Source organism: Watersipora subatra, chromosome 4, assembly GCF_963576615.1.
Source record: "Watersipora subatra chromosome 4, tzWatSuba1.1, whole genome shotgun sequence".
Taxonomy (NCBI): domain Eukaryota; kingdom Metazoa; phylum Bryozoa; class Gymnolaemata; order Cheilostomatida; family Watersiporidae; genus Watersipora; species Watersipora subatra.
In genome coordinates this window covers 54,103,099-54,247,277 of record NC_088711.1, presented here as the reverse complement: position 1 = coordinate 54,247,277, position 144,179 = coordinate 54,103,099, and the positions used below count along the sequence as shown (strand labels likewise).

The 144,179-nt window shown below is 35.0% G+C and overlaps 3 protein-coding genes and 2 long non-coding RNA genes across 8 annotated transcripts; 4 read left to right on the top strand and 1 right to left on the bottom strand.

Moving 5' to 3' along the window:
* Positions 1–38,783: 38,783 nt before the first annotated feature.
* On the bottom strand, positions 38,784–57,360 carry LOC137394625 (uncharacterized). 2 transcript variants are annotated; one of them, XM_068081370.1, is made up of 11 exons: positions 57,287–57,360; positions 55,518–55,623; positions 53,051–53,287; positions 50,597–50,690; positions 48,531–48,720; positions 46,443–46,593; positions 44,740–44,836; positions 42,931–43,006; positions 40,853–40,887; positions 40,483–40,550; positions 38,784–38,921 (listed from the first exon to the last, which is right to left on the bottom strand). In XM_068081370.1, exons 2-10 carry the CDS (start codon positions 55,618–55,620, stop codon positions 40,517–40,519), a joined length of 1,017 nt encoding a protein of 338 aa, XP_067937471.1. In that variant the 5' UTR covers positions 55,621–55,623; positions 57,287–57,360; the 3' UTR covers positions 38,784–38,921; positions 40,483–40,516. The 2 variants fall into 2 exon arrangements, with proteins under 2 accessions (XP_067937471.1, XP_067937470.1); XM_068081369.1 differs by lacking the exon at positions 40,853–40,887.
* A 7,838-nt stretch (positions 57,361–65,198) lies between these two features.
* On the top strand, positions 65,199–67,558 carry LOC137394729 (uncharacterized). Of its 2 annotated transcripts, none has more exons than XR_010978363.1 (3): positions 65,199–65,428; positions 65,877–66,035; positions 67,031–67,558. It is a non-coding gene; the product is annotated as an uncharacterized lncRNA (long non-coding RNA). The 2 variants fall into 2 exon arrangements; XR_010978362.1 differs by having other exon boundaries at positions 66,834–67,558.
* Positions 67,559–68,456: 898 nt separating this feature from the next.
* LOC137395150 (bifunctional 3'-phosphoadenosine 5'-phosphosulfate synthase-like) lies at positions 68,457–88,655 on the top strand. Of its 2 annotated transcripts, XM_068081974.1 has the most exons (13): positions 68,457–68,608; positions 69,562–69,676; positions 71,103–71,338; positions 74,295–74,433; positions 77,304–77,458; positions 78,980–79,169; positions 79,665–79,679; positions 81,231–81,387; positions 82,357–82,537; positions 83,809–83,902; positions 84,987–85,165; positions 87,088–87,213; positions 87,751–88,655. In XM_068081974.1, exons 1-13 carry the CDS (start codon positions 68,582–68,584, stop codon positions 87,994–87,996), a joined length of 1,860 nt encoding a protein of 619 aa, XP_067938075.1. In that variant the 5' UTR covers positions 68,457–68,581; the 3' UTR covers positions 87,997–88,655. The 2 variants fall into 2 exon arrangements, with proteins under 2 accessions (XP_067938075.1, XP_067938076.1); XM_068081975.1 differs by lacking the exon at positions 79,665–79,679.
* A 1,409-nt stretch (positions 88,656–90,064) lies between these two features.
* On the top strand, positions 90,065–94,825 carry LOC137394711 (uncharacterized). The gene is made up of 8 exons (XM_068081478.1): positions 90,065–90,195; positions 90,472–90,540; positions 90,644–90,712; positions 92,549–92,643; positions 92,959–93,058; positions 93,296–93,433; positions 94,168–94,412; positions 94,525–94,825. Exons 1-8 carry the CDS (start codon positions 90,136–90,138, stop codon positions 94,628–94,630), a joined length of 882 nt encoding a protein of 293 aa, XP_067937579.1. The 5' UTR covers positions 90,065–90,135; the 3' UTR covers positions 94,631–94,825.
* A 16,727-nt stretch (positions 94,826–111,552) lies between these two features.
* LOC137395002 (uncharacterized) lies at positions 111,553–112,775 on the top strand. The gene is made up of 4 exons (XR_010978426.1): positions 111,553–111,805; positions 111,956–112,024; positions 112,289–112,354; positions 112,648–112,775. It is a non-coding gene; the product is annotated as an uncharacterized lncRNA (long non-coding RNA).
* Positions 112,776–144,179: the final 31,404 nt, after the last annotated feature.

Genomic DNA, 144,179 nt, shown 5'->3' with positions numbered 1-144,179 from the left:
AGTTGCTAACAAAATGTCAAAGTGTATAAAAAATTGTGCAGATATTAAATATGCTGATGGATGGGATCATCTGGTATGTGCCCTATTTTTATAATGCATTGGCATATTTTCATCAAAGAATTGTTATAGTTGTGGCCGGCGTCTTTAGTTTCAAAAGATGTTTACTTGCACGGTTTTCAACTTACTCTGGAGCGTACAAAGATTGGACTGACGCTGTGTTATGTATAGTCAAAAATAAAATATAATTAAAGGAGAATATACTTAGCTAAAAACCAGTAGTGAGTTATGCCTATACGTGGCTCGGGCTCTCCAGGCGACAATTGGCAAAAACTTTTCTCTCACCTGAAGAGCTCAGTTGTCTTTTAACGACTTAAAGCTAAGTTGTTTTTTTTGTATACATAAATGTATCATACTTATATCTAAATAAATATATATACATAAATACATACATCTATACCTATATATATATCCATGTCTCTCTAAGAGCATTAGGAAAAAGGTCGCACCGTGCTGGAACTAAACCAGGGTTTTTATATTCCGAGGACGGTGTACTGTCAACTGCACCACTCGACCACCTAAGAATAATTGTATGTATAGTTATTACGCCTGACGATCTCTCACAACTCACAGGACTGCCAGAGTACTGGTAATTATAATATCAATAAAAAGATTTGTCTAAAAGAAGTGAAATACGAATAAACATTCAGTTAATTGCTGTCATTTACTGGTAAACAGATTAATCATTTAGGAGAAAGTACTGAAGTCTTATCAGAAGTTACAATCACACATGAAAAAGTTGATAGTGATTTGATTTACTGATATACTGCAAAAATCAAGAAATTTTTAAAGCATCCCGCTAGCTGCCAAAATCTTTTTTCAGCCACATATCAACAAGCCAAGAAAATGACAATTTGGAGCATCTGTCTAAATTGACAAATTATATTCGTTATAGTAAAGGCCAGGCTAGACACCCCTAAAATGCACTGTTTGAGTGGTTAAGGCAGGGGTAAATTTTATCGCTAACTATATACACAACCGTCGTTTATGTGGGCGCTCCAATGATTTTAATAATTTTGATTTGCTTGAGGTATATTGTTTTTTTGGTCACCCCTAAATAGTTCATGATTATTGGTAGATGTTTGCAACTCCAGTGATGTCGTAAGCAAATCTCTCTACGAAACAAACAAACAGACAAACAAACAAACAGAAAACTAGCGATAAAAAGTCTTGAAATAAAGTGAAACATGCTTGTGGCCTTGTCTTGAAAGTTTCAAGACACTGGTTTATAAGAGAGTTGAAAGGCATCTCATCAAGTGTCAGCTTTCATTTCATAACTAGGTGAAAGGTTGGACATACAAATGAATAGCATGTTTTGTGCAGACGACACATTGGTGACAAATCGGCTACAAGTTTGCTAGAAACCAATAATTGGCAGAAATAGCTTATTCTAACGAACATAATCTAAAACCAATTTCACTTATTTCTAACGTAAACTAGTTTCAACTAAAATTCAAAATTCAAACAAAGATGGCAACAGGGCTTTATACGAACAACTATTTCTAGGTGTAAGAGATATTCACACTTTTGATAGATGTATAAAAACAATAAATATGAATTAAAACTGTTCATCAAACCTTTCAGATAATTCTTTAGATAATTAAATTTGATAAAAAACATTTCTCATATTTGTGTTATGAACTCAAAGTATTTTTAACGAAGCAGTATGACAGTTCTCCCTTAAAGGTTGACTTGCAATAAAATTCACATTACAGTTGTTTGGTATCAAAAGATTCACCATGAGCAAAATATGTGGGAATGTGATTACAAGCTCTTAAAAGCTCAAAAACGAACAGTTAATCGCAGCCACACGAGACCGCCGTAGTCTGGATTCTCTTTCCAAAACGGCTCAAATGGGACATAGTTGTGAGAGATGGTTTCTGTTTACACATTCATACAACCTTATTCGTCAAAATATTTTCACAAATATACTTCACGCATTCAATAAAACCACGTCTATTGTTCTTACGCGTCTATTTTATCGGCGTCGTAATGCTGCCACTTTGAGTACTGATATCTCAAAACCTACCATAAAAATCTGTTTCATTTTTTAATCTTAGCTTGAACGATTGCATATCATCCTTTGATAAACATGATAAGCCTGTTGGTCACCTGCGATGGTCAAAAAATGCTGTAAAAACTGTTCGCACCATATGGCAGGAATTGTAGGTCACATGATCAGATAATGTTAGTTTCAGTTCAAGTTTGATCTATCGCAAATGGCAGACACGCTTTCTCGTATTAAAATTGTTAATGTTGTCATTCGAGAAAAATATCTAAGTATTTTTTCGCAATATGAAGCGATAATTATCATCATTAAAATCATATATATATATAATAATAATATTCGTTCTATCACTCTTTAGCTATAACCATTACTATTAGCTAGCTTGGCACATAACAGCTGGCTAGTGGCGGTGCTTACTTGCTGGGAGGTTTGATTCTGTTGAGGATCTTCTTCAGATGGAGCGTCAGGTTCGAAACGCCAGGGTCTTAACTCTTCAGAATTTGACATTTTTTATGATCGCAAGTCGTATACGTACTTCGAATTGTCGGACGTAATGGCCAAACTGAAACTGTAAAGTAGCGAGCATCTTTATTTGATACAGGGTCTTCGGTAAAACCCAAAGTTTTTGCCATAAACTAGTGCTACAATAAGTTGTATATTGAGCTTATTATTGGCCTTTCAATTCACGTGAGAACATCATGTGACAAGACAATAACCAAATTTCATGGCTACGTCATCGAAATAAAGAGATTCCAATCTACGGCGGCTTTTCGTTTTTGAGCTTTTAAGAGCTTGTTATCACATTTCCACATATTTTGCTCCTACAACACAACAGAGTAAGACATGGTGAATCTTTTGATACCAAATAACTGTAATGTGAATTTTGTGGCAAGTCAACTTTTAAGCAAAAATGTAGTAAAGCACTTAGCTGTATAAATAAGGTCAGGACATTGCTACATTTGATTACTATTATTATTACTACTGTCATTACTACTGTTATTACTATCACAAATTATTGATGATCCATATTAAATAATAAATATGCAGACAATACTTCAAACATGGTGATGGAAAATTCAACAAAAATATCATGAGTTTTCCACTCAGCGAGCTTATCACAACTTTATCGCGCCTGAAATGCATTTTGATTGGTTGGTTTTTTCCCAGCACGCATTTCTATGGCTGGTAATTTTTCTGTACCGTTGTTTACTAACGTACAACAACAAAATTCTGCTATTTTGTTACGACTGACACATCATTAAGATGAATCTTGAATTGTTCATAGATTTAATAAGAGCACACCCAGTCCTGTACGACACAACACACAAAAATTACAAAGAAACTCAGTTGAAAACTCACATTTAGAAGTCATTCATTGCACAGGTTGACCATATTGAGAATGGTCAATATTCATCAAATTAAAAATAAAAAACTACTATAAAATAAGCTATATATAAAAATCATAAAACATTTTGTTAAAAATACAACAATCATTTTTTTTCTTGTCTTCTTGTAATGTACAATCCGTGAAATAAGATAGGCCTAATAACAAAAGCGGAAGTTGTTTAAAAGTCGCCATATTAATTTAAATTTATTAACCCTTTGGCTGGGTTACTAAATTGGCCCAGCAAAAACACATGAAAGTCGTGTAATTAATTTTTGAAAATTCAATAAAATTGGTATTTTATGAACATGCATAGCTCAAACTTAAATTTATTTCTATGAACAAAATATTTTGTACGCAAACATTCATTCACATATTTACTACTACAAACAAACTACAACCGTGTACAGTTGTCTCTGTATGAAATGCTTGGAAGCATTCTTTTCGGTAGAGTCCAACGCTATAACGTAGCCGCGCGAGCTACTATAACGATCGTTTTTCTCTGTATATTCCAAGTACATTAAAAGTCCAAAAAGTTTACATCATTATCATCTGAATTATTTTTATTCTGATCAGACAAAAAATCACTAACGATCGCAAGATCAAATAAATTTTTATTTTACCATTTTGATGGTCCAGCCGATTTTGAGTGGTTTTTCAAACTTTTATTCTTTTCCAAGGAAGCGCGATTTCTTTAGCTTTTAGCATAAAGCAACGCCTCTCAGATAGTCATTTCATATTGTAATTCATCGACTAATATCTTGTTGATGATATTTAAAACTTACTAGCGTTCATATCCTTTGTTTAACGTTACTAGGCGACAGCTTTATAAACGTCTAACGAAAGCAACATAAATGTCATTTCCCCACACAACCGATAAACGGCATTTTTGTCGTTTCCCCAGCCAAAGGGTTAACAACTCCAAAGAAACTAATGATACGGAATTCTATAGGCAGTTGTGAGCGTGCTCGCGTTATCGTTTGCTAATGAATCGCTCAAGTGTGTTTAGGCACACGCCAACGATATCTCATGACGCTCTTCATGATACGATAAAATCGCCTAGTGTGTTTGCACCTTAGGAAGTACCTCCAGCTGTCAAATAAAAGAGTTATATATCTCGAGATGACCTTGAAAAAGACAAGTCGTAAAATAATCGCTTTTACTTAGACTTGCACGCTTGAATGGTCGCACGGAGGCTGTTTGGAGCTTCGCATTAGCATATGCCAAAACTAGTTGCAAAAAACTAAAATATGGTAAATGTTGCAGCTGCAATAAACTTTATAACATTCTGCATATAAAAGTGCAATGACGTGACTTTTATTAACCTAATAACTTAGTTTTATTTTTATGCTTTGCTTGATCATCTGATAAAATAATGATGGGTTCTTTTTTAACTTCATTGTCAGGTGGAGGCTTTTGAACCTTTCGTTGACACTCCCCTTTAGAACTATTTTTTACTTGAATGATTTATTACAAAAAAATGTGTTTTTTGATGGCGCACCCTGAGGTTTATATAAGCTTTACTGCCAATGAAATGTACTTAATGGTACAAGACAGAATAAAGACAACATTAGCTTTCTATTGCCAATATCAAAATATGTAAATGGAATGTGAGCCAATCACAAAGATGGAAGCGCAGGTGTCAAGCTATTTCCTCGAGTTTAGTCAACAACCATACAGAAGCCATTTAGTTGCTTAACGGTGTCAAGTGGTACTATGTGGTATGTGTCAACACAAACTGGTTTTCTTGTTCTTCCAAAACAACAACAACAAAAACCGCTTACAGTACATTTAAAAACTTGTCAAACTCTTGAACAAAGTTAAATTTTGCTCAAATATTTCAAATTTATCCTTACTCAGCAGCATTCAACACACATGCACGCACGTACGCACGTACGCACGCACACACACCTTTAAAGATACTCTACCATAATGCAGTAGATATTAAATGAAAAGGTTGTTAGCTAGATATACTGCCTGTGTTTGGTAGATTTTGATAGGCAGTTTCAATAATTGCCACAGACACCATGAGTTTCTTTCAATTGCAAGCCTTTCAAATATCATTTGAGAATGGCCGTTATGGAAAATAATCCTTCAAATGTTTGTTTATAAAATGACAATCACTATTAACTAACATATGTAACTAAATGTTAAAGGTTTTAGCTGACAAATGATTTTAGCCAAATGGTTTTGAGAAAAGGCAAATGGAGTATCTATAAATGCAATTATAGTATTTGTTAGAGGAGACAACTCCCGTTTTTAGAAATCTCCAGATGTTTACGTTTGCCTGAAGCGGCATGCTAATACTATGCAAATAACTTCAGCTCATAAGATTGTAGAAATGATGTGATGTGTATGTTGCAAGCTCTGTAAAAGAACATCTGCCTAGTGTCATTAAAGGTTGACTTGCAATAAAATTCACATTACAGTTATTTGGTATCAAAAGATTCACCATGTCTTACTCTGTTGTGTTGTAGGTACCAAATATGTGAAAATGTGATAACAAGCTCTTAAAAGCTCAAAAACGAAAAACCGCCGAAGATTTGAATCTCTTTATTTCGATGACGTAGCCATGAAATTTGGTTATTGTCTTGTCACGTGATGTTCTCACGTGAATTGAAAGGCCAATAAAAAGCTCAATATAAAACTTATAGTAGCACTAGTTTATGACAAACACTTCGGGTTTTACCGAAGACCCCGTATCAAATATAGAAACCACGACGGTCTCGTGTGGCTGCGATTAACTGTTCGTTTTTGAGCTTTTAAGAGCTTGTAATCACCTTTTCACATATTTTGCACCTACAACACAACAGAGTAAGACATGGTGAATCTTTTCATATTAAATAACTGTAATGTGAATTTTGTTGCAAGTCAACCTTAAACATTTGAGGTTTGGCTACCAAGCTTTTAAAAATGTTATTCACAATTTTGAAAATGTACTAAAACTATTCATTCCTTCAAATGCAGGATTTCCCTATGAGCAGATAACTTGACTTCTCATGAAAAATTTTAAGAGAAGGAAATTATGTCACTTGCAGTATAACCATACTTGCCAAGTCTCCCTTTTGCACAAAATCTCCCGTTTTCCTCCAGCATTTTCAATAAAAGTAGTAGTTTAATTTTTTTATTTGTCGTTTTCCCTTTGTTTACTAGTTGCGAGCCCTCATCATCATACAAAGTTAGCAACAATGAAACAGATCGCTATTAAACTGTACGTTTGCCATAAAACCTTGGCTATTTAGATTTAGCAAAATTGATGTCTAACGATTTGCTCTACAGTTTTTCATCAATAAACAAAGACTATACACGGAGCTGTGACATATCGTTGGCAAACGACCATGACCTCACATTGATAGTAGAGTACTTGAACATTGAATAAAATCGTCGAAGGGCCTCCTAGGTAGGTACCAATGAAGAAAAAAAAACTTCACAAAGAAATCTAGGCTTCGGATTCAACTACTACATTTACCGTCAATCTCCCGCTTTTTTCTGAACTACTTGGCAAGAATGGCTATAACTTGAATATAGAACGAAATATGTCCAAGAAAGGTTCTTTCTGATTGGATATACATGTAACAATTGCAACAAAGGTTCTTTCTGATTGGATATACATGTAACTATTGCAACAAAGGTTCTTTCTGATTGGATATACATGTAACAATTGCAACAAAGGTTCTTTCTGATTGGATATACATGTAACAATTGCAACAAAGGTTCTTTCTGATTGGATATACATGTAACAATTGCAACAAAGGTTCTTTCTGATTGGATATACATGTAACAATTGCAATATAGTTATATATAGTAGTAAATTGTTTCATCATTTGCAAAACAACAAAAATATTAGGCTATACTGGCAAACGAAACAAAAAATGCCTGCACATATTTGTTGAAAATTATGCTAGGCAAATAATACCATTTTAAAGTAAAAACCTACATGGCATACCTGTAAAAATAACATTTGATAAAAACAACTGTATAGGCCCTTATATGCAATTAGAATGTATTGTTATAAGTTTAATGGTGAAAATGGTTGGTTTCCATTCTAAAGTGAAGGATATGCAACATAAGCAAAGCAAAATACCCTACAGGATGAATTTATTCGCGGAGTTATATTTCGCGAAAATTGCCATTTCATGCATATTCGCGGACTAATTTATTCGCGGTTGAAAACTGTCACTCTCTGTAACTCTATTACGTCTAGTAATAGAGTTAACCCTACGCATGCACACATTGCGTGTTTCGTTTTCTATTTAGCTTACAACTACACGTACGGGTGGATCATGCTAAGCTATAAATTTTTTGCTGCGTTCAGAGGTTTTCACGAATATTCATAGATTTAGAGGCCTTTGATGAACCAACAATTTGTGGTAAGCAATGAATTTTTCACATTTACTAAATTAGTTGAATTTTACTTTGGTTCTTCGGTAAAACGCAACATTTATTTTTTCCATCCCTACAGCTTCATTATTTGTTTTAGTGTGAGAGGGAGATTTTTTATCATACACAGAAGCACAATGATTGCAAGGGTGGTAGATGTCATTCTTAGAAGATCACCAATCAGTCAGGGAGGCCTTGAAATTGAGGTAGAAATGACCGCAGCTGCTAACGAGGAGAATATATTTGTTTTAAAAAGAAACAAAAACGCCTTTACGAGCACAAATCTTTGGCCAACCGGCAGAACTTTGCAATAATAAGCCACGAGGAGAGTTCCGATGATAACTTCTTTACCAGTCATGTAGTAGTAAAAGAATCCCCTTTAACATCTACCCAAGACAGTGACAGCGACAGAGCTGCTATTACCAAAATAACTAGTCAGAGCACCATTACACGCTAGTATTCACTTATCAAGAGTACCAATTTTATTGCTAGACAACCGCCATATGGACTAAACTGTTTATATTTACTCCATTCATCGTTTGTAAAATTGTATTTGTATTTGAAATATTTTAATTGTACACTCAAGTTTGTAATAAATTATAATATATCTATACATGAAATAAAATATATAATTTAATCATGTTTGCTGCAGCGATATCAAGGAGTTGTTGTCGATGAAGGGGATCTAGGTTGACTGGTTGCTTCTCTGCCAATATTCCTGCCTTGATGAATATTACTACTTGTCTCTAGTTTTCGTAATCGGAGTAGGTTGTTTCATTCTCAATCTGCAGTAAACACAAAAAAGAAAAAAATATTAATAAGTGTTACGGAAGTACAAAAACAATAGCTGAAGTATTTAATGAAAGCGATCAATTTTTAAACAAAAGAATTAACTAATGCAGTTAATTATGGAAAAACGTATCTGCACTGCAAATCAAATACATACCATAATGTCCGGATCAGAATCATGATCGTCCTCAACTTTGGTATTAGAGATTGATGGAGTTGATTTCAATGTAAAAAGACTAGGAGAGATTTTTGCGATGACGAAGCCATTCCGAATAACTTGTGAAAACCTTGAATAATTTTGTAAAGTTTGATGCAATAAAACTCGAAGCACCGGCGATGATTTTAAAGAAGTTTTGGAACTCGGCTACGTTTAGTACTTCTGCCTAGCGGGTATTTTCGCGATGACGCCATTCTGCATATCTTGTGACAACCTTGAATAATTTTGTAAATAAATGTGATGCATTGGCAATGGTGTTAGCTCAAAGCCCAGGCAATGATTTTAAAAATGTTTTGGAACTCAACTACGTTTAGTATTTCTATTAAAAACTAGCCTAGCAACTAGTTTTTAATTGGATGCAGTAGTTATTCTTCCTTGTGATTAAAAATAGAACTAATTATTCACGGAATTTAATAATTCGCGGAATTGACTGTTCGCGAAATCGCGAATTTTTTCAACCAACGAATATTTTCATCCTGTAGGGTATGAGGAATGAGGAAAGCAAAATAACCATTTGAGAATGGCTGTTATGGAAAAGAAACCTTTAAATGTTTGTTTATAAAATGACAATCACTATTAACTAACATATGTAAGTTAGTTACACATGCACACATACCTACACGCGCGTGCACACACATGCACGAGCACTCGCACTGCACACACGAACATTCATGAAATAAATGCTTCTAAATATTACCAACACAAAACAGTTTATTTTCTTTTTACTAAATATACAAATATACAAAAAAATTAATATAACTAATTAATAATTAATACATAAATCAATAAGTTTTTTACATAATAATAATGTCGCGATATATCTTAAACTGTTTATTTGTAATATTGAACCCTTCGGGGATTTTTGGAAATTGTGAAGCTCTGCTAGCAGTATCACATTTTGAAAACCTGTAATAGATGTCCGTCGAATAGAGTGAGAGTAAATCTATAGCAAATGTCAACATGAAATAGAAAAAGAATTAGTTAATTTAGTTGTTCAGTGATGCATAATTAGGATTCATTAAAGTGCTAGTTATCTTCTAGTGCAGGCTCATGCAGACATAAAATAGCGAGTCTAATGGACAGCCCATCATGGATACTTAGAAACAAAGGCTAAGAGTGTATTGGCGCAAGGCACAAGGATTGCGAGGGGATGCGATGAGGTTCAAGGAGGAGGTAAGATGATTACGGTAACTTTTTCATTATTGAGATGCGATATGGTGCATGATAACCGAGCAAAATAAACTTGGTGGACAGCGGATAAGTGTAGGAGTGATGAAACAGCATCAAAGGTCGTAGCCAAAGATCTCTTAATGCTCTTATTACATATTAAGGCTTTTGTAGCCATAGCCAAACGCTTGCTTTATCAAGCATGTGTTTGGCGTATGCTAAAAAGGTTATTGGATTTACTCGCTGGTCATTGGTTGCTAAAAGTTGCATGCAGATAACTCCAAGTTTATGAGTATTTATAAGATTACATGCATGCTTATTAAATGAATTCCACAATCAATATCTTTCAATATTTTGTCATGTGTTCCCATCTATATGGCAATACCTAATTTCTTGATTGACAAACCTTTTCTGATATTGGAGCTATTTGGTTACTAACAGTCTCAAGTTCTGGGTATGTTACTTGGAAACTTTATTTTGTTAATTAGTTATTTTAAAAACTTGCATGCCACTCCAATATTGATCAAGTATATGCACTTAAGTTTGCTAGTACTCCTGCAATTATACAACTCAGTAGTACAGAAGAAAATAGCCAGAAAAAAATATAAATTTTCATAAATGCGATATTTATTTGTCGCTTTTCTATACAAACTATCATTTTTGCGCTGAACCAAAACGCAATGAACAGTCACTCAAGTATTAGACAAATTTTTTTTATTAGTGATATTAGTTTGTTATCTTAATCTTACCTTAATCTTTGTTCAATCGTTGTTTTAAATGCGACAAATGGATGCAATCGACAATATTACAGGAAGCAGCTAAAATGGCGTTAACTTTTTGAGTTTAGCTTTGACCAGTATGGCTGCATTTCTGGTAAAAGCCATTCACTTCAAAAGCATCAGATCAGTTGTAGGGCAGCCAGTGATATAATGAGCGCTGCAACCTGAAGACTTTATATGGACTAGGTTGCATGGACTTGACAACTAGGTTTTATGCAAAAACATTGGGCGGAGGGAGACTAGCTAAATACGCAAACTGTTACTTAATACATTTGGATTAATTTCAAACGATATATAATTGAAGGTAAATGTACTAAGCTTACATTGTCTTGCGGATTATACTTAAATGGTTTCCTAAATATAAAAATATCAAACTATTTTTGTCGCCGGGATCATTGACAACACTCGCAGGTCAAACCTTTTTGCCATCGACTCAACCTGTAGACTTTATATGGACTAGGTTACATGGACTTAACAACTAGGTTTTATGCTAGTTTTACAGGATTCAATAATTTGCCGAGAATCTATAACATAAACTTTAAGCACCTTTTATAGGCTTGCGAATTTTTTTAATAATTTTTTTCGTGCAAAAATAGGTATTCACATTAGGCAATACATTTTTGTAGAGGTTGGAAATTCGTGGTTACTATATATTCTCACAGTACCTTCAGTAAACCCTAACATTTCTAGCAAACCTCTTAATATCACAGAGTGTTCAGTCTTTCCGTTGCTATAAAAATAACAAAGCTTTATTCACTATATGTACCACTTATATTCTACAAATACCTTATATAAAAAAGATGTTTCATTCTTTTTCCAATCAACAAGTGTGTTCATTCAGAAGTCTTTGCACTGCTGAGATATTGCCTTTCTCCGGCAACTCTTTCATCTGAATGCACCTGCAGTAAGTAACCAGTCCAGTAGCCTCAGAGAGAACTGCCCAGGTAAATCTATCAAGTGAGTTCCATATGCGTACTCATGTCTGCACCTGGTACAAGCTAGGTTATGCGGTATTAACTAGATCCTATCTGCATTAATACCATAGCCTGTTGCCTATTCTTTATTTAGTATCCAAAACCTACATAATATATAAAAAGAGATTATGTAATATGAAATATGTAAGAGAAAGTCGCATTATACATGAAGTGTTGAAGTATACATAAACAAACTAGTTATCGCACGATACATGCTGCGAGCATATCTGCTGTAGTAAAACAAAGTAATGCTTGCTAAAGCTGTGAACATGAAACTTCCAGTGTTATTGTAGTAAAAAGAGTGTCCAACAGTCTTTCAGCAAGAAGGTTCAAAGAAGGTGTGACTGATGCAAAATTTACCATTTATTAACTCATTACAAGGCAGACAGTTTAACTTGACTTGAACTAATTTTTTCAAAGAAACAATTTATAATCATTCATTGGAGCAGTAGTGTAGGTGAACCACAGATGCGAATTACTGTCTTTCTAGTTATGTAGCCAAGCACTTACTCAACAAACTAAAAGAGCTTTACGCTCTTTTAGTTTGTTGTTATATTTAGAGATAGTAATGGCAGTCCATTACTATCTCTTCGATCGAGAAATTGGTAGAACATGGTTCAAATATAGATAGTCAAATATTTGTCACTAAAACGAATCATACTACCGAATTAATTATGGGAGTTAAGAGTATTTAGTTGAGAAATTTTGATTTGTGTCCCATGTGTCAATCAAAATAAACAATATCTCATTTTTATTGAAGTCACATAAAAATCAGCAAATTGAGAAATAATTTCCGTTTTGAATGAAATTATAGCCAATAGAGTAAAGAATTGCTTTATTTTTTACTGCAACAACTTGTTGTCCATCTTTTTACTATTTTTGGGCAAAGAAAATTTAGTCTTTTGCCACATCACATACTAAAACATTATATGAAACTAAATGTAAAAACTAAGTTATGCGTAAAAAACTAAAGTAATAAACTATTAAAAATATATTTTCCTCATTATTTTACTTCAGAGACGTTGCGGGCAAAGGTATATTTGGTGAATTTGGCGGTAGAAATAGTTGTGGGGATGCATTAATGGTGATGCGTTGTGGTAAAAACATTAATTTTCACTGCTCGCTCTACTTATGCCAGCAAAACTGCAATGTTTTGAGAACCTTCAAACTTCAGGCATTACGTCGTATGTTAGAAAATCTGCATATTGAGGTGGCCATCTGGGAAATTTACCTTCTGAACTTTTATAGAATGTATGTAAATAAAGCATTCTGCATTCACTACCGAAAATCTCTGTTAAAGATGTGGTTGCGTCAAAAAGGTCGATTTAATGAAATTTATACCAATAAAAGGCTAAAACATCAGCTACAATTTGATGCCATTTTTGTCTCCGTAGACAAACCCTGTCCAGAGATAAATGCGTTTAAATGAGGCCCTCTTTTAAAAAGCTTACGTTCCAGCGGATGCTTCTTTCGTGACGTCGCTAGTGATACATCTGAAAAGAAACCACGATCGATAAATATAAGGTCGCTTCATTAGCCAATCATCAGCGCAAAATTTTTATATAGGTCGTAATAAATGTTATCACTCGTAAAACGCGTTGTCTGTGATCTCAAATTTAGGGATTTTACTCTATTATTAAATCGCATGGACATCGCTATTTACTAAATTAATTAACATGGTTACTTTAATTAATTACTCGATCGACACGTTTTATTGGTGAACAACATAATTGTAAAAATTGCTGTGAAGTTACTGCGAAGGCGACTCTGAGGTTTCTGGGCATCAGGTGGTTAAAGTGCTACAGAGGAAGATCGGAGAATGGAAGCAAATTTATCTTTTACTTTGAGTTTCCTATAGATATACTGTTGAGTTTACATTCAGATTATATTTCTTTGTTTGAGGCTAAAATGTAATTTCCTGCGCGTGCGAGATACGTATGTACAGTGAGTTCTTGACGGCGTCTTTTTAATCCATAGCATCTAGCAATAAAATGGCTTATATTGATGAATATACTAAAGGTAATATTTTTAGTACTCATTAATACATGTACTAATTAATAAAATTATAACTTTTTGCTATCACCAATCATCGTTTTACAATTTTTTATTGTTTCACCGAGCTATATTGGCTTCAAATTTTCTATGGCAGTTTTATCTAGTAAATTAGATTTATGATTTGACTTTAGATGTTCAGTTAGTCTAGTTTAGTTAGTTAGTCTGAGTGCCTAGTCTGAGTGCCTGCCTGCTACGCGATGTAAGTTGAAAATGTAAACGCTATGCGATTTGCATTTTTAACTGATTTCAACCAAACTTCATACGCATTTTATCTGTACCTTTTGCCGCCAAAAATATCTGGTTTAAAAACTCTGTCTGGTTCCTTAGAACTAGCATCCTAAATGCAGTAATTTTTGTTGAAAATCTACATGCATGCATTAGGCAATGTCGGGATTATTACTAGCGCTGTATGAATATCAGGCAATAATCCTCTAATATATTTATTAGAGGATATCAGGCAATAAATAACATTTTTGAACCAATTTGATGTTGACAGCTAATCTGGCAAAACAAGCTAATTGGCTAATTGGCTTACTTGGAAACACTACAATAAACAACTTTGTAGCTCATTTACAGCTAATAACAGAAGCACATTTTTGGTGCAGAACACACCCTGTGTCCGAAATGATAAAATAATGTAAATTTTTCTATCTAGGGCTAATGAAAAACATTTTACTTACAGACTAAGTACTAGCCTTGCACTCTATAGCCTCATCTGGGATACACTTAGCCATACCAGACATCACTTATCATTCTAAACATTTTAACATATTTTAGCAGAAGTGGATCGTTTCTTACATCCTGGTTAGAGCAATAACTTTGTCACCATGTGGTTAGGTTTGATTCAAGACCTTTTATAGCTTACACAATATGTAAGCTATAAAAGGTGTTTCTTATAAGGTGTTTCTTGCAAACAGTACTACACTGGCACTTTTGGATTAGCTTTTCATTGGCTTTATCAATTACAACTTTACAGAACATGTTCATAACAACTCCAACTCATTAATTGGGATATTGTTGAGTTGGGAATATCTTACCAGAATGGGTCACCAATGTTATTAGAATTAGTGGTGAGTTAGTGGTGATAGCTATTCTAACCGTAAACAGTAGTCTTTATGGTCAGCTGAGAATTCATAGGTTTCGGCGATGGTTTATCGTTTCTGTCCTCGTTTTTACGTAATAACTACAAGTTTCCAACTTATTTCAACTTACATGATATGAACAAATTACGTACAACCTCTAACAATTATTTCAACAATATTGTCACTAGCTCTTTTAAAGGTTGACTTGCCACAAAATTCACATTACAGTTATTTGGTATCAAAAGATTCACCATGTCTTACTCTGTTGTGTTGTAGGTGCCAAATACAGTGAAACATGGATAACTCGCCCTCGGATATAGCGAACACATGGTTAACTCGACTGGATTTGCTTGGTCCGTTCCCACGCAATGATAAATGGCTCTATATAACTCGAACTCAACACTGTTAATTCGAACTGTTTTTTGCCCAACGGCTACCGAAACGGTTGCTATCGCTTTAGAAAATCACTTTATTCCAAGCCATAGAGGTAAACCTCAACTTTTCGTAATTCATAAGCGTCGTTACTACCTCCATCGGCAAAATATTTTTGTCAACGACTGTTCTAAAGGTTTGGTGAAATTTGATTTATACTGTTATACGATGAATAGCACGGGCTAGCCGGGTCACGGGCGCAAGGATTTTCGCCACACACATACAAAACAAAAACAGCATGTTGTTTTTGTTTTGTATTTGCGTGGCGAAAATCCTTGAGTGCGTGACCCGGCTAGCCCGTGATGAATAGTTTTCCGATGTGGATTCCGTGTTGAATCAACGTCGGAATGTTGAATGTTTAAAACGTTTTAAAAATTGTGGTAATTAAACGTATACGTTGTCTTAGCTAAAAAAAACTATTCATCGTTTGACCTAAACACAGAATACGTGTGTACATTCAATAAGTATCCATTCAAAAAACGTTAGTGATATACAATGTACAGTAAAACCTCGTAAAACTTTTAATTGAACTGCCTCGGAGTGTTGCTCTTAACGAATCCCAGGTAAAGTAAGGTAATCTTTGCATAAACTTCAAGAAAAATCGGCAAAATTGATCGTGGGTAAAACGCTCAAAAGAAAAAGATGTCTTTTCTTTTGAGCATTTCAGCAACGATCAAGTTTTGCCAATGTCAATCTAAAAAACGTCCTGGCAATAACATCACCTCAAACAACAAACCAATCTCAAGTGATAGAAAAATCTCTATACTTTTTGATAAAAACGTTTTAAACTTTACATTAGAAGCATTTAATTTGAAACAAGCCATTTGTGCTTTTGATTTATATTATAGTTTGTATATGTTCATGTATCTACTAATAAATAAGTAAATACATGGACTTGTGACAGTGCTCTGATAACTTGAACACTCTGATAATTCGAACACTTTTGCTCGGTCCCTTGAAGTTTGAGTTATCCGAGTTTCACTGTATGTGGAAATGTGATTACAAGCTCTTAAAAGCTCAAAAACGAGCAAGTAATCGCAGCCCTCACAAAAAACACTGTAGGTTGGAATCCTTTTCCAAAACTGTTATGTGATTTTTGTTGCAAGTAAACTTTTAACAATGGTCTGCCTAATATCTGTTCTCTTAACAGAGAAAAATATTTTAACTGCTATATTTCGAACCATTTATTTGATTTGATTGGCGAGCGTTTCGGCGTAGAAGTTGCCGCCAGCATTATTGCCCAGGAAATCAAAGAATAGCTCTGTATTGTAACAACCCTGTATTGTAACAACCCTGTCTGGTAACAACCCTGTCTTGTAACAACCCTGCATTGTAACAACCCTGCTTTGTAATAACCCTGCATTGTAATAACCCTGCATTGTAACAACCCTGCAGTGTAACAACCCTGCAGTGTAACAACCCTGCATTGTAACAACCCTGCATTGTAACAACCCTGCATTGTAACAACCCTGCATTATAACAACCCTGCATTGTAACAACCCTGCATTGTAACAACCCTGTATTGTAACAACCCTGCATTATAACAACCCTGCATTGTAACAACCCTGCGTTTTAACAACCCTGCATTGTAACAACCCTGCATTGTAACAACCCTGCATTGTAACAACCCTGCATTGTAACAACCCTGCATTGTAACAATCCTGCATTGTAACAACTCTGCATTGGAACAACCCTGCATTGTAACAACCCTGCGTTGTAACAACCCTGTATTGTAACAACCCTGTATTGTAACAACCTTGTATTATAACAACCCTGTATTGTAACAACCCTGTATTGTAACAACCTTGTATTGTAACAACCCTGTATTGTAACAACCCTGTATTGTAACAACCCTGTATTGTAACAACCCTGTATTGTAACAACCCTGTATTGTAACAACCTTGCATTGTAACAACCCTGTATTGTAACAACCCTGTATTTTAACAACCCTGTAGATATCTACAAGGTAGAAAACCCTGTAGATATCTACAGGGTTGTCTACCCTTGAATAGATAGATATGAACTTTATTATTACTGTTCAAAGCCAACAAGCCAATGAGACAAAAAACAATAAAGAATGGTAAAGAAAAAATATGTATTGGAAGAAAAATCTATCTTTACCTTACGCTTTTCTATTATGTAGTCTGGCAAAGTGTTTGTGTTTGGTATAAATCATCTGTTAACTATTTGTTTTATGGGATGAAAATTTTGTTTTTTGATCCTGATTACAAGTGACAATGATACGCAGGTGTCAAAAAATTATCTTGTAAACAAAGTAGCAGCGATACATAAAAGTTTTTGTTTCTAACAAGGAGCAGTAGGCCACATCTGGATGAGGCAGACATTCACAAAGTTTCCATACAGAATAATGTTGGATGGTTGGATATATGAGGTTGGATGTCAATCCTGTCACCACAAGTGGTCTTTTTGGGAATTGAACCCAACCTGTTGTTTGCGTATCAATCGTTCTAGACCACGAGGTCTAGAACTACCTCTGCTTTCTCTGTAAATAGAGGTTGGTAAGAAAAAGTTCTTGCTACCTTGTCTTAGAGTGAAAGTGAAATTGTGAGTGAAAGTGTTTGCTTGATATTGCTTAAGTTCAAAGCTAGAGCAGGTTCTAGGTATGTAACACATACTCTAACGTACACAAGAAGAAACTTACATTAATTTATATACTTGTTGTCGATTATTGAGTTTATTTTTAATTTTCACTAGCTTTTTACTTTTGGTTACAGAACTGTTGTTTTATGAACTTTCGATGTAGTGTACTGGAATTCACTTAATATGTCTAAACAAATGTTGTTCCAAGTTTTACGAAGTATGGTGCACAATCTAGATATCACAGTCAAGGAGACCATAAGTCGAGGTTTAACCTTTTTTGTTGAGGTTTTTCTTTTGCCTTGCAAAAAAAGTACAGTAGTTGGTGACTAAAAGCTCTTTGAATGATTAGTGAAAGGAAGAAACGCCTTGGGTGGTTCGTGACACGCAAAAATATTACTGTGGTTGGTGACAAATGTGTTTACTTTTTTGGCGAGGGCAAGAAGTACATTGGCTCGTTGTTCGATGATGTAGAAAAGTATATTACATTACTTGGTGACCAAAATAAGTAGCTACCTGTTTTGGTGAGAGGAAGAAGTACATTGGTTGCTTGGCTGGTGACATGGAGAAGTACAGGGTGTCTGTAAAATACTGATACAACTTTAAGAATTTATTACGCGGCCAGTTGTTGAGATATGTTAGCCAGATTTGTTCATTTGTATGAGTGTACGTAAAGTTTTTTTTACATAATTTAATACACCTCTACAGGGGCACCATTGGTTACACGAAGCACACCAAGGCGATATTTCAGTTCTTGCCATTTTCGCTGTAGGACACTCCCATCAATAGTGGCAATGGCTTTAGAAATCCTTGTTTTCAAGTCAGTTAGGCCATGAACCTTTGATTTATAAACGATATCCTTCATATAACCTTTACATAAATAACGGTGAACGTGGTGGCCATTGACTTGGCACATCTCTTCCAATCCATCGGTTAGGAAATGTTTAATTGAGAAACTGACGGAACACGCAGTCCCCAATGTGATGGTGGGCCATATTGCTGGAAAATTATGCCTGGTTGCAGGTTGATTAGTTGTGGTTCCACATACTCAGTTAGAAGATCTAGGTAACCATTTGCGGTTATTGTTGCCTCAGGAAAGAAAAATGGACCAATTATGCGATTGCCCATGATCCCACACAACACATTCACTTTTGGACTGTCTTGCTGAAGCTCTATTCTTTCATGGGGATTCTCCGACCCCAGACTCTCACATTGTATCTGTTTATTTTCCCTGAAACATTAAAAGTTACCTCATCACTAAAGCAGACTTGCTTGAGGAATCCTCTATTTTCAGATATTCGTTCCAGCATGTAACTGCGAACTCTGTGCGCTTGGGTTGTTGTTGTTTGGCTAAAGTGCCTGTAACAATTGCACTTTGTAAGCATAAGGCTCTAAGTTTTTATCTAAGACCTTGTGTACTATCGAACGTGGCATTTCCAACTGTCTGGCAGCAGTTCGGATGGATTTCCTAGGAGAACGATGAAAGGCTTGCCTTACGCGATCGATATTGTCATCCGAAGTTTTTGGTCGCCCACTCCTCTGTTCATCCAACACCATCCCGGTCTCCATAAAGTTTTTGTGCCGTCTATGAATTGAAGAACGTGATGGTAAATCTCTCCCATACTTAGTTCAGCAGTTTCACTGAGACTGCACATCTGACTTGTCTCAATGAACCAGGATATACATTGCGCCTTTTGTTGAGGAGTATCCATCCTAACCTATCCAGCTTGCCTTCCTTTATTAGAGGTTACCGCAATTTCAACTGTCTGAACCCAAGACTGGAAGGGGAAGGGAATTTTCCCCTTTCCCCTCAGTAAAAAACTTAGGAATAACTGATGAAAATAAAATCTAGTTAACATATCTCAACAACTGGCTTGTAAATTTTTTAAATTGTATCAGGACTTTATGGACACCCTGTATTTACCTTGCTTAGTGACGTAAATACCGTAAAACCTCTAACTAACCGCCATCTTCATTTAAATGCCACCTCTATTTGGTCGACACTATGACGCTCTTTTCAAACCCTATATTTGCAAGTGATCAGTAGAAAAATATCCACAAAATTGTACTAATAATGGCTTGGTTGCACCAATAACATTTCTTTCATTGTTTGTTGTTTCTGTTGATATCAAAGCCCGTGTTCAAACTTCAAAGCTTCTCGGTTTTTTGTTTAAATTCTAAAAGCAACACCATAGAGAAATCAGTATCAAGTTAATAGTAGTTCTTTCTTTATCGCTGTCTTGATACTTCGATGTGAAAAAATGGTTTACAATTACTATGGTATATGAACAACTAGTTTTTGGCTAGAACTCGTCTTTGGAGCGTTTGCTGCTAAGGTTTATCATTACTTGTGCGAAATGCAACGCGTAAAAATTTTTTCTTTGCCAAAAAATTGGTTGAACGCTAATATCGACTAGTTCAGCAATACAGAAAAAAAGTTGAGGTCAGAAGACAATATGGAAGGTATTGAACGACCACAAGATGTTCATTCCATTGAAAGCAACAATCAGAATGCAGCTGGCGGAGGAAGCAATGAACATGTTTGTTTTAGGAATGTTAATGTTTGTTTCTGCATGTATTATAATTATAGTTTATGTCACTTGTTCTTGAATATACTATAAAACCTCTAACTGAATACCACCTCTATTTGAACGCCACTATGAAAAAAGAGTTGAAAAATAGAGCGCCACCTCCTATTTAGATGCCACCTCCATTTGATCTGACATTCTTTGATCTTTACAAGCCCATAATAGCAAGTGATCGGTAGAAAATTTTAAGTAGAAAATGTCCTCAAAATCATACTAATAATGACTCGACATCAATAACAATTAACTTTTTCATTGTATCTGTTCGTATCGAAGTCCGTTTTCCACCTCTGAAGGTTTTCATCTTTTTCGTTAAAACTATGAAAGCAATACTACAGAAATAATTAGTAGCTGCATCAGGCTAATAGTAGTTTCTTGTTAAATGCAATCTTGATACTTCAACACATGTGAAAAGCGGTTTACGTTTACGATGGCATATGAATGACTAGTTTTAGGCTATGCGATGCCGCTAAGTTTATCGTTTGTGCAAAATGCAATGCATAAAAGTTTTTCTCTGCTCAAAAAATTGTTTTATCAACTATTGTTGAAATTTTCGCCTACTTCAGCAGTGCAGAAGATGAGTTGAGGTCAGCACTCATTGTGGAATGTGCTGAACAGCAGCCATGTTTGTTCCATCGAAAGCAAAAATTAGAACGCAACTGTCTGAGCAAATGATGTAAATATTTGTTTCAAAAAATTTTTGTTTCATATTACACAAAAGGTGTGTAACACTCATCAGATAAAATGCTTAGTCATAACATAACATGGATATCTATCCTGGATATGTAACCTTGGATAGCTCGAACACATGGTTAACTCAAACGGTTCCTTTGGTCCGTTCCCATGTAATGATAAATTGCTTTAGATAACTCGACCTCAACTTTGTTTTTTGCTCAGTTTTTTGCCCAACGGCTACCAAAACTGTTGTTATCGCTTTAGCAAATCACTTTATTCTAAGCCATAGAGGTAAACCTCAACTTTTCGTAATTCATAGGCGTCGTTATTACCACCATCGGTAAAATATTTTTGTCAACGACTTTTCTAAAGGTTTGGTGAAATTTGATTTTTACCAAACATCCGCTTAGCGATTGCCCTTCGGAAGCAAAAAAAAGTGAGGTAGCCTTTTGCATAAACTTAAAAAAAAATCGGCAAAATTGATCTTGGTTAAAACGCTCAGAAAAAAAAAGATGGTCTTTTCTTCTGATCATTTCAACAACGATAAAGTTTTGCCAATTTTAATCTAAAAAACGTCCTGGCAATAACATCACCTCAAACAACAAACCAATCTCAAGTGATAGAAAAATCTCTATACTTTTTGATAAAAAAGTTTTAAACTTTACATTAGAAGCATTTAATTTGAAACAAGCCATTTATGCTTTTGATTTATATTAATAAATCTACTAATAAATAAATAAATAGACTTGTAACAGTGCTCTGATAACTTGAACACTTTCGCTCGGTACCGTGGAGTTCGAGTTAACCATGTTTGACTATATATATATATATATATACATATACATATATATACATACATATACATATATGTATGTATCACTTGAGACTGGTTTGTTGTTTGAGATGATGTTATTTTCAGGACGTTTTTTAGATTGACATTGTTTTCTTTTGAGCGTTTTACCCACGATCAATTTTGCTGATTTTTCTTGAAGTTTATGCAAAGATTACCTTACTTTACCTGGCATTCGTTAAGAGCAACACTCCGAGGCAGTTCAATTAAAAATTTTACGAGGTTTTACGGTACGTTGTATATCACTCACGCTTTTTGAATGGATACTTATTGAATGTACACACGTATTTTGTGTTTAGGTCAAACGATGAATAGTTTTTTTAGCTAAGACAACGTATACGTTTAATTACTTACAACAATTTTTAAGACGTTTTAAACATTCAACATTCCGACGTTGATTCAACACGGAATCAACGTCGGAAAACTATTCATCACGGGCTAGCCGGGTCACGCACTCAAAGATTTTCGCCACGCAAATACAAAACAAAAACAACATGCTGTTTTTGTTTTGTATGTGCGTGGCGAAAATCCTTGCGCGCGTGACCCGGCTAGCCCGTGCTATTCATCGTATAGCAGGATAAATCAAATTTCACCAAACCTTTAGAAAAGTCGTTAACAAAAATATTTTGCCGATGGAGGTAATAACGACGCTTATGAATTACGAAAAGTTGAGGTTTACCTCTATGGCTTGGAATAAAGTGATTTTCTAAAGCGATAGCAACCGTTTCGGTAGCCGTTGGGCAAAAAACAGTTCGTTATAACAGTGTTGAGTTCGAGTTATATAGAGCCATTTATCATTGCGTGGGAACGGACCAAGCAAATCCACTCGAGTTAACCATGTGTTCGCTATATCCGAGGGCGAGTTATCCATGTTTCACTGTATATATATATATATACATATATATACTGTTCTTGAATATATATACAATATACGTCTTTGGAGGACTTTATAGATTATTATTATTATTATAACACTTATATATTAGTAGTTTTATAGCATTTATTTGATAGCATCCTTGTGGTTATCATAATATAGCTTACAATGGATCGATGCTCATAACTCGGCATATAAAAAGCCAGTTTTGACTGCAAACTGTAGCAAACATATCAATGAGTGCAATGTGCTTTTTACAAGATCATTAAACATAATTATAAAATAAAAATGTACTCCAAATTTAGAATGATATAAAAAATGAAAGCACTAACAAATTTCCAAGCAGGGAACAGGGCCACAGGCTATAATATCGTAGCAGGTTAATTGTAAGCAATAGAATATCAACTGGCAGAAATATTTTTCGGTTTCCCAATGCATACTTATATAAAGATCTTTGACAAGTTAAAGGTAATTTATCAGATTTCTTGTATCTAAAAGTGTTGATGACGCTCTGCCTGAAGGAGCTTAGCAAAATATAAGCAACGCCCATAAATGGCTCAAATTTATCTTCCCAAAATTCTGACAAGTTTTTTGAAAAATACAACGCCAGCCTCTATTTTAACGCCACCTTTATTTGAGAAATATAGAGGAAGAGTTAAAAAATAGAGCGTGTGGCGTTCAAATAGAGATTCTACAGTAGCTAGCCTCTGTGGCGAGAGGACAAGTTGCTTTGGATGATAGTTTGGTGACATGGAGAAGTACCTACCTTGTTGGGTGACAGAAAATGTGTCTACCTCATTTGGCAAGAGCAACAAGTGCTTTGGCTGGTTGTTCAGTGACATGGAGAAGTATACTCTTAGTTTAGTGGTAGAAATAGTGTCTACCTTGTTTGATGAGCTGAAGACTGAATTAAACTCCCAGACCTTAAAGTAAAAGTAAACACATAATTTTAACAATGTTTTATATGATTGGTAATGCATGATACTATGTTAATTGAACGAGAAAACAAAATTTTTGCAGATATTTCTACTAGTTTAGCAAGTTCAAAGTTGAAAATATATTTTGGTGCAGTTACCTCGGCACATCACTGATTCTCAATTCAGCCGTTTCCGGTAAGTTATTCCTTAGTGAGATAACGTCCAACGCATTTGATTTTTTCTGTTTAGCCACAATAAGTTAATTACAATGCGTAGATGTCTCTTTGACAGTTGCGAATCTGACACTAGAAGTTGAGGTATAACTTCTTTTAGAGTGCCTGTGTCTCAGTTGCCAAATTTAGCAAAATTGTGGCGGTCTAAGGCAAAGCGTGCCGATTTAACTTTTTGCAGACTACCTGCTAGTGCGATCGTGTGCATTGGGCAGTTCCATGAGAGCCAGCTTTGTTCTGAAAAATTTGGAACTACCACAAGATTAAGGGTAACAAAGGGAGAAGTTTCATTCCCTAATGGTGTTGTACCATACAGCAAGAGGGCATCATCGAACAGAAAAACCTCAACTGTAAGTGATTTATTAATAATTTTAAATAAATATTAATAACCAATATAGTAGTTTTATAATATAAATTAATAAATATAATAATTAGAAATATTTAGTACTGTACATGAGTACAAAGCAATGATTTAATATGACTGGGTGACAATGAGACTCAGGCCGAGTTTAACCTGATTCACTTGAATTAACTTGGCTAACTGAGTAAAAGTTAGTCAGGGAATTTAAATTTTCTGTTTGGTCTGGATTGTCAGAAATACCTTAACTGTTCATAAAATACATGACTAATATAATCATAAAATTTGGATTGTATTACTATTTTTATATTCATGCTACTATTAATAATATAGGCTTTACAGATTGCTTGAAGTGATTAGCCTATACTTACAATCAGGTATAACTTTTTAACTATGTGTAGTGTTAGTGCGTGGTGGTGATGGTGGTAGATAGCAGTTATGGTGATAGTGTTTGTGGTAGTGGTGGTGACACTGTAGGTAATGGTTTAGAAGCAATTCAAACGTATTAACTTTAGTGTTATTTATTTGTAATTTTTTGATAGGATGTATGGCATTGGACCAAAAGTCTGGCCAAAAATCTGACTAGAGCGAATCTTCGCAAAGATCAAAAAGATTTGCTCCCTTGGATAAAGGAAATAAAGAACCCTGTGTGGTATTCTGCGGCTCAATGTGAAGGCGATGCTGAGCTATTGGTTGCGATGGTACTTAGCATAAGATACCATGTCGCTAATATTCATAGGAGCTTTCCAGGACACGACAAGTTCATCCACTGCTCTCATGAACCAATTGATTCGTGAGTGATGAAAAGATATATTATTTGCACCCAATGTTGGCATGAAAGCTATACAGTAATACTTCAACTTACGAGTGCTCTAACGTACGAAAAACTTGAGATACGAGCCAGCTTTCAAGCAAGGTTTAGCACTAACATACGAGCAATGTTTGAGATACGAGCACGTGAGTCAGTTGCAAAGTATGCCGGAGGTGTTTTATGAGAACAGCATCACTCTGTATTTTTCAACTACTCAGGTTATACTTTTGTACCGTGTTTTCTGTGCGCAATTTTCAGTGCAGAACTATGTGAATTAAAAGTACGGTGAGTAGACCGAAAGTTTGCCAGTAAAATGAAAGATAATGGAAAGAAAAAGCAAATGATAACAACTGATATTAAACGAAAAATTATTGTAAAATATGCGAAATGTGTATGCGTGATTGATCTAGCTCAGCAATATGACAGAAATACATCTACAATTATCAAACCGAAGGGTTATTTTCAGGGCATTTAGTTTGCAAAAGGACTAACCATAATGCGTTTCTAAACGACGCAGCGATCTTCACGACCGCTGATGGAGAGACTGCTCAGGCATTGGAAAACATAAAAGATAAACAATTGGCCGGTGACAGCGTAACTGAAACGATGTTTCAATAAAGGCGAAAAGGCCTATGTGAAAAAGCCGGTGCTATCTATAAAAATAGACTTTCGGACAAGTTGGCTAGTGGTCGTGCATTAACCCTTTGTGACGACACCAGTGTTCGTTCTAATCGCAACACGTTGAAAAAGCGACAAAGGCAAACGTCCTTAGATAGGTTTAGCTTAAAACGGCCGGCTAGTCGTGAAAGCGAAAACAAAGGAAAAATTAGCTAACCAGCGAGAAACTTCCAATTATGAACGCCAAAGAAATTTTAATTACGAAAAATGAAAGTTTGCTTTTAGGTTTGCTTTTAAGTTTGTTTTTTAAGACTTTGATGAAATCCAAATTTATCAAATTCAACTGTTGTAATGCAGAATAACACTTATATCTCCCTCTCTGGCAAATGCTAGCGTTAGCTGCTACTGTAGGCCTATGTATTTAATTTTACCGTTTTAATTAATCACATTTCCTTGCATTGTTTTTTATTTGTTGCTTTTTGAAAGCATGTGGTAAGTTAGGTCAATACCAACATGCCTTTTCTGTTACAATATCTTGTTTTGAGTGTTTTATTTGCATTTTTTAGAGTATGGAAACCAATTAATATATATTTAATTGTTCTATATATAAATAAATTGCACCAACATGCGAGTAAATTGACATACGAGCTCAGTCTCGGAACGCATTAAGCTCGTAAGTCGAAGTATGACTGTATGTTGAATCTAATAATATATTCAGAAATAACAACAGGCAAACGTGTAATATAATATTTTATATATCACTTACCATGCCTTTGGTTTGTGATATGAGAATATGTAGTCATCTATTGCATTATACTAAACAGAGATTGTACAAAAGGTAAATATTCTGCAGCTGGTTGACATTTGAATAAATAGAAATTTTGCAAATTTATAATATATTGAAAAATAACAACGAATCATTTGATATGTTTACAGAGAAATGGAGAGAAAGGTGAAATAGTGAAGGTGAAATCAAACTAGCAGTGACAGATCACAACACGAATGTGGTAAGACAAGTTCTGACTGGTAAGTTGTATCTACAATAAAATTATATATGGATTATACTACTCTTCAGCAGTGATACCACTTTTACAGCTTGAACAACATTAAAGATAAATTTATGCAGAAATTTTATTAACACAATTGATAACTGGCATTAAATTCTAATTATTATAAATTATTTATTAAAGTTAGCGATGGGACCTGAAGATGACAGTTTATTACTCTAAAGAAGCTAAAGGCTTTTGCACAAGAAATGTATATGCTGGAAAGATTGAATTTCAAAGAGCTTTTAAAGATTATCTGTAAGGAATCCATGGGATCAACTCCAAAAGTACCTGCAGTAAGTCATACCTAAACTGCAATGTATTAAAAGCACATTTTGCACTAAGATGTTGGTTTAATTACTCACTGGCATACAGTCTGCAGAATAATGCATGAACATACAGTCACCATGCAGTCTTAAATTACCCTAACACTGTACTGTGCAACATTCTGAAATTAGAATGATGATGGTGTGACACACAAAAAATTTGAACCAGTTTGTTATACTTTTAATTGCTCTACATGTAGATATTAGTTATATTATGAATAAATATAAGAATTGCAGGACAGAGCAGCTCCACTTTCAAAACATCTTACAAGCCCAGATGGTTGAACAGCAATAGAAATGCACAGGTCAAGATTCACATAAAAGTTATACCCAATCCTTAGTAGTTTTATATGAGGTATCGTTTTGATAAAATTAATATAACAGGCTATTCAAATTATCAATATTATGCTGTTCTTTGTATAACATGATTTAGATTTATGTAACGTAAGCTGCTAAATGTGGTGTTTTTATGTCATGGCGCAAGTCAAATGATTGAAATATAATTATTCATCAAACCATACATTATGATTGTATTATTTTGTTAAAATCACTTATTCACTGTACAAGACATGAAAATCAGCTAAGTAAAGATGCTGTCAGATTCAGTTAAAATATTTCTAAAAACTATATTTTTCTCAACTCACAACTGAACTTACACTAATTTCTTTCATCCATAATAAAAAGCTCCACTTCATCTGCGTCATTCTGATCATCATCTTCTTATTCTACATTTTTGAAGCCTGCATAACTCCCATTTGGATCAGGCAACATTATGTAGAAAACAATGCATGAATGATTAACTTTTCAGTTTTTTCTTCCAAGGTACCCGCAGACGAGAAAAGAGTAGTTGTTTTAGCAGTGAGTCTTTTAGCCTTCGTATTGTGAACGTAATAAAAGAACGATAGAAATAAATTATAGTTGAAATTTTTTAGCGATACGTATTAGCAATGATGATCATAGAACGCGTTCTATATGTGCACTTGTTTCCGGGTTGTCACAATTGCGGAGGACGTGCGGTCTCCATCACATTAAATAATAACGAATCAAGTCAAACGCTATGTTTCGCGTGATTGGATGATTGACTGAGAATCAGCGTTCCCAGTGGTGAGTCCATTTCACACTCATATTCGCAATGGCGTTATCTATCCGATTTTTGCAAAATATGCAGTTGAAAAAGACTCTGTACTCAGTTACCTATATGTGAATGCACAAGCATTTTTTGTTTTTAACATATTATTCTGAGTATTTATCTATTGTAAGAAATAATTTATATTTTGCTAACCGCAGTAAATTACACAAAACAAATAGGGTAAAAGTTGGCCTTCATCTGTAAATTGTGTTTAGTTTCCCTTTAAAGATTTAGCAGTTTAATTCAGTAAAAACGTTCTCATGATCAGTGACGACATGTATCTCTAAAACAAATGCAAGTTGACAATGAAATAGGCAGGAATGCGACCTGTCGGTGAGACGCTCATTAAGGATGTGGTTGCGTCAAATTTGAGTTGATTTTAAAAGAAAGTATTTTTCTTTGTCTATTAGTTGATATGTTGTTTGTTGTCTTAAGCGATCTCATTGTTAAGATATTTGAAAATTAAAATCGAAAAAATTTGATCGCGGTGAAAACTCTCAGGCCAAAAAACATGCCCAGACTTGCCCAAAATGAGCTCATGCGTGATACAACCTGTTTCGATCTCTCGTATTCACATTTGCTATTTGCGATAATAGTCTAGTCCTACGCGGCTCTATTGGCATATATTTTATCTTGTATTTGCTCATGTTGGCTAAAATAAAATTTTTAATCCAGCTACAGATGCATTATTACCATTATTATAAATGTCTCAAGATTATTACCAATGTATCAAACGCCTCAAATAAGGGTAATTATAAACTTGTCTTACTCACTTTCTCCAAATGCTGTGTAAACATTTGAGTACCGACTACCAGTTCTACCGGTCTACGGTAATTATGTCAAGCAAACTATGTAGAATAATGTCTTTGCATTGACACAGTTTCGTCGCTACCCACACTAATGATATACAGCCTCCGAAAAGCCCAACCCACATGATGCTCATCGCCTATTCTTGGAGGGAGGTGGGTTGGGCCGTATATCATTGCCCACACCGAAAACTAGTTTGTTAGTAAGTAAAATAAGCAAGCTGCGTCTTCAAAAAGAATATGTAGCGAAACCAACTACATCCCTAAAAATCATGTACATTGTATAGTCGACTGTCAACATTATCGAGTCATTATTGGTATCAATTTGTAGAAAAAAATTCACTGGTCACATTTGATTAGTTGATTCAAGTACTAAACAAATGGTCGAGCTATGCAAAAGTGCCTGTCCATGCAGCTCTGATTACATTTAATAAATCCATCTATCAGACAAGATTTCAGCACAGGTGTCAACGGGGCTATGATGTATTCAATGTTCTGCAAATCATGTTTTGCATTATCTTCAATAATATTATTTTATTATATAAGTTTACAATAAAAAAAATTTCATATCGTCATAAAGCTTTAATTAAAAATATCCATCCAAGTCGTGGCCATTCACATAGTTTCAGCTGATACAATAAGACAAATTCATCTACTGCAACAAACTCAAACAAAACATCATGGTTTATGCAGCACACATTCAAGTCTTTCTATCCCCTTTATGGCAGTTTCCACACTGACAAAGCTGTTTCGGCTGGTTGGACCACATAAACATTCTGTAATCAATAAAACAAATGCAATAAATAAATGTCATTTATTAGATATGCCATTCATAGATATGTCATTCTAACGCGTATCTACTGAAAGCTTTCAAATTGGGAGTTAGATTGCGAGTGCAATTTTAAAAATGAATAAAGCATAAGTATGCCAAGCCAACGATTCGAAGCTTTGTTTCTGGAAGTTAAAGATTTACATTGATCAATCGATTTTCTTCATTTTCTACAAGTTAGAAGTGAACATCTAAAGTCAAATCATAAATCTAATTTACTAGCAACAACTGCCAAAGAAAATTTGAAGCAAATATAGCTAGGTAAAACGATGAAAAATTATAAAACGATGATTGGTGATAGCAAAAAGTTATAATTCTATTAAATAGAATTATAACTATATTATATAATGTAATAACTAACTAAATATTATAATAACTAATATAACTATTATAACTTATATTAATATATTCATCAATCTAAGCCATTGTATTGCTAGATGCTATGGATTAAAAAGAAGCTGTCACGAACTCACTGTGCATCCGTATCTCACACGCGCGCACAGGAAATTACATTATAGCCTCAAACAGGGAAATATAATCTGAATGTAAACACAACAGTATATCTATAGGAGACTCAAGGTAAAAGATAAATTTACCTCCATTCTCCTATGTTCCTCTGTAGCATAACGCTGCTGACGCCTGTCAGCTCTATAAGCCGTCTGTCCCAAACTTTAACCACCTGATGCTCAGAAAACTCATAGTCACCTTGGCAGTAATTTTACAGTGATTTTTACAATTCTGTTGTTCGTCAATAAAACGTGTCGATCGAGTAATTCATTAAAGTACCGATGTTAATTAACGTAGTAGATATCGATGTCGGTGTGATTTAATAATAGAGTAAAATCCCTAACTATGAGATCACAGACAACGCATTTTACGAGTAATAACATGTATTACGACCTATATAAAAATTTCGTTCTGATGATTGGCTAACGAAGTGATCTTATATTTACCACTCACAGACTCTTTTCAGATGTATCACGTCCCGAATGAAGCACCCGCTGGAATGTGAGCTTTTTAAAAGATGGCCTCATTCAAACGCATATATCTCTGGACAGGGTTAGTCTACAAAGACAAAAATGGCATCAAATTGTAGCTGATGTTTTAGCCTTTTATTGGTCTTAATTTTATTAAATCGACCTTTTTTTTCGCAACCACATCTTGAAGGCAATGCTAAAATAATCTCAACTCTTTCGCTACCGTGTATCGGCTTTTACGGTTATAGAAGTACAGACCGTAAGCTGATGCATTAGCTTATCAATATGGTTTCACTTTTCATTACGAAGCCTTCACGTTAGCTAAACCAATCAAATTTTGTCTCAAACGAAACAACCTTGTCGCCAATCATGTGCAACCAATCGAAAAAATTTTGGATTTTGGCTCAGCAATTCCATTTCTAATCATTTTTCAAAACGGAAAAACCTGATCGCTATCGTCATAGCAATAAGAAACGCACCGCATTTGTTCAACGCAAAGAAAGCGTCAGAATTTTGCAAGAGTGGGATTTACTAAACAAGTTTAAACTTATCTTGTAGAAAATTTTGTTCTGAATAAGATGCATTTACTGTGAAACAATATCTGCATTCATTCTCGAGATATTGCATAAATACTAGCGGTATATCGAATTTTCGAAAATCTATTTGAATTTATTTAATCTGAATAACGAATTTAGCGCAGTGGTGTAAGAGTTACAAGAATTAGTGAAAGAGTTAAAGGGAATATAAACAAAGTTGGTTATACTAAACAACATAAAATGAGAGTTTAAACTCCCAAATATTATAGCATTCACCTATCTTAACAAGCGTGGCAGGTTGTGGCAAGTTGTGCATCGCTCAACGCTAACGAATATATAACACAGCTAGCCTTGAGGAAATAATGCAAGTCCTGAGGTTAATGACCTGTATGGTTGATTGAGGGCCTCGGTTGATAAACAATCAAAAGCTGATTAGATCTAGCAAGTTTTTGCTGTTGCGCAAAAAATGTGATATATTACTCAATTAACATAAGCCAGTTTCAGCCGAACCAGCTCACCGCCTATCTTGTCATATATCAGGCCGCTGAATTATGTGATTCACAAATTGTCTGTAAACCACTCAGTCAAGATTTTAAAGAACATCATGTGATATTACTCTAGAAGGCATGTGTGGTCCGACTGGGATGCAGCCTTTGCTAAAAGTTCCAAATAAAAACTGGTGCCAAATATTCTAGTATGGATGTGTTTTGCTGCTGAGCTGGATTGCTCCAAAAACAAGAACATGACATACAGGTTCTTACATACTGTAGGATGAAAAACATCTGAAACGGCATGGCAAGCATAATTTGAGCATGTCATACGCTGGAACAAATGGATCGAATGGAACGAATGTAATCGCATGGGTTAAATGTTGGAGTGTGATACACTTTGTCGTATGACTCATCACCTACAGTCCTACACCTTTATGATATACTCGGCAACAAGCCCATAGAAGCACTTTGGTACAATTAAGTGATATACAGCCAATTTCACCAATAGACAGCCGAGTTTTTCTTCACTATATTAATTTTTTTACAATGATTTGCTAAGTTATTAATAAAACCATATGCAAAATTTCTTGAGATATTTTTGCTTTTTAAAAGTAATTAATTGGTAAAAAAGAATACACGAAACCTTACTTCGTTATTATCATAGATACCTCATAGCAACAGTCATTGGCTAACATCAAAATCTTTAATCATAAAAACTTGTGAACCGCGAATTCAGAATTTAGATATTCGAATTTAGACCACAAAAACGCTCTAAAATCATCTAATTTATATTAAAAAAGATGATGAACAAAAACCATTTGCAAAACTTTTTATACTTATCCGTTTATTCAACGAAACTGAAATTTAAAATTGAAAATTTTATTTAAAATTTAAAATCATTTAGCCAAGGTGCACAAGTCAGACAGAGAGGCTGTGCATAGGTACTTCTCAGCTGGTTCGAACATTTCATGTAGCTGATTGCCTTATAGTGAGGCATGTAACACTGTATGTGACCTGACAGTAATTTTGTCTGGCTCAAGAACAAATGTACTTACTGGAATTATGCCAGAGTCAACCTTCCATGTTTCCATTTCAGTTCCTGAACAGATCACCTGGGCAGCTTTACTAACCATACTGATCAGCTTTATTAAGCTTTTCTTGAGACCACCAGAAGAGCTGAGATAAGAATAAAGCTGGACGAATCTAGATGCAATTGAATGACATGCATCTCTTGTAACAATGTAAATAAGCTAGTCTACTAAAGGCATGACCACAGATTTGAGGTGAATGACCTCTCTGATGGAGGTTGACCGAAGTAGAGCCTGCTATCAATAAACAAGCCTAGGCAAACAACACTAACAAGTTGCCAACTTTGTTACTAACATATCACTCACCTGTCTGAGAATGTCAACTGACCGTCTCGTCTCGTACCTACCGTGTTGCACAATAGTTCAAGCAAGGTACTCTCAGCCAACAGGACTCTTGATATAGAAAACATCCTTTCTATCGCTGGCTATTAAGTAACTTGTGCTATAAGGTTATTCATCCGAGACAGAGTGACGAGATAAAAGTCTGAAGATGACATCCTTTGGAGGTTTAGAGCTGTACAAAAGAGCGGTTTTTTTAATTATTGTTTTGCAGCCCAACTTTCTAATATTCAAAACATCTTATATTATATAACATATAATATATATCTTATGTATAGAACATATTGTAATGGCAAACTGAGTGAATATTATCGCTTGCTCTTTCAACAATGTATCTCTAATATCTGTTCTCTTAACATAGAAAGGTATTTTAAACATTATATGTCCAACCATTTGTTTGATTTGGTTGACAAACTGTTATTATTATTCTTTCTTATTATTCTTGTATGGCATAATTTGAAAAAACATTTTTGTTTGAAATGGAATTATATCCAATAAAGTATTTAAAAAACATTCATGATAATAAAATACGAAGTCAGTTCTTTAAGATTCTCCAACTACAAAGAGCTCACACCCTATCTACTGTATATACTATATTTATGTGTATATATGTGACCTCGTTGTAATGTTTGATTATATCAAACATTACATTATATATTATGGTACGAAAGTGCTGCATAAACATAACTGGAAAACAAGAAGATTCTTTCAGGCTTAAAATTAAACCATAAAATACATTGTAGCCTTTTATAAGATAATCTGCCACCGATAAAACATGTCTGACGGCAAGCTTGATGACAAATAACAAATGTACATAAAAACAAACCATTTTAAGTAACTGTTCAACTGAAAACAGTGCAGACTGCTATACAACTTGTTATAGAATAGCTTACTGCATTAACTGATGCATAAAGTTATATTTTCATAGAATTCAGAGCATTAGTTCACAAACAACCCCAGGGTAACGTCAGACACGCCTATCTCAAGCCTATCTTGAAGGTTAACTTGCAACAAAATTCACATTACAGCTATTTGGTATCAAAAGATTCACCATGTCTTACTCTGCTGTGTTGAGAATTCAAAATATGTGGCATGCGATTACAAGCTCTTAAAGGCTCAACAACGAACAGTCAATCGTAGCCATCATGAAAACGCCGTAGTTTGAAATCCCTTTTCAAAACGACTCAAATGGGACGTAATTGAACACGATGGCTTTTATTTACACGTTCATGCGACCTCAATCTTTGCTTAATATTCTGCTTATGAGGTTATAACTAGCACTGAACAATATAGAATTTATCAATTTAACCCAACATACCCAACATGCAATTCAGTATAGTCATACAAATCATGTTTTTAGGAATGCTAGAAATTAAGCTCACAATTTTTTCATAGAAAGTATTAGAAATCTGATGTAATATCCATAAAACATGAACAACACTTCATACTTTTGCTTTTATATCAAGAGTCGTTAGAAAAGAACAAAGAAAAATGAGTTAGCTACCCTCTTTTGTAAGAGGAGAGATTACTCCTATCTTTGATATAAATGTAAGGTCATGGAGAACAGAACACAAGTCATTGCATCTAGGCTAAGCACTTACCAAGACGACCTGCCTCAAGTTGGCAGCTGTTATTAAAGAATCTAGAAAAAGTTGGCTACAAAACTCTAGCTTTAATATTTGCTTTAATACTGTTTCAAAATGGCCCTAAACAACAGAATTGATATTTGAAAGTTAACAATAATAAACCTTTACCAACTCAATTGCAGGCATAAAAGTTATGAAATTAACAGTGAACTTCTAATGTTTTTTCCTAAAATTCGAACTTCTAAAACGTCGAATAATTAAGGTTTTGTAAAGACTAAAATTGCTATTTTAAGTGTGTTATTCATATATAATTTGTTTGACAGTATCTTTCTATAATCCTTCTGCAGAACAGGCTCTAAAGTTCTAAACCATAAACAAAAATATACAGAAGAGGCAGAGTTGCAAACAGCTTACTATCAAAAATTAACTACCTAAGTGATGTACTGGTACCAACCAAACCACATTTCAAAGGTTTCAAAGCTGACCTAGTAGAGAGCTTAGAAAATAACATAAATCTGTTGATTAAAAATTCTAGTTTAAAACTGTTTGTTAATTTCAACTTCAACGCCTTTAAAACTGACCAAGTGAAAAGCTTATGTAATGGCAGAGCTCTGACATCAGAGTTGGCTGCCCAGCCAATCTAATGACCGGCGCCACAACCAGATCGAATCTCATTGTACAGTTGTAAACAAACTATAAAACTATTTTAAGGATTAGAGAGAGGACGATTACAAATGGGTGCAGTTAGAATTTCCTATTTATTCTTTATTGATTCTAACACACCGTGAAACTCGTGAAATTATAAAATTATACATGTATTTTCACGAGTTTATTGCCAATTGATAACTAATTTTTGGTAATCGATTGGCAATCAATTCAGTAAGTCACAACATAATAACCAGTAAATCAAACAATTTTTGTAACAGCATCATTTAAAAAAAATGACTAAATATTAAAATAGCAAAAATAAATACTGACCTGTGCCTCTATTTAATCCAAACAATATTCCAAGACAACAGTACTGTACATCTAGGTAGGATCGTACCAAGCTTACGTTGTGTCATAAAATTTGAAATTAAGAGGTGAGCGTTGTGTCATTACTTTCCTACTCAGTAGGCCCATTTCTATTGGTCGAACAAATTGGCCTGTGGCAGCAGGAACAAAGAGTAAAGCTGTATAACAAGATCTGTGCAACTATTTGATGAAATAAACAGCTATGAAGCTCAGTGTAATATTAAAATGGATGCAAAATACCAATATTAATCAGACCAAGGTTGCTTTTGTTAGTGCTAAGTTGAAACTGGAAGAAATTTGTTACACTCATCATCACAGCAGGAGACATGAATGTAGGTTAGCCAACACGGCATACTGAGCTGATTGACAAAGGTCTGGCAAGCCGTGTCAGCAGAAGAGGTTGGAGCCTACTGTACGAAGAGGCTCTATATAAAAGGAGCCTGATGCAAAGGAGAAGGCAGAGATAGCAGCAGTCTCTTTGTTTGTTGTTACTTATATGTGCCTATATTGACTTTATGTACTTGTATATATAGCTCAAAAATACGTTCATAGTGTATAAATATATATTCATAGGGTTCAAATACATATTCATAGTGTTGATACACTCGGTGTAATTTTTCTTATAGAGAGTAAAAAGAAATAGCAGTTTCCTTTACACTTGGAGAATAACATAAATATATGGGCTAAGAATTCTAGTTTACATCTGCTTATTAGCTTTAACCTTAATGTCTTCGTAGGCACACTTCGTAGGCACACTTCGTAGGCACACTTCGTAGGCACACTTCGTAGGCACACTTCGTAGGCACACTTGAAATGTTAAAACTCCAAAAATCCTGAAGATATTGACATAGCGATATGTTTATCAGTTGCTAAAAATTTGGAAAGACATTCTTATGAAAAGCTCGTATCATTGCATAAAGTGTTAAATTGCAGACCTTTTAGAAACAAAAGAAGAACAACAGGAAGGAGTATGTTACCTTAGTTAAGTGCTTTTGAAAAAAAAACTGAAACTTCAACTTAGAAAACTACCAAGCCGAAACAAAGTATATTTTTGCAGTTTATAAACAAGTTACAAACCCACCTAAAAACACGTAAATAAAACAGACTCCTGGAGGAACCACGCACTGACCCGAGCTCTAAGATCAGTTTATAATAGAGTTCACTTGTGCTATTTTGCTTTATGTTAATGCCATGTTTTTTGTTTGCATTCATAGAATGCTAGAAAAGGACTCTTTTAGCACCTGAGCCAGCAACAGCGTGAAACATTTCATATTGTAGATGTATATAATAAAAATAGTGTTTTTTGAAAAGGATACCTAAGCCTATCTCAGATTCAATCATAATCCTTACTATAACAAAAGGACATGGTTGGAGGTTGGGTAAAGACTGCAGCTTGTGGGCCTCGAACTTGTAACTTTTGACATAAGGAACCAAACCTCTAACAGTTGCACCAACCAACCACCTTACCAAAAGTTGGAATAATTGTGAAGATACCGATTCTTGGCGCACACCTGAGAATCCCTCACAACACACCAGACTGACAGGTTACTACTCCTACAGGTAAAACACATCATGCCTATGATACCAAGAAAACTTATAACCTGAGAATTCTGATGATATACAACAGGATACATCACCTGCACATCGTTATAAAACCACATTGCAAACACCAAAATGATATTTGGACTAAAACTGCCATCAGCTCATCAACCTTACAAACTAACCAGGCATGTTCAACCTCAAATGGCTACCCGCCTAGCTTTAGCTTGTGAAACACACTAGATTTCAGGCAGTCCTCGAACTCCATCTGGAGGAGTCTCATTCACATGTAAATGCTTCAACATAACTCAAGACAAATGTAATGGACTAACCCCTTAGCATTTGGTGAATGATCAACATGACTCCTGACCTAAATTAGTTTCAAGGTCGCTGATGATAACAATACATAAATTCTTCAACTTCATGTTTTGAACCAAATATTATAATAAATAATAAAATCTAGGTGCTAAGGCTATCAAAGCCTCTTTCTGAATTCATAAAGACAGTAAACAGTAAGTAATATACACACAACTTGGTAGACTAGTCAAGTTTAATATAGCCATAGTTCCAAAGCGACTGATGATAGATGCAAATCATAGAGGTATGACTATGAAGTAAAAGTAGAGATAAGCTCTATCAGTCGGAGCTCATGCTAATTAAATTAAACCATTTCATTTACATAGCAACGTGGTAGACTCATAGATGGCTTATAAAATGTTGATATTAGCCTGTGACCTCCAACCATTGCCAAGTCAGCCCGAGTTCTGTCATCCAATCCACTAACATGCGACACATACTTCTGATACCTCTCCTCAGCAGGTAAAGAGCTGTCCAACAGGAGACGACTAAGGTGTCTGGTTGACCAATAAGAATGCGTTGAGGAGGAACGAGATTTGGTAAAGACAGTTAGATTAGGTGACCCGGATCTTAGCGATGCTGTCAGTCGCCCTCTACCACTGCGAGTCAGTCGTCGAGCTTCGTAAGAATGACAATTTTGTGTCTGCACGTTGTTTGCTCGACTTATGACCGCTTGAGGCACACGGTAGGTGGGTGTTTCTTTTGGAGCACGGACAACTCCTGAATGTTTTTGCTGAGTAAGAGCTGCTACCACTGAGTCAGCGGGAATAGTGATAACATGAGGTTTAGATGCTGCCGAGCTGATCTCGGGCAACCTGGAAGAACGCCGGCTAACAGCACTGCTCCTTCTCCAATGAGACATGTGCGTATCATAGTAGCGCTTGCAGTAATTCTTTGGGCAGCACTGCATGATGCCACGATCGTTTTCATTCGCTGCTTGCTTACGGAAGTTTATCGATTTTTGTGGAGAAGACGATCGAGCGGGCCAGCACTCTTCCATCACATTCGCTGTTTATAGCTACAAATGTTCGCAAAGAATCTTTAAAAAAAATTTTATAATAAAATGAGACATTCACCAGAGAATAAACAGTTCTATGATCTCCTTCAAAACTATATTATCAGGTTTAATTGTAATTAGGCATTTATTACTTTATTGTTAATTTCATTTACTATGTTTTTCTTTATTCCATTTACCATTTTAATCTGTATTTTATTTACAGTTTTACTTTTTCATAGTTCATTTAATAGACAGTTGATGAATAAAATGAACCAATAAATAATTGTTGTAATGTCTTATTTTAGTGTAACGGCATCAATGGCATATAAATAAATATACCAATAAATACAGTAGAATCTCTACTTATGAAATCAATTGAATTAGCAAATCCAACTGAGTTAGATGCACTGTACAGAAAACAAACACAAAACAAATAAACAGGCCAAATTCCAAAATACCTTTTGTATCTAGAAACATCATTCATAGGTTGAAGCAAATTTTTTCCAAAGGATACTTTGTAATTTGAAAATTTTGTATGTAAAGACTTTCGTAAGTAAAGGTTTCACTTTATATATAAATATAAACTAGCTGTGCCACCTGGCGTTGCCAGGGTAATAAAAAAGTTTGGATAGAAAATTGATTTGTTTTTAACTTATAACAACATTTCCCATTCTAACTTTCAAACTAAATATCATGAAAAAAATGTTTTGTGTTATTGAAATAAATTAAGAGAAAAACAACTGAAAGGTTTTAAAACTTTGTCAAACAACTGTAACTTTCAAACTATTAGCTTGGCACATTGCCAATTGAAAATTCCAGTAAGCTGCTAGGCTTCTAATGACGCTGCGTCAGCATTATTGTCCAGCTACAATTATTCTATAGCTATAGCCGGACTACAGACAGACATACTTTGAGAAATATATATATATAGATATCTAAATAAATAAAATAAATAAATGGCTTTAGATAAGTGGTAATATGTAGAAAATTTAATACTATGTAGAATTTAGAAAATATAGTAGAGTAAGTAAAAGTAGAATAATTAGAAATAAAAATATAAGTAGAAGAATATAATTCAAATAACTGATAAAGGCATGCAGCTTGTTACTAGACATACTGAATTGTGGTAATGAGGTATTATTTATAATATATATTTAAATGTACAATATATAACATTAATATTTATATATAATAACATATTATACATTACATATATATTTATAGATATTCATCAGTATAAATAAATTTATTTATATATATTTACACAATATTTACATAACAACGTATATATAATGTATTTATACATTATATATAACATATTTATACATGCTATGATTGAAATAACTAATTAAACAGTATGATTTTGACAAGAACGTGTCAAAGGCTGGTTTCCCAGAAAAAGACCCGTTACTTCCCCCAGTCAAGGGAAAAATGGTGGCTAAAACTCTGCCACCGCTGCATCTCTAACTTGAGTGTAATAATGAGGCTTTGTGCCCAGGAATAACGAAGAGAGACAGTCGACTAACATCCCAAATCATCTAAAACAAAACGGGGTAAAGACTCAAACTGCCATATTTGTTACCTTTTGAAAAGTGTGTTAAGTTGATTTGCTAGACTCACATATGCCCTTCCGCTTTCATCAAACCAAACCTGCAAATACATATGCGCTGTTAGGACAGCGTAATGGGTTATTGTAGCGAGTTATGAAAATACTGAATAGTATAGCAAGCGAACAAGCAATCCATAGAAAGTGTGTAAAAACAGCTTTGTATTGTAAGCTCCTCTAGCATGGATTAAATTATGCTAACCAAGGAAAGCAGAACTACAAACTAGCCTGATCATTTCCAACTACAACTAAAATCTTTGCACCAAGAGAAACTATGTAAGTCATCAGCCGTAGGGAGAAACCTGGTAACACACCTACACCAACACTCAGAAGGGCTAGAGCTTACCCTAAAACTCCATGTCTATTCATGTGGTTCACGTACTGCAATAAGATAGGAGTTGTCTTTTCAGAGGATGCAACTGGAAACCTACCTGTCATACTTTTGTTCAACTCATTCAATAATTCCTTTTCATTTTTTGCCTCTTTCAGCGCGTAACAACAAACATCATTATGTTAATGATTACTAAATCCATTAAACACTTACACATATATATATTATACATATATAATATATATTATATATAGATTATATATATAATATATATTATATATAGATTATATATATATTATATATAATATATATAATTATATATATATAATATATAATTATATATATATTATATATATATAATATATATATTATATATGTATATACATACGTATGTATATACATACGTATGTATATATGTATAATTACATACATATATTATATATAAAAATTTTTATTGGCGTAAATAATCATCAACAAAATGATATTTTTTATTACATGCCAAAAAAAAATATAAAGACAGAAAACAGAAATTTTGTGAGTTGAACAAACGTGTATTTAAAGGTTGGTAGTCTATTAATACTGTGGAGTCTGGATAGTGAACTTTAGGTTGTGATAACAGAAAGTTCATAAACTGAACATAAGATGGTGGATGTAGTATGTTGGTGTCAGGAACAGAAAATAGTGTTGGTCATAGGTGTGGAAAGATTTGCGGTTTACGCAGAATTTCGAAACCTTGTAATACAAATGCAGAAACGAGCAAGTTTGGGACAAAGTAATTTTTGCCAAGATTTTGTGATGTGATAGGTGGAAGTGTGGACACTGGAAGACATATCTGCTTCAAGAATTTTTTACATTAACTCAAAGTATGAAACATAGACTATTTCCAGTTTTTGTTGACCAAAACATAATGAGATCTTTTAGGCAAGCTAAAATAAACTACAAAAAAGAAAACAAAGGAAACTTCATTGACAGTGCACAACGGCGGATGCTCATGATCTTCGAGAAGTGAGTTGATAAACAGAATGAAGAAGAGAAATGCTGAATCATATGCAGCATTCTTTAAATGTTCCGGCGATGACAACCACCCAAAATCCCAGCAAGTTTGACATATCAGTAGGAGTAACTCGGATTAACAACACAATAACAGTTGTTAGGCAGTCAACAAGGAATCCATGTTAAACACGAAGCACTCTAAAATCAAAGACAAACCTCTCGTCCCTTCAGTTGGTCTGAAGCACACTGTTTAGATAAAAGGGACATCTAGTTTGTTGTACAACATTAATAGTTAGTTTAACATAACCTAGACCTAACATAATTTGAGTTTCCCTACGCATAGGGAGTATTCATAGGATGATGTTTGAGTTCCAGCCGTGCATCTTACAGTTATGTATGCCTCAATGGCAGCGTATGTATGCCTCAATGGCAGCGTATGTATGCCTCAATGGCAGCGTATGTATGCCTCAATGGCAGCGTATGTATGCCTCAATGACAGCGTATGTATGCCTCTTAATGATAAAAGTTTTATTTCATTTGCCTATGTTTCATCTTTGACACAGCAATTACTATACCAATTGCAAATTAACCAAGTCATGTAAAGAAGATAACTCCAAGTTTATGTAAACAAACGGGCCTCAACTGCTTCTTGTCGATTTTTGTCGAATTCTTGTCAATGATAGATGGTTTTTAAAAACACGCTTATAGACATTAAAACCGAGCAAAAATTATGATAGATTTGTACCAGACATTGGTTAACCTCAAATACACCAACACAAATATTTAAAATCTAAGAGACAATTTGAGTTTTCACAACTGTGTTGTTCATTAATTATTCAATATACCATTTGAATAATTTACCCTACATGATAATTTCACCAAAATGGTGTACTTTTTCACACAACTCAACTTCTTCTACGTACACATTCAACAAGTCAATGTTTTGCCAAATCGATGTTTATCACAAAACGTCTCACCACAGGAGACGTGCTCAATACAGGAGACGTGCTCAATACAGGAGACGTGCTCACCACAGGAGACGTGCTCACCACAGGAGACGTGCTCACCACTATGCTCAGACGACACGAACATTCGCTTACCTGATGCTTTAAAGTAGAAATAGCAGCGTGTGTAGAATTATTGGAGTTAATAGGACGAAGAATTCCACTCTTCGAGCTAAAATAAGGTAAACAATACAGATTTTTACCTCGGCAGCGAGGCGTCAGCTGCGTGGCGAGCAGACGTACAGAGAAATAGTGAGCTATACTCCATAGTTACAAGGTACAAGATTCCGAGCAATAGCATTGAACTGAATAGAGCAATTAATCCTCATTGTGCCCTGTGAATAATTTTGGTATCATGACAGCCAAATGAGGCTAATTCGGTTAATTTCTCTATAAAAGCTTTTGATGGCGAAGGTTAGTTTGTTAGATGACTGCCCTATTCGCAGTGTATTACCAGAGACTAGATGTAATTACCAGCTATGGGTCAACAACAGCTAATGGAAACAAGATAATTTATTTAGTAAACTAGTAATCAAATTCATCAGGCAACAGCCCTGGCTACAGACAACATGATACACTTGGCGTTCTTCTGAGTGGTCTTTACTATGATAATACTGGTGTCTGTCTGTCCATCTGACCAAAGCCTGAGTTAGCGCTTGGAATAAAATATTTCTTTTAACGACACTCAAACACAAGCCACTCGGTTTGGTTAAACCAAAAACCTGTGACAATCGACCGCCTTGCATTGCAGAATCATTCTGAAAATACTTATTTTCTGCGATGATCTATCAGCAGACATAATGATCTCTCACACCACACTAGACTACTAGAGTACAGGCAATTATGACTAAATATGAGTCAAACACCGCCATATTTTTTAATTTGGAGTTGTCATCTTTTTATTATAACAGCTGAGATGGAATGTGTGTAACATTTTTTCCTGTCATATCCTTTGAATAAACTTGTGGACCTCAACTGCCAATGATCTCTACATGCTGTACATACACTTGTTAACCTATTTCACATGTGTATCAATGAAATGCAAAGGTGGAAGCATCCATAGAGCAAAAATAACATTAGTCGCATCAGTTGAAGATTTAGAACACCAGCCCAAGTGCAGACCGTTTAAAAACAGTTTCTTAGGCTATTCAAACAATATAAAGATAAGGAAGTGACATTAGGACTGGTAAATCGATCATGGAAGATTGCGCAATGTCAATATTTACTATAATAAGAGCCGTATCTGTTCGAAGCCAGGGTTAGAGGGTGGGATAAAAGACTGCTGTCAGCAGGACTCGATCTCACAACAATCAGCTTTGTAGACCGACATGCTAACACCTGTACTAATCAACCACCTTGGAGTTAGTTTGAATAATTGCACACTTATTGGCACACCTGACTAGCTCTTGAGGCTGGTTCACACTTTATCAGAGTTGGTCGATGTTAATCCCACAAATACTTTGGTTATCGTCTACAATAACAATGTTCGCGCCACCCAAACCCATCCTAACTGTGTTTACATCAGCGAAATGTCTGTCGTATAGCATCCTCATTATACAGTGAGGTTAAGGAAATGACGAAATATTACTCCCGCAACAACTGTCATACAAAATATGGATCAAGCAATCCGCGATGGCCAATCACCATCGTCGAAGTGGTGTATGTCCCACAGGCTGTTGTGGATACTCGGGGAATCACTGTGAAAGTTTGACAGCTGCAAACTTTCCCGAAGTATCCACGTTGCCTTGACCGGTGCCCTCGGTTTACAGTTCTCAAAGTCGATGAATAATCACCGAGTGGACAAAAGCCAACATGCGACGATAGAGTGTGAACCAACCTTTACGACACACCAGACTAGACACACTAGACTGCTAGGGTACTGCTTGTATAACACCCTTTTCCTACCTTGAAGGCTGAGCTGATATGAGACCATTTTGAGGCGTCTTTGTAAGGGTTGACCCAACAAAATATTTTGACCTTGGAGCTGAGCGATGACCTTTACCTGTAATAAGCGTGATATCTCAATTACTTTCTACCTACTGTAAAGACATGGATAGCCCAAGTTGATTAGTCAGACTCGCTGTGTATCGTGACCAACAGTTTGCATCTCAGTTGTTAAATTAGTCACAACTGATCAAATTAATCCATTTATTGGATACTGTCTGAAATGCTCACTCACACCATTAGCAAACCTTTTATCAATCCACAGTTCAAAGCAGATGAGGAATTTCATTAACTACAAGAGTCATAAACAAGACAAAAATATTAAAAAAAACAAGGAAAAAACTGAGCTTCACCTGGTGTATCCATTGAAGATAATCATATCTATGGAAACCAACACTTGCGTATATGCAGAAAAACATCACAAACCCAAAATAAATTGTGTCAAATCGGACGAGACGCAAAAAAACTCTAAAATCAATAAATATGTTGATGGAGAGATACAGCTGAAGATCTCCCAGTTAACAGTCTCAGTTCGTGTCTTTGCATTAGACATCAAGTCACCCCGAGGCAGTGAGCATCATTTTCAATAATTGGACCCGTGGGACAGTTTAACATATCAACAGGCTAATTCAACCGTGTCGTCTGTCTCCTACCTAACCTAGGGCGCTAAGTTACACAAATAGCAAACCATGCTAATATATGGAGCTTGAAAAATAATATGATTAACTATAATTTACATAAACCTAACTACACAGCATCTCAATCGCAAATTTAAACACAAACATTTTTGTGCTATATGAAATGCTGTTTTACATCGTAACATAAGTCAACTGAAACATAAAAGCTATGAGTTATATTAAAACCTGTTCAGTTTTTCAGCCTGGCAAACCAACTTTTACAAAGCTGTTCATTACCAGCTATTCTTCTCCATAGAACCACCCACACTTACTCTACTCATAGAATCTCTCTTGATATCTACCACTTCAATAATCTGGACATCGTCACCTTCATACAGAGCCTTATAAACATGAAATAAGCTTTCTGCTGACATCTGAAGAATCAAAGACACTAAGCTAGTTATGGCGGCTTCGAAGCTGCACCCGCTGTCATTTTATTTCTTAGCAATTGTCATACTTGATTACAAACAAAAAGAAAGTTCTAGAGAAAAAATTGCTGGAGGTAGCTATTCCACTTATAGACAGTTTCAACAATTTAAAAATGTTGCCACATTTTGAAAAAGCTGACCGAGTATGTATCCCATACAAACAGACGGGCAGCGCACAGACGGGCAGCGCGCAGAGGTTTTATCAAATATATTAAACAAATAGAGGTGTTGGCTATCATGTGAATTTTTAGAAACTGCAAAACAAATGAGCGGTAGTAAAAAAATGTCATAAGTGAAAAACTATTATAGTTTATAAAAACTGTCGTTGGCCAAGCCAGGTCCACAAATCACTTATCAATTGTGTGGGTCCAGACAAAATATTCAAACATTTTCTATTCCTGCAAGTTCAAAAATAAGCATTGTTGAGGTGCCAGTTTGGATTACAAAATATTCTATTGTTGACAGTTGTGGCTGTCAGTTATGACATGTTTAGACAAGGATCACTTGTATGACCTGTAAGTACGCTGCGTAACTTAACTAGTGTAAGTTTTTAATTTACCATTGGAAGTGAGAGCTGGTGCTGGTAAATAGCCACCCCATTTCCTCCTCCCAGAGGTTTCACTCTTCTCCCCGTCATATTCTAGGTTGAGGCGCTCCAGCCCGGCAGATAACGTTATGCTCCTCTCATTGTCTTTTTTCCATGAAAAATTCTGTTGCCAATAAAAAAACAAAACTTTGGTTCAATTTTGTGGTTATATAAGAACAAGTTGAGAATAAGCTGTTATTTCATAACCGAACATGTTTCGATATTACTAGCAAAAAAAAAGAATTTCAATATATTCAGTGGTACAGAAATAAACAAAACCTTGACCCCTGTCTCTTTCACAATCGCTGATTTAACCTAGGTCACAACTAGAGCTTCATGATTTCCAAAAATCACCAGACAATGCAAAGGAATGATTATTATTAATATGTAAAAGAAACTTGTAAACCTTTGTTAATATTTTTTGTCTATTTAACTTAAAAAACCTTTTTTGTGTTCGTGATAACTGGAAACATTTATTTCATGAATGCCCGTGTGTGTGGAATGCCATGGAGTGAGCTTATTATAAAGCACCTGTGTGTTTAAGTTTCAGTATCGCTTGCTCCGAAATCGCCATTACATAATTATATCGTTATTAAAATTGGCAAAATCTCTTTAAATGGTGGCGAGTTTCAAATCGTCTACCATAAAAAATCGCTACCAAACCGTGAAATCGCCATATCGTGAAGCTCTAGTCACAACCAATTAACTGTTTTGTTGAAAAAAGTTTCATACAAGCATCAAAATTACAAGCACACTTTTTTGGCCTTTAATACTGACAGCAAGTGGGACAACATAAGTTCCATCATTATGCAAAAAATAGCGTTTGTGATCTATTTCGATCTTTACTATAATAAGAGCTGCGTTTGTCTGTCTGTTTATTTTAATACAATATAAAATAGTATAATACACTAATTACACAAAAACTGTATTTTGTTAGAGAAAGAAAATGAAATAATAAGAAAGAAAAAAGAGAGAAAGAGATCGAAAAATCAGCAATCGATAACCAAACAGCATCATACTGTAAGTTCCGGGGTACAAGTCGGCTCGGTGTGTAAGTTAAGGTCTAAAGTTTGGTTTAAAGATCCTGGTTTTGACATGTACCAGCTGCATAAGCCGACCCCTTCTCTAACTCAAATCGTTTGATCGCTAATAGTTCAGTCAGCATCAGAGGCGGGCGAGGCTTGAGAAATGACATTCAAATATTCCATCAGCAAAAACGCATGTCTTTTTATGCCATCAGCATTACGTACAATTAACGAAAGAATAAGAGATGACAGTTTTAGAGAAGAAAACAAGGAACGGAAAACAATACTTCGCCATCGTACTGGCCCGCCTTGCTAGTATAATAAAACTGTCAGCTTTGATAATATGTAACAGACAAACCGCAAAACAGATTTCTGTCAGGAATCGTGATTCATGTTCGAGAAAAAGAATGAATGGACAATAGTGGACGTGTTAAATGGATTACCGAAGTGTGGGCTTGTGAGCAGATACTACAAAAAAAAGCATTAAATGGGAAAAAAACTAAGTTAGTCCAGATAACAGTTTCTAAGGATCACAATTTCGATGGTGAGGATTGAGACTCTGATCTCATGTTGAGTAGGATTACTAGTATTTTACTATTTTATAAATAAATCCCTATATGTCATATCCTGTTATTTTGACTTGCGATGGTTTTTAAAGTTGAATTTACTAGAATTCGTGTCATGAAAAATGTGACAGCTGTATAAGTCGATGATGGATTTTGGAGCTTGAAATTTGGTGTCAAATTTTTGACTTATACGCGGGAATTTACGGTCTTTCTGCAGCTCCTCTCTTGAGTGTTCAATGTCCAGACTTTTGTTCGACATGCAAAGCAACAATACCTCGTAAATTTGATTCAAACACTGGCTTGTTTGATTACTTACATTTTTCAAAAACTAATGTCGGATTTTATTTCTCTAAAATTTTCATATGTATATTTACATTTATGTGCCACCTGCTATCAAAATGGCAACATATACTATATACATAAAATAATCCTTGGGTCCAAACAATTGGCAGAATAAGATGTTGCCCAACCTCAGTGACAGAAGAGCTCTGTAGGCTACTTGAGCTTGTCGGTCGTTTAAGCAATTTGCTCTTTGACTGGGTACTATTGTGGTCAGACGGCTCCCTAGAGTCGTCCTCCCCTTCCTCTTGTTCTACATCGTCTGATGGTGCATTGCTGGCGGCTCTATTACTCGACAGTAAAGCAAGTCTTTTACGATGGCTACAAAATATACTGCTGGTGTAAGATAACTCCAAGATATATTGCTGGTGTAAGATAACTCCAAGATATACTCCTGGTGTGAGATAAAAATAACTGAAACATAAAGAGCTAAATAAAGACCACAATGCTAGTATCAATGCTGTACACAGAACACATCTCTGTGATTTTGACAGCTCAAAATGGAGTCAATCATGGCAACAGCACAAAAAACCAAGTTTGATCATACGTGAAGATGTTCCCAACTGGGCCATCGTCAAGACTAAAATCAGCTGATGTGCAAACATTGAGGAGTATTCTGCACCTTTGGCTTTATTCATTCACAGATGGGAACCGGATAGGTACTGAAAAACCAGCAAGCTGAGTGTTTTTATTTCACATTATCAAGCGCATCGACAACACCAAGAGGAATGTGCTTAAATATTTCATAGTTCCCTGTTATGTTTTTGGTTTTCATTCGTAATTAGTTTGAAACTGCTATTAGCTCTCCTACATTAACTCACATGTAGTTTGTACATAATAATTTTATATGGCTGTTGAATGCAAGAAAGATTTATGAGCTGGTCAAATCAATGATATACAGCCCAAAAGGATAGCCGACGGCTATCATATGGGCGTGGTTTAATTATGGAGCTCTATTAGGATTGTGCTAGCCTGGGTTTCAAAGCAAACACAACTCTCGCGGGGCGGTCGCGTTGCCTTGTTAGGTTTTAGAAAACACGAATCGCTGTTATCGTTTCATTAGATTATTCAGCCAGTAGACCCCGCGGGTCACAATAGCAAACATTGAATTTCTGCAATGTAGGGGTAATACCTAACCAAAATAATGTATCTAATCAAAATAAAACATTTCAAATTACCTATTTTTAGTAAATTTAAAATTAGTAAAGGTCGTAGTATATGCCTAAAGTTGAATATAATTACCCGAACAACGGCATTTTTTTTCTAGTTTTTGATTAATATTTTGCCACCCCTAATATAAAATGACAAAGTCCTTCATCGGTTTCACATTGTTTTACCTTGCCAATAAGATGGGACAGCAGGCAAAGCTGTGCAGTGTAGTTTTCATACTCAAAATCTAAATGCAAAACCGAATTTGAGCTATTTTACGATTGTGACTATTAATATCACGAATGCTTGTGAATGGCAACTGACTGATCATAACGGTGACAATATTGGGATACTATATTTGTTTGACAACAAAATGAATTCAACAGATAAGTAAAATAACCACTATAGTTCATAATATTCGTAAATTTACAAGGTGCTTTATTCAGCATATTTGTTTTTTTCGGGTGCCGTGTCCGGGTTAATCCTAACAGAGCTTCATAATTAAACCCCGCCCATATGAGCGCCGTCGGCTATCCTTTGGGGCTGTATATCATTGGTCAAATTAAAGCATGTAAGTCGCTAATACCGAAAAGTGGGTTCACCAGGATTCTGAAGTGCAATACGATACACAACCAATGTGCAAAAGCAAAAATAAGCGAAAAATTCAAATTTATCAAAAAAATCACACAAATAAAAAAAAATATAATTTTTGTTTTCAGAAAAAAATTATGATTTTTTTCCAACTCTGCATGCGGTTGTATAACCATATTGCATTGACCATAAATTTCGGCTGTATTACTAGGTTAGAAGTACAAGCTTTGGGCATTAAACCATTAAGGCCATTATGAATTGCTGATGAGGTGATGCTACAACCACAGGCTATCCTTGTCTGAGGATAGTTACTAACTGACACCTAGTGACTAACTATTACCAAATAGAAAATGGTTGCTGACTAATACTAACTGAGACCAGATAACTAATTACTGCAACGCTACTGGCCACTTGCCATTGATCTCTAATCTTAGTTTCCAAGTACTTGAGGACTGACCTGTGTCTCAAGATTTGTAGTAACTCATTCTGTTTGACTTGAGAATAAGCCATATCAACTCCAGCCTCAGTTGTCACAGTTCCAATATTTTCTTCTGCAATCAGAAACTCACAAATTTTAAAGAGCTATAAAATAATTAACTAGCTCTCGCTTCATTGTGTATCTACATGTATATATATGAAGTTCAATGTTTGTCTGTCTGTCCAGTTCTATCAAAACGGGTTTTAATAATGAGAAATCTGCTGCAAACTGGATTTGAACAACAATCCTCCAGTTCTGTTGACAGGCATTTATTCAATACACTACACTGTCCAACTGGCTATACCATGGAATAAATTGGGCACATACTTATGATACTTGCCAATTTTTTATGGCTTCATGTTCAACAATGCAGCTAGAAAAGGTGCAGAGCCATACAGAAAAAAATTGGCGCCCTTATGTGAAGAAAACAGGTTAAACTCACATGTCCAACAAGACTATTGCAATCAATTTAAAGCTGTCGTAGGCACAGCAGCCGGTACAGTATGAATTACACAGACAAACACAATACACAGACAAACTAAACACCTTCATTTAAAAGTGTGAATGTTAAATGTTGTATATGTTAAAGTTTAATAAAAAAATAAATTTTCTGCGCAAAAAACAATTTTTATCCCCGGGCAATGCCGAGCATTTGTCTAGTTAGCGATAAAGATGGATATTTATATTATGTTTAGCACATGACTTCAACGGCACAGACACTATGTTTCAGAGTTTAGCTTATTGCACTGCTATTTCTGTTAGGAAAGGGCACAATATTTGCTAAAAAAATGCTGGAAATAATAATCCTACATTGTGATTTTATTTGCAACGAACAAAATTACAAAAAAAAACATGTTAAAAGTAGATGCAACCGCACATTGAAAATGCTAGAATTCATATCAATTGATGGCGCACATGCTAGACTGTGCTCCTAGTCTAATATTAGCTTGAGTAGCTCCCAATAGATTAAATAAAAACCATTGTCTAGCACCTAACAAATTTTCCTAGGTTTTGAACGATTTTGGAATACTATGTTTTGCTTGTACCCGTTGAAAAGATTGACAATGCATTAAACCGAGTGCATGTACATATAGAGTGCTGCATTCAACATTGTGCCTGCAATAACACAACATAGATGCATGAATATTACACTATCCACAACAAAAGGAGATGGCTGGCTGCAGTCTTGAAGGAATAAATCGAAACAAAATGGCAACCTTTATCCAAAGTCACTTCATACAGGCAAGCCATACATCTGCAGACACAAAACAATTACCTGTTCAAACAAGACCACAATATAGCTGTTAATAAATCGTTTGACAAATACACAGCAACTTATTCAGTAACTTCAAAGCAACAAAAGGAGCATCCGATTTCTGTTATGCTTAGGAAATTGCTGATGATGTCTGCGCACACTTGTTTGAGAATAATAGCATCTATAATCAGAGCGACTGGAACACGAGCTACCCTGCGTCTCAACAGCAAACTTGTTATGAAAATAGAATCATGAAATCTCGGCATTATTAAACATCATAACTTTAAAGAAGGGGGGGGTCAGCAACATCCCTTATCCAAATCTAATCTCAGCACACGATCTCTAGCTAGTGACAATCTTTTGGCTAGATACCCCCCTGATGCACACTCATTAGCTACTTACGTCAAATAAAGTGTGGCCAGCAATCATCCCACCTTACCAACGATGTCATACCTGACATTTGGCATCGACAAGCTTAGCCAGAGAGTAAACATTCGATTACTACTAGCAATATTTGCTCTACTTGTCAATATTGATTCACGTATTGACCAGCTTCCAGCTAATTAACTCCAAATATTTACCTATAAGCTGCTTACTGGGTGGCAGATCTGAGTTAAGAAACTGCCAAAAGATAGCCATATTTGCTAAAGTATTGGTGAGAAACTATACTATAGTAACACCCGAGTTCAACACTGGCTATAACCATTAATGAACTCTGGCTATTACATGATTAAAACTGACTTTGGTGCTCCAGCTTTTGATTAATCAAGCACCTGCTCAAGCTGTCACTTGTACAGATGTCAATCAAGAGTTATCATGTCCATCATAGACCTATTAACTATACGTTATAACGTTATACGTTATGGTATAACTATATAGTTATAGGTCTATAACTATATATATATTACTATATACATGTATGTATAGTTAATAGGTCTATGATGCCCATAAAGATTTTAGCCCACAAAGCGTCTACTAATAACTGTAATATTGACATCTGTCAATCACAGTTTTTGGGTGCGTGGAAACTGTTATCCATTGTAAGCCAAGACTTACCGAAAAATACAATCCACTGTCTGTAAAAAATTGGTTTATTCAACAAACAGTTTCAAAGACGTCCGACTAAAAACATGAAAAACTATTCCCTAAGACTTAAACAAACGTAAGCTATAACCAACCTGATAGCAAGATATGGCTTCCTCTGGTACTTGCGGATGACAAATTTCGTGGATTTTTATGGGCATGAAGTACCCTGTACTCATCAATATACTGTCCTATAATCTCATGGTGCTTGAACTGGCTCTCATTTGTGGAGCTAGATGGACGGGGAAACACGAGTCGCTTCCGATTTATCTGCTTGCAACACGGAGAAGGTAGCACCTGCCCAGCCTTGTCTTTCAAAGAAGGCTCCCATTCTAAATCATGACAATTGTGATAAAACATCTAGACAACAAATGACATAAGCAAATGAAATATTAGGTGTTAACCAACTAAAATTACCGTACTTTTCAGCTAAAATATTAGCTAGTCCATCTCATGTGTTTTCAAAAGTTTTTTGCATAGGAGATTTGAATTCCAACAGCATGGCTGTAGCTTATAAAAAAAAAATGGTAGTTTGTGCGAGAGAACTGAGTAGCAGGATCTCAATAACACTGGGTCAGCATCACTAAAAATCGTTGATTCAGACCGTCGTATATAGTTTATGCTTTTAATTTATGATAATCAACCGCTTGCAGTATAAAATACATGTTCAATGAATGTTGGAATTTTATTGAATTTGATCATGCCAAACAAAAGTAATTTCCAAGCAAAGGTCATTCCTAAACAAATGTCATTGCCAAACAAAGGTCATTGCCAAACAGATGTCATTGCCATATTAAGGCCATTGCTAAACAAAGGTCATTGCTAAGCAAAGGTCATTGCCAAATCAATAGAGAAAGTGCTGTATCTGAAATCCTAAAACGTTATTTGCTTTGGCTCCCATTCACTAGAGTAAGTCATAGAAATGATAGGCCTACTTAACTGATAAAAATATTAACCGCCGGTTTATACTACTTCTTTATGACTAGACTCTTTTCTTGGAGGATTTCAAAATGGAAAAAAACCTTTGGTGTCATTTTAATCATGCTTCAGTGGCTAAAAAGAGATACTGCTTGTCTACAAGCAATCTTCCGCAAATAGACTATTTACTTCAGAACATTGTTGTGATGCAACAGCAGAGAAGCAGATTTGACAAATACAATTTTAGGAGTCGTGTATTCTTACTGGTACAAGCTACATGTTGGTGTCATCTCAAAAACTTTGAATGTCTACTATACGAAACCAAATCACAGCAATGCACATCCCTCCAAGAAGCTGTGCTAGTTTTCTGTGTATAAAATCTGTCAATCAAATATGCTTAATATTCATTACTCAGTGTATGTATGATCAGGCCCGTATTACCGGGGGCGGCTGGCCGGCTGAGCCGCCCCAACTTTTTAGGAAGTTTCTGTGGCTGAGTACAGTCAAACTCACCTTTGGATAAAATGTAACATTTCATCTCGAACACGAGGTTAACTCGAACGGATTTGTTTGGTTCGTTCCCATGCAATGATAAATTGCTTCAGATAACTCGACCTCAACATCATTTACTCGAACAGTTATTTGCCCAACGGCTATGGAGACGGTTTTTATGGCTGTAGAATATCACTTTATTCCAAGCCATAGAGACCACAATCAACTTTTAGCAGTACTTAGGTGTCACTATTATCATCAGCGTCGAAATATTCTTGTTAACGACTTTTATAAAGGTTTGTAAAAGGTCAAATTTTACCAAACATCCGCTTGGCCATGGCCCATCGAAAGCGTGGAAACCTCCGGATGAACTCAAAATAAAATCGGCAAAATTGATCTTTGTTAAAACGGCCAAAATAAAAAGATATCTTTTTTTCTGAGAGTTTTAACTGCGGTCAAGTTTTGCCTATTTAAATCTAAAAACGTCTTGTTAGTCACATCACCTAAAACAAAACAAATCTCAAAAAATAGAAAAATGTTAATACTTTCCGATAAAATTTTTTAAAACTTCACATGAGAGGCCCGACTGAGGCCCTACATGAGAGAAACCTGTTGGGGGCTTATACCGCCCCATCCACACCCCAGGTGCTCATAACTAGTCGCCTAAAATTAGCCGGCCCAACTTGCAACCAGTGAACACAGGCCTGTGTATGATTAGTTCCACTGTCCACCTTTACAAGATTTTATCAAATGTTAACTGTTAACATTAATCTGACTATAATGTAAAACATAAATTTTTTCTTACCTTCTACAGCACCAGCAGTTTATTTTAACATATCTAATAACATATTAATCTGATAACATGTTAATATATTCACATGTTATCAGATTAACATTTGAATATATTAACATATTCACATGTTAATCAGATAACATATTATAATGCTACCATATTAGTATGTTAACATATTACCATGTTAATATAGTAGCATGTCAATACATTAACATATTATTACCTTAACATGTTAATTATAAATATAAATGCAAGAATACAGGTACAAGCGACATGTTTTTTGCAAATTTTCCATCAACTTAGTCCTACAGAGTTCTTGCTATGCTAAAAAAGGTAATTGAATATGTCAACTGTGTTACCTGACAAAGAAGGGTGACTAGATTGAATCTGCCTCCTTTCAGGAGTTCCTCTCTCTACCAAGTCAAATGCAAACCATGGTATATCCAAAAGATCTAGAGACATCTCCTAAAACGCAATGACTGCTTTATCACTCACAATCTGAAGATATCTGTACATCAGAGTGATCTGTTCTCTAGCAGACCATTAAGTATATTTAATAATATATTATATTAATAAATCAACAATAACGCCATGACATTACAGACAGAAACAACATCTAGACCAGACTCGCCTTTATAAAGTGTCTGATTTAATGAAACGTTAAGTGAAGAGTTTGTAAATTATCGATGAATAAGGCTCTTTCTTGCTGACCCTTCAAATTGATTACCTAACAAATAAAACCAACTCTATCCTTGAAGCATTAATTTGGTTCTATTCTGCTTCAAGTTTAATATATATATAACAAATAAAAGGCAGCAAGAGTAGGCGTAGAAAACCCTGAAATTAATATTTACGCTAAACAGCATGGATCGATACAAATACATTACTATGACGATGCACTGATGAACATTTTGTGACAGGTAATTTCCGATGTTGTTAATGCCGTTAACAATAAATGAGCCATAACTCAATTAATCAAAATGATTTAGGTGGAACGAATAAGTAAGATGACAATATTATATTTTTGTGCTTGCTTCCTCAAATGGCTAGATATTGTACACACTATCTTAAAAAGGAAATTCTTGGTGTCTCTTAACAATAAATGGTTGCAGGAAGTAGGACAATTGTAGACAATATAATTGTCCTAATATGTTTTGACTAATAACTTTACAACTAATTATTTTATAGTATTTTATGATTTTACAGTATTTTATCTTTAAATACTGAATAAATCATTCATGCTTCAAGGCAAAATGGCAAAGCATTTGCAACAAAGTTCAATGATACCTTTGATATCACTCAGCAGGCATATGGTAAATTTTTTCAATGAAACTTGCCTTCATCATGCTAATACCCTTTCAATATTCCTAAGGAGAACGTTTGACTCTAAAACTGCCTATTGTACTTTTGCTAAACCAAAAACAAAAAGTGTTCTGATTGCTATAAATTTAAAAATGGTCATAGCTCACAGAATATTTCCACACCTTGCAAGCAATTAGATTATTAACTCCAATAGCTAACAAAATTAGTAGCAGCTGCTAAATATTAAAAGCTTTTTCTAAATTTTAACTTTATTTTCAAGTATTTCAGGTCATAGTGTTCTAGTATCTGGTTGGGATATTTGAATGGCGACAACGATTGGATGTTCCTTATGATGAGAAGTTGGAAAACTGGCACACTTTCAAGTAATCCTTTGAGGTGGCCTTGCAAAGCAACTAGAACAGTGCCAATAGTTAAGATATATCCTCCAAATACTAGTAAGATTTGCCCCAGTTTAAGTAGTAGCAATATATATCCCTACAATTAGTTCAGCATTCGGACTCCTAACAGATTTCTTAAATTCTGATCTTTCTCAAATACCTTTTTCAACCTTAGTATAAATTTATCTTCAATTATAAACAATGGCCTACTAACACCAGCTGCTTTTCATTATTTTTTTAAAGTTATAAATTTATAGAATATTTTCAGAAAAGAAAAAAAAAACTCGACAAGTTTGGGACACGTTTGGGAGAGCTTTACTTGACTGATCTGCTTCAGACTTCACACTTTCGCTAGCGAATGCCTGCTACCGATAATTTGCTTTACGAATGATTAGGTATCATTTTTCTAACATTCCCTATAAACTTACATAAATTTCCAGTGCAATGAACCATAATATACTTATAAAATGAAACAAATAAACAAGTAGCTATTAGTTTAACGATAAACTCCATTCAAGGAGAGTGCGTAACAATGCGTTAGTCCAAAAACGTACCTTGTTGGCCAACTTGGCTATTGAGTTGTTATGAAAAGCATTCGATGAGTGTACCACAAATTTGGAGTACAATTGATGTGCAAACTCACAAAAATTGTTTACAATTACCGTATTCGTGTAATAATTGTATTCGATGTCTAACAAAGAAAACACTCTATAGCTGATAGAAATGACAAGTGAAGAGAGAATATAACTCCGAAATAAAATGTACATTTATCAAATCAACACTCATGAGAAAGCAATTAAGGTAGTTTTAACTCGTTGAAACGAATTGAATTTAACATGCATTAGTTTAATCATATGAGCTTACCGACTACAGAACTTTTGGTAATGTTAATGTTGATACGGAATCTTTGAATGATTACTTGACATTAAGTTCTCCGAAGCTTGATCACTAAGCAAAACTTAATTACCTTATTTTAAAGGACCATAGCTAGCAAAAGGTGTGTAGAGATGAAAAAACGTGGCAGCTATAACATTTCAAGCTTTATGAAATTATATTTTGATCCTGTTAGTTAAATCAACTTAAACCCTACATTTAAAAATCAGAAAACTTGTGCAAACAACTCCGCACTTTACTTTATGAAGATTACCAAATCGAGCTGGTAGAGAATATTACATGTACATGCAATAGGTGCAAATATCTGGATCTCCTAACATTGCGAGATTAAAAACAGTATTCATAAACTCTTTCAGCTATGATAGAACTAGGTCTATAGTTCTCTCAGACAGCTTGTTTAAACAGACTTGAAAGAATTCAGTCCAGGCTATAAGGTTTATTGAAATGCAAAGAGGAGAGATTTCTCAGTAATGGTAACAAGAGAAGGGTTAAATCTAGATTTGATAAAACACAGGAGAACTATTGCGAGTAGAAACATGCTTTTCGAAATTTTCAAAGATCATCACAAGTTGTTAAGTATAAAATATTATGATCAAGATAATAATTTATGAACTTGGCCAAACTGATAAGGTAATGATCCCGGTTATGAGCTAAGCTTTTAAACCAGATCTCATTTGTATATTGGTAACGGTCTCAATAACTTGGCCAAGATTTAGCCAAGTTATTGAGACCGTTACCAATATGCAAACGAGATCTGGTACAAAAGCTTTGCATATAACAGGGATCATTACCTTATCAGTTTCTTACCATGGGCTACTAAAAAACTTAAAACTAAATTAACACCATCTTTTGAAATTCTGCTTACAGTGTTTTCATGCTTTTCATATTTCTACTAGACTGAACTGTTGTACTATATTTTTTATTTTATTGTAAGACATTTTAGGAAAAACAAAAGAAATTACAGACTGTGAAGCTTGAATTTAAATGATTAAATACATATATGTACTATATGTTTTACTATATTCATACTATATTTATACTATATTCATACTATATTTGTACTATATTTGTACTATATTTGTACTATATTTGTACTATGTTTGTACTATATTTGTACTATATTTATACTATATTTGTACTATGTTTGTACTATATTTGTACTATATTTGTACTATATTTGTACTATATTTGTACTATATTTGTACTATGTTTGTACTATGTTTGTACTATATTTGTACTATGTTTGTACTATATTTGTACTATATTTGTACTATATTTGTACTATGTTTGTACTATATTTGTACTATATTTGTACTATATTTGTACTATATTTGTACTATATTTGTACTATATTTGTACTATATTTGTACTATATTTGTACTATATTTGTACTATATTTGTACTATATTTGTACTATATTTGTACTATATTTGTACTATATTTGTACTATATTTGTACTATGTTTGTACTATATTTGTACTATATTTGTACTATATTTTTACTATGTTTATACTATATTTGTACTATATTTGTACTATATTTGTACTATATTTGTACTATATTTGTACTATATTTGTACTATATTTGTACAATATTTGTACTATATTTGTACTATATTTGTACTATATTTGTACTATATTTGCACTATATTTGTACTATGTTTGTACTATATTTGTACTATATTTGTACTATATTTTTACTATATTTTTACTATATTTTTACTATATTTGTACTATATTTACATACTCTTGATTATTCACACTTTCCATCATTCAATTTTTGTTATTTCATATTCCATGTATTTGTGCTGATTTGTTTTAGAATCTTGTTTGAAATACCTTTTTACTAAAATTCTTTGGCTTAAATCACCTTTTAGTGCCACTTTATTGGAACAGAGTAGCAGGATTATAACAACAAGTATCATAAGTTTGAAGTTGTTTTTCAAGTGTTTAAAATGAAAGAAACTGAAAGAGTTTAACACTTAGAAAAAAGCCCAGCTAAAAACAAGGCTGGTCAAACTTCAACCAACTTTACAAATTTTACTCGGGTCAAGAAAAGGCACGAGAACATACCACATGTATCACGAGAACATACCACATGTATCATGATGATGTAAGCCATTCTTCTTTGACTGGAAGCCTCCTTATTGTGTGCCACACTGTTCTGTTTCTGTTTGCAACAAATCAAAACAAATATCCGTTTTTTATTTATATTTGCAGAAATATACAATGTAGATATTGTATTATTTCCAGCTAATATTAACTACCATTTTTCTATTTCAAATTGGAGTTGTAGTAATTTTGTAGATAGAGCAAACTATCCATCCTCACCTATTAGTTAAAGGCGTTTATTTTAATTTTTTATACCAGATTATTTGATATGATTTTAAAAAGTGACACAATTTCTCTTTTGTTTATATCAATATAGTGCGATAAGTTATTTACTAAAAATGGTATTCGGTTGAATTAGCTTCTTCTTACTATTAATTAATCAAGTTATTATAGTTCTTCTAACGATTTGCTGCCTCATGCTGCCATGTCTGAGTTAAGATATCTGCTGTCTCATGCTACCATGTCTGAGTTAAGATATCTGCTGTCTCATGCTACCATGTCTGAGTTAAGATATCTGCTGCCTCATGCTGCCATGTCTGTGTTAAGATATATGCTGCCTCATGCTGCCATGTCTGTGTTAAGATATATGCTGCCTCATGCTGCCATGTCTGAGTTAAGATATCTGCTGTCTCATGTTGCCATGTCTGTGTTAAGATATATGCTGCCTCATGCTGCCATGTCTGTGTTAAGATATATGCTGCCTCATGCTGCCATGTCTGTGTTAAGATATATGCTGCCTCATGCTGCCATGTCTGAGTTAAGATATCTGCTGTCTCATGCTACCATGTCTGAGTTGAGATATCTGCTGTCTCATGCTGCCATGTCTGAGTTAAGATATCTGCTGTCTCATGCTACCATGTCTGAGTTAAGATATCTGCTGTCTCATGCTACCATGTCTGAGTTAAGATATCTGCTGCCTCATGCTGCCATGTCTGTGTTAAGATATATGCTGCCTCATGCTGCCATGTCTGAGTGAAGATATCTGCTGCCTCATGCTGCCATGTCTGGATTAAGATATCTGCTGCCTCATGCTGCCATGTCTGAGTTAAGATATATGCTGTCTCATGCTGCCATGTCCGAGTTAAGATATCTGATACCTCATGCTGCCATGTCTGAGTTAAGATATCTGCTGCCTCATGCTGCCATGCCAGAGTTAAGATATCTGCTGCCTCATTCTGCCATCCCAGAGTTAAGATATCTGCTGCCTCATGCTGCCATCCCAGAGTTAAGATATCTGCTGCCTCATGCTGCCATGCCAGAGTTAAGATATCTGCTGCCTCATTCTGCCATCCCAGAGTTAAGATATCTGCTGCCTCATGCTGCCATCCCAGAGTTAAGATATCTGCTGCCTCATGCTGCCATCCCAGAATTAAGATATCTGCTGCCTCATGCTGCCATGTCAGAGTTAAGATAAATTTATGAAACACTAAACAGTGTCAAGCAAAAGTAATTATGTTCTATTGTACATAAAACAGTTAGAATATTGCTGTGTAAACCTGATGTTTGAACAAAAATATTGTTATGCTATTTTATTTATAAACAAGTTGACAACGAATTTTTTTTGGCAATAAGCTATTATTAGCAGGTTTGAATTCGGTTCTACATTGATCGTGCCAACGGTAATAAGACGTATTTCACATTAAAATAACATGCTATCATAGCTTGATCAGGAAAAGGAGTGACCTGACCTTTGACACTGTTAAGATACTCTAATTATCATTACTGCTATTTTACATAGACCATTATTCTTCTTCTCCTAATAATTATACAAGTACTTTTATCCTGTTACTGTCCCCCTTATCTGTGCAATTTAAGTTTGCCATCAATACTTTATCTTTTGTTACCTCGTGATAATGTATCAGCCTATGGAAACTGAACAAAATATTTAATCGATTTGTCTTATCTTGACACTATGCTATCATTTTAAAATCGCCATGAAGATCTTGCTACCTCTACTATATCAGTGCTGTAGGATACAAAAGGTTTGCGTGTATCTTGTGTATGTTTTTATAGTCTTGAAAACAGGAAAATCATGTTCGATCTGAAAAAAACTCTGCTTACATGAATTCTATAGCAGTTAACTTCTCGAATACGTGAGAACATAAGCAATGAGAGATAGTAACCAGTTAGAATTAGTTAAAACTAACAACTAACATTTGTTGACATTGACGCATTTCACTCCAGTTTAGTTATTCAAAGATAACACAGTATGTATTGTTGTTCTATCTTAACTGACACTCTGATGCAGTTTCAAAAGCTATTCAAAATTTATTTAAAATTTATTTATCAGTTTCATATTTTCCATTAGTTTAGTTTCATGTCGGAAAACCAAGGCAAGCTGATAGGTCCTTACATTTATAATCAGGCCCGTATTCCCTGAGGCGGCTGGCCGGCTGAGCCACCCCAACTTTTTGGGATTTTTTCACAGCTAAGTACAGTCAAACTCGGATAACTCGCCCTCGGATAAAATGTAACATTTCATCTCAAACACAAGGTTAACTCGAATGGATTTGTTTGGTCAGTTCCAACGCAATGATAAATTGCTTCAGATAACTCGACCTCAACATCATTTATTCGAAAAGTTATTTGCCCAACGGCCATGGACACGGTTTTTATCGCTGTAGAATATCACTTCATTCCAAGCCATAAAGACAAACAACAACTTTTAGTAGTTCTTAGGCGTCATTATTATCATCATCAGCGGCAAAATATTCATGTTAACGACTTTTATAAAAGTTTACAAAAGATCAAGTTTTACCAAACACCTGCTTGGCTATGTCCCATCAAAAGCGTAAAACCTCTGAATAAACTTAAAATAAAATCAGCAAAATTGATCTTTGTTAAAACGTCAAAAGAAAAAAGATGTCTTGTTTCTGAGCGTTTTAACTGCGGTCAAGTTTTGCCTGATTTGATTTAAAAAACGTCTCGTCAATCACATCACCTAAAACAAAATAAGTCTTCAAAAATAGAAACATGTTGATACTTTCCGATAAAATTTTTTAAAACTTCACACGAGAGGCCCGGCTGAGGCCCTACATAAGAGAAACCTGTTGGGAGCTTACACCGCCCTCCTCCACACCCTAGGTGTTCATAACTAGTCGCCTAACATTTGCCGCCCCATCTTGCAACCAGTGAATACATGCCTGTTTATAATTAATGTAATTCTTTCACTCACTTTCATTTTAATTTATTATATTTTTATGCATAACTTGCTCCTCAAAACCTATGTACCTATTGCACTCCCTTCCCTCAGTTAAGGGTCATCCTTTAACTCTACGTTTACCCCTCAATCTTTTTAATAGTTTGGTCTAAGATACTTTTTGTCGTATTTGTGACATTAAAACAACTCAATCCTACATATTTTCTTAATTTTGTTTGAAAGAACATAAGATGACATAGTTTTGTTGCATACTCTGAGCTTACCTGTACATATCTGTCCAGTAGATGTACTATTACTATATTATTACTATTATTACTATATTAATACTATTCTGATTGTCATATTTCAATAGTTGTGAACTAGTGGCTCTGTTTCGTTCAATATTAATCTCAATTATTGGTTATTGTCAAAGTTATCTAACAATAACCAAGTTGTTATCAGAGAGTTGTTGATAGGTTATTTTTAAAAATTGCTTTAAAAGGATATACAGTATTAATAATGAATCAAATTTTAAGATTGCAATAATATAATTTAATAGAAAGTAATATAGTGTGATATGACATAATAAAGCATTACAATATATAACAATGTGTTATGGAAAGTAATAAAATCTAGTTTTATGTATTTTAATATATTATAATACAGTGTAATATAGTAGTACTTATTATACTATATTATAATATTCTACAATGTACACTATAATATAACAAACTATTATAAGATGTAATAGAATATAACATTATATTAAAGAGTGTATAAAACAAGGTATGGGATTAATACTGGGATTAGCATTAGTAATTAGTAAGCAGTAAATAGTTTAGTGCTTGTAATCAATTTCTAGCCCATAGTTTGTACTAACTATATCAGGGTTAGTATTGAGCTAGAATCAGCTTACTAGTACATGTATTGGTATTTGCAGTTGTATTTGCCATCAGCCGTGGACCGAACTTGGTACCATCGTCATCGAGGAACTCTGAGTGTCATCATAGTTATGTACAGCCATTAGCTTTAGTAGTAGTTATATTGCTGTAACTAGTTAGTCGGGTAAAAGAATTAACCAACATCAAAAACGCCGTGTCTCAACTAAAACAAAAAATACAACAATTAATCATCTTTGCTCTTATTTCTGATTCTCTGTTTGTTTAATTTCTCTGTTTGTTGTGACTTCTGCATAGTTTATTTGACTACACTCTGTACATAACCTTTCCATGACTAATCAGGCATTTCTCACTATGGCGCACTTGATGTGGAATGCACAAGTTCATTCAATTTTTTTGTAGAAGTTCTGCTTTTGTTTATGTGAAATATAATGCAAATATCTGCGGTTTTTCTGTTATTAGCCAATAATGCAGAGGCTGGCTTTCATGGAAAGTCAAAGCTTTTGAAAAACTGGCTTTTCACAGGAAAGCTTGGGAACTATCTAACAGGTCTCGCTACATAATCAAGCATGAACCAGTTGGTTGGAGAGAGAAGCCTCAGATAGGAGAGTGAGTCTGTCGATGCAGTGAGTTGCGGTGCCTTTGCTGACAGTAAAACTGCATGTGGTGGTCCGACTTGAGAATCCATCGTATCATAACGAGGCTGCTTATTTGACTTGCGTACAGGCTGGCAGAAGGGAATGCCATGAGATTGGTGACAGCATTTTGCTGTGGACTTTTGCATCGCTGCGATGGTGAAAGCTAGTAAAAAAGGAAGTTGGTGTGCCGTCATAGCAGCTTGGTGCTGCGTAGCAACATCTTTGTTCCTGACAGTTTGTGAGCATACAGTGTTCTACGCTGAGAATAAATCCTATTTAAGCAGAAGCTATTCAACCTGGTAACTTAGTATTTTGCTGAGACGCTGTATGTGAATAAATTTAGTTATATTTCAACGACAGACGTTTGTCTTGTTACAATTTTGCCGATAATTACGGTGTAATTTTTGAAATTAAGCGTACATGTAATTATATTATTGAAATTCTTAAGCATGGATATAAGGAGTTGTATATTCACGTCGAAAATACATTGGTATTCAACATTAGTAGCTGGAAGAACATAACTCTTCTCAAACCATATTCGGCTAGATCCGCTAGAACCATAGATATAGTAAGGGATTACTCATTGAACTTAAAACCCCTGGAATGGCAAGAGGTCACTCGCGAGTACGGAAATCCGGTCGACGCCATTATCAGTTAATGTTCAAGTTAATTTCATTGCGTTCAATGTGAGAAAGAAATCTAATTTCAGATTTAACAGCTATGGAAGGTCACGAATACACCGCTCAATCAAAGGAACAGACTACTGAGATTGCTACTAATAATTTATGCACGAGAGATAAGGGTGTAGGTGCACAGTGCTATTGTTATTCCATGAACTGCAAAAACCGCAAGAATGGACTTTTAAAGGAAAAGGCATGACATTTCACAAGTGAGTCACTTCTACTACTAGTTCTATTACTATTGCTCAAGTCTACGACTACTAATAGTTGTGCTACTACTAGTTAGTACTGCTACTAGTTAGTTCTACTACACTAGTCACTGGGTGAGTGAGAGTCGATCAGTGTCACTACTGATTGTACGAGTTTGACTGTATTTTGTCGGTGACTAGATAAATTTATAAGCTAGTGAGTGAAATGCTCTTCCTTCAGAACGAAGGTTTTTTATTATTTAAATTTTGATTTTTTTTATATTAATATTTTGGAACTACAACCCATTAGGTTATTTCTAAATATTTATATTTGAAGGAAGTGTTTGTCGTGCTTATAATATTATTTATTGTTGTACCTAGATCTAGCTAGCAGTAAGGAGATAAGAGTAATAATACTATTGTAATTACTACTGTTGCTAACTAACTACAGTTTCATTTTAATTTTTAGATTTCCAAACAAAGCAACTGAGAACTCTCGTTATTTACAATGGTATCGCAACCGCAGAAGAGTGAATAAGCCTGATCCTTGAGCACTTATCTGCAACGAACATTTCAATGATCTATGTTTTGACAGCAGGTTAAAACGTTCGACTGAAGCCATTTAAAGGTAATATTTTTCAATGTTGAATGATACTTTTCAATGATTGAATTTAAAACCATATTGTCAAGCACAGTGCTGCAAGGTTGCTCAACTTAAAGTAGCCATACATATTTGAAAGAAATTTAGAAACCTCAAACAGCACCCAAAACAGTGATAGCTGCCACAGCAATTGCCTATGAATATGTCTGCAGCTTAGCAGTTGTGTGATCTGTTCTTTGTGATTCTTCATCTTCGTTTCTGGGATTTAATGTCCAACGCATAAATTATGCTGTCCTTTTTATCAAATGTTAACTGTGTAAACGTTTTTTCATTTCCTAGTTGTAATAAAACTACATAATACTCCTGCAAATCATAAATTCCAAATTGATAGCAATAACTTTCAATTTAGAACACAAAACATCTTTTTGGAACAAAAAAAATCAAAAAAATCGATTTAAATAAAAAAATCAAATAAAACAATAGAAATCGATCTTTTTGATTTAAAAAAAATCATCGATTTTTAACAACCCTGCCTACAACACAACAGGGTAAGACATGGTGTATCTTTTCATATCAAATAACGGTAATGTGAATTTTAGTTGCAAGTCAACCATTAAGCTTTATGCCTATGATGGGTGTGAATGACTTCCAGTGAAAATTGCTACATTTTCATTTTACATAGCGATATGGTAGCATTTTGAGCTGTTTTATTTTCATTTATTTTATTAGTTGTATTGTTGTTTATTAAGGGTACTATGTTTATGTGAATAAGACATTCATTTTTGTTGATTTTATGTAATTGTTATAATTGATGCTTTTGTTTAGGGGGTTGGAATAATAATCCTACTGTTACTCAGTTTAAGGCTACCTTCACAAACTTATCATCAAATGTGGTGCAGAATCAGATGCTAGTAAGACAGGTAATGTTACTGCTCAAAACGAGATTCTCATCATACAGGCTACTCCAGAAGTTGATCAGTTTGTGGAACTCAATGATTTCAGATGTCAAATTTCTGTTATAGGTAACAGTATAGTCTATATAGCTGGCTACATTGTGCAAAAGCTAACTAAAGTGCTGTCGTGACATTGGCCGTCAGTCGCTGGTTACGGACTAAGTCAAATATCCAGTACCGACATCTCTATACTCTACTCAAGCTACAAAACAATGGAGGACTGGTGCTTCCATCAGACGATGTCATCAGGATCCTGCTAGTTGCAGATCAATACTTTCGTATTCATACAAAGCCAGATCCACTCCATTGTGTGGTGTATTTTATCAATAGTGTAAGGTCTAGTGATGTGTTATGCTTTGGGAAACACCTTACGGATATGGCAGATGGCATATCCAACCACTGCGTCATTGTCAAAAACCTTATTGAGTCGTTTTATGATCTCCGACAGCATCATTATGCTAAAATCCTACACTCAAACTGCAAGGTGCATCTTTGTGGCATACAATACTAAAGTAGTACTTTTTAAAGGCCAGTAACAATATAATCACTGTAATATTCATCTGCAGCTGTTGTTGTGCTGTTATTCCTAATCTAATTTAGTTCTAAGAAACTGATGCACCTTGACTCAATATTCAGTGGTATACAAATCTCCTTTTACACAGTTTCTGTAACGTGTATGTATAAGTTTAATTATCTGATTACACTAATTCCTGCATTTCCTTGTTTGCATTATTTTGATTATTCTCTATTAAAACGGTTTTTAATTTCCGTTTAGTTGTTGCAGTAGTTCATTTCATCTTTTACAAATACTGTATTATACATATCATGCATTCATAAGCTATTATCACTTAAATCTTGAAAACAGTTTCTGTTTTGGCAGCATACCTCTGTGTTGTTTTTATCGAAATACTTCATGTGCCAAGTTTTTCCATATGCATTTATGCATATGTAATATAAATTTTAATATAATGGAACAGTTGTTATTTGCCTGAATATATCATTTGCTGGGTTTATGCATTTGTAATACAACAGTTTGTATGAGTAACATGGTCCACGCAAATCTATTATACATCTACTTATCATTTGATATATCCTACTCCATATGTTATAAATAGGTTTTCTTCTGTCAGGGCACTCTAAACGTTGTGTAGGAGTAGCTTTCATTAACACCCAGCTGGAAAATAACTATTCAATATGTACATTTCTGTCATTTTTCACCGTTTGTTTACAAACGGAACTAGCATTCGATTAGCTCTCCAATATGGCGCATACGTTTACGTATTATTATCAACGTAAAAGTCACGTGATTGCCATTGCAGGGGTTTTAAGTTCAATGGGATTACTGTATCTATGGCTAGAACGTTCTACTGAAATTCTAGCTCGATAGTTTGGTTGTGCGTCGGTAAGGCCGTAGGAAGAAATTATACTGCTCACAACGACTTTGCGGACTAACCGGTTGCCAACAAAGCGGCTTCTTTAGCGAACTTCTAAATTAGTGAATTTCTTTTTTAAATTTCATTCATTGATCGTTTAACAAGTTACATACAATTAACGCAGCGCATTGTTGTAGAATTTATATAATAGTTGTAACTCAGTACTTTGTATTATCTGGTGGACAAAATGAGCGCAGCAAAGAAGCAAAAAACTGTAAGATTTACGTTATCCATGCAATTTTTTATGCTTCTAGTTTATAGTTGCACATTCTAGAATCCTAATTTATGTAGTGTATAAGACTTTATTATCAAAATTTTAAGCTACATGTGTGTTACAGATAATTAGCTTTATGCATCTGAACTTTTTCAAGTTGATATCAAGACTTTTATGGCATGATTAACCTATTTGTAAGCCTTCAAGGTGGTTGATCAGATAGCAAATACGTTTACAGTTACCAACTTATTTTATTTTCATTCCGAGAGATTACATACACATAATGGCCTGGCAGCCTAGCATATGATTCCAAGTCGCTAATCTTTGATCAAAGAACCCCAAGCCCATGTTTATTGAAAGCTTATTGAAACACCAAGTTTCTATATAATGGCCTACTATGTAATTTAGTAGGCTGAACGGCTTGTATGACTTTTTATCTACTCTAATTTGTATCCGAGTCATTCACTTTGCAAGTGTTATCATGAATACAAGTTGTTTTCTTTTAATTTACACATGACTAATTCTGTGAAAGCTAATTTTATGGCAGGTTTACCTGATAAGTACATGTACCTGGGCAGACCTGCCAACCCAAGAGTGAGGTAATGCGTGAGATTTGGTTTTGGGGCAATTGATGTATCAATGATAGTATATATAAAATTATGGAAATTGGAGCAAAAATCTCACGCATTTTCATTTTTTCTTTGGTGTGATTGCGTGAGTCTCACGCCCAATGCGTGAGAGTTGGCAGGTATGTACCTGGGTAGTTTTGGCAAAAGTTGTTTGCGTACTGCATTTCAAACAATAGTTCTCTTGAATATTTGCTACAAATAGTTACTTTGTTTTTTTTTGCCACTCATTTGAATTTCATTTGTATTTTTTAATTTAGCTTATTTACGGCTCTTTAGTAGGCCTATGTTTGTCAATTCTTGCTAAGGTCATTCATCATATTTCAGGATGTGAAAGCAACCAATGTAACTTTTCAAAATAACGTGTTGGTAACAAGAAGTGAACGAGGACAGGTGCTTGGGAACAAAGGAGGATTTCGTGGATGCACAGTCTGGCTCACTGGTCAGAGATTATGTTTATTCTACAGTTGAATAGTAAATCCTGCAAGGCCTTGTTATGAAATAAAACCAGTGCTGTAGTTTGGTCCATGGTCAATAACCATAGATAAAACCATAGACCATAGATAGGTTGACCATAGATAAAACCAGTGCTGTGGTTTTATCTATGGTCAACAATTAGGCAACAAAATCGCAATAAATAGGATTAAGATAGAATGAAGATGTCTGTGAATTGTTTTACTGTCACAATGTATAACTTACGAAAATAAAATTGACCAATCAAAATACTTGATAACATATTTCTGCTTGCTAATTGGTCAAGTATCCTTCGAGTTAGATCACCATAATATTTTGAAGATTATGTTGTGTAATCAAAAATTGCTCACAAGCAAATAATTCTTCCATGTTTTAGTTGAGATTTTTGTTGTTCGAATGAATCAAAATCAATTTTATTCTATGAAAGAGTTTGGTTTAGCACTTGGCAACTCATACCGTATTATTCATAATTAGTAAAACCTATATATAAAAATATTTATATTTAAACCTTATATAAAAGCGTTGCAAGACAATTATTATTTCATAATATGTAGGTTTGAACACTGCTTGTTCAGTTTTTAAGGCAGTTTGTAAACACAAAAGATTGGCATTGTAAGTAAATAAGTGTTTGTGAAGATGATTGCACGGTTTTTAATGACATGTTCACAGGCTGCAGTTGACACTATTGACAAGCTTTTGCGCGTGAGAATGTGGTGTAACGTTTTAGTGCATCCCTAGAGTATACCAATATTACCTATTATTATTATTATTATACTAATATGATTATTATATTTTGAACAGTTTGTAGCAAAACATGATTCCACTTTTGCATTTTAGAGGAAAAAAACACATGTTGTTTTTTATTTAATCATGGTGTTTTACTTTTGACTTTTACCCAATTCGTTGCTGTGCAGGTTGTCTGAGATTTTGAGATGTTTATTCTATATAAGTAAGCCAAGCCCTTACTATGGTGGCTAAAAAAACAAACAACAAAATCAGTTTTCTTGTTTACCTCAGGGAGATGAAATGTAATGCTAAATTTAGATGGACACAAACAGTATCTGTCAGATAATCTGGAATATCTCACCCTGGGGCTTGCTTGCTGACTTTCAGGTCCACGACCATGATTAGCCATAACATTGTACATCAGACATCACTATTTTCATGGCTAATTATTAATGGAATATTTACATAGGTATTTTTTTTCTTTCTTCTTTACTACCAATTTCAGATTTTCTATGATTGATGCAAATAAAACAAAAAACACAAATAGTTGGAATACAGGCTCAACCCAAAGCTATTTGGCCATATATGGTGAAAATCCTTTTACCCATAGTCTCCAATACGGTATTATTATTTCTGTCTGTTGTGATAACCTGCTGCTGTTTATGCAGGACTCTCTGGGGCTGGTAAGACGACTGTTTCGTTTGCTCTCGAAGAGTACCTGGTGTCGCGAGGGATCCCTGCGTATGTACTTGATGGAGATAACGTTCGGACTGGCTTAAACAAGAACTTGGGCTTCTCTCCTGAAGACCGAGAGGAGAACATTCGGAGGATCTCTGAAGTAGCAAAACTCTTTGCTGACAGTGGAGTTGTTTGCATTACGTCATTCATATCTCCATATAAAAAGGTGATACACGCAGCTCTTGACAACTCTATGCTTGTTTGTAATAGTTTTATGCTTGGTTGCTGATAACTCTATGACCCTTGACCTCAGACTGGTTGGTAAAACTTTAGGACTCGTGATAGGTCTGATCAGGTTGTGATAAATCTATGCTTATTTAGTAATGACTCTATGCTCAGTTGGTAATGACTCTATGCTTGGTCAAAGTGTCAGTTTTTAGATTTGTGACCAGCTATGTATATAATATTATCTATAGCTTTTCTGGTAGAGCAGACCAACCTGACTAGAAGGTTTATCTCAACTCAAGGAAATGAGCCGAATTATTGAAGAATTTTTGATTGTTGAAGATAATAAATTATTTTATCTTAAATTAGATTGTAGCCAAATAGTTTTTCAAAATGCCGAAGTTTTTGTAATTGTCAAACCTCCCCTAATCTGATATTCATTACAGACGATTTACATTCAGTCACTTAGACTCATGACTTCTGTTTCCCATGCCACAAAATAAAGACAGCAATAGGTTTGGTGAATTTTTGGATCAGATGCTATGCTTTTGCCATCATAAATGGTACCAAGAAAAGACTTGGATATATTTTCATTTTTAGAGCCAGTAGCCGTCTGGCTGTTTGCTGAGTTTTGATGGTTTGCAGCGTATCAACACTCTATAACCAGTGTTGCTGCCTACGCGGCTTGATGAGAACGCTGTCGTGCTGTTGTAATCAGCAAAAACCAGGCCAATACAAATGTCTGTAATAACTGAAACCGTCCAAAAATTCTGGAAAGGAACACTAGTCTATTGAGAAACTACTTAAGGATGTTTAGTGAAAGTTGGATAGGTAAAACTTATGGCGGTGGTTGACAGCACTTTCTCAGGCTATGTTCAGTTGTAAGCAATAGTCAGTCCTGGTTCTACCTAGAAGTGAAAGGTGCTACCTGTGGAGCAAGTCTGAGCTAGATTAGTAAATTATAGACACTAGTACCTTGGCAGTCCTTTGTGCCGTGAAAGATCATCATGTGTAATAACTATGTGTATAAGTATTCCACACAGCAACAAGGTAGTCGAGTGGCGCAGTTGGTCCATAATAGCTTGTCATGCGAATAACACTCAGTTGTTACCGTAGACGTTCCATAGTGGAAACTTGTTAACAAACATCTACTGGGCTCTATGCTATAGCCATGGTTAGGGAAAACCACATACCTATCATAATTGTGTTAGAAAAGTAACTGTTCTGTTTACTTTCCTCTGTAGAAAGTTATAGAAAACTAGTGTACTGACAGTCCTGTACACTGAGAAATCATCATGTGTAATAAGTATGTGCACAATTATTCAGCAATGCAGCGAGGTGGTTGAGTGGTGCAGTTGGTAGTGGGGCTGGTCGCTAAGCTGAATATATGAGTTCAATTTCCGTTGGACCCTTTTCTTTTTTGGTAGCCTTTAAGCATAACTTACCACGGACATGGCTCTTGTTAAGATTGCTTATCAAACGTTAGAAATACACCTTGTTAGTAGCCTATGTTAGAAATACACCTTGTTAGTAGCCTGTGTTAGAAATACACTTTGTTAGTAGCTTATGTTAGACATACACCTTGTTAGTAGCGTATGTTAGAAATACACCTTGCTAGTAGCCTATGTTAGACATACTCCTTGTTAGTAGCCTATGTTAGACATACCCCTTGTTAGTAGCGTATGTTAGAAATACACCTTGCTAGTAGCCTATGTTAGACATACTCCTTGTTAGTAGCCTATGTTAGACATACCCCTTGTTAGTAGCGTATGTTAGAAATACACCTTGCTAGTAGCCTATGTTAGACATACTCCTTGTTAGTAGCCTATGTTAGACATACTCCTTGTTAGTAGCCTATGTTAGAAATACACCTTGTTAGTATCCTATGTTAGAAATACACCTTGTTAGTAGCGTATGTTAGACATACACCTTGTTAGTAGCCTATGTTAGACATACACTTTGTTAGTAGCCTATGTTAGAAATACACCTTGTTAGTAGCCTATGTTAGACATACACTTTGTTAGTAGCCTATGTTAGAAATACACCTTGCTAGTAGCCTATGTTAGACATACTCCTTGTTAGTAGCCTATGTTAGACATACTCCTTGTTAGTAGCCTATGTTAGAAATACACCTTGTTAGTATCCTATGTTAGAAATACACCTTAATAGTAGCGTATGTTAGAAATACACCTTGTTAGTAGCCTATGTTAGAAATACACCTTGCTAGTAGCCTATGTTAGACATACACCTTGTTAGTAGCCTATGTTAGAAAAACACCTTGTTAGTAGCCTATGTTAGACATACACCTTGTTAGTAGCCTGTTAGAAATACACCTTGTTAGTAGCCTATGTTAGAAATACACCTTGTTAGTAGCCTATGTTAGAAATACACCTTGTTAGTAGCCTATGTTAGAAATACACCTTTTTAGTAGCGTATGTCAGAAATACACCTTGTTAGTAGCGTATGTCAGAAATACACCTTGTTAGTAGCCTATGTTAGAAATACACCTTGTTAGTAGCCTATGTTAGAAATACACCTTGTTAGTAGCCCATGTTAGAAATACACCTTGTTAGTAGCCTATGTTAGACATACACCTTGTTAGTAGCCCATGTTAGAAATGCACCTTGTTAGTAGCCCATGTTAGAAATACACCTTGTTAGTAGCCTATGTTAGACATACACCTTGTTAGTAGCCCATGTTAGAAATGCACCTTGTTAGTAGCCCATGTTAGAAATGCACCTTGTTAGTAGCCTATGTTAGAAATAAACCTTGTTAGTAGCCTATGTTAGAAATACACCTTGTTAGTAGCGTATGTCAGAAATACACCTTGTTAGTAGCGTATGTCAGAAAAAAACCTTGTTAGTAGTCTATGTTATTTAGAGGCCTTGTTTTTTAACCTTTTTGTCAAAAACCATGCTTAGAGTTTAAACGTTGAAGCGGATGCAATTCTTGTACAGGATCGGGACGGGGCCAGGAACCTACACGAACAGTGGTCACTTCCTTTCTTTGAGATATTTGTGGACACGCCTCTAGCCATCTGTGAACAAAGGGACGTCAAGGGATTGTACAAAAAGGCTCGAGCTGGCATGATAAAAGGTCTGTTTGCTGAAAACTAACAGGAAATTTATTTGCTGCTCATTTTGCCCAGTATTCCATGTTTTGACATCATAAAGTTTAAAATTAACATCGTAATGTCTCGGTATCTTGAAAAGGGTATTGAGGCTTCAGTGAAATATGTTTATCAACTTCTAGCAATAAGATCACCATTGCTCAGGATTTTTTGCATTTTCAACCCAAATTGTTTCACGACAAAACCCATGAACACTTTCATTAAGGCAGTTGTTCTCAATGAATTTTTAATCAGATAGACTGTGGGCATTCATATTGAAAACAAAGTTGTAAGATAGCAAATTGAGGCAAGCATTGCGTCAAGCGAGCCTGTTTTACATCATTAATTAGGCCATAGCCAGTCTCCTCTTATAAATTTTCCCTCGCACGACAATTTTTTAACGTCACTCTTATTATAGTGAAGACTACTGGATGCCAGCGTTGCCCGGGTGATAAAACAATTCTTTATAAAGAATTTTTTTTTATTTAACATAAAACAACAGTTACCATTCTAACTTTCAAACTTCATATCATGAGATAAGTGTTTGTGCAGTTCAAATAAAATAAGAAAAAAATATAACAACTGTAAAGGATTTTAAACTTTTAAAGTAGGGGCGGGACAGAAAAACATTGTGTTCCATATAGTGAAGCGAAAAAAAATCTTATAACAAGGTCATTGTGACCCAAAGGCGTGCTGTACTGCATAAATTAATTTAGCGCGTGCAATCGCGAAAAGGGTAAACAGCATATAGTAATGGGAATGGTGAGAACGGCTTAGCCTTGTGGTTAGGTGCAAGTGTTTACACACTTGCAGTTACAATATTTGTGAGTTCAAATCCAGTACGAAGGTGTTTTTCATTACTAGGATTTAATTGCTAACTCTGAGATATATACATATATATATATATACATGTATATAGAGCTTTCATCAAATTTGGAAGACAGGCGATTAGCATACATGTAGGTAGTACGAGTTCAAAACCCATACAAAGCGATCTTTTATGACACAGTTTAATTATTAATTAAATATTATTTCTTCAGTGTGACAATTTCAAGGAAGGTTACAAAACTAGAGTTTATAAGTATCTAGATTAAAAGAACATAACTCCTTCTAGTAAATATAAAGTATAGCGAAATATGTTAAGATATAAAACATTGCAGTAGGGGAAAAGTGGGTAATGTGGACAGCTGGGTAATGTGGACAGGTAAATTATTAGCTAAAGTTTACCCACAAATTGTCCACATTACCCACCCATAGTGGGTAATGTGGACAATTTTGGGGTTTACGATATGGTGCATTCTGGGAAAACTATTGCTTGTATTACAAAACATGTAATTAAGAAAAGAGAGCCAACAAACTCTGCAAGCTAAAGATATAATTTAGAATATTCTAGAGTGAATAGAATAGTGGTAACTGTAATGAAAAGAGAAACTGTCCACATTACCCACCCACTAGTAGTTGTGTATAGGTAAGGAAGTAATTATTACTGTCAATATTCTGTATCCATTGTAAATTAGAGCAGCATTTGATAGTCTGTCACTGTGATGTCACAATTCTACCGTATGCTAGACTGAATAGCAAGTATTACAGTTATGTGTGGTGATGACCCTTATGATTACCACTCTACTATTACCACTATTCCACCAAGGGGCCTTTTCATCGGCACTTTCATGTAAAAGACAAGGTTTTTGAGGCATAAACTAATAAAAAATGTCTGTGGTAAACCATAACAACGTACAACCTGATAGCAAATTGATACTGAATTACCTCCACTTTCCAATCATTGAACCACTGTTTATCCATAAAATGGTTTAAGCAATTTTTTTCCAATATTTAAACTTGTTGTGGTTAACCCCAGTTTGTATGCCACTCCATAGAGAAAATCTATGGAGTGGCTGTTTCTAGCTGTCATAGACATGACTCTATTTTATACAACGATCTTGAAAAAGTTGTCTTGTGTCTATAAATATTTCTCCTAGGTTATTAAAGAGTACAGTCAAACATGGATAACTCGCCCTCGGATAGCTCGAACACATGGTTAACTCGAACGGTTTCTTCGGTCCGTTCCCACGTAATGATAAATTGCTTTAGATAACTCGACCTCAACTCTTCACTCAAACAGTTTTTTTGCCCAACACCTACCGAGACGGTTGTTATCACTTTAAAAAATCACTTTATCCCAACCCATAGAGGTAAACCTCAACTTTTCGTAATTCATAGGCGTCGTTATTACTACCATCGGCAAAATATTTTTGTCAATGACTTTTCTAAAGGTTTGGTGAAATTTGATTTGACCAAACATCCGCTTAGAGATGGCCCTTCGGAAGCAAGGAAAAGTGAGGTAACTTTCGCATAAACTTCAAGAAAAATCGGCAAAATTGATCTTGGTTAAAACGCTCAAAAGAAAAGGATGTATTTTTTCTGAGCATTTCAACAACGATCGAGTTTTGCCAATTTTAATATAAAAACGTTCTGGCAATAACATCACCTCAAACAACAAACTAGTCTCAAGTGATAGAGAAGTCTCTATACTTTTGATAAAAAAGTTTTAAACTTTACATTAAAAGCAATTAATTTGAAACAAGCCATTTATGCTTTTGAATTATATTATAGTTTGTATATGTACATGTATCTACTAATAAATAAATACATGGACTTGTGACAGTGCTCTGATAACTTGAACGCTATGATAACTCGAATACTTTCGCTCGGTCCGGTGAAGTTCGAGTTATCCTTGTTTGACTGTATATGGCAACTCGAATCAATTGTGGCACAGCTTAACACTGGAGTTGTCATCCCATTTCTGCTCTTTGATGCTACTCTGAACTAAGACTGCCTATCATACTACTGCCTGTAGGTTTCACTGGAATAGACCAGGCCTATGAAGCACCAGATAGCCCTGAGCTAGTGTTGAACACTGACAATGTGACAGTGAAAAGTTGTGTACAAGCCACAGTCAGCATGTTAGAGTCAGCGGGTATTGTGCCCAAGGCTACTGTCGAGACTGTAAAGGTACGCTGTCATATCTTACCATTACGCATCTATGCTTTATTCCTGTCAGCCTAGAGTAATTCTATGGATTGATTTCAGTACTTAGTTCTTGTTATGTTCACTAGTACACAGGCAGTTCCGTGTGCCGTGAGAGGTCATCAGGTGTAACAACTATGTGCGCAATTATTATGTACTGTAGCAAGGTGATCAATTGATGTAGGTGGTACTATGTCAGGTTGCTAAGCCGAATATCCAAGTTTGATTTCCGCGTGGTACTTCTCTGCTTCAGACAGACACGGTTCTTATTATAGTAAAGCTATGTTTACTTAGTTAGGAGTAGTCGAATGCCAGGCGTTGCAGAAGTATTAAAAACGGCTTATAAACAGTGGCAGGTAATGTTGTTGCTTGCCATTAGCCTGGCACATTGTCAATGGTTAATTTGGGTAAGCTAGTAATTTAAACTTACTAATAAAAGCTGTGAGAGCAAGCTTTAGTGTAGTTGCGTAAGGCAGAGTGCTATGCGTATTGTAACCCATATAATGACTCGTATCGCCCTATGAGCCCAATGCATCTTACGTAGCTCAATTGGTTAAGTATTGCCGGTGAATGGGAGGTTCCGAGATCGAATCTTCCATGATACGGGTTCTTCATTGCTAGATACTAATCGCTATAAATAGACAGACAGAATCACAGACGACAAACTTTGAGATTTGTATAGATAAAAATAATGCGTATGACTTCCTTTATTTAAATTCTTTTAAAAGCAACAAGATTTAAATAACACTCAAAAACAGCAAATTTAGATCCACACAAATTTAGATCCTATAAAAATGGCAGCCAAAGTTGTCACATGTGTCATGTTCCACTAGACACTGTGGGGCTGTACGAGCAGCTGGTAAAACTACAGTATATATTACGAGATATGGAGGCACACACTACATCAGTTCTGAAATATTTACTGTTACTACAGATGTCATCGTTAGTTTAATTAAAGAGTGGCAAAGATAAACTCATAACTGTTTGTTTAATATACGTTTCTGTGTGATGAGAAGGGTACCAATTGTATTGAACAGCGTAGCAGTTCATAGAGTGCTGAGATCTTCATGTGCCAGACTAGGCATTACTCTATTGAATCTTATCTTGAATACCTCTATTGCATATCTCTAACGTTGCTTAGTTTTATTATATTTTGCTAGTGCTATATTATTTCGTATTGAGTGAATTCACACTTTTCTTACATATTGGCAGTCTTGGGTAATAATAGTTTTGCCTTTGTTTATAATTTTAAATTTTTAATACATATGTTATAAATTTGAAGATTAAGGGATTTTAATTTTGGTGATAGTTCCCTCTATTGTACTATTGTAGTTTTGGGTAAAATAGTTATTATTTATATAACTTAATTAGAAGTGTATTTATTATAAGGCAATGATTTTGAACAGTTTTGTTCTATATTCCAAATGCTAATGAGCTCATATATATCGGCTTATATCGGAGTTATCAACTCTTTTTTTACCTCTTTTCTAACTTTGCTGTTGACAGGAGTTGTTTGTGCCGGAAGACCAAAAGAACGTCGCACGAAAAGAGGCTGAGATCCTGCCATCCATAGAGATAACGCGCCTAGATCTCCAGTGGGTGCAAGTGCTGTCAGAAGGCTGGGCGTACCCACTCACAGGCTTTATGACAGAGACACAGTATCTCCAGTCGCAGCACTTTGGCTCGCTTCTTGAAAGTACGCATGAAAATCATTCCTTTTTGGTAAAGGTTCTATCATAGGCAACTATTAAACGCTTTTAATGTCAAGTTGATTGATGTGAGAACTAGCCAGATAGGTCTGTGTTAAAGTTCATCTTTTCACAGAAGTACATTATAAGTGATGAGGCAAGTAATATTGCCCCTATACTACTGGTCATTGCATTGTACAACAGAACATTTATCTGGAGCTTTAATGGGGATGATCTCCTATTTCAGCTCAAAATAATTTGGTCAGTTTTTGCAAAGGTTTTCGTTAAAGCATTTGTATTTATTTACTGGTTGCAAGCAGAAATAAGTAGAACTCGTCGTGGCTATTCCTGTGTTTGTGGTAAATGTCTTATGAAATCTACAAAAGTTGATTACGGTGTCAAGCAATTAGTGAGCATTTTTATAGCCAGTGGTTTTTCTGTGATGCCAGTTATAAGTTTGTTCTCTATCAACCCCATTTATCTCTAATCTTATGCGATTTCAGAAGATAGCTCAAATGGTAAGTGACATCTCTGCCTCTTTCCTTTACCATTCATCCTGACCTCACTCGTCATCTATCATGCTGTTTGTTATTTTGATAATGCATGCTTGTTGCTAACTTGCTACTGTCTTTATAGTGAGTTGGATTGGGTGTCTGGCATGTGATAACATGTGATAGCTTAACTGAACTCACTTATACCGAGTTGTTATTGTTAACTTTAACTACCGCATTAACATTAAACTTGACATAAACTAAACTTAAGTTAACATTTAATGTTATGGTGATCAAAGTAATAAATCTTAGATTATAATAATATAATAATACATAATATTATAATCTATATATTAATAATTTATATTGTAATAATTCATAATATAATAATTTATATTGTAATGATATATAGTATGATAGTATATAATATTTTAGACCTTATCAATTAGACCTTATTGCTCTTAATTCAAACATGTACATATGGTACAAGATAGTTTGTATTGAAAATATTATGCCATGCTATGTATAAGTGTAAAAACGTGTGGAAAAGTAAATACGAGGAAAAGAAAACATTTGGCAAAGTAACCATGCAGAAAATTTAAAATTGGCAGTGAAGTAAACATGGCATTGAAGTAAACACTGGGAAAATTCCATGGAAAAGACGGAAACTAAAATTTTCATGGGTTCAACCAGTAATATATACTATAATAATATATAATACAACAATATATAATACATAATATAATACATCATGCATGGATATATTAATAATTTTCTTCGACAATGCAGGATTTCAACTACTTTCCAAAAATGTACATGTATGCTATACGGGAATATATTTCTTTTAAGGACTCTGGCATGTCTGAATTCAGTTACATTAAATTTAGTTCATTTTACAACCTGCAGCTTTGCATGTTCTTTGTGCCATTGTCAAATAGGTGTTTCGAGTGAACTTTCTAAAGGACGCAAGTTAGCAGTCGTGGTGTGCCATAATACTAGCATCCGTAAGGGTAGTCATCTGTACCACATCTGCTCGGCATACAATTTATGTAACATTAGCTAGACTATTTTGTGAAAAACAGACTATTTTGACCTTATCATAAACATAATGTATGTATGTATAACTCTATGTATATAACTCTATGTATGTATAACTCTTTATTGTCATTAATAATCATCAACAAAATTATATTTTTCATTATATGCAAAAAAAAAACACTGCAAAGACAGAAATCAGGAATTATTGAGTGAGTTGAACAGACATGTTTTAAAGGTTAAAATAAAAGTAATTTAATAGCATTGCGGAGAAGTTACGATAGTAATAATCAATAAATACATTTTATGTAAATCGTGAACCCAAATGTTTGTGACTTGTACACTGCTGCATGATTTACAAAGAACATCTGTGGATATAGTTCATGTTAGTTTGGCGGTGGAATACATTTGACACTGTTTACATTGTAATCGAGTGAAGCAAGTCACATGATGCTGTTCTCTCGTATATGTCGTACGAAAAGGTTTTAAAAACAGAAATGTGTGCGTTAAGTGCTGTCTAGTTATCCGTCCTTGTATTACTAGGTGGAGTCACTAATCAGTCCATTCCTATAGTGCTTCCTGTCAGCATGTCCGATAAGCAGCGGCTCCAAGATTGCCCGGCCATGACACTCAAGTATGAGGGTCAGCCGGTTGCCATTTTAAGGAAGCCAGAGTTCTATGAGCATAGAAAAGAGGAGAGGTTAGTTTGTGTAACACAGGCTATAGAATGTTTACTTTTTTACTACCATAATGGATGTGAATACAGCCATACAATGACATACGAGCTTAATGCGTTTCGGGACTGAGCTCGTATGTAAATTCTGTTGTATCTCAAAGCAATATTTTTATATAAAATTACTAAATCGAATTAACCCGTTCCCACTTTCTGAAAAAAACTCTAAAAATACGATATTACGTTGAAAAATGTGTTTTTAATTGTTCCAATAATACAAACAAAATACCAAAAAATGTTACAAATACTTACCTAGTACCAATGAACTGCAATAAAATGTAACATTACAATGTAGAGTACTAATGGAGTTTTTATCTTCGAGAAAGATGTAGCGGCTAACGCGGTGTGAGAGATATTTGACAGCAACATGTTTGGTACGGTACACTTTTGTGACAATATTCAACGCAACGTAAACCTTAGTTTTGCCCTTAATAAATTTAGCGTATCAAACATTTTAAAATAATTTTTAATTATACACGAAACTTAATTTTATCTTTGTTTGTATTTTTTTATTATTTTCTTCCGGCCTTTTTGCCTCACTTTTGCTTTTACCCGGCTTTTTAAAAACTTTCAAATTATCTGGTGAGAAAGACCGAGCGATGCTGTTTTTGTACTGGCCCATATCTCGAATGTGTCAGATATTTGAGATATGTTCACATCTCAAGTATGTCTAGTATCTCAAAGCAAAAACTTGAGCGAAACTTACCTCGTATCTCAAAGTTCTCGTATGTAAGTATGTCAAGGTATGACTGTACTGTAATATGTATTTGTCATAAAGGAACAACATCGTGGAATAAAAGCCTTCAAATCACTGGTGGTAACTGGTAATTGATTGTCAGAGTTGTCAGTGACTGTATCAGTCAGGCACTGACCATGTCATAAAAATGGAAGCCGCTTCTAATGTTTTTATGGTGCTGACAACTCTCTTTGTTGTAGATGTGCTCGACAGTTCGGGACAACCAATCAGGGGCATCCTTACATTAAGATGATATATGATAGTGGTGACTGGCTGTGTGGCGGCGATATTGAAGTGCTTGAGCGAATCCGATGGGGTGATGGACTCGACAACTACCGACTCACCCCTAATGAACTCAGGGCTAAGTTTGAGGAGATGAAGGTTAGTGTAAGGTTCAACTCGAGGGTTCTGAGCTGCCCTATATATTGCATTGTGGTAGTTGAACAAACATTTTGAATAAAAAACATCGAAATTTTGTCTTCCAAAGTAACCTTTACAGGCGAAAATTAACTTATCAAATGGCACTTAACCCATGGGTGTAACGTACCTGGCTTGGAATGAGACTGATGCACTACCTACTGGCACTAATCACTTCCTATGAGTAGTTTGTGTGCTAATCTACTTTTGCCAGAGCATAAACAGTACTATAAGTGGGATTTGTATAAGTTCTTTTTGTAAATTAATACTTCGGTCAGTTTTTACGAGAGTTCCCTATTTTTTGAAGTTTTATGTTTAATAAAAACTATTAGTTTAAAAAACATTTAGAAATTTGATTACTTTGTTTTTCAATGATTTCTTCACAAATATGTGTACTTTCGTATTTGTTCCTTTTCATTTATCTATTTTGATGACAGACTAAAATTGAAAGATTTTAGCTCCTTCTTAATGTTTGTGACACACATCACTGTTGGTGGTGACACACGTCACTGTTGGTGGTGACACACGTCACTGTTGGTGGTGACACACGTCACTGTTGGTGGTGACACACGTCACTGTTGGTGGTGACACACGTCACTGTTGGTGGTGATACACGTCACTGTTGGTGGTGACATACGTTACTGTTGGTAGTGACACACGTTACTGTTGGTGGTGACACACGTCACTGTTGGTGGTGACACACGTTACTGTTGGTGGTGACACACGTCACTGTTGGTAGGCTAAAAAGAGCTGAACAAATTTCACCTGACAGTTTCAACTAAACTGGCTTGTACCAACTGTTATAACAGCTGTTTTGATGTCATCTTGTGCATCCTTCATAGCTTCTATTCTGTCTTAACAAGGAAGAACAACCTCTGATGATGCAAAACCCGCCAGTTACCTGGCTAGGTTTCAACTCCTAGTTTAACGATGAATAGCTTGATTCTTTTTATCAATAAAACATGCTGCAACATCACAACAATAAATAGATAGTTAAATAAATGGTTAAACAATAAATAGCTGGGTGGTAAATTCTTTTTATAGCTGACGGACTGTAATAAAATATGCTGCAACATCAAAACCTTTTTCCTTGAACTAATCATGGTTAAAGAACGCTTTGTGGCAAAGCTCAGTTCCACTGTCTGTATTATGCCATCATGACGTAACCTTATCTGTACCTGAAGATTAGTTTTGGAATTATCTCCGCTCACATCTGAATTTTACCTCATTTTTAGGCTGATGCGGTGTTTGCCTTCCAACTAAGAAACCCCATACATAATGGCCATGCTTTGCTCATGCAGGATACGAGGCGTCGGCTCTTAGAGCGAGGTGGGAACCTAAGTTTGTACTAGCAAGCTCGAATGGTCTTTTATTAATTTTACCATAAAAGGTGCTTCCTGATTGGTGGATAGTTATGAACTATTTACGCTGCTGCTAGTGAGTGGGGCCCTCAGGCTATTGCATATAAAAAATATATTTTAAACTTGAAAAAGTTTTTTGCTAATGTATGTAGCTTTACACTCTACATAAAATGACATGACTGTGTAATCATTGGCTCTGTTGGAAAAGAAAAATAACTAATAAAGATGAGCATACATAAATCTTTTGTAGATTTCATCAAAAATTGTCGGTATTTTTCTATCATTTACGATTGTTTTGATGTTTGAATTGATTTTATTGCCAGAATGTTTCTAGATTGAAATTGATAAAAATCACGGTTAAAATGTGATTAAAACTTTTATGTAAAGTTCATTTTTGAGTTAGCCGCCCATTGAAGTCTTGTTTGTAGGAGTTCTCATAGCATCATTGTAAGCGCATAGTAGCTAGTAATGTAGACTGTGTCTACATGACCAACTCTATGCGGGACGCAGTCAATTTAACCGTTATTCAGACAATTCATAGATTCTAGATTTTTTTTCTATGCACTATTTTAAAAACAAATATCCAAATTGGCTGTGAAGCTGGTTACAAACAGCTGGTTACAAACATGTTTATAAACATGTTTATAAACAAGTATGAATTAATATAATCCAAATACTGATGTTAGCATCTATATGAATAAACCCCGATTTGTCATTTTCTGTCTGTCAGTCTGCGTAGACTCTGTGTTTTTACATTATTTCACCAATTTCATAGAAATGTCACTCACATATGCTCCGTGCTTTCCACCAGGCTGCTTATATATTTGGTTTCAAAACTATGTCTAGTTCCTGAAAACCAGCCGCTTGACCACCGACCTCTGTGTTGACCTCTGGGTTGACCTCTCCGACTATCTGATTGAAAATGAAATGAATCCGAGGCATCACCTGGCTTATTACTAATCATATTTAAATGCATATCCATTTACTGATATAGTCTTGTCTATGAATGTGCATCTTAAATGTGCACATGTAGAGTTATCTTCTCTTTACAGGCTACAAAAATCCTACCCTGCTCTTGCACCCTTTGGGTGGCTGGACGAAAGATGATGATGTGCCACTGGCAGTCCGAATGAAGCAGCACGCTGCCATTCTTGAAGATAATGTCCTTGACCCCAACAGTACTATAGTTGCCATTTTTCCATCACCCATGATGTATGCAGGACCAACGGAGGTGTGTATGGGTATTTTCCGGAGTTACCAAGTAGGAATCCTTTTGGCTAAATTAAGGAAGTTTTATTTTAATCAATTATTATGCTAGCATGATTTTACAAGTACGATGAGTATTAGGGATAATTGAAACTAATGCATAAATTGTGGATGAAGTCGTAGTATTGAATGTAGTTATTTAAGATGGGTTGAGCATTATGTATTTTTCAATCGGGGTTGCCTACCAGAAAGCAGCTTTGGCTCAGTAGTTATGGCTGGCTCATTATCAATTGGTCAGTGATTCGAGACACATAAGAATCATTGGTTGTGTCAAGAAAGGCCAATCGTTTTGTCTGCTACCAAACCATATCTGCTCTCCAGTGTGGTTGAGTAAGGGTGGTTAGCAACCCTGCAGGGCTGAAACAAAAACCTGTCAATTGCAACTGCTTATCTGAAGTTCTGCATACTACAATGTTAATTTCACAGGGCTAGATTTTTCAATTTTTTTTGATGTTTAAGAAGGGTGGCTAGCAATCTGTTTAAGAATCAATTAAGTGAAAATAATCTTTGACTCACTGCACTTCATTATCACATGGTAACTACCATCCAATGACAATTCAACTGTTTTATTACCATCCAATGACAATTCACCTGTTTTCCTACCATCCAATGACAATTCACCTGTTTTATTACCATCCAATGACAATTCACCTGTTTAATTACCATCCAATGACAGTTCACCTGTTTTATTACCATCCAATGACAATTCATCTGTTTTATTACAATCCAATGACAATTCACCTGCTTTATAACCATCCAATGACAATTAATCTGTTTTACTACCATCCAATGACAATTAATCTGTTTTATTACTATCCAATGACAATTCACCTGCTTTATTACCATCAAATGACAATTCATCTGTTTTACTACCATCCAATGACAATTAATCTGTTTTATTACAATCCAATGACAATTCACCAGCTTTATAACCATCCAATGACAATTAATCTGTTTTACTACCATCCAATGACAATTAATCTGTTTTATTACCATCTAATGACAATTCATCTGTTTTACTACCATCCAATGACAATCTGTTTTATTACTATCCAATGACAATTCACCTGTTTTTTAGTCGAAAGGCTAGTTTAGTTTGAATCTTTAGTTTAAAAATCTTTAGTTTAAAGGTTGGTTCATACTATATCGACGTATCTTGGCATTGATCCGACTATACTTCGGTGATTGCTGGTGATGACAATCTTCACACTGTCACAAACCTATCCGTGTTTGCATCAAGAAATCCTCTGTGACGTAGTGTTTTCATCTATCTTTTTAAGTTTTTACGAAGAAAACCTCTTTGTTTTTGCATGACTGAATCAAATACTAGTTTTGCAGCAACTATCATAAATGGAAATAAATAAATCACACTACCATCGCTGAAATGGTGCACATTGTCTAGGCTGTCGTCCATGTTTGGTGAAATATCAGGAATGTTTGACAGCTGCAAACTTTCCCGATGTATCCGCGTTGCTTCATCGATGCTATCGGTTTATGGCACTGATAGTCGATGATGAACGCCGAAAGGACAACTCCTGTGGACAGCGATATAATGTGAACCAGTTTTACCTTTAGTTTTGACAACACGGAAGCAAAAATAGATTTAATGGTTGCATATCAAACTGGTAACAGTTATCCATAGCCCCAAGTCATCATTGGAAACTCCTAAATCTTACAATTTAGAATCTTCATTGAATTTACCTGCATTTCACTCAATCACTTGCATGGCAACTAGTTACGTGCAGTTCAACGATATTCCTGCGATTTACCTGCAGGTCAACTTACATACCTGTCTGTCAGCCAATTTAGGGCAGTGAAATTGAAAGGCTCTCTAGTCAAAGTGCGGGAGTGTGCATTGCTCAAATCAAAATGCTGTTATTTTTGCAGGTGCAATGGCATGCAAAGGCTAGAATGTCTGCTGGGGCTAATTTCTACATAGTAGGACGAGACCCTGCAGGGATGCCCCATCCAGATGGAGGAAAAGATTTATACGAGGCTACACATGGCAGCAAGGTGAGGATATCTTTGTGATTTTATAAGAATACAGGGAAGAGTTTACATAACCTTATAAACTTACTTATGGCAGAACTTAAAAACATATAATCCTATAATCATATAATCCTATAATCATATAATCCTATAATCCTATAATCATATAATCCTATAATCCTATAATATATAATATAAATGTAATTTAGATACATATGAAATATATATAATATAAACATATAGTATACACTTTATAATATAAACGTTCAATATTGATGCATTTTATCATTTATATATATTTTAATATGTACATGTATATTATATGTTAATATGTAACATATTTTAACATATAATGGTAAACTAGTAAACTTTTGCAAAAAACTTACATGTAGTGTATTCAACTTCCCATAAGCAGAGTACCTCATATGCCTCAATACCTCAATTTTCATTCGTATGCAAATAAGGGCATTTGGCTTGTCTTAATTACTGGAACTTTTTGCATATCTGGATTGCTTTACCTACGTCTGAGTCAAGTGTAATGAATGCTTATATGCGCTGCAGGTGCTGACCATGGCTCCAGGACTGACCCAGCTTGAGATAGTACCATTCAGAGTGGCAGCGTACAACAAGGTCAAGTCAGCCATGGATTTTTTTGACCCTAAAAAGAAGGAAGATTTTGAGTTCATTTCTGGCACAAAAATGAGAGCGATGGCGAGGAATGGAGTAACTCCACCAGATGGATTCATGGCTCCATCTGCCTGGAAGATTATGTGCGACTACTATCAATCTCTGCCAAAGCAAAACTAGACTCTACCATTGACTTGAAATAACAATCTCTCAATATGGCTGTCAATCTCTGTAGAATCTCCCGCCCAATATAGCTACTCCTGCCCACTATAGCTACTCCCTCCCACTATAGCTACTCCTGCCCACTATAGCTACTCCCGCCCACTATAGCTACTCCTGCCCACTATAGCTACTCCCGCCCACTATAGCTCTTGAAACATGTGCCTATTCTAGGTTTTTGTTTTGAATTTATGTTTCTCCTTTTGAATTTTTTCATTTGTTTTTATTGGCAATCATTGCTGTGCATAATCAGGCAGAGAATCTCCACTCGATTGCCGGACAATATCTACATTCCGGCAATATTATAAACAGCGGCCAGTAATTTGGCTATCAGCTTCATTGACTTCAATTTAGCTAAAGTGAATATTTTTGTCAATGTAATCTCTTCTTTTTAAACTTGCTTAGAAGTGTGCTGTTGGTGAAGCTTTAAATTAATCTTTAACATGTTTAGCATTTAGGAAGTGCTTCCTCGCACTCGACTATGTCGGCATTACTTGTGTGGCCGGTCTTCTGGGTGTGTTACTGTTTCCTTCTCTTCTTGATCACTCTTTTTAAATCAAATAACTGCATCATTATCTTTTTATAATATGAATAAGCACTGCAAAGAAAGATAGAAATAAATTTGCTATCCAATTATTGGATATGTAAAACTTGCTTTTTCAAGTTACATGTTCTTGTAGCAAGATATGACAGATGACTTTTGAGAATCTTGCTGGTTTATGTACCCAATTGTTGTTAGATAGCCTGATTTAACATACAATTCACTTTCTAACTATAGCCAATGATATACAGCCCCCCAAGGATAGCCGACGGCTATCATATGGGCGGGTTTAATAAAGGAGCTCAGTTAGGATTGTGCTAACCTGGGTTTCGGAGCAAACACAATTCTCGCGGGGCGGTCGCGTTGCCTTGTTAGGTTTTGGAAAACACGACTCGCTGTTATCGTTTCATTAGCTCATTCAGTCAGTAGACCCGCGGTTCATAATAGCAAACCTTGAATTTCTACAATGTAGGGGTGATACCTAACCAAAATAATGGATCCATGCAAAATAAAACATTTCAAATTACCTACTTTTAGTAATTTTAAAATTGGTAAAGGTTGTAATATATGCTCAAAGTTGAATATAATTTACCCAAAATTACCCGAAGAACGGCCTTTTTTTCTAGTCTTTGATTAATATGTTGCCACCCCTAATAGAAAATGACAAAGTCTTTCATCGTTCTCACACTGTTTTACCTGGCCAATAAGATGGGACAGCAGGCAAAGCTGTGCAGTGTAGTTTTTATACTCAAAATCTAAATACAAAACCGAATTTGAGCTATTTTACGATTGTGACTATTAATACCACGAATGCTTGCGAATGGCAACTGACTGATTATAATGGTGGCAATATTGGAATACTATGTTTATTTGACAACAAAATTAATTCAACAGATAAATAAAATAACCACTACAGTTCATAATATTCGTAAAAATGTTCATAATATGTTTGTTCGGGTGCCGTGTTCGGGTTCATCCCAACAGAGCTCCATCATTACACCCCGCCCATATGAGAGCCGTCGGCTATCCTTTGGGGGGGGGGGCTGTATATCATTTACCATAATTATATCGAGTAAAGTTATATATATTCATGTATATTCCATATTTTTCTCTTCACAATAATATTAGCATTGAAGCTTCTTGGTTCCTAAATAAGAATGGGGTAATAAGTTGCAAGATTTTTAAGCCAAGCTGCCAATGTAATTTCAGTGTTAGTTTTAAGAAATCAGTCAGTAAATTCGAGTTCTCTTTATCGGTTCTCCCTCCAAAGTTATCTGCTTCTGTTAATACAGTAAAAATTTGTGCTCTCAGTTATCGTAATCTTTTTTATTAACTGAGAGTTGTCTCCCGTTTTTCAATAAACGGGTAGTATCGAAGACGTTTAGGCAATGTTGTAACGAGTCAACGCATAGATTTATATGAGTTTAGAATGTGCCGTCATAGACCGCGTGTCACCTAGGAAACCTTAATACTGCTCCTCCAAAGATACTCGCTAGTTCTCATAAGATCGAAAACGAAACTCTCACTGTACTAAATCAAACTTATTTTGCATTGCAATCATGGCAAAGGAGCCTCAAGATAATTCAAATTTTTGTGCAATGCTTCAACGGTTAAAAGAAGTTAGTAAGCAAACATTATTTTACTTAGATTGCTACTAGTACTCCGTCTCTTGCCCAACTACTTGCCATCAATTATTTTTGAAAAAAAGTGTTCTTAATTTGCGTTGCCTATCCGCAATAACGTAACATGCTTATGCATAAACACTAACTAAATATTTAAGCACAAAATTAGTATTTTAATATTTTAATTTAGTGTCATTTAATAGTTGATAGCTATCGTTAATACAATATTTGGGACTCTGTTGTTCATAAATAACCAAAATATCTATATTTTAGGAAACTACATCAGTTCGCCGAAAGATAGAGATTTTATTTGATTCAAGAGGATTTTTTAGCGCTTCACAGGTAAGTGTAAAAAATTAATTCACGACACACCTGAACATTTTTAACACTGTACTAAGGTAACAAATCACAACTCATACTTTTTTGCTGTTTGCTTCAATTGCAGGCAGCGCAAGTGTTGAATCACATTGCAGCTCCATCTGACAAGGTTAAAGCTATAAAAATTATGGAACCAGTAAGTATACATAATGCTTTGACTTATGCAGTTTTTATATTTAAAAGTAAATGTTTTTGATGATATGACAATTTTTCAGACTGCTGATTGAACTGTTAATAGAATGTTGCGTTTTTTACTGTACACACTGCTCAGTATAGTTGTGATAGGTGAATGTGGAAAATCTATGTTATGCATAACTACTCCACATTTACACACAGCATCAGTGTTGAAATTACTATGTCATTTTATTCTATTTTGACTGTTTAGTTTGTGTACTTTTGCTTAGCTTGTGGGAACTAATTTTAACATTACTGGTTCAGGTACTAGTGAAGATGTTGCTATTGTAAGAAATACTGGTATTTACTATTAACAGTTACTTTTTTATTCTATAAACCTAACAATTAAATTGCACAACTATTAAAATTCCAAAACATTAAAATTAATGACAAAAGGTTAAAATAGCTAATGAAAGTTACATTTTTACTCGCAGTCATCCATGCTTGTTTGCTCAGTCTCATACGGCTGTGAGTTTTGACAGTCAAATGAAAGTTGCGACAGTCCATAGGTAGAGTTTCAGCCGTTGCCAAAGTGGCGTAAAAAAGGCTCAGCTGATAAAGGCGAATGAGACTCCATAGGTGGGAGAGAAATAGACTTTTCAACAAGCAGAGGGGAAAGCGCCCAAGGAGGCCTTTGAGAAAAAGAGAAGCTGAGTTGTTGGAGCTGTTCTCTTTTACAGATGTCTAGCATTTGGGATGGCTAACCTGTGGCAGTAGATTGAGTGTTAAGGTTCAATGCTTTATGTCAGGAGTGAATATTTCTTGTTTGCGTAAGTCTTCAGCTTGAGTAAGTGATGTAGACACTGTGGTCTATGCCATATTTGACCAGACTGGCGGATCTGTATGTGTACTCATTCGATTAGTCTCTAATGCATGTTTGGTGATTTTCTGGTGATGGTGGTTGGTAGGTTTAGTTGTTTTCCTTACATCCCTTTGGCATGTTCTCCATCTGGCATTGACGCAATTTCTATGATTAATTCCTCTAAATTTAAAATTTCTAAATTGCTTTTGACATTTTCTAACTATTGGATCTTTCGATGCCTTTAGGCGTTGTCTTGCTGCTTGTATGTATTATATGCTTATCCCATGGTCTGGCTGCCTTTCCTGTTGGTATGTTATATTCCCAATATCTCCACACAACATTGTTGTGCAACGAAAACTTAATATTTTACATTTGTTGCTATTTTAAGAAAAGACAAGACTTGTTTTTAATGAATGTTGATGAACTAAGGTGTGTTATCAGCTAAAAGATTTATTTCAACCATTGTTTACTTTTCTTTTAGACTTTTTTATTTAAGGTCACTACAACAGCTTTACGTCTGCCTTTTTTGGACCATCATTTCCTAACCGCCATCTCTTTTTTGTCAGATCGGCAAACCTTTTCTCGTGTTTTGTCCGCCCACTTGTTTGCTCAATGCATGTTCAATACACGTGTCAGTCTTGTTTTTTCTAAGCATTCCAAACTGATCTCATTAATCACTGTTACTCTTATTTTCATCTTAAGCTCTGCCAGAACAAATTTAAGCCACCAAAACTGCGCAAAACAATACTTTGAGTAATAATAGAACTACTACTTCTATGTACTTCATAGAATTTATCAATTGTTGACAACTCTAATAATACAATCTGAATTTGGCTAGACTTACTGCAGTTTATGAGCCTAAAGTCAAACTCAAGTATTATCTGCTACCCAAAGAAACCTTCTGTCATTCTGTTAATTTTTACAATGATGAACTGCCATAACTGTTACATTTAGTCAAATATCTACTATACTGTAGTAGTAAGTTTCTACTTGCAGAGGCTAGTGAGAATGACGTGTGATGATGCAAGAGCAGTGATAAATGCCGTAAGCGTACACAATGATAAACTGATTGTCCTTGACTGCATCAAAAGGTTAGTACATCGTGATCCCTGATGTTATATCTTTATGTTTTTTTTTTAGTTCCCTTCCTTCTTGAAACTAGCTAGACTGTTAAATATCTTGACATCTACTTCCTTAAACAAAAAGGTTTTTGATAAAGGACATACATGTATGTATTTGTTTAAACTTTTTAGAAGGTATATTTGCTATGAGCAGTGGGTTGACCTGGAAGTCTTGTAATGGGTAGATAATGATTCACTAAATTACTGACAAGTACGTACTATCCATTGTGTATGCATGAAGTAACTGCATGATACCCAGTAAACAGTAATACCAATTGTTCACAGAGCACTGGTTGACTGCAACACCGAACTTGGAAAAGAATTCATACTGAGCTCCTTTCCTTATGAAGAGGATAAAGTGAAGGCTTTGAGAATATTGGCTACAGTAAGAAATACTTTTGAATCATCATTAGTTTTACCTGCTCTACCAAATTTAGGCTATAACTGTTGACTGAGTCTACAGTAAGATTGCTGCAACTAAAAATAGCTACAATAAGGTGGTAAGATGAACCCTACAAGTTTGTACTACTGATTGCTATTTTTACCTGTAGTACATGGTGCTGTGGCTATTATAGTGTATACTGAATTGGCTTTTTTGTGCAAATTTATTTGTTTTATACAGGTGCGTTATGATGTTCACGATGTCATGGCAGCTGGGGGCCATCAAGGATATGCTGCAGTTGGAGGACTATTCACCCAATCACGACCATTGGAAGCTCACCTATTCGGACCAATTCCTGAACAATTACAAAGAGCTGCGGTAAGCACCCCTAGTTTGATGTTGAGAAGATGTAGAACCATGGCTATACATATTTAATATGCTTTTCAGTAACTATAAATTTTATTTGATGGTTTAGGAACACTGTTTTGAAGCATTGGTATTACATACTAGACATCATTGGCAGTCCTGTGCACCATGATAGATTGACATGAGTGACCAGTACGTGCGTAGGAATCTTGTAAAGTAGTAAGGCAGTGCAGTGGCTAGCGCCAGTCTGTAAAACGGAGGATGTGAGTTCAATTCTCAGATGAGGCAACTGATTTTGCTAACGTTGTTATCGTGGCTTTAGACAGACGAACAAACAGTTACAGCTCTTATTATAGTAAAGACTATACAACAGCTTATGGGCGTGACAGCTGATGTAGTTGCCTGCTGCTTGCCATTAGCCTGGCACATTGCCAATGGCTAATTTGAGTAAGCTAGTACTTTGAGTACTTGCTAACAAGAGCCGTGAGAGCAAGCATAAAATCACACTGCACCACGCAGATCTGTATGCACATTTTCACTCACAGAGCGTCATAGTGTACATTGCCCAATAAATCCATCATTGCTTAATCGGTAAAATATTTGCCTGGTGAACGGGAGGTTCTGAGATCAAATCCTCTGCGATATGGATTCTGCATTTTATTTTAATAGCTATAGCTAGACAAACCGAAGTACACACAAACACACAAACTTTAAGACTTATATATATATTATATATGGGTTTTTAGGGACATGGTGAAATTAAGATACCAAAGACTGCCCAGCCTGGAGTTGTACCATCGGTGTACACCGGACATCCTTCATACGCTTATCCCCAAGATAAGACATACGCTGAGGTCAGAGGTTACCCGGAGACAGAAGGTTATCCACAGGAGACAGAGCCTGAGCCGGCATATCCTGCAGGTGCTCCTCCATTGAGCACTACAACCAGTGGTGCCCCAGCACCTATGAACTGGCCCAGCCTACACATGAGGTAGAGTTTATCTTACAGTGCTTGTAGCTAAATACACCTTTCATTTTTCTGCGTAAATTAACTACACGTAGATAGCATGAAGTAATCTAATGATGTCTATGTATTTTGTTAGAGAGCCAAGCTTTCAGAGAGATGTCAGCATTGGACAGAGAGAACCAAGCGCTATGCAGTCATTCACTCGAGGCACTTCTATATTACGACCTGACATGACCTGCTAATCACCTGCTGAAACCTGCCTATATGCCCGTTTTAAACCCCTTTAAACCTGTTGCCAGCATGCAATGATAACAATATGTCACTAATCGCTAGGAAACAGTTTTCGTCAACTATGTATAAATGTCTGTTGCTTCTAAGTGCTTCTAAATAACTGTAACCGTGTGCAAACAATCTTACAAATGCTTTTTATTTTTTTGGCTGTCACATATTTTATTAGTCCTGAAGCGCTTTACACTAAAATAATAAGTACCGGTATTTGGGAGTTGTATAATTTGCGATGGTTAATTCTGTCCATCATCAAATTTCCCGTATTTTTTAATTCAAGAAAATTTTAAAAACTTATTCTTTATAACGATCTAGTGTTTTAAATACTATTAGTATAGTAATGGCATCATTGCTAAATTTGCTCAAGAGTTATACACCAGATGGTTATTTGTGCTACTCATATCTCTTGTCTAATATAGATATGTTTCATTCTGCAAACTAGACTCCTGTCTGTGTGATTCAGAACTGTTATCCAACTTTTCTAAGAAGTAAGACAACATGGTTCTTAGTTAAATAGCAGAGTTATTTTCAACGTATAAGTTGAAAGCTCATTATGTTTAAATAAGATGAGATAGGAAGTACGTGATGAGATGAAATGTATAAAAGATATTTTGAGGAAAGACAATGAAAATCAAGCACTAAACGCACCGAAAAGTTATTACACTGATAAGGACTTCATAATTATAAAACTGGTTAGCTCTATGTAAATAAGAGGCATAAGAGGTTCTGCGCCTGCTATTTGGAGATCCTGAATTGGTGGATACTACAAATTTTTTTGAGGATTGTTATATATATATGCAATATTCTTTCAGCCTTTTCCTTTGGCTGTTTCACTCATTAGGAGTCACCAACCAAACTGGAAAACCATATAGGGTGACCCTATTATCGAGTATTATTATGAAATATTAATATTATATTTTGGGTATTAAAGACTAATTAAAGCAGGCTAGCAGCAGATGCTAAAGGGGTGACACAATTCTAAACAAAGAGTCAAATAAGCGCTTATCTACTGTATATTTATAAATATCAGTGTTTGCCGTATGTTTGTTGATCTGTCATTCGTATGTGTCGTTATAGCAATAAAGTGTTGGGAAAGACGAATTCAGTTCGCACTGGATTTGAGCTCCAAACCTTAAGGTCTGCAGACAGGCAAACTAAAACACTAAGCCATAGCAGCTACATTGCTATATAAATGAATACTTCTACAAATACATACACCACATAATTATGCACCTGCCAACCTTTAATGATGATTGGTTAAAATAGCACCCTTCACGTCTCAGCAAACATGCTTAACAAATTTAATTTAAACAAGCTCAGCCAGCTTATTTAAGCTGGCTTCTTACATGGCTCTTATTATAGTAAGCTACTAGCTTAGGTTACTCAAATTCATTGGGCAATTAATTCATTACCCACACAACGCCTAGTATTCAGCTAGTCTATATACATGTAAATCCCAATGTGTGTCATTTGTCTGCTGATCCGTCATTCATGCCCAGTTATAGGGATAATTTTTTAGGAATAAAGAATCTGTTTAGCAGTGGATTTGAACTGAGAAGCCTCGAGCCAGCAAAGAAGCAAGCTAACTCACTACACTAAGCCGTCTTTGCCATATTATGTAATAATAATGAACATACTTATGCAGCGCTTGTGAAAATACTAGCACGCTTTAAGTTCATGATCTTGTGATTGATCATTATGAATAACGTAACATCACAAGCTGGCTTCAGACACAGGACATGGCTCTTATAGTAAGTTAGAAGCTGAATTTACTCAAATTCCGTACCCGTGCCCGGTGATGCACAGGTAATTATTTCATTACCTGTGCATCACCTGAGCATTCATCTAGTATCATATAAAACAACTAAAAAATTCTAAGTCAGCATTAATCTAATTGTTTGCCCTTCTGCTGTCAAGAGATTCCGTTTGTTGCACTCCACATGAATGATTAATTTAATAATTTGTGAAAAAACTACATTTAGCCTTTAATAATAATTGTTGTTAATAAGACATTGTCCAATCAATAGGAAACTTTGGTTTTTCTGGTTGAAACAAATTAAACGTAGCAGAAGTTGAATAGTTCTCAGATTGTACACATTGGCATCTTCTCCAAACAAGCTTCTGACATCAGATGCTTTGGAAGCCAGGTGGTCATGTCTTAATAACCAAAAGACAAGAGCATATAAGACTGGAAAACCCGTGATGAAAAGATATATGATATAGGAACTAGCAATGAATAAGAAGGGCGGAGCAAATATGTGCTAAAATTAGGTTAGAGTAAATCAAGAATCCTGCATTCCTAGTTTGCTATGTATGCTCTTTTTAACGCATTGTTTTACCTTGTTGCCATGGTTACTACACGAGTTGAAAAAAGCAGCGTTGTACTTGTGCTTGTAGCAAGTTGGTTATTAATTTTTTCTGAAAATTATCAATGACAATCAGTTGTGATTAACCAAATACAATCTTATTAAACATTATGTGGTAAAACAACATTATATTGTCATTGGTTACTCATCAACTCTAGCCTTGGTTTAGTGGTATTCGCTATTCCGTTAGTTTATTGATAGTCATGTGGAGGTTATTGAAAATCACATGCTAAGCTAAAACCAGACCTTTCAGCAGCAGGTCAAGCCGCCAGTGAAATAAAATAATCGAAAGTTGCTTACCCCTTAACCTACTAGATAGACTAACTCCTGTGAAAGCATCTATAACCTCATTAATTACCTTATACCGAGTTGGTTACAGGCTTACAAAACACCTTTTAAATAGTTTTAAAGTAAAATTTCTAACTTCTGACCCTTGAACATGGTAAAGACAACACACTTTTATAGTGAGTTACTCATCAATTGTAGCCTTGGTTCAGTGATGGTGATGTAAAAGTTGCACAAGACCATAAGCTATGAATATGTATATAAAGACCTTTAGCAGTAAGTCAGACTAAAATAGCTTAAGTTTCTTACCCTTGCATATGTTGGATCAGCAATGAGAAGGCAGCAATTTCCTGCACAGTATGGTGTCTGATTCTACTTAGAGATAATCATTAACTGAGTGTTAGAGTTTCTAATTCATAGGAGTAGATGCTGAGGTGCTGAGTTATAAGAGTTGATAGTAGCAGACTACTAGGAAAAGACTAAAGGATAGCAAATCTTTAAAAACAGGTCTATAGTATGGTACTGAACTATCAATGTTAAAACTATTTTGAAAGGCGAGACATTTGACTGACATGAGAAAACAACTTCTGCAAATATATTATAATTACAACATTTTATGGACCTCATAGCTTTACTATTATTAAAGATGGGTACAAGGGGTCAACAACTTCTGTTTTTCAGTTGAAGTTTAAATGATAGCGAATATATTTGTTAAAGAGGAAGGCATCAATGATGTAACTGGTTGTTTGAGATACTTGTAAAGTTCAGGGGTCAAAGCAAGAACTGTAAAAGCAGAATGCATCTCATTATATCAGTTATTGATTTGTTAGACATGATGCTTGATGCTAACTAAGGAACAAAGGCTATGATTCAACGGATTCAACTCATGTAGCCACTTGTCTGTATAAAATTTGCTAAAAACTCAAAGCTTGTAGTGAAAAATGAAGTTGCATCCCCACTCTGTAGTAATATTAAACCTGCCTACTAGTATAATCCTTTTGACCAGCTTTAGACTTCAACTTAATTATCAACAATCAATATAACTCACTACAAGTTGATAATATTATTATATATATTATTATGAAATAAGAAGGAAGTAAAATTTAAATTAAAGAAATCACTTTGAAGACACACACAATTAAACATGGACTGCGCTTAAAAAATAAGAAGGATATAATAAAGCAGGTTTTTGTCATAATTCATACAGGAGGAGAAACTGAATGTTTTAAAAAAAACATTATACCAAAAACCTAGAATCAAACAGGAATAATATGATCACTAGAAGTGGTATTAGAGTAAGCACTCTTGACCCAAAGGATTACTGTTAAAATAGCCACTTGAAACCCTTGTCTTCCTTCACGCAAGTAAAGATTGTAGTGCGCAAACGCTGTATGTCAGGGTGATTTTGGTTTTCACTGTATATTGTACGAAGCATATTCATTGACTTGTTGTAACAGTCCAGTGCTCCATCATAGTTACCTTGTGAGTGGAATACTGACCCAATGTTGCTGTAGCTTGCAGCAATATCAGTATGGTTAGTCTCAGCACCATATATGGCTTTACGCATTTCCCATGACTTGGCGTAATAATTTAGTGCTTGTCCATTGTCACCTTGGGAGTAGTATACTGAACCTATGTTGTTGTAGCCAGTAGCAATTTCAGTATGGTTAGTCTCAGCACCATATATAGCTTTAAGCATATCCAATGACTTGGTGTGGTATTCTAGTGCTTGTTCATAGTCACCTAATGAGTTGTATACTGAACCTATGTTGCTGAAGCTAGTAGCAATACTAGTATGATTAGCCTCAGCACCATATATCGCTTTACACATATCCAATGATTTGGTGTGATATTCTAGTGCTTGTCCATATTTTCCTAGTGAGTCATATGCTGAGCCAATGTTGTTGTAACTAGCAGCAATATCAGTATGGTTAGTCTCAGCACCATATATAGCTTTACGCATATCTAATGACTTGGTGTGATATTCTAGTGCTTGTCCATAGTCACCTAATGAGTAGTATACTGAACCTATGTTGTTGTAGCCAGTAGCAATTTCAGTATGGTTAGTCTCAGCACCATATATAGCTTTACGCATATTCAATGACTTGGTGTAATCTTTTAGTGCTTGTTCCTTGTCGCCTAGTGAGTTGCGCACTGAACCAATGTTGTTGTAGCTAGTAGCTATAGCAGTATGGTTAGTCTCAGCACCATATATGGCTTTATGCATTTCCAATGACTTGGTGTGATATTTTAGTGCTTGTCCATATTTTCCTAGTGAGTCATATGCTGAGCCAATGTTGTTGTAGCTAGTAGCAATAGCAGTATGGTTAGCCTCAGTGTCATGTATGGCTTTACGCATATTCAACGCTTTTGTGTAATATTCTACTGCTTGTCTATTGTCACCTAGTGAAGAGTGTACCAAACCTATGTTATTGTAGCTATTAGCAATAGCAGTATGGTTAGTCTCAGCACCATATATAGCTTTACGCATATCTAATGACTTTGTGCAATATTCTAGGGCTTGTCCATAGTCACCTAGTGAGTAGTATACTGAACCTATGTTGCCGTAGCTAGTAGCAATATCAGTATGGTTAGCCTCAGCACCATATATGTCTTTACGCATATTCAATGACTTGGTGTAATATTCTAGTGCTCGTCCGTAGTCAGCTAGTGAGTTGTATACTGAACCTATATTGCTATAGCTTGTAGCAATATCAGTATGGTTAGTCTCAGCACCATATATAGCTTTACGCATATCCAATGAGTAAGTGTGATATTTTAGTGCTTGTCCATAGTCATTTAGTGAGTCGTGCACTGAACCAATGTTGTTGTAGCTAGTAGAAATATCAGTATGGTTAGTCTCAGCACCATATATAGCTATACGCATTTCCAATGAGTAAGTGTGATATTTTAGTGCTTGTCCATAGTCATTTAGTGAGCTGTGCACTGAACCAATGTTGTTGTAGCTAGTAGCAATATCCTTATGGTTAGTCTCAGCACCATAAATTGCTCTATGCATATCCAATGATTTGGTGCAATGTTCTAGTGCTTGGCCATAGTCACCTAGTGCGTCGTATACTACACCAATGTTATCATAGTCTACGGCAAGGTCAGGATGAGCCTTTCCAGCGTACATGGTTTGGTCCATCTTCAAAGCTTTTTTATGATATTTCAGCGCCTTATCATATTCACTCAGACCAAAATACACTGATCCAATGTTTCTGTATGTCTGTGATGTATCTCTGTATACCTCTGATGTATCTTTGTTGTTGTCATCAGTCTTCTTGAACAAGTCTCTGCTATCTGATGACTCCATGTCTTTCTCAGCCTGAGACAGATATTAGATATTTTTATAGGAAACTTTATAGGATATCTTTACCAGGAAACTTACTACCAGCTGTTTTATACATTAACATGTTGCTAGTTTTAAAGAAATATTTTATAAAATAATATTGCCGCCAATATATAAATTTTATAATTCTCATGATGAAATGGAATGCCAAAGAAACACCTCCACTGAGTTACTTAAACTATAACTGTCACGTACAACTTATTGTATTTACTAGGTAAATCAGACACGCTGATTATGATTTCATACTAAAAATAAAGATGGGTCCACTAACTTTCAGAGTAATGGAGGCTTTTTTACAGCGTTTTAATATCGGTTTCGAAAAGAACACAATCGGCACAACAAGCTCCGCCCATAAATACGTGACGTAACCTAGCTTTTTAAGAACGGAAGTTAAGTAGGGATGTTTAGACCCATTTAGAACAATAGAGATGGGTGTTTTAAAATCCGTTATATTATCTAAATTCAGCCTTAAAAATGATCTCAGTCTTTTCTGAAAGGTAGATAAACTATTTAACATTGCATATTTAAAAATAGCTCAAAAAGCGCTATAACAACGCCAGCTTGTGATAAAACCGCGCTTTTTGAGCTCATTTTTCTCGGCGTTCAGCCTATTTAAACATCATGTAACAGGTGTATATAGAATAGTGTATAACAATAGTGTATACCTTTCATAAAAGACAGATTATTTTACAGGCTGAATTTAGATAATAATGGGTTTTAAGATACCAATCTCTACTATTCTAAATCGGACTAAACATCTCTAACTTCCACACCTGAAAAAACTAGGTTTCGTCACATATTTATGGGCGGAGCTTGTAATGCCGATTGTGTTGTTTTCGGGACAGATATTGAAACGCTTTAAAAAGCCTTAATGACTTTGAAGGTTAGTTGACCAATCTTTATTTTGAGTACAAAATCGGAATCAGGGTGTCTGATTTACCTAGCAAATACAATAAAAGTTGTACGTGACAGTTATGGTTTAAGCTCGGCAAGTTAGGTCTGCCATATTATTGTATTTTCTTTGTATCAATACAATAGCATGATGTTTGATGTGAGTCACACACTTTAGCTATCGTTACAGTTTGCTATAGATGATTGCTACAAGCTAAATTTAAACTCATAAATTCACCTTGTTAACGTTCGTTCGACGATTTGTGCCAATTGATTGTATAAACGTGTTTGAGAATAATTGCAAAAATAATTCTTTTCTGATCTGCACAGCTGAAGCTCATTCACGGCACAGTAGACTGCCAGGGTACCATTGTAGATTTTAATTCACCGCGCATGTCACACTTTTTAATAACTTGATACAAGCAAATTATGGTACCACAGGGTAAAAGGCTCTATATTGCCTTTCTCAAATTAAATTAACGTTCTCACAAACCACGACCTCACAATTTCTTTGCTGTTCAGAAACACTTGAAAAATCTTCTTAGTAAATTTTCGATTTAAGAGAAAAAAACAAATTTTGCAAGTAACATAATATGTTACTTGCAAGATATTATCTTTAATAATTTACCGAAAACAAGGAAAAAAGGCAGCGCTGAGAGGTAGCCAGAAATTGACAGAAAACCGAGAACAGCTCAAAGCGAAATATTTGTATTCTTTTAATGCGTTTGTTGGGCTTCAGAAAATTATGGTATCACAAATATTTCATGTACGTCATGCAATTTATAAGTGTAACAAACATAGAAAAAGTATTCTTGGGGGCAAGTAAACATGGGGAAAAACTAAACTGATAAAAAGTAAACAAGTAAAAAAGTAACATGATAGTGAAATAAAAACCGAACTTAATAAAAAATGTGGGAAAGTCAACACGGGATTATCTCTGCTTTGTTAATGGCCAACTGAAGGCCACGAGTTGCTGATTGCCTTTGCTGAATAGTGGTAACTACACAAAGAACACCTAACTGTGAGATCTTCACAGGTCTTGATAGTATTATATAATTTGACTTCATTTTACTCCTTCTGATTATTACCTAATCATTTATTAATAGAAACATGTTCTTAGAATAAGACAACTTGTCAGCCTGATGCATTGCTTTGAGCCATAACAGCTACTTTTTGGCCCATCTCGTCAATTGTTTAGAATGCCAATATGTATCTGTCATGAGCCAAACTTTTTGTCAGCATCGGGTCGGTCTTACACAAGCAATAGAAATAAAACAAACATTACAGAGATAGAATTAAACAATTTTTCTTTTAAAACAAACCCTTTCAGTTGCAAAATTTTATGACAAAAATATCAGTTTTAGAAAACTGAAAACATGATGTAACTTTTCAAAGGTTAACTTGAAAACTTTAATACCTCTAACTTTAATATTATTTTTATTTTTATTAATACTTTAATAAACTTTAACCGCATTGAATATTTAGAGCAATGTCAATTCTTTAGCGACGCATAAACACTCACCTTTCTAAGTAGTTCGTGAGCTTCTATGTTATCTCCTGTTTCTTTACTGCAGTGTGCTGCCAACAGCTTCCAAAGAGCATGCTGCCCTTTTCGTTTGCACATGAAATGTTTGAAGAACCGAAACGCTGATTTATAGTTTTCTGTGTAGTATAAGAGGTACGCACAAAGCTCAGCTCTTTTTTGTAAAACACCTTCACTGTCATGTAAGTCACTTGTTTGTGACGTGATGATCTCCCGTAGAACATCATCACTGCCATCGTCGAGTGGTTGATTTATGGATTCACTGACTGCCTTTTTAGCCGATTCGTACTGTCCAGTAAAATAAAGTACTTTAGCTAGCAACCAATGATTTTCAAGAGAAACTGTTAGTTGCTGTAGTAACAAAGATACGTCAGAGGGAGTCGTTACTCCAGACGCTGCGGAGGAAACGAATTGTTTGATTTGTACAAGCAAGTAGCCCATAAGTACAAACAAGTGTGTGGGAACAGTGTAGACTGTATCTTGCCTTCCTTTATGGTACTTGTCAATTTGCACATCTTTCGTCTGAGAGTTTGACTTAAGATAAGCAGAGGTTCGTAAGTAAATGGCAGTTGCTAGAAGAATATTTAGGTACTTTTGATTCTCTGTTGACAAGATCCCAAGCTGCTGCATTTCTGTCCATATCTTCCATGAGTGTTTAGACTGTAATCCTAGAAACATCTTCATGTTGTTTGCTAGTAGAGTTGGATAACGGAAAATCTTGTCTTTTACCTTGACATTCAGATTATTAGGGGGTTGAAACTTGACGAAGTCGGGCACAAATGAATACTTTTCAATATCCGTTCGAAATGAATTGAGGCGTTTTTGTTGAACATCTTTCCATTTAACACAGAATTTTCATAATGTTCTCTTGCTGTAATAAACTGATCATAGATTTGGCTACTATCAAATGTCTTTCCATTAGAGAAAATGACTACTGTAGAAGAGAACATGTCTGATTTGTCTCCTGGAAATCTATCAAATTTAGCCTCAGCTTCTTGTCGATAGAGATCCATAAAGCTGTCAACTGTAAGGATCATATTGTGACCTCCTTTTTTGCCATTACCCGTCGGAATATTTCCAGAAGTTTTAGTTATTCCGTCTATTCTGTAGCCAGTTGTGATTTGCTTCATACGATTATCAAGATGCTCATTGTCTGGGAGTTCCTCGATATCAAATCCTTTGAGCGGACTCTCTCCCAGATTCCCTATCCTGAAGTAAGTGTCAACAGCTAATTTTTCAAAGTAGTCTGATTCTTTCTCCACGATGAGGGCATATTCTAAATCAGAGTAAGGAGTTGCTTCTCCTTTGGCAATTGATCCTAGCCCTATCACTGCAAATTGGCATGGCGGATATTTTCCTCCTTGTTTTAGTATTGCAACACTATCTTGGAGAACTATTCTTGATACCTTGATAAGCCCATCAGTACATGTTCCACTTGCTTGAAATAGTTTTTGACAAAATTCTTCAGCACTTTTTAAACTTCGTTCACTGAATAGCTCATCAGTGTCTAAGGCCTCGACTAAGCTGTCTAAACCAGCAAAGTTCTCTCTAGTCTCTTCTCTGTAGTTTGTCAGAAGTTGTTTGTGCTCATCGATTAACTGTTGATGCTGATCATAACTGAGAGGATGGTTTCCTTTGTACCAGCTTTTTTCTATTTCATATACAAGTCTACGTCTTGCTGGAGTTGAGTCTTGAGCGAGGCAGAAGTTAGCTAGCCCGTGAGCCTAGAAATATAAATAATTAATCGTAAAATAATAAGATTTTTGTGTTTCGTAGCCTTAGGTAGGACTAAATATTTCTTCTGATTCCAGCCAAGTTACTCTAACCACTATCAACACAGTGACATGAGATTCTAATAATTTGTATAACATTTTACAGTCATTTACGTTTGTTTATATCTATTGAAATTAATTTATTCTACTATTATTTTATTGATTTGCGTTTACTAAAAATAATAACAACTCAAAGTTATTTTATTTTTCATAAAAACCAATTAGAGGCTTGATACACTCTGATGTCACATCAACTATCTATAAATTACGTTGAAGTCTTTAAAGAATCTCAAGGGTGTCTCTGAGAATCTCTAACTTTAGCAGTACAGAAGTTATAAAAGAGTGTTTATTTTCTTAAAAAGCTGACTTACATAATTGCTACAACTAATATTTAAACCACTTTATATAACAACCAATACTACATTGCATTTTGAGCCATTAATGACAAACCGACTTAATTCCTAGCTATACAACAAATATATTAGGAAATTTCTATAACTTTTCTAACTTTATAATTTTCTATAATTCCTTTGAGCCATTATTGCATTTCAAAGTTTCCAACAAATAGCACCATATTCAGTTAGCCATAATCTAACATTAAATGTATATCTTTTTAGTGCCGGAATCGAAAATAATTGTTGGAATTGCATACAAAAATAGCGTATAATATATTTGATTGAAATTTGAACATTTCGTGAAATCGTAAATTTTCCAGTCTTATCACGCTAAACAAAGTTGTGTAAATACTCGCTGTTCCCAAACAACAAAATAATTATGCTGCAGTCTTTTACTCTATGATTCTTGGTCGCCTTGTACTCAGTCTCCTTGTATACCTTTTAAATTTTACTCTAGTTGATCTGAAATACTGTATACTTACCTGTAGATAATGTCTCCAATTGCCGGACTGCTCTGCCTTCTCTTTGTAAGTCCTAGCTAACCATTCTATGTAAAAGAACACATCCATTAGGTACTCAGTTTTTCTTCTTTCTCTACAATAATTGGAAATCATAGATGTGGAAAAAAAGATACTTCTATTAGTAAAGATTGGTCTGTGTAAGTTTTGTGTAAGTCTGAGTGAAAGGTTTTACAGATTAAAATATGTTCTTATTTAATGCTGACTCACCATCTTTGTTAGTAGTATATAGAGAGCAGATCTACACACAAAAGTGACGGATCCAGCGGGGGGATAGAAAAAGGGGGTTGTGAATTAAATTGGCTAGGGGTGTAGATTGAATCGTGTGGAGTTGAATGAGATGTTGGGGTTTGGGGGGAAATTGTGGTGTAGAGTAGGGGGTTGAATTCGAGGGGTTACGGATCCGCTCCTGGCGTAATCGGCGGATTATCTGTGGATGAGTCATCCGATTAGCGGGGGATGAGTCATCCGATTAAACGCGGATTATTGCGGGATTAGTCGGGGGAATCGTCGCGGATTAGTCGGGCGAATCGTCGCCGATTATCGGTGGAATAGTGGGGGTGAATATCTGGGACATCGAGGGCTGGATGGTTTTCCGGAGTGGATCTCGCGGATTATCGAGGAGAGCGAGAGATTATCTACCGGATGAGTGAGGGGGTTAATATCTGGGACACTGAGGGGTTGATTTTCCGGAGATTGTTATATATTTGAAACATTGAATATATATGAGAAAGTGTTTATGTACAAAGTTATTTTTTGAAGATTTGATGATTTTGTAATGTTGAAGCTCTTGAATGGTTAAGAATTTTAAGGAATTTATTTTCGGTTTTTTTTTTTGTATTTTTTTGTATGTAAGATTGAAATTTGTTGGAGAAATTAATATGTTGAATGAAAGATCAGTTTTATTACAAAATTATTCACTTTAAAAGATATATTTATATGTATTATTCATTATTTCCATCATCATTTTGTTTCAATAAAAATAAAATAGTTTATGTTTAACTTGAAATATATGAAAATATTCAAGTAGATAGGACACAATAAAGATAATATAGTATAAATGAAACATTGAATATATACATAAGAAAATGTTCATGTACAATCTTTATCAGTACTTTATAATAATTGTACATATAATTATTCTCTGTACTTTATTAACACACCTGATGATCTCTTACAGCACTTTATAATAATTGTACAAATACTTATTCTCAGTACTTTATTAACACTCCTAATGATCTCTTACAGCACTTTATAATAATTATACATATACTTATTCTCTGTACTTTATTAACACAACTGATGATCTCTTACAGCACTTTATAATAATTGTACACACACTTATTCTCTGTACTTTATTAACACTCTTGATGATCTCTTACTACACTTTATAATAATTGTACACATACTTATTATCTGTACTTTGTTAACACACCTGGTGATCTCTTACAGCACTTTATAATAATTGTACATATACTTATTCTCTGTACTTTATTAACACCCCTAATGATCTCTTACAGCACTTTATAATAATTGTACATATACTTATTCTCTGTACTTTATTAACACTCTTGATGATCTCTTACAGCACTTTATAATAATTGTACATATACTTAATATCTGTACTTTATTAACACTCTTGATGAACTCTTACAGCACTTTATAATAATTGTACATATACTTATTATCTGTACTTTAATAACACTCCTGATGATCTCTTACAGCACTTTATAATAATTGTACATATACTTATTCTCTGTACTTTATTAACAATCCTGATGATCTCTGACAGCACTTTATAATAATTGTACATATACTTATTCTCTGTACTTTATTAACACTCTTGATGATCTCTTACAGCACTTTATAATAATTGTACATATACTTATTCTCTGTACTTTATTAATACTCCTGATGTTCTCTTACAGCACTTTATAATAATTGTACACATACTTATTCTCAGTACTTTATTAACACTCCTGATGATCTTTTACAGCACTTTAGAATAATTGTACACATACTTATTCTCTGTACTTTATTAACACTCTTGATGATCTCTTACTACACTTTATAATAATTGTACACATACTTATTCTCTGTATTTTATTAACACTCTTGATGGTCTTTTACTACACTTTATAATAATTGTACACATACTTATTCTCTGTACTTTTTTACCACACCTGATGATCTCTTACAGCACTTTATAATAATTGTACATATACTTATTCTCAGTACTTTATTAACACTCTTGATGATCTCTTACAGCACTTTATAATAATTGTACATATACTTATTCTCTGTACTTTATTAACACTCCTGATGATCTCTTACAGCACTTTATAATAATTGTACATATACTTATTCTCTGTACTTTATTAACACTCCTGATGATCTCTTACAGCACTTTATAATAATTGTACACATACTTATTCTCAGTACTTTATTAACACTCCTGATCATCTCTTACTACTCTTTATAATAATTGTACATATACTTATTCTCAGTACTTTATTAACACTCCTAATGATCTCTTACAGTACTTTATAATAATTGTACATATACTTATTCTCTGTACTTTATTAACACACCTGATGATCTCTTACAGCACTTTATAATAATTGTACATATACTTATTCTCAGTACTTTATTAACACTCCTGATGATCTCTTACAGCAATTTAGAATAATTGTACACATACTTATTCTCTGTACTTTATTAACACTCTTGATGATCTCTTACTACACTTTATAATAATTGTACACATACTTATTATCTGTACTTTGTTAACACACCTGATGATCTCTTACAGCACTTTATAATAATTGTACATATACTTATTCTCTGTACTTTATTAACACTCCTGATGTTCTCTTACAGCACTTTATAATAATTGTACACATACTTATTCTCAGTACTTTATTAACACTCCTGATGATCTTTTACAGCAATTTAGAATAATTGTACATATACTTATTCTCAGTACTTTATTAACACTCCTGATGATCTCTTACAGCAATTTAGAATAATTGTACACATACTTATTCTCTGTACTTTATTAACACTCTTGATGATCTCTTACTACACTTTATAATAATTGTACACATACTTATTATCTGTACTTTGTTAACACACCTGATGATCTCTTACAGCACTTTATAATAATTGTACATATACTTATTCTCTGTACTTTATTAACACTCCTGATGTTCTCTTACAGCACTTTATAGTAATTGTACACATACTTATTCTCAGTACTTTATTAACACTCCTGATGATCTTTTACAGTACTTTAGAATAATTGTACACATACTTATTCTCTGTACTTTATTAACACTCTTGATGATCTCTTACTACACTTTAAAATAATTGTACACATACTTATTCTCTGTATTTTATTAACACTCTTGATGGTCTTTTACTACACTTTATAATAATTGTACACATACTTATTCTCAGTACTTTATTAACACTCCTGATGATCTTTTACAGCACTTTAGAATAATTGTACACATACTTATTCTCTGTACTCTATTAACACTCTTGATGATCTCTTACTACACTTTATAATAATTGTACACATACTTATTCTCTGTATTTTATTAACACTCTTGATGGTCTTTTACTACACTTTATAATAATTGTACACATACTTATTCTCTGTAATTTTTTACCACACCTGATGATCTCTTACAGCACTTTATAATAATTGTACATATACTTATTCTCAGTACTTTATTAACACTCTTGATTATCTCTTACAGCACTTTATAATAATTGTACATATACTTATTCTCAGTACTTTATTAACACTCTTGATGATCTCTTACAGCACTTTATAATAATTGTACATATACTTATTCTCAGTACTTTATTAACACTCCTGATGATCTCTTACAGCACTTTATAATAATTGTACATATACTTATTCTCAGTACTTTATTAACACTCCTGATCATCTCTTACTACACTTTATAATAATTGTACATATACTTATTCTCAGTACTTTATTAACACTCCTAATGATCTCTTACAGTACTTTATAATAATTGTACATATACTTATTCTCAGTACTTTATTAACACTCCTGATGATCTCTTACAGTACTTTATAATAATTGTACATATGCTTATTATCTGTACTTTATTAACACTCTTGATGATCTCTTACAGCACTTTATAATAATTGTACATATACTTATTCTCTGTACTTTATTAACACTCTTGATGATCTCTTACAGCACTTTATAATAATTGTACACATACTTATTCTCAGTACTTTATTAACACTCCTGATGATCTCTTACTACACTTTATAATAATTGTACACATACTTATTCTCTGTACTTTATTAACACCTGATGATCTCTTACTACACTTTATAATAATTGTACATATACTTATTCTCAGTACTTTATTAACACTCCTGATTGCACTGTGAGAGATCATCATGAGTAATCAGTATATTGAGAATTATTCCATGAAGCGGTAAAGCACCCATGGATCCTTTAATTAAATTAAACTAGTAGACTTGCTAGCATCACATTCTAACTGATATCTTCAAAATATGGAAAAGACTGTGAAGTGATATATAATACACAATCTTTCGATAAAATCATGACAAAATACTTTTGGTAAAGAGAACCCTGTTATCATTCATCAATCTTTGAGAGAATAAATGATACATACTACATTTATTCAAAACAATACATATATTCATTTTCTTTATATTCTCTTCAAAACGAATACTTACCTATATCTACCTTAGTACAATTCCTCCATCTGTCCATTGGGCCTTCTTTTTTTTTGCTCATCCCTCTATTTACTGGGCAAGAGACTGTTATGGAATGGTTAAGCCAAACCAAACAGGAGAATTCCATAGGCAAGCCTAGGAAAACACTCAGGTCGATTGCCAAGGCGCTTGTCCACACGACAGCCTGAACACAGCGACACTCAACGAACTTAATCGCGAGTAGCCGGCTAACAGAATTCTAGCTGAAGCATACAAGCCTTATGGTATCAACGCTCGATTGCCCCAAAATCTCAATCTGTATATAAGTAGGCATCAGGAGCAGGACTAAGTGATGAAAAGGAAAATTACACTGAGCAAGCTTCTTATACAGAGTATTGAAGAATAGTGGCGTATCCAACAGAATCAATGAAGCGAAAATAGTAAACAGATTTTCGCGAAATTGAATTTCGCGAAAGTGAATTTCGCGAAATTACACATTATATATATATTATATAGTCATCTTTCGCGAAATTGAATTTCGCGAAAGTGAATTTCGCGAAATTACACATTATATATATTATATAGTCAACTTTCGCGAAATTGAATTTCGCGAAAGTGAATTTCGCGAAATTGGATTTCGCGAAATTACACATTATATATATTATATAGTCAACTTTCGCGAAATTGAATTTCGCGAAAGTGAATTTCGCGAAATTGGATTTCGCGAAATTACACATTACATATATATTATATAGTCAACTTTCGCGAAATTGAATTTCGCGAAAGTGAATTTCGCGAAATTGGATTTCGCGAAATTGGATTTCGCGAAATTACACATATATATTATATAGTCAACTTTCGCGAAATTGAATTTCGCGAAAGTGAATTTCGCGAAATTGGATTTCGCGAAATTGGATTTCGCGAAATTACACATATATATTATATAGTCAACTTTCGCGAAATTGAATTTCGCGAAAGTGAATTTCGCGAAAACTGTTTAGCTGATTTTACAATTTCGTGAACATAAATTACACAAATTTAATGAACCATAACATTGCTTCTACTTACTATATAAGCAACGAGAAAGAATAAGTTTTTCATCTCATTTTATTTATAATAGTTTACAATGTGTGCTCGAGACAAAAACGTGGATAGACTCCTAACTCAGACAAATTGCATCGACACGTGTGTGGAGATATGGGGCTACTGCCCTTGGGGTAGAGAGGTAGATCCTGAAAAACAGAAGGCTTTTCGAAACAAGATCAAGCTTCAAAAGAAAGTAAGTATTACATTATAATATTTTACTAAATTATATTTTTGATTAAAGGAAACTTGAGAATATAAACTACATATTAAATATATTTCGAATTATAGGGTTTGCTTAAATGAAACAATTAAATTATACAAAGTAATTTGGAAATTATTGTAGAAATCATTGGTCATGCAGCGACAAAGAGAAGAATTATTTTGTAACTTCGATGTTACATTGACTTTAAAAGTAAGTATTACATTATATTTATTTCGTCTAATGTCGTTGTATAATGATAAAACATGTAACTAAAGATCAAATACATTCAACAAAATTCACTCCAATTGGTATGTAGGAATGTTAAAATGAGTAACAGTCTGTGAAAACAGTAATTAATATTTGTATAACTTCACTTTAAAACAAAAGGTGTTGGAATTGAAATTCAAAGTAAGACCTGACTGTGTTTTAATTTGTCTGCGTATTCTACTCTGACTATAATCATTGCAATTGTAGGATCCTGGGTATCAGCGAACTAAATATAGACCTTTTCGGAGAAGGGTTTATAAATTTGAATCTTCAGTAAGTAGCACATTACATTTATTTCTTTGTTTTAACTGAATATCCTCCTCTGTCTGTGTGTCCTAGTCTGACTATGTGATGTAACATATTTGTTTTTCTTATTGTCTGTATGTCCTACTCTAGTTGATTGCATATCCTATTCTGTCTGCATTACATCTTGCATATCATTCTATGATTCGATGAGTAATGCAATTGAAATTTACAATTTAAGTTGGAGTCCATTGTGAATGTAGAGTCTACTATCTCAACAAGGTTATAGTAAACCATCCTGACTGTAATCATTGCAATTGCAGGCTCCCGTATCTCAACAGGAAGATTCCATTCAGAAAAAGGATGGATCTTCTTCTTCAGTAAGTATTACATTATATTTGTTTTTTAGTTTGAATGAATGATCTAATCTGTCTGTATGTCTTACTTTTACTATATCTCACTAAAAATAATGTATGTTTTGATTGTAGACAGTTCATTCTCTTTCGTCAACGAAAGAAGAAGAAAATTGGGGTTGAATGATATTCAATATTCAATAGTCTTTTTTTATATTATGTTTTAGCATTTTTATATACAAAACTTTTATTCAATAATATATCCATTGATAGTAAGTTTAAATTCCTATGATATATCATCAAATAAACTATATAAAATTTAATCATAATAACATTTCCTTAACTAATTACTGTCTTGATATACAGAGTTTATAATCTTTGTTTAATTTCTCTCTGAATTCCTTCAGATTGCACGCTCCGTCAATCGTGAAAAGTTTTAATCCTGATGAAGACTTAGAGTTCATGTAAATCTCACTTCGATCCAATATCATGAGAGCTGGTGTCAACCATTGAAATGATGAGGGAATGTTATACTGTTGAGGTTCGATGATCGAACATAATGCCACACGCTCTCCCTTACGTTCAACGAAGAATTGCAACGCAATCTCACAATTGTCATTTTCTTCAAACTTATTTGCTTGTATTACTTCTAACGAAGCTGGAATATCCAAAACTTTTAGATCAATCCATTTCCATGGATCTTGCATTTCCTCGGATTTAAAAACTGTTGCAATAGGTGACGTAATTTTCTCATCTCCTTCCATATAATTTTCCTTGGATTCGAATAACCGCTTTACTACCGAACTTTTTCTTGATGATCTTCGTAATGACGCAGTTCTGTTCAATCTAGACTTGGTTGGTCTTCTACACTGTCTTTGTTTCATATTCAATTGGGGAGTTCTTTCAGAAATATTGTCGATATTCATACTATTGGAAGTTGACTCCTCAGAAACTTCAGTAACAATCAACACTAACTAATAATACTTCATCAATTTATACATTATCTTTAAAAAAGTAGTGGATCCATAACAGTGATGGATAATTTCAGAATTTATGAAGACGATGCCTTCGAGATATGCCCTTTCGTTGAAAGAGAATTATCCGGGTATCATTATATACAAGGGGCTAGTAACATCTCACAATACTCGCGAATACTACGATGTAGTATAAATATATCTTTTAAAGTGAATAATTTTGTAATAAAACTGATCTTTCATTCAACATATTAATTTCTCCAACAAATTTCAATCTTACATACAAAAAAATTCGAAAAATAAAATTCCTTAAAATTCTTAACCATTCAAGAGCTTCAACATTACAAAATCATCAATTCTTCAAAAAATAACTTTGTACATAAACACTTTCTCATATATATTCAATGTTTCAAATATATAACAATCTCCGGAAAATCAACCCCTCAGTGTCCCAGATATTAACCCCCTCACTCATCCGGTAGGTAATCTCTCGCTCTCCTCGATAATCCGCGAGATCCACTCCGGAAAACCATCCAGCCCTCGATGTCCCAGATATTCACCCCCACTATTCCACCGATAATCGGCGACGATTCGCCCGACTAATCCGCGACGATTCCCCCGACTAATCCCGCGATAATCCGCGTTTAATCGGATGACTCATCCCCCGCTAATCGGATGACTCATCCACAGATAATCCGCCGATTACGCCAGGAGCGGATCCGTAACCCCTCGAATTCAACCCCCTACTCTACACCACAATTTCCCCCCAAACCCCAACATCTCATTCAACTCCACACGATTCAATCTACACCCCTAGCCAATTTAATTCACAACCCCCTTTTTCTATCCCCCCGCTGGATCCGTCACTTTTGTGTGTAGATCTGCTCTCTATATACTACTTTTGTTATCAGATCAGCAGCTGGTGAAGAAGGTATTGTAATCAGTAGCCAATCAAATCAGCTTCATCAGCTCTCTGTAGGGAGCCTATAACATGTATAAGTCAACCGTATGTATGAACCTCTAGTATAGCATGATGTTATTGGTAAGATGTACTTGCAGTGAAAGATGCTCGGAGCATTTAGCAATGTTCAAATTTAAAACATTCTAGAAATACTCACTGTTACACAGAGGCTGTGATTAACCGTTCTAGATTAAAACTCAGTTATGGAGCGAAAATCTTACCAAAAAGGAGATAAAGAGAGTTTACCTTTGGTTAAAATATTCTCAAAGCAATACTAACAACATTAGTTGAATTAGATAAAATATCCAAAGGTTTATGAGTTCCTGAAGTTCATTGAACTCCTTTTATGTAGTTCATTGTTAACAAGCGTTTAATGTGAATACCGTTAAACCTCTAACTGAATACCACCTTTATTTGAACGCCACCTCTATTTGAGTCCCACCATAATATGAGAGGGGTTGAAAAATAGAGCACTACCTTTTAATTAAATGTCCCCTTTATTTGATCCCCACTTTGACATTCGTTGACCTTTATGAACCCATAACAGCGAGTGATCAGGAGAAAGGTGCCTGCAAATACGTACTAAAAATCACTTGGTTACATCAATAGCAATTGATTATTTTGTTGTTTCCGTTTATATCGAAATCTGTTATCCAACTCCAAAGCTTTTTTGTTTTTTGTTAAAATTTGGGAAGCAACACCTTAGAAATAATTACTAACTATATCAGGCTAATAGTATTTCTTTGCCCAACTCGGTCTTGATACTTCAACGTATGTGACAAACAGTCGGTTTACTTTTACAATGGTATATGAATGATTTGTTTTAGGCTAAATGTTGGGCTTAGTGCCCATCCGGGTAAAGGCTTATCATTATTTGTGCGAAACGCAACGTGTATGTTTTGCTCTGCTAAAAAAATTGTTTGAACTTTAATATTTACTAGTTCAACGGTGCAAAAAAGGTTGAGGTCAGAAAAAACTGTGGAAAGTATTGAGCAGCCAAAAAAAAAAGTTTGTTCCATTGAATGCGGCAATAAGAACTCAACTGGCTGAACGAATGATGCAAATATTTTTGTTTCAAACTTGTTAATTTTTGTTTCTGCATGTATTATCAGTATGGTTTAAATATGTCATTTGTTTTGAATATATATGAGTAGCATTTGATAGACTAGAGTGAGAAAAGCGCGAGTGAGAGAAGCGTGAGTGAGAGAAGCATGAATGAGAGAAGCGTGAGTGAGAAAAGCGTGCGTGAGAAAAGCGTGAGTGAGAAAAGCGTGAGTGAGAAAAGCGTGAGTGAGAAAAGCGCGAGTGAGAGAAGCGTGAGTGAGAGAAGCATGAATGAGAGAAGCGTGAGTGAGAAAAGTCCGATTGAGAAAAGCGTGAGTGAGAAAAGCGTGAGTAAGCAAAGCACGAGTGAGAAAAGCGCGAGTGAGAAAAGCGCGAGTGAGAAAAGCGCCAGTGAGAAAAGCGTGAGTGAGAGAAGCATGAATGAGAGAAGCGTGAGTGAGAAAAGTCCGAGTGAGAAAAGCATGAGTGAGAAAAGCGTGAGTGAGAAAAGCGTGAGTGAGAGAAGCGTGAGTGAGAGAAGCGTGAGTGAGAAAAGCGTGAGTGTGAAAAGCGTGAGTGAGAAAAGCGTGAGTTAGAAAAGTGTGAGTGAGAAAAGCGTGAGTGAGAAAAGCGCGATTGAGAGAAGAGTGGGCGAGAAAAGCGTGAGTGAGAGAAGCGTGAGTGAGAAAAGCGTTAGTGAGAAAAGCGTGAGTGAGAAAAGCGTGAGTGAGAAAAGCGTGTGTGAGAAAAGCGTGAGTGAGAAAAGTGTGAGTGAGAGAAGCGTGAGTGAGAAAAGCGTGAGTGAGAAAAGCGTGAGTGAGAAAAGTGTGAGTGGAAAAAGCGTGAGTGAGAATAATGTGAGTGGGAAAAGCGTGAGTGAGAAAAGTGTGAGTAAGAAAAGTGCGATTGAGTGAGAGTGAGATGAGTTGGAGAGGGAGATGAGTGGGAGAGGGAGATGAGTGGGAGAGAGAGAGATGAGTGAGAGAGAGATAAGTGGGAGAAAGAGATGAGTGGGAGAGAGGAGTGGGAGTCAGAGAGACAAACAACATTATGTCAATATTTATGGGGTGAAGTTTTTAACTTCTCATGCCGTAGCGTGTTGAAAACAACACTATGATGTCATTGATTGTTCATCAATGGTAGTCTTCGTTAAAGATACCAAGTAACTGCTGTATTGGTGTATTGATGGTCTTGTGGAGTTGGTTAAGAGACCAATGCTCAGCCAAGATTAGGCCTTTCAGGAACCATGCTGCAAATTAATTAGGATAACTTGAAGTTGCTAACACTTGCATTTGCTAGATAAGTCAACTCCTGTGAAAGCTATTACAACATAATCACTTACCTTGCAGCAGGTTGATTACTGCTCTATAATAATCTTAATAAATATTTGTAAAGGGAAATGTTCAGCTTCTCACCATGTAGCATGGTAAAAACATCATTATCATATCATGGGTTGCTCATCATTACAGCCTTGGTTTAGTGACAATGATGTAAAAGTTGTACAAGACCATAAGCTATGTAGATATTAAAACCTTTAGCAGTAGGTCAGACTAAAATAGCTTAAGTTTCTTACCTTTGCATCTGTTAGATCAGCAATGAAAGGGCAGTAATTCTCTTCACAGTTTGATGTCTGATTCTACTTAGAGATAGTCATAAACTGAGTGTTAGAGTTTCTAATTCATAGGCGTAGATGCAGAGGTGCTGAGTTATAAGATTTGATAGGAGCAGACAACTAGGAAAAGACTCAAGGATAGCAAATCTTTAAACACAGGTCTATAGCATGGTACTAAATAATCAATTTTAAAATTAATGTGAAAGGCTAGGTATTTGGTTGACGTGAGAAAGCGACTTCTAAAAACATTAGGCCAAAAACATTTTATGCGTTTCAATGCCTTTTTGTTGTGAAAAGTTATTGTACAGTGGAATCACCACTCTTGTATATAAGATGGAGTTTTATTCATAGTGAGAAGATTTGTGGAGGAGAAAGACATTAATAATGTAGTTGGTCAATTGAGATAATTGTAAAGTTTAGCGCTCAAAGCAAGAACTGTAAAAGCAGAATGCATCTCATGATATCGGTTAGGTTACGGATTTGTGTCATGATGTGGCTTAGTTGCACTCAATGCTCTGTTGTTTTTACTTGCTGCTCGCTGTTTCTGCGTCTTGCATCATACTAGTTGAACACCCTTGCTGGGTACACCAAGGGCAGTTTATTTTTAGCAATCATGGTGTTTAGATGAATAAAAAAATTCAAAATACTAAAGACAATAACCTATGACTTTATAACAATTTGTTGAACATGATGCTTGATGCTAACTGAATGAAAAAGGCTGATTCAACTGATTTAACTCATGTAGCCACTGGTCTATATTAAATCTGCAGAAACTCAAGTTTTATAATAAAAGACTCGGTGAGTATAGTGGAAGTTGGAGTTGCATCCCCACTCAGTAGTAATATTAAACCTGCCTACTAGTATAATCCTTTAGTCCAGTTTTAGACTTCACCTTAATTAACAACTAAACATGTAAAACTAAACATGTAGTAAACATGGAATACGCATAGGAAAATACAGAGGATATAATAGAGCATGTTTCTGTCACAATTAATGCAGAAGGCTAAACTGAATGTTCAATGATAAACATTATACCCAAAACATACAGTAGAATCAAAAAGGAAAGATGCAAGCACTGGTAGTGGTATTAAAGTTACCAATTTTGACACAAAAGATTACTCATAAAATAGCTACTAGGAAGAAACTTCATTTATGCAGGTAAAGATTATAGTTTGTAAATGCTGTATGTCAGGGTGATTTGGTTTTTATCAGTGTATTATGTGAAGTATATACAATGACTTGGAGTAACAGTCAAGCACTTGCCCATGGTCACCTAGTGAGTAGTATACTGAACCTATGTTGCTGTAGATAGTAGCAATACTAGTATGGTTAGTCTCAGCACCATATACAGCTTTATCCATATCCAATGACTTGATGGAATATTCTAGTGCTTGTCCATAGTCACCTAGTGAATTGTATACTGAACCTATGTTGCTGTGGCTAGTAGCATTAGTAGTATGATTAGCTTCAGCACCATATATGGTTTACGCATATCTAATGACTTGGTATGATATTTTAGGGCCTGTCCATAGTCACCTAGTGAGTTGTATACTGAACCAATGTTGCTGTAGCTAGTAGCAATATCCGTATGATTAGCCTCAGCACCATATACAGCTTTATGCATATCCAATGACTTGGTGTGATATTCTAGTGATTGTCCATAGTCACCTAGTGAGTCGTATACTGAACCTATGTTGCTGTAGCTAGTAGCAATACTAGTATGGCTAGTCTCAGCACCATATATAGCTTTACGCATATCCAATGACTTGGTGTGATATTCTAGTGATTGTCCATAGTCACCTAGTGAGTCGTATACTGAACCTATGTTGTTGTAGCTAGTAGCAATATCAGTATGGTTAGTCTCAGCACCATATATAGCTTTCCACATATCCAATGACTTGGTGTGATATTCTAGTGATTGTCCATAGTCACCTAGTGAGTCGTATACTGAACCTATGTTGTTGTAGCTAGTAGCAATATCAGTATGGTTAGTCTCAGCACCATATATAGCTTTCCACATATCCAATGACTTGGTGTGATATTCTAGTGATTGTCCATAGTCACCTAGTGAGTCGTATACTGAACCTATGTTGCTGTAGCTAGTAGCAATACTAGTATGGTTAGTCTCAGCACCATATATAGCTTTACGCATAACCAATGACTTGGTGTAATATTCTAGTGCTTGTCCATAGTCGCCTAGTGATTTGTATACTGAACCTATGTTGCTGTAGCTAGTAGCAATACTAGTATGGTTAGTCTCAGCACCATATATAGCTTTACGCATAACCAATGACTTGGTGTGATATTCTAGTGATTGTCCATAGTCACCTAGTGAGTCGTATACTGAACCTATGTTGCTGTAGCTAGTAGCAATACTAGTATGGTTAGTCTCAGCACCATATATAGCTTTACGCATAACCAATGACTTGGTGTAATATTCTAGTGCCTGTCCATAGTCACCTAGTGAGTAGTATACTGAACCTATGTTGCCGTAGCTAGTAGCAATATCAGTATGGTTAGCCTCAGCACCATATATAGCTTTACGCATATCCAATGACTTGGTGTGATATTCTAGTGCTTGTCCATAGTCACCTAGTAAGTAGTTTACTGAACCTATGTTGCTGTAGCTAGTAGCAATAGCAGTATGATTAGCCTCAGCACCATATACAGCTTTACACATATCCAATGACTTGGTGTAATATTCTAGGGCTTGTCCATAGTCACCTAGTGAGTAGTATACTGAACCTATGTTGTTGTAGCTAGTAGCAATATCAGTATTATTAGCCTCAGCACCATATATAGCTTTCTCCATATCTAATGACTTGGTGCAATATTCTAGGGCTTGTCCATAGTCAACTAGTGAGTAGTATACTGAACCTATGTTGCCGTAGCTAGTAGCAATATCAGTATGGTTAGCCTCAGCACCATATATAGCTTTATGCATATCCAATGACTTGGTGTGATATTCTAGTGATTGTACATAGTCACCTAGTGAGTAGTATACTGAACCTATGTTGCTGTAGCTAGTAGCAATACTAGTATGATTAGCCTCAGCACTATATACAGCTTTACGCATATCCAATGACTTGGTGTGATATTCTAGTGCTTGTCCATAGTCACCTAGTGAGTAGTATACTGAACCTATGTTGCTGTAGCTAGTAGCAATACTAGTATGATTAGCCTCAGCACCATATACAGCTTTACGCATATCCAATTACTTGGTGTGATATTCTAGTGCTTGTTTATAGTCACCTAGTGAGTTGTATACTAAACCAATGTTGCTGTAGCTAGTAGCAATATCGGTATGGTTAGCCTCAGCACCATATATAGCTTTCTCCATATCTAATGACTTTGTGCAATATTCTAGGGCTTGTCCATAGTCACCTAGTGAGTAGTATACTGAACCTATGTTGCCGTAGCTAGTAGCAATATCAGTATGGTTAGCCTCAGCACCATATATGGCTTTACGCATATCCAATGACTTGGTGTGATATTCTAGTGCTTGTCCATAGTCACCTAGTGAGTTGTATACTGAACCTATGTTGATGTAGCTAGTAGCAATACTAGTATGATTAGCCTCAGCACCATATACAGCTTTACGCATATCCAATGACTTTGTGCAATATTCTAGGGCTTGTCCATAGTCACCTAGTGAGTAGTATACTGAACCTATGTTGCCGTAGCTAGTAGCAATATCAGTATGGTTAGCCTCAGCACCATATATAGCTTTCTCCATATCTATTGACTTGGTGCAATATTCTAGTGATTGTCCATAGTCACCTAGTGAGTAGTATACTGAACCTATGTTGCCGTAGCTAGTAGCAATATCAGTATGGTTAGCCTCAGCACCATATATAGCTTTACGCATATCCAATGACTTGGTGTGATATTCTAGTGCTTGTCCATAGTCACCTAGTGAGTCGGATACTGAACCTATGTTGTTGTAGCTAGTAGCAATATCAGTATGATTAGCCTTAGCACCATATATAGCTTTACGCATATCAAATGACTTGGTGTAATATTCTAGTGCTTGTCCATAGTCACCTAGTGAGTTGTATACTGAACCTATGTTGCTGTAGCTAGTAGCAATAGCAGTATGATGAGCCTCAGCACCATATATAGCTTTATGCATATCCAATGACTTGGTGTGATATTCTAGTGCTTGTCCATAGTCACCTCGTGAGTAGTATACTGAACCTATGTTGCTGTAGCTAGTAGCAATAGCAGTATGATGAGCCTCAGCACCATATATAGCTTTATGCATATCCAATGACTTGGTGTGATATTCTAGGGCTTGTCCATAGTCACCTAGTGAGTAGTATACTGAACCTATGTTGCCGTAGCTAGTAGCAATATCAGTATGGTTAGCCTCAGCACCATATATAGCTTTACGCATATCCAATGACTTGGTGTGATATTCTAGTGCTTGTCCATAGTCACCTAGTGAGTCGTATACTGAACCTATGTTGTTGTAGTCTACAGCGAGGTCATAATGAATATTTTCACCATACATGGTTTGGTCCATCTTCAATGCTTTTGTATGATATTCTAATGCCTTCTCATATTCACTCAGACCAAAGTACACTAAACCAATGCTTGTGTATGCTCCTGATGTATCTTTGTTGTTGTCATCAGTCTCCTTGAACAAGTCTCTGCTATCTGATGTCTCTATGTCTTTCTCAGCCTGAGACAGATATCAGATATCTTCATAGGAAACTCAACAATAAATATTGTATACTTTAACATGTTCTTAATTTTAGAGGAATGCATTATAACATAACTTGTCACCAATATAAGCATTTATAATTCCTATGATTGGAGTGCCAAAATAAAACCCAAAACAAGTAACTCAACTTAGGCACTTTACCTATACTATATTATTATCTGTATATTAAGATGACAGCGAAAAAGCTTGCTGCGTGCCACACTCTTCTGCAATATTTTTTATAAAAAAGTCGTGATTTTGTGCTTCCATTTGTCTGTCAAAGTAATGGTCACAGGTTGAGATAAAAGATTGCTATAAGCTGGTTTTCAACCCACAACATTCAGATTATTAGACTGACACTCTAACACATGTGCTGATCAACTATTTTCTGGTATTCAAGATTAACTGTGCAAATAGTTATTCCATGTGATTGATTGGCTTGCCTGCTGTTCACCGACTCACTCGCAGAAATACGTTTAAGTCGCTATTTACAACAATTCTATAATTTATCTTTAGGAAGAAATTAAAAGATTCATCCACGATTTTGTGTTGCTTCGTGAGTAAAGGAAAATCTATGCAACTGGTTCATTTTTGGCACAATGATAACCTAATTTTCTGAATTTATTGCCACCAAGTTTTGGGCAGATCTGATACTACTGCGATATGTGATCGCTGTTTTTGTATAGGTACAAAGGCGAGTCGTAATGTTAGCTTTTTTATCGTTCACATAGAATTTGTGAACCCTTTGTGTCACCTAAGACATCCTGTTGGTGATAGATTTTCATCAACTCAATAAATATAAAGGGAAGGATTGTTTCAGTTTGACTCGAGTAATTTTGCTTATAAAAAATAGAGTTCGAGTTAATTCATCTATAGTGACAGTAACGACTTGATTCATTTCAATTATTACTGGCAGGATGCTGCGAGTCAATACAATTCTAAAGTAAGTAAAAGATACAAGAGAATCGATTATTTTCAATTCATTAGTGAAGTGAGAATTGCTAAAGCAGATGTGTTAACTCGACTACCCAGCTCTGGTAGAAGTGACAATAGCATTTGCATATTTTAAAAATTCGGATTTTCAAAAATCGAATTTTCCATGAAATAACTCTCTTTGCTCAGCTTTCAATAGAAACATTAATTACAACAACATCACAGTCACTATCTAATTCATCAGATTTATTGCTACTTTTACTACTAAATGATGAATCAAAGGTTCATTGAGATCAGATATTCACAACATCTTATGCACGAAGTTGAAATTGGATTGCTTCGCAATCGACATCCATCTTAATGTTAAAAGTCAGGGAGTCAACCAATTTGTAGTTTTCATATTTCCAGTTTTGAATTGACTGTAATTTTGCTATTGACACATCGAGTGGTGTCCGACATTTCATTCTATACAAACTAAACAATGCTGCTTGTCACTAAAGTGTTGCGCTGAAGAGCTGAAATAAAAAAACACATAACTGTGACTATGTGTTTTTAATCGTTCACCCCAAACATGGACAAACAAGGAAGGCAGCAAGGAGAGTTAGCCAGATCATGACAAACAAACAAAAACTGCTCTGAGCGGAGTATTTGATTTTTCCACAGTGTTTATGACTCGTCAAGGGTGCATAAAAATTGGAGCAAAAGTCAACATGGGTTTCTCTCTGTGTTGTTTAAGGTCATCCAAAGACTAACATAAGTCGTTGATAGTCTGTGTTGAAGAGTGTTAGCTACACAACAGATACATAACCATGAAATATTTAAAGGTCTGTACTATTACTATATTTTTTTATTTTACTCGACTCATTTCCTTAGTAATTTATCATTTAATCATGGACACGCGTTGTTACACGTAACTAAATTTTTTAACAGTTCTGACTGCTTTGTGCTATCACAACTACTTTTTCCCAATCTTTCAATCAATCAATCTTTCTGAGGCAAATATCTCTCATGAGCAATAGAGAAAAAAATAAAATAAAACATGAAAGAAATTGAATTTCAAAAAAGAAATTTAAAACCAAAAAAAAACAAACAGAGCCTGAGTTCCCAATTGTTATAAATGAAAAATCATTTTATCAAGAGAAAAAGCATTTCAAAGATTCATCTTGAAACTTTAAAATCTCTAAACAATTTAAATGTTTAAAGTGATGTGAAATTTATACCAACAAATAAACACTCACATCTCTAAGTAGTTCTTGAGCTCTTATGTAGTCTTCTATCTTAATACTGCAATGAGCTGCCAACAGCTTCCAAAGAGCATGCTGCCCTTTCTGTGTGAAGATGAAATAATTGAAGAAACGAAATGCTGATTTATACTCTTCCGTGTAGTATAGGAGGTAGGCACAAAGTTCAGCTCGTTTTTGTGAATTATCTTTGCGGTCAAGGAAGTCGCTTGTTTGTGGTGTGGTTTGACTGATGATCTCCCACAGCATGTCGTCGCTGTCACTGTCGAATGGCTGATCTATAGATTTACTGACTGCCTTTTTAGCCGATTCGTACTGTCCAGTAAAATAAAGTACTTTAGCTAGCAACCAATGATTTTCAAGAGAAACTGTTAGTTGCTGTGGCAACAAAGATACATCAGAGGGAGTTGTTACTTGAGACATTTCAGAGCAAACCAATTGTTTGATTTGTACAAGTAAGTAGCCCATAAGTACAAACAAGTGTGTGGGAACAGTGTAGACTGTATCTTGCCTTCCTTCATGGTACTTGTCAATTTGCACATCATTCGTCTGAGAGTTTGACTTAAGATAAGCAGACGTTCGTAAATAAATGGCAGTTGCTAGAAGAATATTTAGGTACTTTTGATTCTCTGTTGACAAGATGCCAAGCTGCTGCATTTCTGTCCATATCTTCCAAGAGTGTTTAGACTGTAATCCTAGACACATCTTCATGTTGTTTGCTAGTAGAGTTGGGTAACGGAAAATCTTCTCTTTCACCCTCACATTTAGATTATCTGGAGGTTGAAACCTAATGAAGTCAGGCGCAAATGAAAACTTTTCAATATCCGTTCGAAATGAATTGAGGCGTTTTTGCTGAACAACTTTCTTTCCATTCAGCACAGAATTTTCATAATGTTCTCTTGCTGTAATAAACTGATCATAGACCTGGCTACTATCATGCGTTTCTCCATTAGAGAGAATGACTACAGTAGAAGACAACATGTCTGATTTGTCTCCTGGAAATCCATCAAATTTAGCCTCGGCTTCTTGTCGATAGAGATCCATCAAGCTGTCAACTGTGAGGATCATATTGTGACCTCCTTCTCTGCCATTACCCGTCGGAATATTTCCGGAACTTTTAGTTACTCCGTCTATTCTGTAACCAGTTGTGAATTGTTTCGTATGATTATCAAGATTATCATTGCCTTTGAGTTCTTCAATATCAAATCCTTTAAGCGGACTCTCTCCCAGGTTCCCTATTCTAAAGTAGGTGTCAACAGCTAACTTTTCAAAGTAGTCTGATTCCTTATCAACAATGAGGGCATATTCTAAATCAGAGTAAGGAGTTGCTTCTCCTTTGGCAATCGATCCTAGCCCTATCACTGCAAATTGGCATGGCGGGTATTTCCCTCCTTGTTTTAGTATAGTAACACTATCTTGGAGAATTATTCTCGACACTTTGATAAGTCCATCAGTACAAGTTCTACTTGCTTGAAATAGTTTTTGACAGAATTCTTCAGCATTTGTTAAACTTTTTTCACTGAATAGCTCATCAGTGTCTAAAGCCTCGACTAAGCTGTCTAAACCAGCAAAGTTCTCTCTAGTTTCTTCTCTGTAGTTTGTCAGAAGTAGTTTGTGTTCATTGATTAACTGTTGATGCTGATCATAGCTGAGAGGATGGTTTCCTTTGTACCAGCTTGTTTCTATTTCATATACAAGTCTACGTCTTGCTAGAGTTAAGTCTTGAGCAAGGCAGAAGTTAGCTAGCCCGTGAGCCTAAAGATTGCAAATAATTCATTGCAAAATAATAAGAATTCTGTGTTTCGTAGCCTTAGGTAAATCTTAATCGTATTTTTGTTTTCAGGTAAATTGTTTCAACCAGTATCGACACTGTGACATCGCCTCACATTAGTTGCTATGATATTTTACTGTTATGCGAGCAAACATAATAAAAAAAGTTTATGGTAATTTTCAGGACCGACTATTAAAGACTTGATAATATCACATGTTATAGCAGCCATCTATAAATTCAGTTGCAAAATTTAAAGAACTTCAAAGGTGTCCTACAGAATGTTTGTTTTTAGCAATGAGCAGTTGTAAAGGAGTGTTCATAATTTTCCTGTTTTAAGCCATAGCTACAACGAAGAGAATCAATATACCTTCTACATTATGCAATATAAGCATTTGACTCAGTAATATTATTTTAAAGTCTCAAATAGGTATTGTTATAGTCATTCATCTAGTAAATTGTTAAATGTTAGTAGTCTGTTGAGTCAGTGAATCAATATACAATAATATTAAACACTTGCCTTATTTATTACAAGTTATATTTGTACTACAATAGACTTCATTAAAAGTTTAAAAGTTTTCATTTTTCCATCTTCATCAGAAAAATACAATTTGGTTTTGATTTAAAATGTGATCTATACTAAATTTTATATTTTGTTATAACCTCCATTTCAATAATAATTGCCTGAATCACCTTTGAAATAACATATAAAGTAATATATTACGTTCAGGAGTAAAAATTGAATATTTGGCAAAATCACAACTTTTCAAGTTCCACGGTACTAAAGTTAGCGTTATAAATAAATAGCCTCTGCTCACAAATAACCATTAAACTATGTTGCAGTCGTCAAATTTATGACTCACCATCTCAATGTACTCAGTCTACTTGTATACATCTTCACATTTCACTCTCGTTGATCTGAAAGATAGTAAACTTACCTGTAGATAGTGTCGCCATTTGCCAGACTGCTCTGCCTTCGCTTTGTAAGTTCTAGCTAACCATTCTATGTAAAAGAACACATCCATTAGGCACTCAGTCCATTCTTCTTTCTCTACAATAATCAGAGAATAAAGATGTAACTAAAGACACAGTTTTTGTTGTCTAGTAATGAAAACATTGATTTGTATTGCTAGGGATTATGTCTGTGTAAGTAAACTCATTTAGCGTTGGAGCAGGTGAAAGTAACAGCAGTAGCGCTGTGTTCCAATATGGCAAGGATTGTGTTCCAATATAACACGGTGCAGAATTATGTTCCATTACAACAATGTATATGGTTGGGTTCCAATATGAAAAGGTATATGATTGTTTTTCAATAAGACAAGGTATATAATCATATTCCAATATAACATGGTTATTTGATTATGTTCAAATATAACAAGGCATAGGATTATGTTTCAATATGACGGTGTATATGATTATGTTCAAATATAACAAGCCATAGGATTATGTTCCAATATGACAGTGTATTTGATTATGTTTAAATATAACAATGCATGGGATTATGTTTCAACATGGCAAAATACAAATGTACACAATTGTGTGACAGTATGACAAGGTATACGATTATACTCCAATATGAAACTATCTGAACCTGTTTCAATATGATAACGTATATGTATATGATTATTTTCCAATATAACGTGTAATACAAGGTGTAAAAGAAGTCTAGAAGACTCCTTCACTTGGCACTACACCAACCTTAGGGCAACTGCTCAGCGACAGTTAAAAATACATGTATATGTGAGTTTTTGTACATAAACATATACAATAAATAATATACCATAAAACCTCTAATTGAACACCATGCAATTCTGTTTTGAAAAGTAAACCTTTTTGTCAATTAGAGAGCAAGACTTCAGGCAGTTCTTCTAAGCTTTGCACTGTGAAGCAATCATGTCTATAGAATTTAGGTTGCGACAAGTGTTAGTAGTAACATAAGAGAGGCTTTCAACCTCTGAACAAGCTTCATGGTAATTGCTAATAGAGAATAAACACCTGGCTTTTACATCAGTTTACAAAGAAACATAAGAATCTGATATAATATAAGGAGCCGAGGGAATGTTGACAAAAAGGGGTCTCTGATGGTTAATTCCTGAATATGTGTCAGAATTGGAAAGATGAGAATGAGATAATTGTCATTGTGACAATGACAATTTTCTTATAGTTTGCTATTAACCAGGTGTTATATTGCGGTTAGTAATAAACTTATAGTAGTTGTAAAAATGTTCCATAAGCATAAAAAAGTAAGTAAAATAGATTGCTGTGGTAAACTATGTAGCCTCTTTCTCAGCCCTTCCTTCCACCCTGCTCTAGTGTAGCAGACCATAAAAATTATTTTGTCACTTGGGCAGGACATATTGGTCAGCGTATTTACCTCAACAATGAGCAGCTAGCCAGTGTCAACAAGTTCAAATATTTTGGGTCGACAGTCATGAGTAGCAAAATGGATGATGAGATAAACACCAGGATGTTTTTCAAACCCTTTTGGACAAGTAAAGGCAAAGGTGTGATATGACAAGAATCTGATATTCAAAACTAAATGCTCTGTATATCGGGCCATCATTCTATTTTCTCTGTTACACGGAGTGGAGAGCTAGCCATGATACAAGCTAACTGGTCACAAATATAACGTCTATATGATGAGACATCTGCATCTGATTCTAAATGCGAAGTTTTTGGATTTCATCTCGAATAAGGATATTCTAGCTCATACCAACCTACCTAACATGTATAAAGTTCTCATCTAAAAGAATCTAAGATTGACTGGCCATGTTCACAGAATGGAAGACGCCAGACTACCCTAATAATGCCTTTATTCATAACTCAGAGAATGGCTTCATGGTATTGACAGGCAGCAATTGAAATTCAAAGGCATGGTAAAACACAACCTCAATGACAAGAAGATACTCATTTCAAGTTGACAATCTCTGAGCAGAAATCAAAGTTAATGGAGAAGTGTGGTTTATTAGAAGTCGTCTTTGGGTAATATAATAGGCATCTAAGATGGATTGCTACAGAATCCTTTTTCTTACCCTGCAATGCTGGTTTTTTTAGCGGTAGGCATCAGTCTATGTTAGTTACAATATTCATTTCAATCTAAGTATTACACGAATAAATCAATAAATCATTTAACAGTAAAATAAGCACTGTTACCAACTCGATCAAATGCCACTTGAATATTGACCATAAACACTACAGATGAAAAAGCAAATGAGGATGCACAGGTGGTATTTGTTAGATATTAGATGTCAGCCTTACAAACAATCTAACCTACATCCATGGTATACTATCCACATTTATTATAATCTAACTCCAAGGTATGTCACTAAGGATTTATTTTTGTTGCAAAAAAGAGCATTTTGACTCATTGCAAATCTACATCATATTCCTGTATATATTATTCCAACAAATGATCTTTCCAAATCTCTGCGTCTTCTTAAAATTTGGCTATTTGTGTACTGATTATAGTATGTACTGTGGAACTTTGGTTTTTGAACTGTTTGGTTCTCAACCAATTCGGTCTTCTACTACAGGTTTGATATTTGTCCGTCTCAGATCTCGAACATAAATTGGGTTCTCTATCAAACCGGAGCATGCGTATTGGAATTAGAACAGCTCCGGAAACTGCATGGAAACAATCAAAGAAGCATTTTACGCTTCATAAATTTTTTACAGAAGGGAGGAACCATATGGGACGGCGTCTCCTCTACTGAAGAGATTTGCTAGAGAGATAATCCCTCTAGTCGGGTTACCCTAAATTGTTTTGGAGGAATATTGATCTTTAAAGATCTGAAGTAAACGTGCCACTGCTGTTTATATTTCCTTTTTCCTACAATTTTTGATGTAACTGATCTGTTGCATTTTTTGCTATTTCATTACCAATCTCTTCAATTTTTATGATTGTATCTTAACTTTAAATGTTTTTGATGTTTTAAGAGCAAACATACAAATTGTTTATTTTTGTTTTCTTTTTCCATCATTATAAATAAAAAACATTTTATTAAAATTAAACACACTATATATCTACCTATTTGTATTTATAGTATGCAGTATACAGTACAGTTTATGGTGTGAAACGTTAAAAAAAGTTGACCGAAGTTGTTTTCTTGCATTGGAACAAATTGAAATTTACATAAATTTATTCTAATGGGAAAAATTGTTTGGATCTCGAACAACCTTCTGGAACAGATTATGTTTAAGAACCGAGGTTCCACTGTACGTTATTAAAAGATATACGTCGCTGAAAGTTATGAAATTTTAAATTTATTGGTTTGAAATCTTTTACAGTTGTTTTATTTATTTATTTTTAATTTAGTAGTCTTGCACAGAAATTTTTCCTCATGATACGAAGTTTGAAATTTACAGTTGTCTGAAAAAGCTCCAAAAACATTTACAGTTGTTTTATTTTCTACCTTTATTTATTTCAACTACACAAACACTTCTCTCATGATATGTAATTTGAAAAGTTAGAAGGGCAAATGTTGTTAAATGTTAAATACAAAGCAATTTTCTGTCCAAAGACTTTTTTATTACTCAGGCAACGCCGGGTAGCACAGCTAGTGTTATATATGTCATAATCCACCACTGCCTCTGTCATATAGTCTGCTCTTGGGTACTTCTAAGACCAGACCTCGAAAAGGAACAATTTTTGTAAAATTAAGCAGGGGCATCACAAAAATGGCCTAAAAGACAAATAAATGGGACTTCATACTAGATCATGATAATAGTTATTAGTTATGTGAAAACAGTTATTCGAGCAATTGCAAATAAAACTTCATATCTCATACACTGTAGGTTAGCAAGCTGATACACAATAGACTTATCACTTCGTGTAACTGGAAATATCAGAGCATCAGTAGAATTAAATATTTCTACTCACCCTGCTCTTTTGATGATCCAGCTGGGAAGTCGTGCTATACAAAAGCGTAAATCAGGTGAGAGGGTTTTGAATCAACCAGACAGTAGCCAGAGAGCTTTACTAAAGGTGGTTGAACCGAGTAAGCGAGGCTAAAGTGTCATCTCTAAAAAATTATTTTTAAACACAAAAAATAAAACAAATTGAAATGCAGTTGATCAATCTGGCAAATATTTTGAATCATAGATATAGTAAACCCTGGATTGCTGAATAGCTATCATTGCAATGGAGCAAAAGTGAGGCATATAATTGGCTGTTGTTTTCACGACGTTACGTCGCAGTGATGTGCATCATTGCAACAGAGCCCTCAATTGAGCAATGAGTTTAGTAGTGAAAGCATGCTTGTCATGATAGTTTTTAAGTCATAAATGTAGCGATAAGACCAAACTCTTAGTGGAATTTCATCAGAGGAGAGTACCACACCGCAGGTATATCCTGAATTGCCCATAACAAGACAGAACTTCAACTACAAACAAGAAGTTCTCAACAATGTCATAAGCTATCTATGCCAATTAAAGACACCAAGCAGAAAGCTGCTAGTGTAAAATAATCAGAAAACCTTCATCATTGGTTTTGAGTCAGCAGCCAACTCTGTACATGGCACTGCTCAATATCGTTTCAGCAACTACCTTTACATCAACTACTTCCTTACCTTGAAGATCAACCCAGATCACATTGAAACTCTGTTTTCCACGATACGATCTAAGGGTAAATATAATAATAACCCGTATGTGCAGTGCTTTAGATCTGCACTTCGAGCACTGCTGATAAAAGCAGATACCACACAAAGTCCCAATGCTAACTGTATTGATCTGGATGTGAGCAGGGCTGAAAAAACTGGCCAACTCCTGCTACATTCTCTGGCTAAAAAGAAGAAGAAAGAAGAGACCAAAGCTGAGGAAGGTGAAGATGAGGAGTTCGGTGATGAGGAATTTTTTCTAACTCAAGTGTGATGACTGTATCAAGTTCTTGACCAATGTAGAAGTAGTGGGAAGTAGAAGTAGTGATGACATAACCTTAGTCTCAGTTAAAAACAGAGGAGGATTGGTGACCCCATTGATAGATCGAATATGTATTGCTGCAGAAAAGTGTTTACCTTTGCACATGGAAAGCTATGGTATCACACAGAGAGCTTTTAAACAAGTAACATCACAGACAATAACGTATGTCTTATTTACATAAGCTCAATCAAGGTTATACACGCACAGTGCATGCCAACAATCTACTCAAAACTATAGTAAATCGCTATATTAAAATCAGAATACACTATGCCGCTTCACAGCAAAGATCTAGTTGAACCATTCTTAAGCAAAAATTATCTCGTTTAGGTCTTTTCAGTCATGTCTAACGGGTGTTTAATACAGTGGTCCAGCTTAACTGCTTCTAAATCTCATTTGATTCATTAGTTTGTTATTATTTTAATTGCTATTTGGTTACTTTTTGTATTAGCAATGATATAGAAGCTTCTAAATCATTGGTATTATTCATTACCATGTGTGTAAAATTCTTGCCTTTCTCATCCAAAGTCATTATACAAGTTTTATATATTTTCAATAAAATAATGCTGTCTCAGATGCACAAACTGGAATAGTTGTGCAGGTTTTAGTGTTAAGTCAATAGGCGTTCATAAATCAGCTGATTCACTCGACCCATCACCATGACAATGCGTCATGCTAATTATAGGCCTCAATTATTTTGATTTTTTGCATATCCAGGGTTTACTATATCTATGTTTTAAATAATCAAAGAGCTGACACGTGGGAGTGATACACAGTAATTATAGACATGCCAGAAAACTTTGGAATTTGAAAATGACACAATATTTGCTATATTTGCATTTTTCACCGCATATTAAAAAGGCGTGATTTTATTATTGCAAAGTATATTTGACAGATATCTGTTTAGAAGGAGGTGTAGACCGACTATTGTCTGGTATATTATACATATGATTTAAATAGAGCAGTAGTTTAAATATAAACTAGTATAACTTACATGCTGTTTTAAGGGAGGTCTGGTCTGACTATCACCCAATATGTTCTATACGTGCTGTTAAACGGGGTGTGGCCTCTGTATCCTAATCATTAATCTATTAATAAGCTTGTGATAGTTGCTGTTTGTGATCAGCCATGCTGGGGCAATGGCAGAGAGAGAGCGTATTTTTGCCATAAAGCTATAGAAAAACTAAGCATAAAATAGACAACACCTCCATTTAAATCATAAGTATAATGTACCGGGCAATAGTCAGACCACACCTCCCTCTAAACAGTGTATCAAATGTACTTGGCGATTAAATGATACCTTTCGTAAAACCATAGAAACACTTGCCGAAAGTCAGATAACTCATGTTTTGAAAACCATATGTAGGATATAATAGGTGATAATCAGCCACACCTACCTATAAACCAAATATTGAATGTACCGAGTGATAGTCAGATGACACATCCCTTCAAGCTTTATGTAGGATATTAGAAAATAATTAGGGTACATTTCTTTTAAAAAACTGATAAAGGCTATATATATGATATACTCAGACAGCAACAGTTGTTATAAACCCACCTCTGGGCTGAGTTTCATGCGAATCAATTCACAACCAAATCAATTTTTTAGGTTTTATAAGTTAAAATCACAATTTTCGGGAATTACTTTGCACTCTCTGTACATAGTGGTGACTCTTGCAAAACTGTAAGTAATAATTTCATCTTACAGTCATTCTGTCTAGTATACGGGTATTTTAGAAAAGTTGTAGAGTTGGATAATCATTTCTGAACTATTGACTTAAACACATCCACAGTTTTGCATCACTCCATCACACATTGATGTACATTGTCTACTATATAAACGGCAATCGTTGTCTGTGTGATTGAGTGTCCGCCTTATAGAGTACCGACTTTTCCGACTATTAGCCGCTACTTGGTACCTAGGGCGCGTTAACGGAAATCTACGGTTAGTATACGCCTCTATACATCACCTATCTATCGTTTTTACACAGTACACGTCATATCTGGTTAGCGCGCCTCTTTACGGCGTCCAACGACATTGGTGCGTTTGAAACAGCAAAATTGCTGCCGTGTTACATAGCACCGTCCTGAGTTCGGCGACCTATACAGCTATACAAATGTACTAATCATTAAATAAAATAAATTAATGAATAGTAATTTACATTTGATTAATATTTACTGCCAACGTGTACCGAGAAGGTCATGCGAACGTTGGTTTCTTACGGTCACTGGAAAACGCAGTTCTCACCTACTAAATTTTTACACATACCTGCCTACTCTCACGCATTGGGCGTGAGACTCATGCAATCACCCCAAAGAAAAAAAGAAAATGTGTGAGAAATGCGTGAGACTTTTGCCCCATTTTCCACAATTTTATATATACTATCATTGATAAATCAATTGCCCCAAAACCGAATCTCACGCATTGCCCCACTTTTGGGTTGGCAGGCCTGTTTCTACATAAAAAAGTAAGTATTTCTTAATCAATGTTGTATTGTTTATGAATTGCCACATTTCTACTACATAACCCTTTCACTTGCATCCTTGTGCAAATTTAGCTATCGCCTACAGCCGGCTATTTTGCCGATATTGCTTAACATTTATACGATATTTTTTTCAATTTCAAACTCCATCTATAACATTGGTTTTGGTTATATATTTCATTTTGACAACATGTTAACAAGCACTGCTATACAAAAAATTTGTTGTATCTATCCTTTGTGTATCTATACATTTTAATTATCTGTGTAATCGCAAAAATCAGAAATGGCTGTACTGTCATCAACATAAGTAGTTATTTGTTTTTCAACTCGGACGCATTTAATGAACTCGCATAAAAAATTTTCGTTTTTAAGTGGGAAATTCTCAAACAAAGATTTGAAATTAAATTTTAGGCTAATTTTATAGATAAATCTTAGCACAACACTGTCACTACCATAAAAGTCCTAAAGATCGTTGGTTATGTTATCAACAAATAATAAAATTCATTTACTAGCAATTGCTGGGAAAGTCGCAAATATGCGTCTTCGGCGGTTGACCATACAAAACGCATAAACGAGTCTTACTTCAGTGAAAAGGTTAAAAACGTTGAATTTGCCATGCACTGTTTGTGATAGTAAACATGTTCATTTCCTTCCGCAGCTGAGTTACTTTTATTCTTTTCCAGCTACGAGTACTACAGCTACTACAGAACTTGCGCGGGTACAGCTACTGCGTTTTACCTACTAAATTTCTACATCGAAAAGTTTAGTAGGCCTATGTCTTATTCAATGTTGTATTGCCTATAAGTTGCCACAGTTCCACTACATAACCTTTTCACATGCGTCCATGTACAAATATAGCGATTGGCTTACTGCCAGCCATTTTGCTTCATGATATTTTTTCAATTTGAAACTCCATCTAGAGTCCATCTTTGTTTTGGTTATATGGTAGATTTTCCAACATGTTAACAAGCACTGCTATGCAAAAAATAGTTGTATCTATATTTTGTGCATTTTAATTATCTGGGTAATCACAAAAATCTGAATCGGCTATAATGTCATCAAGATAAGTAGTTATTTGTCATTTAACTCGGACGCATTTAATGAACTTGCACAAAAAATCTTCATTTTCAAGTTGGAAATTCTCAAACAAAGATTTAAAATTAAATTTTACACTGATTTTATAGAGAAATCCTTGGGCAACACTGTCACTACTATAAAAGTCTTAAAGATCGTTGGTTATATTATCAACGAATAATAAAATTCAGTTGCTAGCAATTGCTGGGAAAGTGTCAAAAATTTGTTTGCGGCAGTCGACCATGGAAAGCGCATGAATGAGTCTACTTCAGTGAAAGGGTTGAAAATGTTGGATTCGCCACTGTTTATGATAGTAAACATGTTCATTTCCTTCCACAGCTGAGTTACTTTTACTTTTTTTCCAGATACTACAGAACTACAGCTACTACAAAACTTACCCGGGCACTACGAGCATTGCGATAGGCGACGGTGAGAAAAAGCGAGTGGTGTATATTACAAAAAAGCAGACCATCTCATTCAATTTTACAAATGCTTGAAGCAGTGCAATGCCTTCTAAAAAGCCTACTGCCCAAACGCAAGAACGGATTGATTCCCGTAGAAAAAGAGACCGAAATCGCAAAGCAGCAGCTAGACGAGCAGAAACTGCAGAGCAAACACAGCTACGCCTACAACGAAGCGGAACTGCTACTGCATCTGCTAGAAGTGCAGAAACTGCAGAGCAAACACAACTACGACTACAACGAAACAGAATAGCAGCTGCTAGAAGAGCAGAAACCGCTGAACAAACACAGGTACATCGAGAGCAGGCCAGAATAGATGCTGCAGCCGCTATAAGTGCAGAGACTACTGAACTGACCCAGCAGTGACTCAAACGACTCAGAGCAGCCGCTACATCAGCCGGACGTGCAGAAACCTCCAAGCAGATGCAGCGGTGACAAGAACATGATGCACTAGCTACAACAGTTGCTTGGCGAGCTGAACTTTCTGAGCAGATGAAACGGCGACAACAGTGAGATGCACTAACTACAGCAGCTGCTCCTAGGCGCCGTGTATGAACAGAAAACTTTGCATTTGACTACAATCCTGCAACATAGTATAGGGCCGAATTCTTTTATGGGACGAATGTCCAAAAATGCTCCAGATGTAATGCCTTACGTTGGAAAGGCGAGAGGCCATATATGTAGTTTATATAGTAGATTTTATTGATAATAAATTTTATCAACACGACCACATTACTGCTGCACAGTTTGTATATACCATGTCAAAACACAGGCTATAGACGAAAAACTGGTGAGTCATGATAACTGTTTCAAGCATGTAGAAGTCTCAATTCAATAAATGCTGGTGATAGCTAAGCAGTGCAACAGGAAAATATTTTGTAGAATTTTTTTAAATTTGTAAAACTTTTCAATACTACCAGTTTGAAGAACTTCAGTTTGCTTAGCAATGTCAATTTCATCATCAGTTCTGTGTGCAAAATTAGGACAATTCTGATTTGAGTGGTTCGAGACTGATGCATTGTAGACTAGCTGTGAAGCACATTGCATATTTATATTGGTCTCTTCAACATTATTGACGTGTACAACTGCATGTGTATGCAGTCAAATCAGCACCAAAATTTCAGTAGATTGCATATTTGGAGTTGTTTTACAGTTTGAAAGACAACTCTCAATAAAACTATTGCTTTACGTAAATCTGTTCCCGAACACAGGTAATGCAGCTAGTGTTGACATAAAAGTTGCAAAAACTACCAATCAAATTGGGCAACGTTCAGCAACTCATTTATCTACACAAATAAACAAACACTTGCACCTTACCAAAGTCAGATAATTGTTAAGAACAAAACTTTGATGTTAACAACCATAAGTCTGACAGGTTGCTGCATGTATTCGATGACAAGCATGAGCAAATGGTAGACTGTAAAGAGATGACTAATTCAGATCTTTTTATCTTCAATTTGCTAACAATTTTCAGACTTGTTTACTTTGCAAAATTAAACATTAAAATAGACATTCACTTTGTTATGTAAATATAAAAATTATATAGATATAAAAAAATAAAAAATATAAATTAATTTTATTATAAAAATGAACATGCATGTCTGTTTATTACCAAGTGCTTTCATAATTGTTCACTCTAGTGTCTCGTGAGAAAACTACATGCAACAAAATTGCAATCTAGATTCAAGTTTTGATATTTATTCCCAAACTTATAAATTTACTAGTGGAATAATTGGCGTTGCACAGGTATTACAAATGTGCTTATAAACAATGAGAGGTAATTTAGTTGCCTGTCTTTTGCCATTAGCCTGGCACATTATTAATGCCCAATTCGGGTTAGCTAGTACTTTGAATACTTACTAATAAGAGTAGTGAGAGCAAGCATAAAATGATGTTGCAGAGCGGTATGAGTATTTTCACTCACACAACCCACATAGCGACATATATTGCCTCAGAATTCAATGCATCTTGAGTAGCCTAATTGGTAAGATAATTGCCTGGCAAACAGGAGGTTCCGCGATTAAATTCAGCATGAAACAGGGATTTCATTTCTAATATTTAATAGCTATAGCTGGAAAAATGCCCACACACACAAACACACAAACTTTGAGATTTTTAAGTATAAATCGAAAATTGGCCTTAAATATACAAAAGTCTTAAATTATGTTAAAGGGGTTTGCACAGAAACTTATGTAAATACAGATAGTTTATAATCAATTTTTAGTTACAGTTGTAAAGAAAAATGCTGAGATCTGTTAATGCAGACTTTAATGACCAAAAAATAAAACTATTTATACCTATCAATGTCTCTTCCTTAGCAGCTATGGTTGATGCAGCTGACATGCAGTGAAGGAGAGTCAAATACCTTGTAGTAGAGTCACTAGGTGCCTTTTCAGTTCTACTGAGAATTCTGGGAACAACTGCATGAATATGAAAAGTAGCATATTATAAATTATAATTTGCTAACTTAAACAAAAGAGTTTAATAAGAAAAACTATAACCTGTTAACATATGTAAATACATTTAACCATTTTTGATATGAGAGTTTTTCGATAGTGAGATAAAAAGCACAGCACTCAAGAATATCAAAACTTGTACAAATAAAACTACTAAGGCTTTGCATGACCTCAAGAAAACCATTTTTGTTAAAATTCATAATCATTTATTTGAAAGACTGTAGATTTTAATTAATCAGAGCTCAACTACTCATAAATACTCAAATCTCTTGACGATTATCTTTTAGAAAAAAGCTATAGGATTACAAGATGAACACGAAGTATGATAGAGTAAAGAGAGAAAACAGATGCCTGCTTAAGTAAGCAACAAGTATTATCTAATGCGAAGGATAAAACCTTAATAGATATATAGTAGTACGTAAGAGCTGACAAAATAAGTAGCTCTGACCAATCATTGTGAAAGCGATGTGCAAGACAGCAATTCTTATAGAATGCAATGCTCCGGCTGCCGAATTGGTGTGTCTATAATTACCAATGTACCGCAATTATATTTTGCTATTGTTTACAGTCAAAACCTCATCAAAATGAACCATGAATTGTTCAAAAATTTAAAAAACCTCAGCCAGGCCTATTCGTAGTGTGAAATTTTTGCATAATTCTTGCAAAGTTAAATAGCAAACGGAGAACAGCTTTTGATTCTAACCATTATTACTGCAGCTACGGTAAAGCCAACCAATTAAAAAAAAGTCGAGGCTAGTTTTTCCTTTTGGTATGGCCAAAAGGGTGAGTTTTGAATGATCTTGGAATAAATTAGACAACTTATGTGTATTTTACTGTTTGAATCTCTATAATGTAAAAGTCTCTGGAACAAATTATTTATGTTGTAAAAGTGCCTACTGAATGGACTAATACGTTTTTCATTTTAACAGAAATACGAACAAAACTAGTGTATATTGAAAATAACCGAGGAACCTTTTTTGCACCATTTTTTGAGAAATTAAATTTATTCAAAGCTAACTTTTATCACTTGGTTTATGTAATAAAGACAAATTGACTTTGTTTACTCTGCTAGGGCATAATTGTTTTTCTTTGAAACAATTTTGTAATGCAAATAACAACAACAAAAGTTAATGCTATCACAAACCTTTAATAATCCTTGCTAAAATACAAGTATCCTGCTAAAACTTTAATAACAGTGCTGTAGAAACCAGCAAAGAAGTCACAACTTTCACTTGATGACAGAAAATTCTCATTATTGATCTTCTTGATAATGCAATGCATTACTTAAAGGAGTTGATAACTGTGATCACAACAATTATCTAAACAAGCCAGAAGTTATATTTCCTGATTGTGTTTAACCAGACCTTATGTGAGAAAAGTGTATCTCTTGCGTATCTTGGTGCATCTCATTATGTTTGGCCAAGTGAATGCATCTAATATGAACTTCCAACCAGCTTCATTTAGGTTAAATTCCCACACTGCTACCACTTTCGGAAAACTTTTCTTTTATTTGGTCTTTGTATGTTACACCAACCTTGAAAACTCGTGAGGTTGATTTTCAATAAATAGGTACTGTAAAACCTCTGTTTGAACACCACCTTTATTTGGTCGCCAGCTCTAACAGGCACCACTATAGGGAAAAAGGTTGAGAAATGAAGTGCCAACCTTTAATCATAATCCACTTTTATTGACTGACCTTTTGACACACAAATGTCTACTCGACTACAGCAAATAGATCTGATGCTGGTAAACTGATTTAATTTAGTTTCGGTACAAAACTTACTATTTAATATCGTATAGGAAAATAATTCTTGCTGTTTTGTTGACCCAAAGTACATAAGTTGGTACTTACATGTAGTCTGTTATGTCTCCGCCATTAAGACTTCATTTCAGTGCTTCCAGACAACCAATGACTAATGCTTTAGAGTTCTTTTCAGTCACTATACTGGCAATTGATTATCTGTATCAGCACCTGCTGAAAAAATAGAAACTAGCTGCCAGATAAGTTTTTGAACCGAGGTAAATGAGTAAGAATTTTATGGCCATCCAAGGAAACAAACTGCGAAAACTCTGATTGAACACCACATCTACATTATTTGAATGCCACCTCTATTTGAACGCCACCTCTATTTGAATGCTACCTTGAGAGAAGGGTTGAAAAAATAGACTGCCACTCCCTAATTGAACGCTACTTCCATTTGACTGCCACTTGACCTCATTTGGTTTTGCGAGCCTATAATATTAATTAATCGGTAGAAACGTGTCCACAATATTGCATTATTAATAAATCACATCAACAACTATTAATTCTCTAAAAAAGTTTGAAATCAACACCATAGAAATCATTAATCACTGTCTCCGGCTAATAGGAGTTCTTTGCTTAACATGATCTGATCGTGAAACTGTAAAGTACATGTGCAATGTATAGAAAAAGCAGTTTAGTTTTACGATTGTAGGTGGATGACTAGTTTTAGGGTGAAGGTTGCGTTTAGCGAGCAAAACCTTAACGCAATGCATTTGTGCTAAATACAACAGGTAAAAGTATCGCTCTGCAAAAAAATGTTTAAATGCTATTATTTAATAGTTCAGCGATGTATAAAAAGATTTGAGGTCAAAAGGCATTGTGGAAGGTACTGGACAACCACAAGAAGGTCGTTCCATCAAAGGCAACAATCAGAACACAGCTATCTAAACAAACCATGCAAATATTTTTGTTTTAGTAAGGAAATTATTTTTCGTTTCTGCATGCAATATTTGTATTCTTCGTTAATGTCACTTGATCATGAATATATATATTTGCAGCATTTGATCGATTATCATTATATAACTTTGCAGATTAATATCACTATAATTGATAGCATCCTTACGGTTATCTAACCACAGCTTATAATGAATCGACGCTCATTGCTTCTCTTCTAATGTTAATGTCAATATAATCTGCATCAGACTGTTACCTTTGTACATGCATGTTGCGCAATCGTTGAATAGCTAATGTTGCATTGCGCAATAGTTAAATCGCTGATGTATTGTGGCGCAATCTATGTTTGAGTCATACTATTTCTTTATTAACACAGTTCACTTACTCAGTTATTACGCAATATTCTATTTTTAGCAACTGACTAATAAGGCTGTTTTTTATGGAAATTACAAGAATAATGTTTTTAGTATATAAAGACTGACACCCTGCTGGCTTGAGACATTCATTTTTCACTTGCAATAAAGGCATCGTCTAGTGAAAAGTGTGAATCTTCTCTTGATAGACCCGCACAAGGGGTCGTATATAAGAACGTGGGGTCTCACTGCATATACTGTGTGACAGCTAATAAAAAACTAGTTTTGGCTGCAAACTGTAGCAAACTTATAAAGGATTGCACTGAACTTTTATCAAGCACTGTTAACTATAAATATCAGATAAAAATGTACACTTAAATTTGGAAGAAAAATAATACATTGAAAGCTCCATCAAACTGCAAAGCAAGAGGCTGGCTATAATATAATCGCAGATTAAATGCAAGCAATAGATAACAACTGGTTGGTTTCTCGGCTTCCCAATACATATTTTATTTAGAGATATTTGACAAGTGAGGGGTTAGCAGATTTATTGCATCTAAAAGGTTTGACGTCGCTTCACCGACTTTCATGAGGGTAAATATAGGTGACAGTCGCTTCGCCCGAAAAGAGCTAAATTAATTTTCACTAAGTATACTGATAAACCATTTGATAAATACAACACCAGCCTCAATTTCAAAGTCACCTTCAATAGACTGCCACTATCAAGGAAGGGTTGAAAGGAAGGTTTTGCGGCATGCAGAAAGACACGACAAACTGACCTGGCCTCATAGAGAAGTTTACTCAAGATAACAGTGTCACGTAGGCAGGCGTCTAGTGAACTGCCATAGATGATAACAGCTGATAAGTGGTATTAGCTGTTCTCACAGCAGCTGAGTTTCAGCTGCTGTGAGAACAGCTAATACCACTGCTGAGTTTCAGCAGAGTTTCACACAAATAGCTATTTTATATATGTACCATGTATTGTATGATTTTTTCAACAGAGGTATGAAAATAACTGCCGTAACTGAAAATGTCCTTCAAACCTTTTACACAAATTATTCAGCAATTAAATTTAATTAGAGCTTATTTTTATTGCTTGATTCATGTTATGAACTCAAAGTAGTTTGGTTTACTCTACTGAAGTGTAAACTTTTTCCTTGAAAAAAATATTAGAAAAGCCAATAGCTGCACAAACATGCTATCACAATTCATTGATGATCATTGTTACAATGAAAATATTTTGGGGATGCTTCCATAACAGTGCTTTAGAATTCAGCAAGCACGCTATGATCTTCGTCTCATGACAGCAAATTATCATTGGTTGATCTATTTTGTAATGCAATACACTTAGTAGTGTCAACAGGTCTAGTCATGTTAATTATTTACCCGAGGCGTTAGTTATGCAGTTCACCAGTGAGTGTAATTAGACCTTATGAAGGAGAAAGCGTAGGAAAGATGTATATCATGTGTATCTTTGAGTATCTGAATATGTTTGGCCATGCAAATTCATTTCCGATGCACTTCAAGCAAGCTTCATATAGGTTAAATTTACACATTTTTACTGGTTTCAGCAAAATCGTTATTTTCTAGTCAGTTCTCATACATTACAATAACTTTAAAGCTCATTAGGTTGATTTTCAGTGTAAAAGTGTAGCATCTCTACTTAAGGGTCACCTTTATTTGAATGACCCCTTTAATTGAAAGCTACAATATGAGAAAGGTTAAAACACAGTGACACTCTTTAATGGAGCACCACTTCTATTTGACCACCACTATGACAATCTCTTATTTTACAAACTTATAATAAAAAGTAGTGAGTAGAAAAAATGCCCACAAAACAATCCAATAATGGCTTGGTTGTATCAGTAGCCATTGATTTGATTGTTGTAGTGTTATTGGTTGCAGTGGCTTTAGTGACAGTGTACTTGAAAAGATTGATTATCTGCAATCATGAGAACTACACTCTGATTTGAAGCAACTAATGTCTAAATCCAACCAACTGTTTGTAGATTCATCCATAACGTGGTTTACAACTTGAACTAAAAACTAAAGCATTCAGATGAATGATGAGAATAATTTTAAGGAACGCTGTACAACAATTGGCAGCCATTTTTATGGCATGCCAAAGTTCTTTAAACCTTTGAAAGCAACACAATAAAAACAATAATAATTGTATACGGCTAATGTTATACTCAAAGTTGTTGCTGTTTCAACTCAGTCTGAGACTTTGACATATATAAAAAGCAACTTAGCAAAAATGCTGAGATTGATGGTATTGATTTCGCTTCGCCCAAATGGAAGTGCAAAGTAGAAGTAACATTTGCCTCGCTTATAAAGTAGTTTACTTTATAAGCTGACCTGACCTCATAAAGTAGTTTACTCAAGATAACAGTGTCACGTAGGCAGGTTTCTAGTGCAACTGCCATAGATGATAATAGCTGATAAGTGGTATTAGCTGTTCTCACAGCAGCTGATATAAAATAGCTCTGGGAACAGTCAACATTTGTCAGAGATAAACTGTCATAAATTCATGTACAGTAATCATTTCATCTTTGCTGCTCTAAATATTGTAGATTTGGTGTATCAAACTCCAGTAGACCTGATTTACATATATGTAGCAATACACTGTCAATCTCATGTCTAAGGTATGAATGTAGACCACACAGTCAATTGACATGAAAGTTTCATAGTAGTGGCCTGGTGGGGGATAAAAATAGAATCTTTTTAATAATAAACTCAAAACTGCTTTTTAATTATTGGATACAATTTGGCCCTCCATCCCTTGACAATTTTGCTATTGTGACACTTTTTGGTTCAGAGTTGTTT

Excerpts from the sequence above, each read along its gene's own strand:
- LOC137394625 (XM_068081369.1), bottom strand. The coding sequence starts at position 55,620 with ATGTCTCTAGATCTTTTGGATATACCATGGTTTGCATTTGACTTGGTA. Across the intron at positions 53,288-55,517 it reads TAGTCACCCTTCTTTGTCAG|AATGGGAGCCTTCTTTGAAA; the intron begins GTAACACAGTTG and ends GTCATGATTTAG. Across the intron at positions 48,721-50,596 it reads CTACAAATCTTGAGACACAG|CCATCGTAAAAGACTTGCTT; the intron begins GTCAGTCCTCAA and ends TATATTTTGTAG.
- LOC137395150 (XM_068081974.1), top strand. The coding sequence starts at position 68,582 with ATGAGCGCAGCAAAGAAGCAAAAAACT. Across the intron at positions 83,903-84,986 it reads GCGTCGGCTCTTAGAGCGAG|GCTACAAAAATCCTACCCTG; the intron begins GTGGGAACCTAA and ends TTCTCTTTACAG. Across the intron at positions 87,214-87,750 it reads AGGCTACACATGGCAGCAAG|GTGCTGACCATGGCTCCAGG; the intron begins GTGAGGATATCT and ends TATGCGCTGCAG.
- LOC137394711 (XM_068081478.1), top strand. The coding sequence starts at position 90,136 with ATGGCAAAGGAGCCTCAAGATAATTCAAATTTTTGTGCAATGCTTCAA. Across the intron at positions 90,541-90,643 it reads GATTTTTTAGCGCTTCACAG|GCAGCGCAAGTGTTGAATCA; the intron begins GTAAGTGTAAAA and ends CTTCAATTGCAG. Across the intron at positions 93,434-94,167 it reads AACAATTACAAAGAGCTGCG|GGACATGGTGAAATTAAGAT; the intron begins GTAAGCACCCCT and ends ATGGGTTTTTAG.